Here is a 127,001-nt window from a genome sequence, read left to right on the forward strand (position 1 = left end):
CACTTTCTTTCTCTTTCTCTCTCTCTCTCTCACTCTCTCATTCTCTCTCACACACTTTCTCTTTCTCTCACACACACAAACATTCTTTCTTTCTCACTCATTCTCTCATTCTCCCTCTCTCCCTCTATTATTTTTGGAAACAATAGGTAGAAGATAGGAAGAAGGGCAGGGAAAAACAGAGTCTTTTGTCCATCACTCTTTTTTTCATATCAGCTATTACCTTCTCATCTTCCAGGTGATGAGCTGTTGACTCCTGGCGCCTTTCCCCAGAGATGCTTCACTTCCCATGGGGTGTTGCAGTTTTCCTCCCGTTCCTTCTGGGCCAAACTCCCGACCCTCATGATCCTTGCTACAATGCCAACCAGCGCCCACAATTCTGCCTGCCTGAGCTGTCTGAACTGGCATCGGGCCGTCTGGTGGAAGCCTCCAGTACGTGCAATGGTCCTCCCGGGCGATTCTGCGCCTTTCGCGATTCGAACGACCCAGCCTCCAAATTCTGCCAAGGTTGCCAAGAACATACCCACCGGTCAGAGCGTCTCACAGATGGCGACGGGGATACAACATGTTGGTGGTCTCAGCCAACAGCCAATGCCACGCTTAGCTTGGCTTTGGGCCGGCGGATGGAAATCCTTTATGTGGCTCTGCGATTCTGCTCCCCACGACCAGAATCTTTGGCCATTTACAAGTCCATGGACTATGGACGCAGTTGGATGCCTTTTCAGTTCTTTTCCAGCCATTGCTGGCGGCGTTACCATTTGCCCCCAACCACCACCATTGTGAAAAGCATGGAGCATGAAGCAGTTTGTATCGAGGCTCAAACAGCACTGAAGCCCCTCACAGGAGGGCTGGTGGCCTTCATGCCTCTTGCCGGCCGCCCTTCGGCCCAGAGGTTCGAGTATAGCCCCATCCTCCACGACTGGGTGACCGCTACTGACCTCCGCATGTCCTTTGACCGCATGTACTCAGCCCGGATTTTAGGGATGCGCAGGAAAGAGGCCTCCTACGGAGTAGCTGAGCTGCAGGTTGGAGGCAGATGTAAATGCAATGGACATGCCTCACGGTGCACAGCTGGGAAAGATGGAGGGGTGCCTCAGTGTGATTGTCGGCACAACACAGCCGGCCCTGAATGTGACACCTGCAAAACTTTCTACTGGGATAGGCCCTGGCAACGGGCAACCCCCAAAGATGCTCATGAATGTGTGGGTGAGACTGCAGGGGAGATAGAGCACCAGTGGCTGAGGACTTCCTGTATGCAGAGCTGGGACCTGTTCTTTGGAATTCTGCAGGAATAAAGCCCCATTCAAACATGGCCCCTCCCAACCTGGAAAGATTCTGCCATGGGCACCTTTCCAAAACCTTATTCAAAAAAACAATCCCATCCACTCTGCTGTTGGTTTGGTTAGGGTTAGGGTTAGGGTTAGGGTTAGAGTTATGAGCCGAGGTGGTGCAGTGGTTAAATGCAGCACTGCAGGCTACTGCTAGATCAGCAGTTCAGCGGTTCAAATCTCACCGGCTCAGGGTTGACTCAGCCTTCCATCCTTCCGAGGTGGGTAAAATGAGGACCCGGATTGTTGGGGGCAATATGCTGACTCTCTGTAAACCGCTTAGAGAGGGCTGAAAGCCCTATGAAGCGGTATATAAGTCTACTGCTATTGCTAAGAGTTAGGGTTAGGGTTAGGGTTAGGGTTAGGGTTAGGGTTAGGCCAGCCATCTTTTCAGATCCCCTGAAATATGTTTTTTTTTAAAGCATTTCCAACATCCCATGAATTCTCTGTTTTTTAAATGGTCCCTGGGAAAAAGGAGAATGGCCAAACTGGATTGCAGTTCTTCCAAGATTGTATGACAATTTGGCCCTCATCTGGAATCTCAACACATCCTTTGCTAGAGTCAGCAATCTTTTGGAGGCATTTTTAGGATCATTGCTGAGCTGTCTCCAATTTGTTTTAACACCCCCCCCCCAAAAAAAATTATGAGGTCAGCAATTTCACCAAACAACCTAGCATCTTTAATTGGATAAAGATCATGTGAAAACATCGAACTCTTGTGACATGGAAAGCTTGGGCCCTTTTTCAAAAACACTATCATCCACCTTTCAATTTATTTGAGGATTGCCTTGATGCCACTAGGGGCAACGAGGATTTCTTGGTACTCACAAACAGTGAACTGCTAAGCATTTGGTGGTTGTTGTTTTTTGTGGGGACAAAAATTCCTAACACTGGAGGGTCATTCACAGGAAAACGTTTTTTACAAAGGCCAGAGGGTGGCTGTGATAGGATCAAAGCTCAGCCCTATTTAATTCTTTATATATTTATCACATTTATATGGCAACCCATCTAACACATCTATGTATTATGTATTGATTAGGTTTGCTTGCTCCCCATGTCGCCAGTACAAGTAGTCCTCGACCTACAACCACAACTGGGACCGGAATTTTTGTTGTTAAGCTAGGTGGTTGCTAAGGTAGTCAGGCTCAATTTTGCACACTTTTTTTTGCCACAGCTATTAAGCTAATCCCTTGTAGTTGTTGAATGGATCATGCAGTGGTTAAACAAATCCAGCTTCCCCTATTGACTTTGCCTGACAGAAGCCAGTTGGGAAGATTGTATGTCGTCACCAAGTGACACCATTGTAACCATTGTAAATTCGTGCTGGTTGCCAAATGCATGAATTTTAGCAATAGTTAGGCTTATATACCGCTTCATAGGGCTTTCAGCCCTCTCTAAGCGGTTTACAGAGTCAGCATATTGCCCCCAACAACAATCTGGGTCCTCATTTTACCCACCTCGGAAGGATGGAAGGCTGAGTCAACCTTGAATTTTGATCCCACAAGGGAGGGAATGCTGTGACAGTTCCAGGTTCAGAGATCATCATAAATCACCTTTTTTTAAGTGTCATTGTAACTTCAAATAGCCACTAGGCCAGGGGTGAAATCAACTTACCTTTGTTACCGTTTTGGTAGCAATGTGAGCGCACATGCGCAGAGCATCAAAAACGGACGTGATGATGTCTGGGTGGGTGGACAGAGCCTGCTACCGAGCGTGACTGCAAAGGTAGGTGAACAGTGAGGGGGGGCAATCCACTGTGCCACGCGATTTAGATTAGCTAGAAAGCTGGAAATCCTGCAAATTCTAGCTAATATAAATCGCGCACCACAGCTGATCGTTGGAAAAACCAGTTTGCCCAAACCTGTTTCATTTTTTTTTTTTTACTACTGGTTTGGGTGAACCAGTAGCATTTTTACTACCGGTTCGGGTGAAGCAGCCTGAACCGGTAGCATTTCACCCCTGCATTAAGCGAATGGCTATAAGTCAAGAGCTACCTGTTTTACAGATAACTTAAAACAATTACATTCATAAACTTGAATAAAAATGGGATCATGAGAGAGTTAGAATTAATAACCAGCATACATGATTTTTCTTCCCAGGGGATTTCCAGGCCTGTTGGGGAAAAAAACACGTCATAAGGGATTTCTGGGGCAGGGTGAGGTTAACCTATGTAGCTGCACAATGCATGTAAAGTAAGAACTGGGGTTTGATCAGCCTGTTGCAGCCAGCATCTGGATTTCTTGACCCACACCGTCCCTCTGGACCCCTTCCTATATGTGGGGAGGCTTGTTGCAGTGGTGGGATTCAAAAATTTTACTACCCATTCTGTGGGTGTGGCGTGGTGGGCTTGGTGTGGCGTGGCAAGGTGTAGTGGCCGTGGCAGGTTACTGCAAAATCCCCATTTCCTCCTGATCAGCTGGGACTCAGGAGGCAGAGAATAGATGGGGCGGGGCCAGCCAGAGGTGGTATTTACCGCTTCTCCGAACTAAAAATTTCCGCTACCGGTTCTCCAGAACTGGTCAGAACCTGCTGAATACCACCTCTGGCTTGCAGGGCTGGGCATACAAGACATAGAGGTGGGTGGAAAGAGATTTTGGACATGGTTGGAGAAAGCTGCCTGAACCGATGAACCCTCTTCCTGTGTCCTCAGCCTGCAACTGCCACCGCCATTCTCATCGCTGCCGCTTCAGCATGGAACTTTTTGAACTTTCGGGGCGCCGGAGTGGGGGGATCTGCTTGAATTGTCGCCACCACACGGCCGGGCGCCACTGCCAGTATTGCTCACCAGGCTTTAAGCGTGACTTCAGCCATCCCATCACCAGCCACAGAGCCTGCAAAGGTGGGTCAGGTCCTGTAGCCCAGACCATCCTTGCCAGGAGACACCCACAAAAGCATCAAGATGGCGGCCTTGCCTACCTGATCAAAGCCTACTCCTTTTTTATGTCCAAGGAATAGGTGTTACCTATAGAAAGGAGCAGAACTTCAGTCACACAGTTACAATTGTCATCTTGGCTTTTTTGACCCTACCCTGCAAATGTACCTTTGTCATTCAGGGAGTTTCAATTCTTTATCAATAAGCAAGATTTTTTTTTTTATTCCTGTGTTTATTTATAATTAGCTGAAGGTGGAAAACATATTTAACATTCTTTCCTCTTCCTATTTTATTTGATCGTATTTCTTAACCGCTCATTGTCAAGCTCAGGAAGTGCAGGCAGTTCAAATGGATATAAAAGTTTATTGCAAAAGATGCTCTCTACAAGAATCTGAACTACTAATGGTCAAAGTAAATAGATGGTAGATAAGAATCAATGGAATTCATCATGGGCTGGACTTAGATCTCTTGTGGGTGCCAAGGAATTCAAGACATTGGACCTCTCCCTTGGGCTCAACCTGGTCATTTCCTACACCCATCTTCCTCAGAGCAACAGTCCAGTGGTGAGATTCAATATTTTTTTACTACCAGATCCGTGGGCGTGGTTTGGTGAGTATGGTGTGGCTTGGTAGGCATGGCAGGGGAAGGATACTGCAAAATCCCTATTCCCTCCCCATCCCACCAACCTGCAAATAGATTAGGGGCGGGGCCAGCCAGAGGCAAGCCATTTGCTGGTTCTCTGAACAACTCAAAATTTCCACTACCGGTTCTTCAGAATCTGTTAGAACTGGCTGAATACCACCTCTGCAACAGTCCTGTGAGGTGGGTTCAGCTGAGAGAGAGTGACTGGCCCCCAAGTCATCCAGCTGGCTTTCATGCCTAAAATGGGATTAGAACTCGCCATCTGCCTAAGGTGAGACTAGAACTCACTGTCTCCTGGTAATTTGCTGAAAGTCATCCAGCCGGCTGTCATGCCCAAGATGGAACTAGAACTCATTGTCTCACTGTAGAAGAACGCAAACCTTTTTAAAACAAAAACATAGATATTTGTAGAGATAGTCAAGTACATTATTCTCCTTCCATAACTCCTCCTCTTTTTTCTTTCCAGCATGCCAGTGTCATCCTATTGGGGCTACTGGGGCCATTTGCAACCAGACCACTGGGCAGTGCCAGTGCAAGAACGGAGTCACTGGCCTGATCTGCAATCGATGTGCCCAGGGTTTCCAGCAAAGCCGCAGCGCTCACATACCTTGCATTCGTAAGCTTTCTTCTTCCTTAAACCTTCTTCCATGTCAGCCTTGTGGGACAGCCCAATTTGCATCCGGACAGCAATTCATTTCTTGGAGGCAGTTTGAGAATGGGACATCTTGGTGCAGCCTCCCCCCCACCCAACCTGGCACCTTCCTAGTGACACACCCTTATGCCTGGGTAAGCATAGGATTAGCAGTCCCAAAACAACTGTAGGGCACCAAGTTGGGGGAATTCTCCTCTGCCCCTTGGGTCAATAGGGAAGAAGAAGCAAGAGACCAGGATCTACAGATTCTAGTTTCCCATTTCTTAAAGTCTTCAGGTGATGCCATAAAATCATTGTTTGGCATTTCAGAGTGGTTAGCAGGGCCATGCAGCACACATAAAAAAGAACTAGAATGTCAATCACACAGCAAAAGCCGCTACCTTGATTTTTTGACCCCCAATTACCGGGGGGCGGGGGCTGGTGGTTAGACTACCAGTCTGGAAAGAAACTTCAGCATTGAGAACTTCTCTCATCTCTAGCATAAAACCCAACTTGGCTACTCACCATTTTAAAACCTCAAGGTTGTTGTCAGGATCAAATAAGGGGGGTGGGGGATAATATCTATGCCAACACTAAGGGCTTGGGAGGAATGGCAGAGAGTTATATATACATTTTAAATATAAAATTAGAAAGCTGCAAATCAAACACAGGCAGTCTCTAAAGATGGAGATGGGATGGTGGATAATAACCATTCATCATTCCATATGTTTTGAGTTTATCTCATGCTGTCCTTGTAAATATATTTGGTCTTCGGTGCAAAATTACAATTTTCTTAAGAAAAAAAATTCAGCAGAGAAGCTGCCATTCTTTCAATTCTATTCACTTCATCAAAGTAATGTCCATACAGGTAGTCCTTGACTTAACTACCACCTGTTAAGCGACTGTTCAGAGTTACAATAGTACCAAAAAAAAATGACTTACAACAGGTCTTCGCTCTTAAAACTGCCACATCATTCCCATAATCGTGTGATCAGAATTCAGGCGTGTGGCAACTGGCATATATTTATGATGACTGCAGTGTTCAAGAGTCATGTGCAACCTCCCCAGCTGGCTTCTGACATGCAAAGTTGATGGCAGAAGCTGGATTCACTTAATGACCACACGATTCACTTAACAATTATGGCAAAAAAAGGTTGCAAAGTCAGGCATGGCATTTAACAACCACATTGCTTAGCAACAGAACTTCTGATCCCAAATGTGGGACCAAATGTGTATAGAAGTACCTATATATGTACAATATATTGCCCATTTGATCTAGAGGTTAAAGCACAAGGCTAGAAAGTGAGAGACCGTGAGTTCAAGTCCTGCCTTAATCATGAAAGCCTTTTGGGTGACTTTGGGCCAATCACTCTCTGTCCTTGCAACCTCACAGGGTTGTTATTGTAGAGATAATAGGAGGAAGAAGGTTGTGTTGGAAGTAATGTCCATCTGGGTTTAGTTCTAAGTTGGGAGAAAGACACTGGAACCATGGAAACTGCTTGGAAACATGGTTTAATGGTGGACAGGACCACATGGCTTGAGGTCCTGAGCAAAAAAGAAGCACATGGGTGAGAGAGGGACATAGATTTATATAAGGAGTGGGTTCCAGGAGGCACTACTGACAGTTCACTCATTTATGCGCTGTGCATGCCTCATGTGTGCTGGGCAAGTATGCGAATTGAAATTAAAATTGTTCTGTGAAAAACAAGATGGCGGTGCCAACAGCGACAACCAGGGAACCAATTCGGGGGCGTAGCAGGCCTGGGTCGCTGCCAGTTCCAGCGACCCAGGCTGCCAAACCACTAGCGGTTTGGCCAAACCAGTCCGAACCGGTAGGAATCCACTACTGATTTATAACTTATCTTGGGCCCTGCCTTGGAGCTTCCTCTTCCTGTGTAAGAAATGTATTCTGATTCTGTAAGACTCCCATGGGGCCATGCAGGAGTAACTTTTTTTAGTATCTTGAGTCCTTAGCTTGGTTGAATCTTCTTGGGTGATGTAATCTCCCCAGGTGCCATGTGGTGAGTTCTGTTGCTAGATGGGTAGAGGGCTAATCCTACCTTTGTTGGATCTTGGGTGAGGGCATTTGCCTATGAATAAACCTAGCTATCTCTTAAGTGCTGACATCTGCTTTGGGCTATTGAGGAGGGTAGGGGGTATTAATAATTAAGAGTGAGCCTGCTTCCTGCCTAAAAAACATGTTTCTCCATTTCTCACCAGGGAAATATAATGTTCTGCTTTTTTAATATTTCGTAGAATATTTCTTTCTTCTAGGAGAGGGGTGGGTGCTAACTTCCTACAGTTGGGTATGTTCACTAATTTGAATTATTTATAAAAATAACAAAGGGTAATTGTAAATAAATAAATAAATTTTGTTCCATATGCAAACGCATAAAACCCACAGAATCTCTTAATTGTTTTCCATGTATCATACAATCATGATCGACAGCAAATTCTTCCCACTCAGTGGTGGGTTTCAATTTATTTTACTACCGGTTTGCTTGTGCATGCGTGTGCATGCGACGATTCTGCACATGCACAGAAGTGTCCGGATGGGTGGGCAGAGCCTCCCACCACCGCAACTACTGGTTCGCCCGACCTCTGCTCCCACTCCTCCCTCCAGCACATCCTTCCATAGAATAAAATATTGCTTCCCGATTTCCAAATCAGAAAGTGAGTTCATTTTTTCCAGTAAAGCCTTGAGCCTTGATCTTTCTGACAAGGCATGCTGAATGAGGCGGTCATAGGGCACACACACACACACACACACACACACACACACACACACACACACACCAGTCAAGTGGACTGATGTCATGGAAGCCAGGTAACCTAGCACTGAGCTTCTGGCGATATCATACCAAATCTATTATTCTACGTCTTACTTTCCCTAGGAATCCAGGAGGAGGTGACAACTACAGTTATCCCACCGCAGGAATGGAAAGCAGGTGAGGGGGTATATATACTGTATTTTCTTTTCCTAAGGAAATCAGTTAATTTTTTCCTTTAAAAGGGATTGGAAAGCCACATCCCCAGAAGAGGAGCCCTTTTCATCTCTAAAAAAAATGAAAATGTAAATGCAAAGAATAAGGAAGGTGATGTCCAGAGAGCTATGCAGGCTTTGTTGGCTACAACAAACAAAAATGGGCTACAGCAGTGACTTAACCTTTTCTTCAGCCTGGACCCCCTTTAAATACCTTTTGTGGCCATGGACCCCCAACACTACATTCAAGATTTAAATCATCATTACTTCAAGCTTTTGCAGACGCCCTGTGATGACATCACGGCCCTCCAGGGGTCTGCAGACTACAGGTTGAGAACAGGGGTGGGTTCCGGCTTCTGTTACTGCCAGTTTGCTCAGGGATGCGCTTCATATGCACGCATGCACAGTAGTAAACAAATTGTTTCTGCACATGAAGAGAAGCAAAAAACAAAATGGCACCTCCTATGGCGCCGCCGATAGAACCAGTTCAGGGGCGTGGCCAGCCAAGTTACTACCTACTCAGCCGAATTGATCCGAACCAGTAGAACTTACTCTGGTTAAGAACCACTGGTTTAAAGCATTCTTTAAGACCAGAGTATCCATATAACATTCAGAAGCAGCCAGGGGTGGGATTCTACCAGTTCGGACCGGTTTGGGCGAACTGGTAGCTCCGACTATCAGCTGGGAGCAAACCTGTTCACTCTGACTTTGAAGGGTGCCTGCCCCTGCACTAGGCTCACCTATATTTCCTTTTCCGAAGCCCAGCTGATCGGCGCAGCAGAGTGGACTGCTGTGCCTCAGCTCTTTTCCTCGCCAGCAGCCACGCGGAAGGTGAGTTTTCTGTAAACTGGGCTCACACACACACACACACACACACACACACAAACAGAGCGAACCAGTTAAGTTGGTAGGATCCCACCCCTGGAAGTAGCCCAAACAAACCCCTCCCTAATTCACGGGAGTACAGGAAGAGGGAAGAGGTACAGAAACATACTTGCAAGATTCTTATAGCAGCGGTCTCCAATTTTTGCGCCCACTGCTCACACAAATAGAGCTGCATTGCATGCACAAGCTTACCCATCCCTTCCACAGCCTGGTTTTGAACAGGCCGCAGCCCAGTAGCGGGCTGTGGTCCGGGGTGTTGGGGACCCCTGCTTTATAGCCCATTCTATTTTAGCCGTCCATTCGAATTGCTTTCCAGCTGTGGTCTACCTAGTGAGGCTGGCAATCAACTTGAGAATTCATAGGAGGAATTGTGCAAAGGAAACGGTGTCTTGCTCCATCGGCAGCTAACCCGGCAGGCCGGCGCTTTCAATGTTTTTCGGACAACTCCCATAAGGTCCAGATAGCATCTGAGATACCAGGAGAACAACAGGTTGCCTAATCTTGCTCTAATGAAAATAATACGTTAGACAAATAATAGGCCTTAAAACTGCAGTCAGATATTGCCCAAAAGAAGGATTTACCCCTCCCATGTGCTTGTTTGTTGTTTGTTCACCAGGTACTGAATGTCAGAAACATTGCACACCACCACAAAGACAAAGTGTCCACATGAACTTGAAGAACTATTGCAAGAAGGATTACGGTAACGTTTGCTATTTATTTGAGATCCGCCCGGAGTCCTTTGGGAGTGGATGGCATACAAGACCAATAAACAAACAGATTACACCTTTTCTTGTAGGAACTCAAGACAGGTAAGGGTAGTCCTCGACTTAAAACCATTCATTCAGAGGCTATTTGAAGGTACAATGGCAACGGAAAAAGTGACTCATGACCAGTTTTTACACGTATGACCTGATCATGGGGATACTACACGTATGTAGCATCCCCATGATCAGGTGATCAAAATTTGGGTAGTGGGCACAACTGGCATGTATTTCTGACAGTTGCACTTAATGTCCAATGGTGGACATTAAGAAAGGACTACCTGTACACCAAACTGATAACTAATTTCCCTGTCCATAATTTCACTGCTTGCAAAATTGTGATCAAAAAAGCAATTGGGATGGTCTACCAGGAAGGGGTAATGCTCTACTTATGACCACCATTGAGCCCAATATATCTGTTGCTAAGTCAGACATTTGTCAAGTGAGTTTTGCTGCTGGTTTTACTCAGTTTGTAACCTGCACGCAATGCGTGTGCTGTGCAAGTGCTGTTCAATGTAAATTATTATTTGAGCATGAGCAGAACAATTTACAGTGAACTGCCCATGCACAGTCACTAAAAACCAAAATGGTGGTGGCCCAGCAGCAGTGAGGGAACCGGTTTGGGGGCATGGCAGGCCTGGGTCGCTGCCAGTTCTGTGACCCAGGCCTAAATTCCACTATCGGTTTGGTAGAAAAGATGTTGAGACTCTAGAAAGATTGCAGAGAAGAGCAGCAAAGATGATTAGGAGACTGGAGACTAAAACATATGAAGAACGGTTGCAGGAAGTGGGTATGTCCAGTTTAATAGAAAGAAGGACTAGGGGAGACATGATAGCAGTGTTCCAATATCTCAGGGGTTGCCACAAAGAAGAGGAAGTCAAACTATTCTCCAAGGCACCTGAGGGTAGAACAAGAAGCAATGGGTGAAAACTAATCAAGGAGAGAAGCAACTTAGAACTAAGGAGAAATTTCCTGACAGCAAGAACAATTAATCGGTGGAACAGCTTGCCTCCAGAAGTTGTGAATGCCCCAACACTGGAAGTCTTTAAGAAGATGTTGGATAGCCATTTGTCTGAAACGATATAGGGTTTCCTGCCTAGGCAGGGGGTTGGACTAGAAGATCTCCAAGATCCCTTCCAACTCTGCTATTGTACTGTATTAAACGGGGCTGAACCGGGAGCAAGCCACCTCTGGTTTTTCCCCATTTCACAACCCTTCTCGCCACAGCTGTTGAGTGAATCACTGCAGTTGTTAAATTGCACTATCAGCAATTGTATGAAAGCAGCATTTGCATTTGGGTGAACAAGAAGTATATTGAATTAAACATGAATTTTAAAGAATTGTTTTTCTTGTTCGGGGCTATCATGCCAGTAGAATCAAGTTAAGCATTTTGTGAATTTTTGACTTGCCAAGTCCAAAGATTGTAAAGCAGTGATGGGTTCTAAATTTTTTTACTACACATTTGGTGGGCGTGGCTAGGTGGGGGGCATGTGACTGAGTGGGTATGGCCAACTTGACATCACTCAAGCACATTGAGTCATATGCCCCACCTAGCCACACCCACCCAACTGGCAAAAATTTCTGTTTTGCCAGCTGGGAGGCTGGCAAAGAACCCTTGGTTTCCCCACCACCGTAGCTGTTTCTACCTCAGCGCCGAATGATCCATGCCCTCCCACTACGGACTGATGCAGCAGGAGGACAGGAAAGAAGCTGGTCTTGGGAGAGACCTGCCCTCCCCTTCCAGAGGGCCCATGCAGGGAGACAGGAGGCGGGCTAGTTTGAATGCAGGCAGGCGGTTTGTGGCCAGCGTCTCCTTCACTCGTTGAGCCGGGCGCAGCAAGATGCATGTCGTAGCAGTGCCCGTGCTGCCTGCCTGGGTGAAGACAGTGGGCGGGTGGGTGAGTTTTTATTCTCTCCCCCCCCCTTCCTCTCTGCCCACCCACCACCTGTTGCTTTTCCTCCTATTCCTCCCCTGTGTTGCCTGGTCACAAGCCAAAGAAACAACATTACGGGGTGAAGCAGAGACAAGAGGACACCCAGAGGTGTGCTCCCCTTCACCCTTGGCAGTGGGGGATGCTTTATCATGTGTCTCCTTTCTTTCTCTAGCCTCTCTCCTTCCCTTGCTCAGCTGCTACTGCTGGGGCGCCACCAGGGCAAGTGAGGGAAGGAGAGGGCCACCCCCTGCCAATTGGAGCTCCAACAGGAGGGCGACTGCAACACTGGCAACTTTGGGAGATGCTGGCCAGTGGGGAGAGGAGGGCTAGGCTAGTACGAATGCTTACCTGGGTATAGGCAGGAGGAGGCCATTGGTGGACGCAGGTGGTGAAGACGACGAAGGGTGTATGTTGCAGCAGGCTGGCTCAGGGGCATGGCCAGCCAGCCATCACTGCCAGTTCAGCCACCCAGGCCCAAATACCATTACCGGTTTGCCTTAACTGATCCAAGCCTGAAGCAACCCATCTCTGTTGTAAAGTGAATCTGATTTACCCATTGATTTTGGCTGTGAGGAGGTTACAAAATATGATCACATGATCCTGGGACCCTGCAACTGGATTAAATATGAGTCAGCTGTCAAGCATCTGAATTTTGATCACGTGACGATGCGGCAATGGTCGTAAGTGTGAAATCGCTTTTTTCAATTGCCGTTGCAATTTTGAACTGTCACTAAATAAACTGTTGTAAGTCAAGGGCTACCTGAATAACATGCCCCTCCCACAAAATCAATCCGGGAAATAGAAAAGGGAAATATTTGGCACTGATCATCTTCATGCAGGAGGCGATGCCGTGGCCCTCTGATACATCCTCTGTTAAAGCACCCGTTTTCTGGGAAACACTGTTTTCCCCCAGATATGACGCACCTAGTGATGACAGCATGAGGTTGCAAATTGGAGTCTTAGATGGCACTGCAAGGGTGGGGGCAGGAGCAGTGAGGGGGGGGGAAGAAAAGAGGAAAGGAATGATGTCATAATTCCAGAAATAGGGCAGAATCACGTAACAGTTCACTTCCTGATAGTTTTTTTTTTCTCTCTCTCTCTCTCTTGGTGATCTTCACAATCCTGATGGCAGTTCTCCAGGCTCAGCTGCTGGCCATAGAGAAGTCTGGAACATGGTGGCAATTTACAGCTTCCATCCTCACTGTCTACCGCCAGCGTCATGTGCCTATTCGTCGGGGAGAGCAGCCCCTCTGGGTACCGGAACAAGATTTGGCCTGCCAGTGCCTCCACCTCCAAGTGGGCAAATCTTACCTTATCATTGGCAACGATGAGGAGTCGCCTGACCCTGCCCGGCTAATCCTTGACAAAAACAGCCTCGCTCTGCCCTGGAGGGATGCCTGGGCGCATAAACTGCGGAGTTTCCAGCAACAAAGCAAGCGTGGAAAATGCTGGGGCGTCTAAGCTGGAGAAGTGATGGGAAAGTGGGTGGAAAAAAAAGGTAGGATAAGGCCTGAATGGGTTAAAAAAAAACTCCCATTCAAACTGAGTTTTAGAGTCCCACAGATATTCCCTTCGGTATAAAAAGCTGAGCCTAAACTGGTTTTGATTTTAAAGGTTTAGTTCTGCATATCAATCATCTTTCATTCATCTTTCTGACAGGCCTATATGGGTTGAGATATTATGCCCTCTTTGCAAGACATAGGAACTCAGCTGAACTAGAAACTTGGTTTTGGATGAATTAATGGAAAATATTTGGGCATGGGAAGCTGCTGATTAAGTTATAGCACCTTCCACCAGCTTCTGAGCCACCAGGGCAAAAACATATGTTAGTCTCTCCTGCAAACAGTGCTGTCAATATTTACCACATAACACAGATGGAGATTGGAGGAATTCCCTGGCTCCCCCGCCCCCCCCCAACCCCTTGTCTCCCTTCATAGGAGATAGGATAGGGATAGGATAAAGAATAAGACTCAGAGAGAGGTGAAGCTGAGTTTTGACAGAGGGCTAAAGAATCCATCTTGGTTCCCTGTCAAAACCTAGTATTTGGGGGTATGTTTTTTCCCCCCACAGCTGCATTCAAAAGGAAGCTCACCATCAATTGATATCCACTAATAGTCAGATTTTTTTTTAGTCATGAGTTTGGCATTTTTCAAGGCTGATGTCAAAATTAGTCAAGAACCAGTCCTGACAATAACTCTTCCTGTGAGACCTTTGAAACCAAAACTATCAAAGTAGTTAAGAACTGTAATGTATCAACTCGTTAAAAAAGCTGTATGGTGTCAAAATATATTTCAAACACAGCAAATTATTACAATGCCAATAAAACAGAACTTCTCAGACATTGTGGTGTCAAGAACCACTACAATTTCAAAAGGTCTGACCCTTCCCATCACCTTCATATAAGACATCCAGGAAACTGCTCTAAATAATACAATTTAACTAAAGCTAAATTTAAACCCTTGAGAAATGCAGTGGTTTTAGAAATGTAAGACTGACAGAAAAATGTTCCGTATAAAGAATTCCCTTTGAGCTGGATGGCATTTCTTGATAATAAAAGGTTAGAAAGTTTGTTCTGGTTGCTTGATTCAAAAGAAATGAAGTCATAACAAGAAACAGTTTGATATCCCTCCTGAATGGGGCTGGTGAAGATTTTCGTGCTTATAATTTTTTTCTTATTTAACTCACTTCCTTTTGAGTATTGCTAATCTAGTATGCAGATCATTAGAACAGTTTTACAAGTAGTCCTCGGCTTAAAACCATTTGTTTAGTGACTGTTCGGAGTTACAACGGCCGTGGAAAAAGTGGCCCATGACCATTGCAACTTCCCCATGGTCATGTGATCAAAACTCAGATGCTTGGCAATTGGTTCATATTTATGACTTTTGCGGTGTCTCTGAATTATATGATCGTTTTTTGTGATCTCCTCACCAGCAAAGTCAGTGGGAAGCCAGATTCACTTTAATAACTATGTTACTAACTAAACAACTGCAGTGATTCACTTAACAGCTGGGGCAAGAAAGGTCATAAAATGGGACAATTGCCTAGCAGCAGAAATTTTGGGCCCAATCGAGGTCGTAAGTCGAGGACTAGCTGTAAAGACTTTACAATTAAGCAGCATCCATGGGTCACCCTTCTACATAGAATTGGGTTGATCCAATAACATTTTGTGCTCTGAATCCTGCTGAACTAATCAGTTAAAAGGCAAACAAACTCATAAACATTTGGGAGAAATCCTTATCCATAAATAACAATTATGGACATCAAGTTCTGTTAAAATGGATTCAATAGACATAAAATGCTCCATTAGTTTTTAAGTCCCAACCTTTCCAGTACAGTTAAGCTAACTCGCATTTTTCCTACTCTGCCTGCACACGCTGGCTGTTGAGAAAGCATAGAGTGGCCATGATGAAACCTTTGGACTTGGCATGTCAAAAATTCAGAAAATGCTTAACTTGCTTCTGCTGGCGTGTTAGCCCCGCAGAAGAGAAACAATTCTTTACCTATTCATGTATAATTCAATGCACTTCTTGTTCACACAAATGCAAACGCTGATTTCATACGATTGCTGATAGTGCAATTTTGGAGACTGTAGTCACAAATATCCTCTGCGCTTACGCCTTGAAAATGAGCTTCGCTGTGCAAACAGCCATCCCATGCAGCAGTTGGAAGACAACTAAACTATGGCAATAGCAATAGCAGTTAGACTTATATACCGCTTCATAGGGCTTTCAACCCTCTCTAAGCGGTTTACAGAGTCAGCATATTGCCCCCAACAATCCGGGTCCTCATTTTACCCACCTCGGAAGGATGGAAGGCTGAGTCAACCTTGAGCCGGTGAGATTTGAACTGCCGAACTGCTGAACTGCAGTCAGCTGAAGTAGCCTGCAGTGCTGCATTTAACCACTGCGCCACCTCGGCTCTGGCTGCCATGTCCCTACCGCATTTTGCAAGTTGCTCTCTTTTCCCATCACGGTCCTGAGGACGACAGATCATAGGATGATATGGTTGGTGAGAATCCATTTTAAGTTCTGGGTGAGCCGGGTCACATATGTCTTCTTCTCTCGTTTATTCAGTTTATTCAGGAACTCAAACAGGGATAATTGCTGGTGAATGCTGGCATATCACCCAAAACGTTGTAGCATGCCATCTTTGGCATATGTGTCATAGGCCGCATCACTAGGTGATCCTGTCCAAAATTGGGCTTTGCCTGTGCATACAAATCCAACGAATGCACCTTGCATGGACAAGAGCAGGAAATATTTTGGGGACTACTCAGGAGCATTCTGCTACAGGTTCGCCTGGGTTTGGGAGAACCTGTAGCTAATGTTATAGTTAGTTCAGAGAACCTCCAAATCCCACCTCTGGCTGGCCACTCCCACCCCACCTCTCCCAGGAATCTCCATGCGGCCCGTTTTGGATGGGAGGCAAGGGCAGGACCAGTGCAGAGGCTCAGGGAGGGAGAAAATGGATCTCCTGGAAGTTCCAGAAGGCAGGAAATGGGCCTCTGGAGCCCGGGGAAGGCAGCTTTCACCCTCCCAGAGGCTTGAGGAAAGCCTCTGGAGCCTGAGGAAAGTGAAAATGGCCCTCCCACTGTGGTGCAGGAGGCTGACTAGGCCACGCCCACCATGGCCATGCCCACCCAGCAACCAGGCAGAGAATCCATTGCTTAAATTTTTGAAGCCCACCCCTGGGACTACTTCAGAAAACCTCTAAACCAGAAGTGTCCAACCTTGGCAGCTTTAACACTTGTAGACTTCAACTCCCAGAATTCCCCATCCAGTAAAAATTCTGGGAGTTGAAGTCCACAGTCTTAAATTTGCCAAAAGTTGGACAACCCTGCTCCAAATTGTATTTAAAAGCACCCTGAACAGGTGACGAAAATGGGCAGAGAATCCACTCTTTCTCTCTTGTTTCACCATGAAGTATTCTTTTCCACCATTGGTTGTTCAGGCTAACCTAGTTCTCCAAACCAGGGAGGAGTTCATAGACCTGATGGATACAAGGAGAGAATCAGGATGGGTCCCAGGAGATTGCCTAGTAAGGACCAGAGGAGATCTGGCTAAAATGACCAAGAGATGCCAGATTGATCCCATCTCTAGGTGTTCCCCATCACATTAATGGGATGGTTGAGAAAGAGCCTCAAGTTTCACGCTAAAGGGGAAAACACTACTTTAATTCCAGGACATCTAAGACCAACAGATGACTGTTAGAGATCAGACAAAGGCAACACCCTCAACAGAAGAAGAAACAAGTTCTTGGGACATGTTTGCAAGTGAGAGACACTTCTAAATTAAGCTGGTTTAACCTCCTCCAAAACCAAGCAATTTTTGAGCAGATGTGGCAGATGAAGTCTGGATTCCCAGAAGGGAGGGGCCGCACTCAGAGACAAAGATATAGTGAAGGTTAGATAGTATGGGTGGAAGATGCTCAAGACAGGTCCTCTCTAGAAGTTCTCAGAGCATATCTTTAAAGTACTTTAGCAAGATTTTAGTCTATGGGTAAGCAACAATAAAATAAGCTGTCTAGAAGTAGCTCAGCATGCCTTCTTTGGTTTTTTGGAGCCTGATGGCAGGAGAGATGGATACACTGGAGGATAAGGTGATTGGCAGTTGCTATTATATCTTGCTAAATACACACAGACACAGATACATAGACCCAATATCAAAGGCATGGTTGGGACACAATCAAAAACTACTGCAGTCCTTTTATCCTGCTGATGAACATCACAGAGGTAGGTAGGTAAGTTGGTTGGTTGGCCAGTGAGGGACTGGATAGACCAGTAATGGCTAACCTTTTTCAGATCGTGTGCCAAAAGTGGGGGGAGCACAGGGGGGTCATGTGCGGGCGCGCCCACACCCATAATGCTATGTGTACGACCTCCCGCATGCCTGTGCACGCGATTCCCCCCTCCCCCCGCTTTTTGGCGTGTGATGGACCCATTTTTTGCCCTTCCCAGGCTCCAGAAGCTTTCTAGGAGCCTGGGGATGGCAAAAACAGCCTTCCCCAACCCCCAGAGGCCCTCCGAAGGCTTCCCTAAAGGCTCCGGAGGGCAGAAAATGGCCCAACACACAAACTGGAAGTCCGTTCCCAAACTTACGATTTGTGTGTTGGGTGGTTTTTCATCCTCCGGAGGCAGGGAAGCCTCTGGAGGGTAAAAAAGAGCCAGAAAAGAAGGCCAAAGTAAGCTGGCCAGGGTGCACATGCACACTGGAGTTGACAAGGCAATGCTTTAACCCTGCCCGAATAGTATGAATGTTGTGCTTTTAATGATGTATTGTCTTATATGTAACTTGGTTTGTCTTCCCCTCCCCCTGAGCTGTGAGCCGCCCTGAGTCCCCCCAGGGAAAAGGGCGGCATACAAATAAAGTATCTTATTTTATCTTATCTTTGCATGCCCTAACAAATGGCTCTGGGTGCCACCTGTGACACGCGTGCCATAGGTTTGCCATCACGGGGATAAGCCCTCATTCATTTTTCCCCCTTGCATTATGAGCCTGGGAAAGGATATATTCCTTATTACTTCCACAAACCAGGTGCCAGATGAGATGATGTGCAACTGGGCTTCAACCTAGGATAGTCTTCCTGACATTGGGAAATCAACAGGAAAAGTCCATTCAGAATCATTGTGTTGTTCCTGCGAAATGCGAAGGATGCAAAGGAAGAAGGAAAAAAGAACGAACATAACGGGGACCATCAATAAAAATTCAGAGAAAATGTATGCATTAACATGGAGGTGAGGCTGGACCCGGAGGGCATTTCTCTGTAATTAGTTGCTTCAGGACACAACAGCTTTTGGATCCTAGAGCTGCTTAAAAACATGAGGAACATAAACCTTTATCGAGTTTGCATTTTAATTTAATTTACCTAATCTGCATTTTCAAATTAATATGCAAACACGGTCACGTACACCTTTTTGTACATTTTGTAATAGTGTTCCCCTGTCTGAAAGCATCACACAAAAATGTGCATATTAGTAAATGTGTGTGTGTGTGTGTGTGCGTGTGTGTGTGCAAACCCCATTTTTACAAGGGTAGACTGCAAAAATGTCTCCAAAAATGTGCGTCATTGTGTGTCGACTTCTGAGAAAAGAAATTACAAAGATGGAAAAATCAAAAAGAATTCTCTGAAAAAAGAAAGATCAGAGTGAAACCAAATTTATCCATAAAATACTAGGGCTGGGATTATGGAGCCCTATGGATTATGGAATGGGCCGTGACCCGTCAAAAGCGCGTTCCACAAAAGCGCGGTCGACGAAATCGCGTATGTGACGTCATCACAACGCGATGAAAAAGATCGAAAAATTGAAATAAAAATTAAATTACAGCAAGCCGATTCACATAAAGGTAAGGGTTAGGTTAAGGGTTAGGGTTAGGTTTAGAGCGTTAGCGTTACGTTTAGCGTTAGGTTAAGGGTTAGCGTTAGGTTTTTCGTTACGTTAAGGGTTAGGTTTAGGGTTAGGTTTAGGGTTAGGTTTAGGGTTAGGTTAAGGGTTAGGGTTAGGGTTAGGGTTAGGGTTAGGTTTGGGGGGGTTAGGGGAAGGTTTTAGCTTTATTTTTACATTTTTCGATCTTTTTTGATCTTTTTCGTCGCGCTGTGATGACGTCACATACGCGCTTTCGTCGACCACGATTTTGTCGTCCGCGGTTTTGTGGTAGAACCGGAATGGGCGAGGTGTTCCTAAATTCCTACTGCAGTTACATCTCAGGATGCAATCTTATTTATACCAAGAACTCAGCACAGCATACAGTAGGTATGAAAATATGGAAAAGATTGTCCTCTTTATTCAGACCAAAAAATTATTTTTTTTGTCAGACTGTCTTGATTTCAGAGCTGCTTCTCTTAAAATAAAGGGCTTGTGAATTCTGTCAGAAAGCTTCAACTTCCACACAGTGATATAATGCAATAAATTCTAAACTTGGGGCTCAGCATCCCGATAGAGACAAAGGAAAGCTCTTTTTCACAGCCTCATTAATGTGTATTCCTCCAATGTGCAGAAAAATATGCTGGCATAATTTGCATTACCCTGATGGCCAAGCTTTAAATCGCCCTCAGTAATGAGGCGCGCAAGTGATCTATCCGTACAGCTTCGCTGCAGCACAATTTAAGGGCAGCCATTGATCGATTCCCCTGGTGTTGTTTTCCCATCCACCCTGCATCAGTTCCCAGGAGGAGAGCACCATCAACACTTTTCACAGGAGGAGGAAGGCCTAGGTAAAACTTCCTGAGAACTTCCACCTCAGCAGGCGCCTGAGGTAGAAGTTCTAGGCCACTCTTCAAATTGTCCAACCTTCCACTCGGGTTACTGCTATTTCTGAATACAGAACTATCAATTGTCTGGAACTCAAATGGCAGTACTTATTTAGCCATCTTCTGGAAGATTAGTCAACCCCCATCCGAAAGCAGAGCAGCAAGAGTGTAGGGTGAAACATCTGGCCATCTTCTAGCCCACCAACCTGTCAGTTGGGTTCCTTTTGGACACCTAGAGAGGTCAGGTGTTATGCAGCTTCCGTGGAAACCAAATATCTGGTGTCTTCTGCAGGCCAGGCCAAAATGGTCACAGGCAGCATTGACCAGGTGTCCTCACAACAGCCTCGGCCAATAGAAGCTCATTGTGTTATCAACCCTTGATGGTATTCTCAGGACTGTGAATGGGACATTCCTACATTAATGCGTGTCGAGAGGCGGGTGGAAAACACTACATTAAAAATGGAACATCTAAAGGTATGCTTAGACTGGGGTGAGCTGCAGATGAGACAAGGAGGCTTTAAACACAGGTAAGGAGCTTGGGCGGGTGGGTGGGCCCTCCGGAGCACCATACCGGAACAGTATCCGGTATTCTGGGCTGACTCCAGTACGCCTGTACCGGGGGATACCGTCTGCAACCCACCACTGTTCCATACGTTGCAGGAATATTGGAAAAGCTCAGGATTATCTTCAGCCAACACAACATATGTGCATACTTCAAACCCAAGAATACACTAAGGTAGAAGCTTGCCCACCCAAAGGATAAAACACCCAGACACAAACGGAGCAATGTGGTACATTCAATACAATGCAGTGAGCCATGTGCAGATCTGTACATTGGAGAATAAAACAACCACTTCACAAACACATGGCACAACATAGGAGAACAAACCCATCAGGACAAGGTTCAGCAGTCCATCTGCATTTAAAAGACTTCTTTTGAAGACAGCGAAATCCCCATTTTGGACAGAGGGGACCGCTGGTTTGAAAGAGGGGTCAAAGAGACTTTTGCCAGAAATTGGCATTTACTTCAGGATTTCACCCCAAAGTGCCCATTGCAGACAGCAGGTTCTGCGGTGTCGAACACCGCAGAAAAAGGTCATAAAACCAAGTGGGTCACGTGATAATCTGCTTAATGACCAGCAGAACTTACTATCATAATTATGAGCTGTCATGGTTGTAAGTTGAGGACTACCTGTATTAGTGAGGATTAAGTGTCTAGCGGGTATTGGATTCCTGCTAAGACAAACTAGAGAAATTATATCTACCGTAATTGGGGTTAGAGCTGGAATTTTGTTATCTCACAGCTCAGGAGAATAAATAGGAAGAGCTGTCTTGTCTGAGCCGACTCTTTTCCAGGTGTTAATTTAAAAAAACACACGCCATGTTGTCATTTCAGTTAGGAGGTCCCTTATTACTGACAATAAAAGCATTGTCAGTCACAGGAGATAACATATTTGTAGAGGAAAAAAATGCAATGTATAACCAGGTATTGCCAGCAATCTACTTCTGATCAAAAAATAATATTTTTTTTAAAAAAATAAGAACACTAATTTGGGAGGTCCCAATTCAGATATTATTGAATTACCTGTTGCTCTGGGGACCCCAAATAACTGGGCCTTACACCCTCACTTTCATTCCTGATGGTTCAATGCTGCTCAAAGAAAATCCAAATGTAATCAGTGTTTGCGCAAATAAGACTTCCATTGTTTAAATCGGCATCACCATCTGGTGGTCGGCTATGATAGCTCTTACTATTTCATTTGCCATTGATTTTTGTAACACCCACAATAGGGCGAGATCACATTGATAAAAATATAATAGACATTGGGGCGGGGGGGGGGGGGAGAGGCACGGAGCAGCAAAACAGAACTTTTAGTTTATATTTATTCCATGATTTCAAAAAATAAAAAATAATCCCTGCATGACGAAAACAGCATGTAAGGAAGACTCTAAGCGTAACTCTTTTTCTAGACAAATTATTGTGTGTATTTCTTTCTTGCTCCTTGTGAAGCACCACTCAAATATGGAATGCCACCACTTTGGATTGCTTAGTTTAGGGAGGGGGGGGGATCTACCTTTTCTCTTTTCTACTGTTTTCACAGTATGTTAGAAACTTAAGGGTAAACTGGGACTTAAGCTGGGACTCAGGAGGTAGAGAATAGATGTGGGGAGGAGCAGTCAGAGATGGTATATTTACTGGTTCTCCAAACTACTCAAAATTTCTGCTACCGGTTCTCCAGAACTGGTCAGAACCTGCTGAATACACTAAATACATTAGAGAGGGTCCAGAGGTATTTCACAAGAAGAGTACTCAACTTCTCTGCTCGTAATAAAATTCTGTACACCACCAGGCTTGAAATTTTAGGCCTGGATAACCTTGAACTATGCCGTCTACATTCCAACCTGAGCTTAGTGCACAAGATAATCTGCCATAACTTCCTACTGGTTAATGACTACTTTGACTTCAACTGCAATAACACAAGGGCTATCAATGGATACAAACTAAACGTAATCCGTTCTAATCTTGATTGCAGGAAAAACAAATTCAGCAATAGAGTAGTAAATGTGTGGAACACCCTACCTGATCGTGTTGCTAGTTCCTCTAACCCCCATACCTTTTACCTTAATCTGTCTACCGTGGAGCTTACGCGTTTCTTAAGAGGTCCCTAAGGGGGCGTGCATAAGCACACCAGCATGCCTACCATCCCTGTCCTACTGTCCCCATTGATATTTACTCTTTTTATGTGTTTATGGCTATGTTTTGCTTGCTTATATCCATTTATTTGTGCCATTTTTCATATGTTTTCATACTTGTTTCCTTGTACTTGACGACAAATAATAAATAAATAAATAAATAAAATAAATACCACCTCTGCTCCAGCCCCCGTCACGTGAATTCAGGAGCCTGCAACCAGCTCGCACATACTAGCGGACGCAGCGGCCTACAGTCACATGATCTATATTTTTGGATCTTCCCTGATGGCTTCCCACCAAGCAAAGTCAATAGGGAATCTGGTGAGAAATATTGCATATGACTTAGGGAGGTGTGTCTCCCCCCCTCCCCCGCTTTCTTAACTCACGTACACATTGCACCCTCCTTCCCCTTTCATTCCCGCATGCTTCATACGGTCAGGCGCAAGTAATCAAGGGCATTTGCTGAGTTCAAAACATTAAAAAGTTTATTGTTGCTACCAATACAAAAGAATCTGGTCAACTAATGGTCAAAAATAAATTGGTGCTAGATAAGGATCAATGGAATTTATTGGGGGGCGGGGGGATTGGATATCTTATGGTTGTGCAATGACTCAAAACTGATGACATGTTTGACTTCACCTTCTTGTTCATCCTGCTCATTTACACACACCCTCTTTCCACAACTTCCCCATTGCCTGCCCTTTCTCCAGCTTCCCTGTGATCGCACACACTCACATTCCCCACACCATCTTTCCATAGCCCCCTGAACCAACACATGCAATATGCACCTGCCTGCACCCCACACCCTCTTTCTTTGGCTTTCTTGTGCCCCCAACACATGATGCATGCACACTCTACACCCATATGGGCTGTATCAGGTCTTTCAGGGCCTCCCACCACCCCACCCCCAGTGGCACCTGCTAACTCCTAACCTGGGACTTGTTATGCTTTACACATAATAACTTGCATATCTTGGGTTACAACAATAACTAGGTCTGGATTGCTGTTGCTAAATGATGTGGTCATGTGAGGTTGTGCTTTATGATTGTATCTGTTAGTGACAGCAATCCTGGTCCAGATTGCAGTCATAATTTGAGGACTACCTATTTTGAATGAAATATATTATTTTGATTCGTAAAGTTTGGCATTTTTGGATTGCAGCAGTACCCTTTGCCCTCCAAAATCTCACATTTCCTGATGTTTTTCAACCTGGAATTCATCCCAAGGAAACTTGGTCTCTAGACCATTCATATTTTCCCGGTAGAGCTGGTAGAAAGCAGCACTCTGCTCTTCAGTAAAGTGAGTTTTCCAGTCTCCAGAAATGCCTGCAAGGGAAGGGAAGGAAAAGGGTGAGGCACTCTGTGTTTTACTGCACCAATGTTTGGAGATTCCTTGAACTGTAGATTTTCTCAAAGCTTTTTTTTTATTATTTTTACCTTTCCTGATGAAAGTGCTCATCTTTTGATCCATCAAATCTTCAGGAACCAGGGTGTAATTTACCATCTTGTTGTTCTTCATCACTCTAAAGGAAGCATTTTCCACCACTGAGTCAACCATAGCAGGATCCAAATTCTTGCCTAGGAATTCACAGATGCGAAGAACACTGCCACGTAGATCCTAAAGGTAGAAGATCGTGAAGAAAATCAAGATCTCTAAGTCAAGACCTCAAGGCAAAATGACTCCTGGATTGGAGTGAGACAACAAAGAATAAAAATGAAATGGATGGTTGGGTGGGTGGGTGGGTGGATGGATGGACAGACAGACAGACAAGAGATAGGAAGAGGGAGAGAGAAATGAGAGAGAGGGGGGGAGAGGGAGGGAGGGAGGGAAGGAGGGAAAGGGGGGAGGGGGGAGATATGGATGGACGGATTGACAGACAGACAGAAGAGAGGAAGAGGGGCAGAGAGAGAGAGAGAGAGAGAGAGATACTGTAGGTAAGTAGGTAGATAGGAAGGTAGGTAGGTAGGTAGGTAGGTAGGTAGGTACATACTGTAGATAGATAGGTAGGTAGGTAGGTAGGTAGGTAGGTAGGTAGATACTGTAGATAGATAGATAGATAGATAGATAGATAGATAGATAGATAGATAGATAGATAGATAGATAGATAGATAGGCAGGCAGGCAGGCAGGCAGGCAGGCAGGCAGGCAGGCAGGCAGGCAGGCAGGCAGGCAGGCAGGCAGGCAGGCAGGCAGGCAGGCAGGCAGGCAGGCAGGCAGGCAGGCAGGCAGGCAGGCAGACAGACAGACAGACAGACAGACAGACAGACAGACAGATATCTACCTTTAGCAATTCATCATAGACCAGAAGAAGAAACTTTTTCTCATTTTTGTAGGCCAACCAACTTTTGACATGATCAAACCAGGTGCCAAAGAGAACTGGGGTAAGCAAATAAAAAGGAAAACATTTTTTGTAACTGCATAGATTTTAATATAGTAAGCAAAATAATCCTGAAGTTGGAAACCTATATGCATTTACTTAATAGTGAATTCCACTGATCCCAGCAAAACTAGTTTCTAAGCAAATGTTCATAGCAAAAGGGTACTGCACCTCCAGATGTTTTGGATTATAATCCCTACAGTGCCTTTCCACAGGCCATGCTGGCTAGGTAACAAGGAACCAAAATCCAAGACATTTGGGGGAAGGACCATGAGGCCCACACATGTCTGACAAGTGATCTATTAACTTTGTCACCAAAAAACACCATCTCATCCAAAGGGAAGAATGCTAAGGAAACAGCAAGGAGCCAAGAGTTCACCTGACAGAATCCATTTGTTATCATCTAACAGACAAAGCAGATTGTTAGTGCAGGGTTGACATCCACAGACATTTGACACACAAGGGAATTCTGCAAAGGGCTGGAATTTTGCTTCATCAGAGGACATAATTTAATTGGTTCCAGGTCAAACAAAACATGACCCAAGTGAACAGAGAAAGAAGCAATCAGGTTTACCAGTTGCATTTTATACATGCCAGAGGTCAACGCTGTGAGTTGTGAGGCAGTTAAAAGCGGGTCAATTGTATGACCAAAAAAAAAATAGCATAAGCAACTCGTGTTTCATTATATAAAGAATGAAGGCAGCAAAGGGGTTATAATGAAGGGGCTAAGATTGATGGATGACTAAGATGTTGGTGGTTAAGGATGAATCTAAGGAGAATCTCAGAGTAAGAGTATAATACAAAATGGGTAGAACACTGAAGGCTAGAGCTGAAATGGCATATTTCTTTCTGGATCTGGGGTTGATTTCTTTTTATAGCATTTTTAAACCATTAATTTATTTTAGGACTCAGATTATTAGAATGTCTAAGACTCAGACTATAGATTATTTCTTGTGTATTTCCTACCTCAAAATAGCATCATCAATTCTGAGTTATTGTGTTTGGTGGTAACTTCAGGGGTTCAAGATTAACCTGGGATCTTGGTTGTCCATCCAAAATAGACTTGCTCAGATACCACCAGCAACAGCATTTAGACTTATATGCCACTTCACAGTGCTTTACAGCTCTCTCTAAGTGGTTTACAGAGTCATCCTATTTCCCCCCAACAATCTGGGTCCTCATTTTACTGACCTTGGAAGGATGGAAGTCAACCTTGAGCTGCTCAGGATCGAACTCCTGGAGTGAGCAGTGAGTTAGCCTGCACTACTGCATTCTAACCACTGGACCAACATGGTTCTTAAGATAGTAAAATGTTGGCTTTTCCAGCAAGCTTACTTGCAAAAGTTTACTCTTAACTAAACTCTCCAAAAGTTTACTCTTAAAATAGTAAAAAGTTGGCTTTTCCAGCAAGCCAGCCTGGCCTGAGCAGAATAAAATAAATGATTAATTTAATTGTTAATTTTAATCTAATTTTTAAATTTTTATTGTTAATATTAATTGGGTTTGTTTTTGGATACTTTATTTAATTTCCTTTTTAACTTTTGTAATATGTGGTGTTTTTTTATGTTGTACGCCGCCCTGAGTCCTTTGGGAGAAGGGCGGCATATAAATCCAATAAACAAACAAACAAACAAACAAAGTACATGTGAAAGGGAAAGATGGATCATCAAGAATAATAAAAGGAGGAAGACTGCAGTCAAGGAGGAACTTCTGACACTGACTCTTTCTACTAGGGATTCTACTGCCTTAAGTGAATAAATCATGAATAAATTTCCACCTCTACCCACATACTTTTTCCTGCTGAAAACAGCTCAATGAATTCTCCAAAATCCTCCCTGTACTCCAGAAATGAAGCCATCTTGCTATAATGGTAGAGCGATACACAGACATCCTTGGGGTCACGGACAGTGTAAATAGCCTGGAAGAGATCGTTTCCAAGTGTTGGAATGGCTTTATCTCAATGGTTCTTCCCACAGTCCTTTCCCAAAGTGCAATTTGTTGAGGCCAAGAGGAAATGCCAACTTCTCTTACCAGTTATCACAATGCCCCATCTCTGACTGCTGGCTGATTTCTTAGCAGTGACCAATGGAAGCACGCTTTCTAATACACAAGGTAATTAATATTCATCCATCACTTTAATTCATAATGGGTTTTCTTTGGTTTTGACATGGTGTGTTAGCCATCATGGTTGTAAACTAGAATTATAATTGTGCCTTACTGAAGACACAATTGAATTCACAAATGAAGGCAAATATACCTGTCCCAGGATAATGTGGTAGGATGCAATCTGGGTCGGTCACCGGGACCACAGGTTTTAGCCTTTCGAAATCTTGAAATCCTGCTGGAGCCCATCCTCAGGGAATTTCGCTCTGTGTAGACATTGTGGTTCAAAGAGGTTCCCTGAGGGAATGATGGAGGGAAGATAGAAAGTTGGAGGGGGGCGGAAGAAAGAGGTGTATGGAGAGTGGAAGAGGTATATTGGGTTTCTATTTTGGGGGGTATTGTTGACAAGAGGAATTGCTGTGATTATTGTTTAATGTTGTATGGCCCCGGCTACGCACAGTATATATGTGAGTGTATGAAAATGGAAAATGGAAAATAAAAACATTTTAATAAGAAAAAAAGAAGTTCCCTGAGAATGGGCTCCAACATTGATTGATTGATTTGATTGATTGATTTCATTTATATGCCGCCCTTTTCCCCGAAGGGAACTCAGGGCGGCTCACAATTCAATCAGGGAAGGGGGTACAGACAGGGGGATAAAAAAGACGAGACATAACAATACAAAATTTAAAAACACACAACAACCATACCATTCGAGAAGGGGGGCAAAAACTCTTTAGCCCCAGGCCTGTCAAAACAGCCAGGTTTTAAGGGCTTTGCGGAAGGCCTGGAGGGTGGTGAGGGTTCGAACCTCCACGGGGAGCTCGTTCCAGAGGGTCGGAGCAACATGAATGTAAAAGCTAAACTTCTGGTCCTGGTGACTAATTCAGATTGGATCTTACAACTGAATTCATTGTTAAACAGTCCATGGCTTGTATAATGAATCAATATTTCCTTTATATATGCACACCCGCTAGATATACGGACAAATGGAATCACCTTAGCTTGCGAAGAGAAGAACTTTTCTGGAAAGATTGTTGCAGGCAAATGAGAGGTAATGAGCCGAGGGTCAGGCCGGTTCTCCAAGTACTGCGTTGCTGTCTTGTGTTCAATCCAGGGCACCCGTTCCCAACAAGGAACTGACTGTGAGAATGTGGGATCTCCGTTGCTATAGATCAAAGTAAGAATTTCTTGCATCCAAGTTGTTCCTGCAAACAAGACAAGAAGATTCTATACTTCAACCTTACCTTGAATCTGCAGGGCGTCACTGAAGGAATTTACCAAAGCTTTTTGTAGCAGCTGTGGAAGAAATCCCCAGGTTTAGGATCTGAAATGATCCTGTGGAACCACCATACTTACAAGGAGTAGCACTAAGCAAACAAAATCCTGGGTATTATTTCAGTATTTTAGGTTTCCCCACTTGCATGCACTTCCATTAACTTGGTCACTAGTTTTGATTGACAAAAAAAATTGGAAGGATGGACAGACAAACAGTCAGAGGACACAATATACTTAGTGTTTAAGTGCCTATTTTTCTTTCTGTCTGATAGCTTTAAGACAACCCTTTCACCAACGGACAGAACTGCAAATAGTACCGACATACACCCAAAATTAAATTTTCCAACAAGGCATTTGTGCTTATAAGATTTTCATTTCACACACTTCAAACACTATTAGTTTTGGTATTTTTTTCTGGAAAACATTCTAGCTATTATAATTTTATTTGTCCACACACCACTTCTAAAGATGAAATGGTGCCTTGGCATATACTCTAGACTGGAGAACAGTGAGTTAAAGCAAACCATGAAAGTATAAATTAATATATTTTCTTCACCCCAAAATTCCAGGGAAGCAGCGGATAGGCACGTGTGGCTCACCGGATTTGGGGTACGTAATGTTGAAGACATCACTATCCCGCACTTCAAAACTCTTGTGAGCGTAGCAAACACTCTCTTCACTATGCACGATGCTGGGAAAAGTCACTCCTCCATACTGAATAGACTCGGCAATCCGTTTGGTCATCGTGTTTCTGTGGAGGGAGGAAAGAGAGAGATACAAAGGAAGTAAAAACAGAAGCCCAAATTTCAACTCCTTTCAACTCTCTGTCCCTGGAAAGGAGGGGGCCTTCTTGGTGGAATTCACAGGAAAGAGGAATAATGCAGTTCCAAAGTTTTCCTTCTCACCTCTTCAAAATCTACCGTTAGCCTCCCGGCTTCTCCACCAAAACTATTTTCCTCTCCTCCTTGCCTTCCAGCCTCCTTTCGTGCCACTCCTCTTTGTGGCACAGGCTATGCAGAACAAAAAAAAAAAACACCTGGCTTCTATTGACAGAAATTCACAAAAAGAGACTTTGTTCTTTGCAAAGAGAAGAGAGCCAGCACAATGAAATTAAGGTCACACATGTATATATTCAGAGTTTTTCCTGCCTTCCACACATGCACACACACAGAGAGAGAAAAGCAATAAGTGAAGTCCAGACTCAGAAGAAATATGCACTGCTACCATCTTTTTATAACATTATTCTACATGTTTTCCCACTGATGCAATTACTGGAAAAAAATGTTGTTATTGTTTTGTTCCCCAACCCTGGAATGGAAAACAAGGCATTCATTGGTCTTGGCCTGTTGAAACAAGGCTCCATTACCAAACTCTGCTTTTCAAAAGAATCCAATCATCTGACTCACCCCCCCCCCCACCTTTCTGTTTTAATTATCTGGTAACTACTAGAGGGCCCAGGATTCTGGGTTGTAGCTCACCTTTCAGATAGAGAGTTTTCCTCCATTCAAGGATCCTCTGGTGTTCATTAATAGGGGGAAAAGGGCCAACTGCAGCCCTCCAGATGCTGTTGGGCAAGTCCCATAATCTCCTCCACACATACAAACCAGAGGTGGTATTCAGCAGGTTCCGACCAGTTCTGGAGAACCGGTAGCAGAAATTTTGAGTTGTTTGGAGAACCGGTAAATACCACCTCAGACTGGCCCCACACCCATCTATTCTCTGCCTCCTGAGTCCCAGCTGATTGGGAGGGAATGGGGACTTTACAGTATCCTTCCCCTGCCACGCTTACCAAGCCGCACCCACCAAGCCACACCATGCCCACCACTCTGCGTCCACAGAACCAGTAGTAAAAAAAATTGAGTCCCACACTAAGGCCGATGGAAACTGGAATTCAGCATCATTCAGAAAGCTGAGTGTGGTCAGTCTCCAATTTAAAGAAGTACCATCTTTTCTTCTGAAAAGAGGGCCATTAACAAACATAACCTATAGAAATTCAACAGATGAAGCTTTGAGAATATCTCAAACAGATATTCTTTTCTCATCACAGCCAAAATCTCTGCTATCAGGATCTGGATCTAAATTATTGATCCATCTACATTCTTATGGGCCATCAGTTAACTCACACAAGTATTCTATAAACATAAAAGCCAAATGTTCAGCTCCCATCCACCACCATCAAGGTTGTCAAACAAACCCATTGTAAATCTGTGTTCTGTTTTTTGAATGACGGTAGAAAGAGGGAGACATCTAAGAGCTGATCTTTTGAGAAGATGTTAAAGGCATAGGTTCTATGCCAAGTAAATATGTTGGCAAGCTGAATCTAACCTGCTGGAAACTTCTTCCTTCCAGAAAATCCAGACCTCCTGTTTCTCTCTACTCCTCAGTTGTAACTTGTAAAGTGCCAACAAATCATTGCAGATTAAATCAGAATTGGAAGACATTGTGCATCCTCAGCTGAAGCATCTCATCATAGTTCAGCTGGCCACCAACCAAGGTGGTAGATTCCACAACCAAGCATTTTTTACGATGAGGACATTCTTTCTCCCATTTAACTCAAATCTGCTTCCCTGCATTTTGCTCACCGTTCCTGACTTCCTCTGTAGAACAGAGAACTTGACTTTTCCATCTTGGTCATCACTGGGCTATTTTTACCCTTCTTTATGGCTCCTAAAAGCTGCAGGGATGTGATGCTAAGGCAGTGAAAGTCCAGATGGGTCAAAAAAAAAAAAAAGCTGGCCTCTTTAGGAAGATGCTGCTTGTCTGTTGGGTTTGCAGTGGCCTGTGAACCACAGGAAGCCCACGTATGTTCTGTGACCTTGAAATTGTAGTTATATATCTCACCTTCTGCTTCTTTATGTTCTCCTCTGTAGGATCAGTGTTAGAACTTCTTTTGAGGTCATTTTTAGTTACCAATTCCCACTCCCTTCTGGTAATTGTCCAGTTTATGAGAATCCTTCATAAAGGATGGGGCACTTGAGCAACACTGAGTACAGCAATTACTTCTCATGATCTGATCAGTGTTTTTGGTGATGTAATCTAATTGCAATAACTTTATTAGCAGCCACACTGCATTATTACAGGACTCTTGTTTAGCTTTCAACCTACTAAGATGCCCAAATCCTTTTCCTTTGTATAGCAGCCAAACCTGTTTTCCCTCTTCAGTACTTCTGCCTTTTTTTTATAAAACCTAAATACACTTTTTTTTCACATTTTCCTACAAATATCCTTGATTTATACATGCAGTAAAATGCAGCTGGGAGTGAACTGGTAGACTAATGAGAGAGTTAAAAAAAAAAAACAATCTCCCCTCTTCACTCCACAGGGATTTTATGATTAGTTTGGTTTGGTTTGGTTTAGTTTCTTGTTAATGCCTCTCAATTAAAGTTTCCTTCCAGTAAAATTCTAGCAGGTCCATCTAGAGCCATTCTCTGGATCGGCTAATATGATTCCATGCAGTGAGTGTATCTTGTTTGGGAATAGCGCAAACAGAAGCCTGTCTACTAACCAGTGAATCCTCATAGCTCCTTTATGCAACATTTCAAAGAAGTTACCCAGGATTAATAGCAACATTTTAGAAAGAGTATATGAAAATCTGAAGCAATGGCATGGACCTATAAAGAACGGGATGTCTATATACTACTAAACCTGCCTGTTTGTAACCTTCAGTAAGCCCAAATAGTGCAAAGGTTTTTAAATCAAGGTGTCTCAAATCCATTAAAGAATGCATATAAAATCCAGAAGCCATGTGATTGAAATTTAAAAGATCTTCAGAGGAGTTGTATTTGCAAAACTGTGGGTCATTACATTGCAATGGTCAATTGAAGATTTCTGACACTCTCTGCCAGCTCCGTATAAGCAAAGTAACTGGGGAAGCCAGCAGGAAATCAGAAGTCACTCGCGCTCCCATTACTTGTGTTTGTGTGTGTGGGTGTACATGGCAATTCTATTTTTTCTGTTTAGGTAAGGAAAAGGATGTCATGGATCGTCTTACTACAGGTCTGTCAAACTCCCAGCCCGTGGGCCGGATGCATCACACCATGGCCACAGCCACACCCAGTTCAGTGAATGGGGGAAAAAGTCCCGATACATCACATGACAACACCATGGTGATGGGAGTTTGACACCCCTAATAGCTACCTAAAAATATAAGAAATGTTAAGCTTTGAAGAGTTATTTGGAGAGGATATTCCTGGTCTTCACAGCCTGGTGAGACTTGTATGATTTCCAAGCTGCGGATAAGAAATCCTTGTGATTTCTACACTGTTTGGCCAGCTTAAGGCGAGTAATCTTCCCCAGCCAATCATTTTCCATATTGTAGGGAATGTAAGAGTTCCATATGACTGAATCTTTGCTACCAAGAATGTTTAGAATTGGCCTCATCATATTTATCCTGGACATTTAGACCACAGAGTAACAAAGCAGGTTTCACACATACCTCAAAGTGTCAACAAAGAGGCACATGGACACTAAACGATACTTACATATGAACCAGATATGATTAGAGCAGGTAGCATTACTACATCAATCCAAATAGCTAGCTTCTACTTGCCTTGGTTTAGGCCAGTGGTCACCACCTGGTGGTTTGTGGACCACTGCTGGTCCGCAAGAAAAATTTGGTGGTACACAGAAAAATTATTTGCATGTTTTATATTGCACAAACTCAGGCGTCCTCAAACTACGGCCCCTGGTCTGGATATGTGCAATTAACGCTTGTGTTGCTGCAGAGTCTCCCCCTTCAGAGTCTTTTTGTGTGGGTCAGAGGAGGGCAGAAATTCTGACGGGGTCTGCTTCAGCCGCCTGGCGCGGGGCTTTGGGCGAAGGCAGGAGGGAAGTGCCACCGGTGGTGAAGAGCCGGAGGGCCTTGTTCCAGTGGGACTGTATCATGGTCTGGAACTGGCTAACCATCTCATCCAGCTGAGATTCCAGGTGCTGGTACCTAGCCTTGCACTCCCACAGGCCTTCCCTCTGCTTGCAAAATCTATGCTCATAGTCCTCAGTTAGGTGCTTCTGCTGAGCTTCCTTCTTGGTCAGATCCAATTTGAACTGAGCCACCTTTTTTGCAAATTCTTTCTCATGGTGGCTGTTTAGCTCCAATAACTGCTTCCTATTGGGGCCCTAAGGAGCTCAGGGAGGGGGGGAAAGGCTGGGAGGGGAGGAGCGAGTAGAGTCCAGCGAGGCGCCCCTCGACGTGAGTGACATCAAGTTGGCCACACCCAGTCACATGATCACCTAGCCATGCCCTCCCCAGCCAGTATTAGGTAGATCATATTGGTGGTCCGTGGGATTTAAAATTATGAATGTAGTGGTCCTTGAGGTCCAAAAGGTTGAGGATTCTTGGTTTAAGCAACAAGCTAAGTCATTATGTAACTAGTTTGGGTTGACTTAGCCCAGTGGGTGCACTCAGAAATTGCAGCTTATACATCATGGCTTACAAACTCCATAATGGTTTAAACAATTAACTCTGATTGAAAATCATTTTGGTCTCTCCTGCTTAAAAGTAAATAAAGTGAGAATTTGGTCACACTTGCCTGAAGAAATCAATTCCACCACCACAAGGCTGGAATATGTAGACATTCAACAGGTGAATTTGCTTCTTTCTTATCTTCCCCCTTTCCGGACAGGAAATGTTGAACAGCCTGGAATTCTGTTTTATCGGACAGCTCTAAAAACGGAGTGATCCTACCGGGGGGGGGGGGGGAGCCTTATTTCCACTCCACCCTTACTTATCCGTAATTCCCAATAAATCTGACTTTCGGCTTCTATTAAGATATCTGCTGCTGTCTTAAATGCCTGGGAGGGGGGGGTCGCCCCTGCCTCCCCCACGCAGCAAACCCCAAGTCCCCTTTTAGTTTTGAACTCGACAGGCGTCTGTTCTCCAAAGAAAATCCGATTTTTCTGGCACGGCTTTTTCCCAACCCGCCTTTGCAGTCTCTCACTAATAAACCCCGCTCCCTCCCCCCAGACCGCCGCGAAGCCGAAATCGGTAGCCCTCCGCCCTTCCTTTTTCATAACCTACTAAATTTCACTTCATTCCCATCGGACTCTGGCGTCCTGATTTTGCGATAACCAATCCAGGGATTCTGGGCGGGACTTCCCTTCGCATACGTTACTCAAGCTTTGCCTCCTAACCGGGGACCTCTTTTTTTTTTTTTTTTAAGGTGGCGAACTCCTCTTAGAGACGTCCTGCTCAATACTTGACCGACGGAAGGCATCCGATGGCCAGACGGTCCAAAGGTCAGCAAAGAGGTTGCCCCACCCGCTCCGTCGAAAGATTAATCTGATGGGGCGAAGTCTGGAAAGGAGATTAGAATAGAATGGAATAGAATAGAATAGAATAATTAGAAGGGGACCTTGGAGGTCTTCTAGTCCAACCTCCTGCCTAGGCAGGAAACCCTATATCGTTTCAGACAAATGGCTATCCAACATCTTCTTAAAAACTTCCAGTGTTGGGACATTCACAACTTCTGGAGGCAAATCCTTCCACTGATTAATTGTTCTAACTGTCAGGAAATTTCTCCTCAGTTCTAAGTTGCTTCTCTCCTTGATTAGTTTCCACCCATTGCTTCTTGTTCTACCCTCAGGTGCCTTGGAAAATAGTTTGACTCCCTCTTCTTTGTGGCAACCCCTGAGATATTGGAACACTGCTATCATGTCTCCCCTAGTCCTTCTTTCTATTAAACTAGACATACCCAGTTCCTGCAACCGTTCTTCATATGTTTTAGTCTCCAGTCCCCTAATCACCTTTGTTGCTCTTCTCTGCACTCTTTCCGGAGTCTCAACATCTTTTTTTACATCCTGGACACCAAAACTGAATGCAGTATTCCAAGTGTGGCCTTACCGATCTCAGGATCTTTTATCAAGAGGCAACTTAACTTTCTGGTTTTACTTTGAAGAAGTTTCGCTTCTCATCCAAGAAGCTTCTTCAACTTTTCAGAAACAAAATGTCTTCAAAGAAAAACCAGAAACTCCATGACCTAGATGACTGAGAATCTCCATAGATTTTGGGAGTAAAACTTTTTCCACAAGATGTGAAACTCCTCCAGCGCTCCATCCTTCTGTGTCCAACAGCTGCCACTTGATTTATAGGACTTTTTAACATGCATCCATAATGGTGTGTAACAACCTCAAAAGCCTGGAAATTCCTAAATCATAGCTTCTTGAACAAGCCGTATTAGCTTGCTCCACATATTTACTTATTAAATTTGTGAGGTGTGAAGCTAGTTTGCCTCCAGGTGCACCCTTGATTGGGTGACAGCGTGAACGAAACAAACTGCTGCCAGCCAGATTACCCTATAGACTTTCCTGCCTCTCAAAATACATGGCAACAAAAACAAAGCCCTACGCTAAATAAATATTAAATTTCTTTGCCACCCATCTGTCTACCAACCAACTCTTGGTGACTTTATAACATTTAACATATGATCTTTATGACAACAGCCCATATCTGGCTTTACTTATTGTTCTGAGCCGCAAAACCTAGCCACAGTAGTTGGATTTGCACAAAAGCTTTACCATAACCACGAATGTGTAAATTGATTGGCTGTATTCTTGCAGCACAGCCAAATGAAATCAAGTAGCATCACAACCGAACGTGGCATACAGAAGGGGAAACGAACTGAAATGGTTAGCATAAGCTTTATAAATTTGATGACTTCAGCTTGCAAAATGGGATTTCAACCTTGGCAATCTTTTAGTTAGTTCATCAAAACAAACTTTGTCTATTCTAATCTGGACATTGCAACATTTCAGCCAATCTGTGGCAATGGTGTCATTGCCACGAGAACAATGCAGCATAGTTACTTAATCTCTGAGGCTAAATGAGGGGGTATCTTATAAAAGCCCCAATGTGAAAAACCACAAATTAAAGACACTTCTTAGGCCCTAACAAGCCCACAAACCTATTTTGGGCAACATGATACAGGTGCTGTTGTTTTACCTGTCTTCAGTCACCCTCCTTTAAAATCCTATTATGGAAAAGAAGGAGTTGCACAAATATGTGCCGGCCATCTGTTCAGAGGTTTTCACATGGAAAATTGTAGGGTTTTTTATCAGCAATTGCCTGCCCCAAATGAAATCATACCTCACCAGCAGAAAACATTACATTTTGTCAAATTAAATTCCACAGCTTGGAAGAGAAAACTAAGATGTAATGATGTTTTCATTAGAGCAGCTGTAGGCAAAACTAAGATGTTGGACTATAACTTCCATTATCCAAAGGAGCATGAGCAAAGAATATGATAGACGTTGCTATAGTCCCATTCTTTGAGGAGTGTTATAGGTTCCCCGTATTATAACGAGTTTAGGACTGAGGAAACCCTGATTCAAATTTCCATTTAGCTCATGGATAAAATTGGGATATGTCAAGCACAAAAGGGCAGATCCATATGTGAAGGTCCAATTAAACTGATGTATTACTACTCATGCCAACCACAGGGATCTTCTCAATTAACCTTTAACACCTACTACGAGTTAGATAAGGGTCAATGCAATTTAGGGAGTTGGACTTAGTAACGTGCAAAAAGATGAATAGGGGATTGGAGGCTAAAACATACAAAGAATGGTTGCAGGAATTGGGTATGTTCAGTTTAGTGATAAGAAGGAGTAGGGGCGACATTATAGCAGTTTTAATAAAGTTTCACAAAGAAGAGGGGGGTCAATCTATTCTTCAAAGTACCTGAAGGCAGAACAAGAAGCAATGGATGGAATCTAATCGAGGAGAGAAGCAACCTACAAATAAAGATAAATTTCCTAACAGTGAGAACAATTAACCAGTGGAACAGCTTGTCTTCAGATGTTGTGAGGCTTTTGAGAAGAGACCGGACAATCACTTGACTAGAAAGGTATAGGATTCCCTGCTTGAGTAGGGCTTAGACTAGAAGACCTCCAAGGTCTCTCTGAACTCTGTATTCGGCTCATGTTAGAATTTCTAGGTTGGTTCCTCTTAACTCCACCCCCAGGTTCTGCCAGTCCTTCTCATACAGGGTAGTTCCAACTTCCAGGTTACAACCGTAATGAAGTCTGCCCATTACAATACAGAACAGAACAGAACAACAGACTTGGAAGGGAACTTGGAGGTCTTCTAATCCAACCCTCTGCTTAGGCAGGAAACCCTATACCAATGATCGATAACCTTTTTGTTGTTGGGTGCCAAAAATGTAAGTCCGTGCACGCAAAAGCTCATGGGTGTGCCGGCACCCATAATGCAAAGCGCCCCCCCCCCACGTGGACATGTGTGCATAACCCACCATGCTCCCCCCCCCCACGCACTGCTCGCCTCCAAGCTGAGCTTGGTATTTCCTGGGGAGGGGGCTGAGGGAGGCCATTTTCTCCCTCCCAAGGCTTTAGGAGAGCCTCTGGAGCCTGGGGAGGGTGAAAAATGGGTCCAATGGGACAACCAGAAGTTCAGAAATGATCCATTTCCAGCTTCCAGAGGGCTTCTGGGGGCCCTGGGGAGGCTGTTTTCATCCTCCACAGGCTCCGGAGGCTTTCCTGAAGCCTGGGGAGGACGAAAACTAGCTGGCTGATATGTGCATGTACACTGGAGCTGATGGCTGCCATGCCAGCAGATATGGTTCCACATGCCATCTGTGGCATGCATGCCATAGGTTCACCATCACAGCCCTATACCATTTCAGACAAATGGTTGTCCAATCTCTTCTTTAAAACCTCGAGTGTTGGGGCACCCACAACTTCTGGAGGCAAGTCGTTCCACTGATTAATTGTTCTCAGTGAGTCATAGTGGTTGTAAAACAGGTCACTCATGTGACCCACGTGAATTTATAGTGTTCCTTGTGGTGGTCAATTGACAATTTGACCATCATAAAGAAAGGCCACGTGATCATGAGATGTGGCAAACAGTCATAAATGCAGCTGTGTTGCTGAGTGCCCAAAGTGCAGTCATGTGACCACAGGGGGGACAAACCTATCCAGGCTATAAGCGTCCTTTTTCAGATATAAGGCTATAGGTTGAGGACTACCTATAAAGGTTTGGAGGGACAAGAAGGGAGAGACCAGTCGTAGTTTTTCTGTCCTTCAAAAATGCCTGATTGTTTCAAAGTCTTTAGATCAGCGGTGTCCAACTTCAGCAACTTTTAAAACTTGTGGGCTTCAACTCCCAGAATTCCCCACCAGCCATAGGCAGGACATCCTAGCTGGGGAATTCTGGGTAATGAAGTCCACAAGTCTTAAAGTTCCCAAGGTTGGACACCCCTGCTTTACATGATGCAATTCACACACTACGGACAATTGGCCCCTAAATCGGTTAGCCCGCCAGAATCTTCATGGAACGAACATACAGTATCTTATGTTTTCTTGCCTTATCAATGGGAATATTAATCTTCCAGAGGACCTGCATTTGATCTCCCATGAGGGTGATGTTCTCATGTCCAGGTCTTTCATTCTCTGAAAGAAATAGACTGCAAGTGATTTTGTTTTTTTCATTGAATTTCTAAGCTGGTTGATTCCAGAAGGCCCCGGAACAGTGTTTCTCAACCATGCAACTTGAAGATGTGTGGACTTCGACTCCCAGAATTCCCCAGCCAGCTGGCTACAGTGGGTGGGGAATTCTATGAGTTGAAATCCACACATCTTCAAGGTGCCAAGGTTAAGAAACTCTGTCCTAGAATGATACATGGGAGATCTTCTGGACTAAATCCAACTTTTATTTCAGAAGTCCTTGGATCAGTTTCAACCTACCTCATGGGAAGCTTGCAATGAGTTGGAACTCAGCCATGACAAGCAAGACGTCCAAATGAATCAAATTATGGATGACAGCCATGGCTTTTTACATTAATTCAATTGTTTGGATTCACGCAACCCATTGAACTGTAAATTAACCACTAACCATAAAGGGTAACAAATATTGAGCCACAAACTAGACAATCCCATTAGCCTACTATCAGTGTTTCTCAACCTTGGCAACTTGAAGATGTCTGGACTTCAACTCCCAGAATTCCCCAGCCAGCAAATGCTGGCTGGGGAATTCTGGGAGTTGAAGTCCGGACATCTTCAAGTTGCCAAGGTTGAGAAACACTGGCCTACTATGCTCTGTGCACTCATCCAGAGTCTCTTTTGAACTCCATGGGGAAAAGGGAAGATACAGGTTAAATAAATAAGCATGTAGACTGATCTAGGATTCGTACTTTTAAAGCGTGATTTCTGGTACTATTAATTCAAATCACCCTTTGTTGTTGCTTAGCTGTATTTTGAAGATGACAAAATACAGGTAATCCTCAACTTACGACAACTGAGCCCAAAGTTTCTTTGTTGGGTGAGTTTTGCCCCATTTTATGACTTTTCTTGCCACAGTTAAGTGAATCACTGCAGTTGATGAGTTAGTAAACCACTGGTTACTAAGTGAATCTGGTTTTTCCATTGACTTTGCTTGTGAGAAGGTCACAAAAGTTGATGATCTTGGGACACAGAAACTGTCATAAGTATGAGTCAGTTGCCAAGCATCTGAATTTTGGTCACATGATCATGGGGATGCTGCAAAGATTGTAACTGTGAAAAATGGTCATAAGTCACATTTTTCAGTGCTATTATAACTTTGAACGGTCACTAAATGAACTATTCTTAAGTCGAGAACTATCTATAACATCTCTTTTGCACTCACGCTATAGCTTCATTAAGTATGGCAATTATAAATCCACAAAAAAGAAGATTCATTTTATTGATTTGGAACAGAATACACCCCTAAGCAAATATATCAATTTTAAGGCATAATAAAAAGACAGGATAGTTTACAATCAGTAACTGAGATTTTAGGCACAAAAAGAATGCAAGTATGTCCTAACCAGGGATCGGCAAACTTAAATACTTAAAGAGCCATTTGGACCCACCCTTCCGGCCTTCTGCAAAGCAACTAAGACCTGGCTGTTCCGGCAGGCCTGGGGCTGAATTTTTCAGCCCCATCCGAGGTTACGACTGTTGCTCTATTTTAAATGGTTTGTCTTTTATTTTTATTTTGTAGCCCCCTCCCCTCCAGATTGTTAGCCGCCCTGAGTCTCTCGGGAATAGGGCGGCATACAAATTAAATAAAACCTTAAACCTTAAACCTTCCCACAGAAAACACCGGGAGCCACAAAAGTCCTAACCGGAAGCCCCCTGTTCAATTCTGGAGCTGACTGGAAGTTCAGTTCCCCCACCATAGAGTCTCCTCCTAGCGCGGCGTACTTTTTCCTCTACCTGTCATAAACAAAAGTCCTGTCAATTGTGGAGACAACTAGAAAACCCTCCCCTTGCCATAGAGTCTTCTCCTGGCACACTGTGCTTCTCCCCCGCCCCCCACACCGGAAGCTCCTCTCAAAATTGTGGCACCAACCAGTGACGGAGCCGCAGCAGAGGAAGGAAAGAGCCACATGCGGCTCCAGAGCTGCAGTTTGCTGACGCCTGCCCTAGACCACCATCTTCCTTGTACATTCACTTTCCTTGGAAGCTGTTTTGGCTTCTCCACACATTTGTGACATTTTTAAAAAAAGATGTTATCCCAAACTTGCAGCTACCATCTTGACATTTTTTTAAACCCCACCCCACCCTAGGACACTCGTGGCCCATTTTCAGGTAGAAATAGTTCTTGGTCCTTGGCGCTCTCTGAGCTTGGTTGTTCTCTTAAAGACATTTCTTTACCCAACTAGGTAACATCATCAGTGCTAAAAGAAATGGGGGTTTGCACTGATGATGTTACCTCATTGGATAATGAAACATCTGCAGGAAAACAGCCAAACTGAGAGAGCACTGAGGAGCCCACAGTTCAACTCTGAGCTACATATATTCTCATTATTGGTAGAAAAACTCTTCTCTCCAAATTGTTTTGTGCCTTCACGCTCACATTGCAAGGGTTTTGAGAAGTGGTGGGCAATTTGCAGTCATGTAGGCACTGGAGATGCTAATTTATACTTTGCTTTGTTGTTAGTTGTGAAGTTGTGTGCGACCCCATGGACAGCATTCCTCCAGGCCTTCTTGTCTTCTACCATCCTCTGAAGTCCATTTAAGCTCAGGCCTACTGCTTCAGTGACTCCATCCAGCCACCTTATTCTCTGTCGTCCCCTTCTTCTTTCACCCTTCCTTTCCCAGCATTAGGCTCTTCTCCAGGGAGTCCTTCCTTCTCATTAGGACGCCAAAGTATTTGAGTTTCATCTTCATCCTCTTATCCTTTGCTAGAGATTCCCTTGCTTCCAATTTGTGCTGGCCAAACTGCTCAAGAGCCAAATTGGTCCAGAGTTCTCCAGTTGGTGACCTCTAGTTTATGTCCCTATGAATCAGCTTTAGGGCTAACAGCCTGATTCTCACCCATCTTTCCCAGTGCCTTTTCTGCAACAATGGAGTAAGATGGCATCTTTGTTGGGCAAACTACTCAGCCTCTCCCCTGGAATGACATAATGGATAAGAGAAATGTTATCTCACTGCATCTAAGTAAGTTGAGATCACAATTTCGGGAAACCACCGGTCTATCCAATCCACCTTAAAAGATCTTCCTCTCCCCCCCTCCCTCCTTCTCTCAATTGCATCTCTCCGGGTCCCCTGGGTGTGAGGAAGGGAAAGAGAGAGAAGATCTGTGCATTTTAGAAGTGGGGGGGGAGAGAAAGGGGGGGGAGGGTGCTTTGGCTAGGAGATGCAGAGAAGGAAGAGAGAGAAAAACAGACAAGGGAGGAATAAGAGAAGAGGAGCCCGAGAGGAAAAGAGAGAGAAAGAGAGGGAAGTGGGTGGGGGAGATCTGAGATAAGGCAAGGAACCTCCCCTCCAAATAAGAAGAAGTGGGGAGAAAGAAGAACGACTGAGGAGAACAGCAGAGAAAAAGCTGAAGGAGGGATTGCAGAGAAGGAGAAGGTGGAAGAAGAAAAGGAAGAGTGAGAAAGGGGAAACATAAGAAAAAAGGAGGGAAGACAGGTGGAGAAAGAAAAGCGAGAAGAGCAGAGGGGAGGGAAAGCAGAAGGTAAGCCGGGGAAAGAAGAGGGGTCAGCGCGGAAGAGGCTAGTCCGCGGGGAGGCAAGGAGAGGCGGTGGGAAAGAAAGAAAGAGAAAGAAAAGAAAAGATAGCGAGAAAGAAGTAAAGTTAAGGGCGCCTCGCGGGCAGCAGCGGCGTCTCCTTCCCGCCACCCTCCGGATCCAGCGCCAGCGCCCCCAGTCGAGGAGCGGGCAGTCCCGCCACTCCGGCGCCTCGAGGGGGGGGACGAGGCGGCGGAGGGGGGCAGCTCTTCCACACGCTCGCCCCCCTCTCCCCGGCGCGCAAACTCTTCACGGCCGGAGCTCCTTCGCTTCCCCGGACGCCACCCGAGCATCTTCCGCATCTAATTGGCGTGGGCGGCGTGGGGGGTGGGGTGGGGGGGAGTTGGTGGTACCCCCAGGAGAAAGGGCGGGAGGAGGAGGAGGAGGAAGATGAAGATGGAGGCGTCGAGGAAAGAGACCTAGGGAGCCGGAGAGCGAGAGGGCATGGAAAGGGCAGGGGGCTTCCGAGGATGAGGGCTCGCTCGCGGGGCGCATAAGGGCCGGTCGCCAGGAAGCTCGACTTCCGTCTCTCTCTCCGGAGGCTGCGAACGGGGGTCTTTGCCGCGGGATGCTGAGGATGGGGCAGCTCCGGCTGTAAGCCCCCTCCTGACCCACCAGGATGTGGACCGGAGCTGGCAGGGGACTCTGTCTGCTGGGAGCGCCGGGGCTTCTGCTGCTGCTGCTGCTACTGAGAGCAACTTGTATGGCTGGTAAGAGAGAGAAAAGAGGGGGGGGCAATTAGCTTGGAATGTTTTTTTGGCTGGGGAGGTAGGTGGGAGATTGAATTGTTTGTTGTAAAAAGAAAGGATGGACAAAAGGAGGAAGCCAGTCCCAGTGGAATCACAGTCAGGGGTAACTCTCTCACCTCTGCCCCCGATCTTTATATATATATATATATATGCACAATTTTTTTCCATTCAGATTTTGGGAGCAGGTGGGTGCGTCTGCCTCCCTCCCTCCCTCGTGCATAAAAAAAGACCCTTTCCTTTATGGACACTGGCTAATCAGAGATGAAATCAATTGTTCTGAGGGGAAGATTTTCTCCATCACGTTCTTTCCGTTCCCTCTCGCTCTTCATCCATCTGCTGTATGCACCTTTCCCAACACCTGATCAGCAGCCGCTTAAATTGATCCCCAGGCTGAGATCACACCTGTGCTGTTCCGCCCCAGCCTCGGGACAGGAACCTGAAGAAGTGGCACCTATAGAGAGGCAAAAGTGTCTCTGAGCATGTGAAGTTTCTTTATCCGTATTTCATACAGTTGGGGAGTAGCCTTGATTTGTTCTCGTTTTTTGGATCTTTTCCCATGGCTGGGGAGGGAGGTAGCCTGCCAGCCCGGGGGTTCCACATTTCAGCATTTGCAGTTTGGGCTTTGGACAAGTCTGTTTAGGAAGGAAGGACAAAGAGAAGGAGAAGAACTTTGGATAATCTTTATGACAAGGAGTGGCAAACAGAGAGAAAGATACATATGACATTTCTTTGCTCCAGTCCTCTCACCATCTGCTTTTGCTAATTTACCTTTTTTTTTCCCTTTTCATTTTCCTCTCCTCCCTCCTTTTTCTAGTGCAATTTGTTCCTGCAAAAACCTATGAGGACTGGTGGGCATACAAAGAAACACTTCACGGAAGCTTTGTGCCAGGTACAAAATTCTCCATGCCTGGATAGTGGTGGTGGGGAAAGCTCCAAAGAACAAAGAGTAGCTTGTCTTCTTTAAATGACCTCTTGAGGTTCTCATCCTAGGTATTCCTTCTAGGTCTGTGACCTCTTCATGGGGGAGATATTTGCCATGAACTGACTTTTCTTGTGATCAAAACATTCATTGGGGGCCACTGACTATCCCTCATGTATATGTCTATTATTTTTTGTTACAACATCCTATTGACTCAATGCTCTATGGTTCCCAGCCACAGAATATTGTAAAGATCCGTAGCTGAATCTGAACTGGTATTTCTCCTTTTGGCTGATGATTTCAAAGAGGGCTTAGCAGAAAACACTTGCTTTGAATTCAGAATTCCAGCTAAAAGGTTCAAAGAGTGACTGACAAGAAAACTTATGCTGGGAACTCTGGTGTTGGCTTTTTCCAACATGGTGCCATCCAGATGTGCTGGACGATCTTTCCCGAGATTCTCTGATGGCATGGAAATTATGGGGAAATGTAGACCAACATATTTGCATTTTGCTTGGTTTGGGGACAAATGACCCAATCATTTGAAATTATTTAAAGGAGCTTCTTACACTCTTAAAGCTTGGCTAGGGGGCAGCACCAAGTCAAATTTGGCTAATTTCAAAAAGCTTAGCAGAATTGGACCTGACTTGTATTTGCAGAGTAGACTATTAGGAAATTCTAAAGAATTTGGCTAGTCTGGAGAATAAAAAATAAATAAATTCCAAGATGGGGCAATGGCCAACCATCCCAGTATCATTGCCAAGAAATTAATATGGCAGTTCCTACAAAGGCTCTAGGAAAGTCAATCTTGACTCAACACCCCCCCCCCAACCCTTTAGCTTTCCTTGTCATTACAAAGGTTAGAAGGACCAAGAAGGCAGACTGTGTATCAGTTGTTTAAATATTTATTTTTGTTTTGGGTGAAATGGCTCTCTTTATGCCCAAACTGGAGATGTTTCCATGATAAGAAGAGGCATTCCGCTGATTGCTGAAGCTGTGGGCCACTACAAGGCTTATTACATTGGCCTGCCAGCCCGAAATGACCCTTTACACTGACCCATCTAAGCTTGCCTAAAATAAAAGGTGGGGGGGCAGAGAATGAGGAACTGTCATGTAGTATTCCAATTATGGAAAGATGAAAATCCTCTGACCCAGCAGGTAATTTTATATCTGCAGACAGTCCTAAGCTGAGGTCTATAGGAAATAATAACCAAATGAATGATGAGGGAGTGAAACAGAACAGCAGGTTGATAAAGGAACTGGATTGCTGGACCATATTCTTGGTTAAGACATTTTGCTCCTGGGATGACATTCCTAAGCCCAATTTTCAAAGTTTGCCGCTTTCTATATCTGAGCCAAAGCCAACACAGTCTTGCAAATTGGCTCTTTAATAAATTCAACACTTGCTTTATTTAACACTTCCTTTATTTCTACCCTATCAGTCGACGTAAAACAGTGTGTCCAAGGACAGGCAGCATTTGATAATAGAGGGGAATGGGTGTAGGCAACAGTGTTTCTGGGGAGGGGAGGGGGACACACATTCATTATGTTGGCCATAGTCATATGCTCCAAGCTCCCACCCCTTTTATATTATGCTACCTATGCCACACACATAAAAAAAAAAGAGTGATGTTTTTATTATATGGTGGTGGCCACAATATTGATTTTGGATAGATTCCTTTGGGTGTCCGTGAGAATATTTCCCTGGATCAGAAATGGACTGCTGGTTGGTTTCTCACCCTTCTGTTTGGAAGCCTTGGTGGCTTTCCTCCCTCTATCATCCCTGTTCCATCTCTTTTCTCAGCCAGGATTAGATCACTTTCCCTTCCTCCTTCCCCTCCAGGGCTACTTCCAAACTTCCAAACATGGCAGTGGAGGGGAAATCAATTCCCCATTTCTGTTTTAGGCAGGTTTAGACCATGCAAATTTGGAGCACATCTGCATAATTTATTCTGAGCTCAGGAGTGGGGTTTCCTCTGCGAGGAATTTTGGCATCTCTTCTAGGCAGCCCATTAGGAGGGAAGGCCAGAGGAGAACAGCTGCCTCACGGGTGACCCTTCTCCGCGTCGAAGGCTGGGGACGCCTCGCAGAGTCCCAAGGGTGGTGGTGCCGAGGAAGAGGAAGAGAGACGTTGTTGTGGTCTTCCTGCGAGGGAGGGGACGCGGCTGGGGGGAGAGCGCTACTGCGCCGCAGCTGTACACAGTGCAGAGCTAAGGTTGGGGGATGGGCTCAGCTTGGCAACTGCAAGAGGCTGCATTAATATTTAATATCTCCCTTGCTTGTTCCAGCAATGCAGCGAACAGGAGGCAAAGAGAAACAGTCACAGTAGATGGGTGGGTGGCTGGGTGGCTGGGCTGATGGGGTGGGCTTGTGAGTGTGGGGCAATAAAACAGGGGGCTCTCTCCTTCCATCACCCCACCCGCTCGACCTGCCTGGAGGAAGGTGGCAGAAGGAAGAACAGGCAAAGCTCTGATTGGAAAGGGAAAAAAATTAATAATTAAGTATACACATATAGATGAGGATACAAAAAACTGCCAGAACCACCGAGGGGCTGGGACTGAATCAAGCCAGCAAACGCACATACAAAAAATGAAGTATGCCCAGGAAAGACAGCCTAGAAACAGAGTTTGACTAAATGGCATGCACACACATTTTTTTTTCTTTTATTGTTTAAAAAAACAGGCATCCAGAGAGGATACTAAAAGTCTCTATATTTGTGCAGGCACACACATTTACTTCGGTGCGTACAGTTTGTGTGTATTGATTCTAATGCACCACCTGATGACAATTTGCATTCTGTCAAAATAGCACAAGTCTTTCTCCTCCTTGTGGCGTATGGCTCCTATAATCCTTGGGCTGGGGATGATGGACATTGCAGTTAGCACAACTGGGAAACGTCCATTTGGGACTGACTGAGGCAATCCAAGAACTGACACAATATCATGCCTACTCAGTGATAATCTCCTAAGGCACCTCGGGAATGGTCCTGGGAATTGGAGACACATGTTTCCCCTGCCGATTTTATATTTGCAAGTACCGGAGGGTCTTCAGGGAAATGTGGCCATTTCCAACATCACTGCCCCGTTGCCATCCTTCAGTGCCTCAGATTTAATCCTACATTGATTTGCAGTTCCATCCAGCTTCTTGTCTATATTGTGCTTTTTTATATTATCTGTGTGCATAGATGCAACCAGATGAGGAGGAAACACACTGAAGTGCTTGTAATCTTCCTTCACCCGCCCACACACATTGGAGGCTGTTTTCAAACAAATGCACACGCACGCACAAACACATACACAGAGGTGCATTTGCTGAATGGCTCCCTTGATGCCAACACTCTCCCTTGTCTATAATTGCACCCTAGAGAACCAGAGATAAAAATATTTTCTTGGCTGGGAGAATATGTTTGTTTTTTATTTCCTTCCCTCCCTCCCTCCCACTCTCTCTCTCTCTCTCTCTCTCTGTGTCTCTTTCTCTCTCTCTCTTTTTAGGTCCTCCGTTCTGGGGTCTTGTGAATTCAGCGTGGAGCCTCTGTGCCATTGGCAAACGCCAGTCTCCTGTGGATGTCAACACAAGTCAAATGATTTTTGATCCCTTCCTGCCTCCTCTCCGACTGAGCATTGGTGGAAAGAAGGTGCGTCTGGGTCTCTAAGGTTGATGGAAAATAATTCCCAGCTCAGCCTTCCTTATCTGAGGCTCTCTGCAAAAGGTGCATTTGGGGAATTGCCTCTCCAAGCCTTTTGGAGGGCACCACCTTGGGGAAGTCTATCCTCCCAAGCATCGGTGACTCCAGGAGTGCAGCCATTATCGTAAAACAAAATGAGTTGCACTAATGGCTAATTTCTGTAGCACCTAAGTGCAAGTAACTTCACCCAGCATTGAAACAATTTGGATTCATTCCAGATTTTCTTATATTACTTAGTGACAGAACCGGAGATCAACCCTTTTGTTTCGCCCTCCTCAGCTAAATCCCCAAGGTGGTGTGCAAAGATGAATCTACTAAAGTCCTGGAAAGATCCACTCCTTCCCAATCCCTCCAAGGGCTCAGAATTCCTAAAGATGTTTCAATCACTCTGAGGTTCCTTTCTTTGGCTGTAGGCTGTGGGGAAAGAATGGCATTCCAGCAATAAAGGGGAAATTCAGGTAGTGCTCGAGTTATGACCATATTGAGACCAGGATTTTGGTTGCTAAGCAAGGTGGTTGTTAAGGAATTCATGCCCAATTTTAATGAACTATTTTGCCCTGGTTGTTAAGTGAATCAATGCAGTTAAGCAACAATCACATCACCCAAGAATGTTGCAACTCTTGTAATTATGTACCATTTGCCAAATGCCTGAATTTGGATCCTGGGGATATTGCAACGTAAGTGTGAGAACTGGTCATAAATCGTTATTTAAAATGCCGCTGTAACCAGGGGTGGGTTCCTACAGGTTTAACAACTAGTTTGCTGAGCGTGCATGCACAGCCTACAGAATACTTACATTTCGGATTACTGCTTGGGAAGTAAAACAGATAAAAGTAGGTCTCCACTTGCTCATGGGAGCGAACCGGTTGGCTCCCAGATGATCTTCAGCGCTACAGGTTCACCCGAACCAGTCTGTACCAGTAGAATCCCACTGGTACAGACTGAATAGTCGTTAAACACATACATAGTTGTAAGTCAAAGGCCACCTTTATATTCTGCCATTCCTTCATGAGTTGAAGGCAGTATATGTAACACTCCTTCCTATTTTTCCCCACTTTGGGGAAAGTCCAACTTGGCCCAAAGTCCCCCAGGGGCCTTGTATGTCTGAAGGAGAACTGGAAGCCCTCTCCAAGCCCAACACCTTTGACCGCTCCAACACTATGTTATATAACACAGAAACTGCATGTTGTTAGATCAAGCTTAATGTTTAAAGAGTTTCATAAGTCCAATTTATCCCAGGGGTTTTTTTTGCTTTCCACTTGCCTGGTTAGGGAAAAGCATTAACATCTTTTCTGCCCTCACCAGAACGCTGCCAGTTGTTTTTGTCACATCTCAAGGGCGCTGGGATTGTTAACAGGTCGTAGTAAACCATAAACTGAACTTGTTGAGTAGCCAAATTATCATAGATGCTCATTTGATAATCTGTAACCAACCAAAGTTCAACTGTCCAGACCCAAACATCACAGAAGGAAGCTGATATGTAGAGAAAGTGCCATTTTACATGTCCAAGTGAAGGAGAGTGCAAGACTAACGCCCTAAGGAGCGTTAGTCTTTGGCAATGTGGAATGAATTGATATTTAATAGATGACCACATCCATAATGGAGCTCCGTTTTCAGCTGCAATGGCCCTCTGCAACCCTCTGCCAGCAAAAATGGAGCTCAGGGGGGCCAACAAGCAACCCCCCAAGCTCCGCATTTGCTATCAAAAGGTTGCAGCAGACTGTCGCAGACAAAATAAATGTTGAGCTGGCCACACCCCAACACACATACCCACGAGGTCAAATACAACCCTGATGTGGCCCTCAAATCAAGTGGCACCTCTGATCTATGACAATTCACTACAGCCAGAGTTGGGCTGCTGCCGGTTCGGACCAGTTTGGGTAAACTGGTTGTTATGATTCTGCGCAGTTTGGCAAACTTGCAAATTCCACCGCTGGCTAGCCCCGCCAACCCCATTCCGCCCCACCCCACCCTATCTCACCTTGCCCACCTTGGCTGGTGGCCCAAGTCACAGCTGCCCCCAGCTACTCTCTGGCTCACTCACCCAGACCATGCGGTCCAGCTGATCTCCGCACCTTGCCTTCTCTGCTCAGTGTGGCTGCCCACAAAGGTAAGACACTCGGCTGATGGGCTGTCTCGAGGAGGATATGGTTTCGCTTGACTGCCTTTCAGGTTTCACTCTCACCATCCTACCACCTGCATGTCCCCTGCTTGGCTTCATCTCAGGTTGGGGCCCAGGGGATGCACCAGTCCCTGGCTGTGGCCTTCCCTGGGGCCTTTGCTCCCATGCCAGGCCACCACCGTGAGAACAGTGCAAATCCCATGGGCTAGAAGGTAAGGCTGAAGGCAGGGAAAGAAGATCCACCCCAGGTTTGCTGTGCTCGGCCAAATGACTGCCTTGGTGGGCAGGGGGGCGACACACAGCGAGGCTCGGCAGCCTTTCAGGCCCAGCTTCAGCTTCCACAGGGCCTTCTGGGTGGGAGGCCTGAGAGAAAATGCCTCCCCTGAGGGCCATCCACTTGCCCATCCACTGGCCGGGCAGGTCTGGAAGCGGCATGTCCCTTGTCACGGGCTGGATGTGGGACCCAAGGCGGAGCGAAGGTCGAGCAGGCAGCAGCCCAGAGCAGGGCCCCAAAAGGTGGCCAAGCCTCACCATTCCCCACCACCACCAAGAAGCTTGCAGCTGCCACTCTTTGCCAGCGTGAGAAGAGTGCAGCCACCGCTGCCGCGTTGGTTCCGGCCAGCAAAGGGGTAGCTGCTGTAGGCTTCTTGTGCTGAAAAAGAGGCAGCTGCTGCAGGCCAGCGTCTTGAGGCAGCGTCCTGTGTCCAGCTGCACCAACGAAGGCCAGAAGTAGTCATTTCCTGCTGCAAAAACCTTTTTAAAAAGACCCAGCAAGAGATGAGGCGTCAGAGAATCACCGTTGCTGTTGCTGCGCAAAGGTAGGTCTAGCCACCACTGCTTCGGCCTGCCTGCGCCCCTCCACCTTGCTGTGACTGACACCGAGTTGGCCACACCCACTCAGTCACATGACACACACCCCAGCCCATGCCCACCCAGTCAGTCATTCGGGCAGAAAACCAGTTAAAAGTTTTGAAGCCCACCACTGGCTACCGCCAACTCACGGCAGGACAACTCGCCGTGAGACAAGAGCTACATGTTGAAGAAATAGACGAATGGAATTGTTAAAGGATGCCAAAGGAGGGAATAAATAAAACATGAATGAAAAAATTTCAATTATTTTTTAAATGCATTCAAATAATTAAATTGAATTGTTGCATTGTCCGCAATGAGTTGTCCTGTGGCTAGTTGGCCATGGCGAGTTGTCCCATTCCACAATGGAATGCCATAAAGTGGCCCTCTTGAAGGCAACCTGCACCCTTCGGGGACAAAATGGGACTGAAGATGTCCTCTTGGAGTGCCCCGACCAGTGTGCTAAACATTTCACTGCTCATGCTCCTTCCGCTGTGGTAGAAGGCAATAGGACATGGTCTTCAGGTTGATCGGGATGCTTTTTCAGCCTTGCAGATTGAGGTTGGAGTCTGACCGGCCACAAATTGAATTGTTACTTTGGCTTCTTCAGACGGTTAGAGGTTGGGATAAGCAATTGGATTTGGAAGATGATTAATGCCCCTGAGGAAGAAGGTGATGCCTGCTTCCTTGAATTAGGTGGTGATGATGCTCACTTTTTATGGTAAAGAACTTCCCTCCCAATCGTTGACCTTTCCTTTTTAGGGTAAGTTTAGCAGAAGATGCTCACATGGCAGCTTCAGGGGATTCTGGAAGGAGCAGATCATCTGGTTACCCAGTATGTGATACAGAAACAGCCTCCATTGTCACTATTGTCTTCTCCTGCAGATTAGTGGCACCATGTACAACACCGGCAGGCATGTCTCTTTTCGTCCAGATCCGGTACAACTGGTTAATGTTTCAGGAGGACCTCTGCCGTATAGTCACCGGCTCCAAGAAATAAGGCTGCATTTTGGCAGTGAAGATGGATTTGGCTCAGAACACCGGATAGATGGTGACAGCTTTTCTGCTGAGGTGAATACAACTCTTGGTTCAAACAGGAGTAACACCACTGAAGGTGTCCTCTGCAGATTTACTTAAGGTTTCGTCAGGGATGTTGATGGGAAGGTGAGGTTGATCAAAATCTGCAAGATGGAAAAAAAGAAAAGGAGGGAGGGAGGGGGAGAGAGATGGAGGGAAGGAGAGAGGAAGGCGGGGAGAGAGAGAGATAGACCTAGAAAAGTTCTTTTTTTTACATTGTCCACTCTAGGACTTTATCTCTCTGTTAGGTGCAAGAAGAGTGGGTAACCTACCTCTTGATAGCCCTCTCTTTTTTGTATGTGTGATTCAGCCGATGAGGAAGAGTTAGTTTAGTTTGAAACAACCTCAGGGCTTTCTTGGGCTAAAATTAATCTCCCATAGCTCTGCAGTTGACTGCATTGTAGTGTTCAGCTACCCATTAGCTTCAGTCATTTAAATAAGTTATGCAAACAGGGCCAGTGCATACATACTGGCACTGAGATAAAAATTAGTTTCGCTTGTATTAGAATGCAAATTTATCTCACATTTTGGGGTAAGCAATACACAAATCAACTCAGAAATATTGTTGGGCTTAGCTGCACGAGGTTTATTTCCTTTTGCTCCTTGTCTTCATCTAATGAGAACTTTTAATACCAGACCATGATAGTACAAAAATGCACTACATTAGGAAGAATTGTTTGCAATAACTCATTAAGCAGAACTGTGAATAAAAACAAATGTTTCAAGGAGGATGAATTAAGAAGAGATACAAATTTTGGAGTCAATTTTAAACAGTTCTGAATCTGGAGAAGTGAGAAAGTATTTTTTCATTTATTTACTTACTTGTTTATTAAATAAATGTATATAGCTGGCTAACTCATACAGAGGTGAATTTTGAGTAGCTCACAACATTACAAATCCGCAGCGTAAAACCCCACAAATCTCCATCCCACCCATGTCATCAGCGACACAATCAAATCAACCTCTTGATGGGCTCTGCCTCCATTCGTGGTCCCCTGACAAAACCTCATCTTCAGGGCCTTTTGGAAAAGCAACAGGATGGGGAGCCCAATCATACTTTGGGGGGAATGATGTTCCCTAGAGAGGGCCCACCACCAAGAAGGCCCTTTTTCGTGGTCTCATCAATTGTACATCACTACTACGGTGGATATAGCATTTCCTGACTTCCCATCCCGGTGACCTGGGTAAATACGATAGGGGAGAGGCAGTCCTTCAAATAGCCTTTCTCCAAAGCCATTTATCACATTACTTTCACTAAGTAAAACTGAATTGGAAAGAATCACTTTTTCCTCTTTCCTCTCCCTTAGGTGCAGTTGATCCACTACAACCAAGAACTCTACCCCAATATTTCCGAGGCTTCACGCAATCCCAATGGTTTAGCTGTCATTTCTATCTTTGCCAATGTAAGTGCCTTGCCGTGGCTGCTAGGGGACATCAGGTGGGGCTTGAATAGGTGAGAGGAGGTGGGAAGTCAGGCAGTAAGGAGCAATATCTTGGATGGATTTCCATTTGCAGATTGGACCAAATCCTAACTCTTTCCTGACCAGGCTGTTAAACCGAGAAACGATTACCCGGATCTCCTACAAGAGTAAGTGAAGCCAGTATGACAGATGTGGATCATATAAGGAAGTTTTTGTAAAGGTGGCTGAGCGTTGAAAACTTAATTTTTTAAGACTGGAGGGGACCAAGTGGGAATTAATATAATATAAGAGTTCCTCTTGGAGTATTGAAGTTAGCAAAGCTTCACTGTGCCCGGTAGTTTGTTTACCTTCAGCAAAAGATTTAGGGAGGATATAACTGTTGACTATGACAGCATGAAAATTTTTGAATACGTGATTCTGTGGCCAAATGGTAGAATTGCTACTTTTGATGTGTTATTCATTAGTATTTATTTATTTATTTAACATATGGCATATCATTCATGCACTTGCAGTATACATTAACATTTTGCCAAGATTTTAAAAAAAACACACACAATAAAATATGAATGTTAAAAATATCTGCATTCAGAAATGAATGTCTTACTGATTCATTACCATCTTTCCCTGAAAATAAGACAGGGTCTTATTTTTTTATCCCCAAAATAAGTGCTTGGCCTTATTTTGGGGGGGGTCTTATTATTTTTGAGGTACAGGAGGCAGCGAACATTATTACCTCATGGCTGCTGCTGTGTTGCAATATTTCTGGGGAGGGCTTATTTTAGTGCATGCACTCAAAAGTCCAATTGGGCTTATTATCCAGGGAGGTCTTATTTTGGGGAAAACAGGGTAGTTTTTTTGGAAGTGTTTGAAAAGATCACAACTGGTAACTAAATGGATCTCACCAGCCGAGTTCTGTCCACGTTCTTAAAGTAGCCATGAATCCTATTTCAACAGATGATGCTTATCTTCTACACGATCTGAGTCTTGAAGACCTTTATCCAGAAACATTTGGTTTTATCACTTACCAAGGATCCATGTCAACCCCTCCATGCTATGAAACCGCCACCTGGATTCTCATTGACCGTCCGATCAATATTACCTCCGTTCAGGTAGGTGGTCCCTAGGGCCCATCACTGCTGGGCAAATTCTCTTTATTTCTCTTTTTGTCACCCTGCCTTCCCTTGCCCTCTTTGACCCCATTTGCTGTCCTCCTGGTGTCCTCCACCATTCTTGAACACTTGTCTCCCATCCCTCTGTTCTCCAGATTCACTCCCTTCGACTTCTCAGTCAGAACCTCCCTTCTCAAATTTTCCGGAGCATGAGTGACAACTCGAGACCTCTCCAACCCCTTTTACACCGAAGCCTTCGGGGCAACCGAGACCCACGGCGCCCCACTAAACGTTGCAAAGGAGCCTCCTACAGGCTACATGGTAGGTGACCGAGGAATCCCATGTTAAGAGCTCTTCCTTTACACTCCCATTCCACTTCTTCGTCTCTCTTCTTTTTTAAGCTTTCCTAAAAGTTTCTCAAAGTGGAAGATATTTTTTCCTTTCTACCCTCTTAAGTCCCTTATCTGGTTGAGTGGTAGGGACGAATGCAAGATAAGTTGGCAGTTTCAGAGCTGAGCAAGATCTAAACCTGAGTTTCCCCCAGCTTTCATACAGATAGAGCAGGGGTGGTATTCACTTACCTTCCCTACCGGTCCGCAAATGGAGCGTGCGCCACCTCCATGCTTGCGCACAGCCTCCTACGCATGTGCTTTTGGTGAAAAAAGGGCCTGAATGGGATGCCATAGAGCCAGGATGGGTGGGTGGAGCCAGCCACGATTTCCACTATCAGTTCGGGCAAACCGATCCAAACTGGTAGATTACCACGTCTGAACTAGAGCCACTGTAGTTGGGCTGCAAATATTCAGGTGGTAGAAAAGAGATGCAAAAACTCTTGACACTTTAGTACCCCCTAGTGATCATGCATATGTTTGCAGCCCAGATCTTGAACTATAATACCATGGGGTGTGTGCCCTGACACAGAAGCTAGACCCGGAATGGCGAACCTATGCCACGCGTGCCAGAGGTGGCATGTAGAGCCCTCTCTGTGGGCACATGCACCATCGCCACTTCTCTTCTGGTTTCCGGCATGCACATACGTAGTGGACAGCTTGTCTTCGTGGATGCTGGAGTGCCAGAAAACAGCCTGAAAATGGTCTGAAAAATGGCCAAAAATTGCCGAAAACTAGCCTGAAAAGGCGTGAAAATGCCCCAAAATGGACAAAAACCAGCTACGTGGATGCCGGCCAGCTGGTCATTGGTTTTCTGGTGCTCCAGTGCATGCAAAGACTAGCTGGCTGGCGTGTGTGTTTGTGCCAGCCAGCCGGTCTTCGGGTTTCCAGCATGTGCATGCACGCCAGCCAGCTGGTGTTTGCACACGCTGGAGCACTGGAATTGTGCATATACATGCATGTACCGCTGGCCTTTGGGTTTCTGGTGCTCCAGCACACATACATGCACATGCATGCATGCACGCATGTTCCGGTTTGGGCACTCAGTGCCAAAAAAGTTCTCCATTACTGAGCTAGATTACTGCTCTCAGATGTCACCTTGTCACCAGCAACGTTGTCACCTTGAACAGCCAATGCAATTGGCTTATAAATGCAACTGGGGAGTCTATTTTGCCCTTTATCTGGGGGAAGTAAAATGGTTTATTCCAACCTGAAGATAAGAACAATTGGGAAATAATTTGTCAGCCCTGTAGCATAGAATTTTTGATGACTGCCTCATCAAGAGCTAAGCTTTTCAGATTTCAAAAGCCTTTGTGAGCTCAATGACATCCAGGTGTGTACATATAATGTATTAGCCACCCATCTTACCAAAGGGTAACTGGTGGAATGGGGCAACTCGCCACCATCAATTTGCCACTGGTCAACTTGCTGCAAGGCAATTCAACAGTTCAATTTAATTATTTAAATAATTTTAAAAATATTTTAATTTTTGCCATTTACATTTCATTTTGTCTCTCCTTTGGCATCCTTCAATTCTGTTCCACAATTTCTTCGATATTAGGGTACTTTTTGTCACACGGCGAACTGTGCAGTGGCAAGTTGGCCATGGCAAGTTGGCTATAGCGAGTTGTCATAGACCCAACTCTGGGCACTTTACAGTTATATACAAGCTGAAACATAATAAAGTGAAAAACAAACTTGTCCAACCCCCTGCCTAGGCAGGGAAATGGCAGAAAGACAGGAGGATGGTAGGATGCTGGGCATATATGGTTGCACTCGTGGGAGCAAGAAAACAAACAGATCATAAATTTCTTGACAACTGTAAAGAAAAGGAGGAAAGGCCAATTTCCCCCTCCTCTCCTTCCTTATCCCAGTATGGATGTATGTCAGGGGCGGGATTCAACCAGTTCGGACTGGTTCAGGCAAACTGGATGCTAATTTTACATCTGGTTTGCCAAAAGGACTGGCTGGCCCCATTCCTGCCAGGAGTCTCCACGCGGCCCATTTTGGATGCCAGGCTCTGGGAGGGTGAAAAACAGGCCTTCTGGAAGCCCTCCGGAGGGCCCCCAGAGGTTGGGGGAGGCCATTTTCGCCCTCCCGGAGGCTCAAAGAAAGTCTCTGGAACCTGGTGAGGGCAAAAATGCCCTCCCAGGCCATGATGCAGGAGGCCACATAGGCCATGCCCACGCCTACCCAGCAACCGGGCAGAGAACTGATTGCTAAAATTTTTCAATCCCACCCCTAATGTACGCCCCCATTTTCCTGGACTAAAAGACCATGATGTTTTTGGTAAAGTTTTCCTGTTGTGCTTGCAAGAGCTAGCAGAAGGCATCTCTTTGGATTGAGTGCAAGGGATTGGGTGAAATTACCCAAAGCTTGTCAGTTTTCCTTTCTTATTTAAGCCTGAGCAAGAAGAATGGAAGGGATGAACCAGTGAGATGTTCGTTTCAGGAAGCAACTCCAGTTTTGTGCCGGCCATTAGAGTAGGTGTTACAGGTAGTCCTTGACTTACTACAATTGAGCCAAACATTTCTGTTGCTAAGTGAGAAACATTTATTAAGTGAGTTTTGCTCCACTTTACAACCTTGTCAGAGTTGTTAAGTGAATCACTGCAGTCATTAAATTAATAACATACTTGTTAAGTGAATCTGGCTTTCCCATTGACGTTGCTTGTCAAAAGATCAAAAAACGTGATCACACAACCTCGGGACACCGCAACCGTCATAAATCTGAGTCAGTTGCTAAGCCTCTGAATTTTCATCACTTGACTGTGTTGTAAGTGGGAAAAATAGTCTTAAGTCTTTTTTTCCAGTGCTGTTGTAACTTTGAAAGGGTACTAAGCAAACTGTTGTAAGTCAAGGACTACTGTATTTTTTGGAGTATAAGAAACACCTTTTTCCCTCAAAAAAGAGGGTGAAAAATTGGGTGAGTCTTATACACTGAATACAGCATTTTTGGCCTCCTGAAACCCCGCCCCCATTGCAAAAATTGCCATGCATAGCCTTCAGGAGGCTTCCAGAGTGGTCTTAGGGGCTGGGGAGGGCAAAAATGGGCTGTTTTTTGCTTGTTTCCCCCCCCCCAGCCCACAGTAGCACTCTATAAGCCTCCTAAAGGCTATGTATGGCCTTGTTTTGATAAAAAATGGGCCCGTTTTTGCAAAAATGAGCCATTTTGGGAAGATTTGCAGAATGCAAAAACTTTTTTTTTTTTAATTTGCCTCTTCAAAACCTTGGTGTGTCTTATACGCTGAAAAATACGGTACCTCTATACTCTGAAGGAGACAGCTTTGGAAAAGAACAAGTCAGAGTCACTGTTTTCTTCCTTATTATTAGGCTGGGTTTGTATAACTGTTAAGTCTTTAGCTTTGCTTAACACTACACAGGTGTTGAGATGCTCTGATAAAAGAAGCTCGTGTAGAATATTGTGTTGTCTTGGTCACCCAGTACTTAAAGGCAGTGTTTCTTAGTAACTTGAAGATGTGTGGACTTCAACTCCCAGAATTCCCCAGCCAGCTATACTTCCTCAACTTCTGGGAGTTGAAGTCCACACATCTTTCAGTTATCAGAGAAGTTGAGAACTGCTGAACTATGGCTGGGTTTTCACAGCTCATTGTTCTGCAGACATCCCAATACCTTTTAAATCTAGTTCTTTCCTGAACAACACACAAAGCAGTCATTCTTCCAGCCTCTTCAGAGCTCAGAACAGTTAACCTGGGGACCGGCACTGGGCCGGGCTAGGTTTTGGTTACTAACATAATTAAAAGACACTCCTGCTAGTGTCTTCTGAAAAACAATTCTCAAAATCTGCTTGATTCTGAATGTCATCTCTGTATGCACAGATTCGCACTATTGCAAGGCATCATAAACTTGTGAAACGGGAGTGAGAGGCACAGCAGAGGGTTAAAGGCCCAAACGGCATCCTACGAAATGAAAAGGGGCAGCCTGGGTCACTCTGTCCTCTCCCCTGCTTTGTGGGAGAATGAAAATTAAAGGGAACCTAGACAGATGAGCAAAGAAATTATTTTCCAAGATTGGGGCAGGCAGCAGGAAAGATTAGCCCCAGGGAATGCATCTGAAGCAAAGGAGATTTAGTCTTAATACTTTTCTTCCATCTTTTTTCTTTTTGCAGTTGATGGAACACAATCTCCCAAACCAGGCATGTAGTTTTGGTGCAAGCTCCCAAACGTCTGAGTGTCTCCGTCACTCAAAATTCAATGTCCGACCGAGGAAGCTGCAATCACCCATCTCTGAATGATTTCCACAGCTTCCATTGTGGGAAAGGCAACATGTGGGGTACCAGGGAAGCAGGCTGGAATACTTGCCTTGGGGTGTTTGGAAAACTCTGATCACAATAGGGTTGGGTTGCCAAAAGCTTAAACAATGAAATTAGGGTTATTAATTTGCAGAATACGGCACGTCTTCCCCCCAAAGCTAAAGCCTAATATTTAAAGATGGCGGGAACATCCAGAAGTGTGAGGACTAGAATCTTTGCACTGCCTCCTTGCTAAAGCAATGCTGTCTATTCTGGAGATCAAATTTATTCAAAATCTCTATTGGTCATAAATGTCAGGTGGAGGCAATCTACCCCAAATTATATACTGAGCTAAAGTGTATCCGGCAGACAGATGTAATCCCAACACTGAATGCACTTTAGAAATGCAGAGGAATATCCTCAATAATATCCTAGTGAGACCCCCAGTATTATTTGGGGACCTCAATATTCTGAGACCTGCAGGAGCCTTGGGAGTCAAAATTATAGTGGGATAGTTTTCTCTGATGCGTAAAATGCCTTTAATCTCAGGAAGTTTAAAAGGAGGGAACTGCATTACATGGTGTGTAACCCCACAAACTCTAAGCTTCCATTGCTCTTTTAAAGAAGAGTTAACTTGGAACTTTAATCTGGGTAAAACTTGAGAGAATCTGGGGTGGAAAACAAATGTGATATCCCTCTCCACTCTATCCTGGGGTGTGTGTGTGAGAGAGAACTGATAAAATATGGAATCTGTGCTTATCATTTCATTCTGAATGGCCTTCAACACCCCTAACTGTGAAACAGCAGAGGGAATATTTTTATTGCCAAACGAACCCACCTTTTGAATATTGATGAGTATTATTAACTTGAGAAAAACAATGGTTTTCCAAACAAACTTCATTTTCTTTGGAGTGAAATTATTTCATTGAGACAAGGGCTTAATCCAGGGGCATCAAACTTGATTTCATTGATGGCCACATCAGGATTGTGTTTGACTTCGGAGGGATGGGGGTGGCCAGGTGCGAGTGGCCAGGTCGACATCACTTGTGTCAGGGCATCTGTGGCGGCCCGAGAACACTTCCTGTGAAAACAGGCTCCTGAGCTTTGTTTTCGGCTGCGATGACCTCCTGTAACCCTCTGCTAATGAAAATGGAGCTTGGGAGATCTGCACACAACCCTCCCAAGCTCCGTTTTTCACTGGCACTGCAAGCCAGTCCTTTGAAGTTTCCAGGGCGGCCTGCAGGCTGGATCTAAGTACCCTGTGGGTCAGATCCAGCCCCCGGGCCTTGAGTTTAACACCCCTGACTTAATCTGTCACTTTGATGTGGCAGGGTCCAATTTATACCATGTTGGAATTTGTCACACAGACATTCAGGAAGGGCCAAGAAAAATTGGTGGCTGCAACTGCATGATTGAAGTGCTGCCCCTCCTCCCCCTTTTTATATATGTGGTATGCACCACAGTGTAAAAAGGGGTGGGACTGGGGTTTCATCTTGACTTTCTTTAACAGCCCCACACTTTGGTGCCCTGATTCATCATAAAAATTGTGGTGTCAAAGGGAATGGGGATAACATATTGGACAGAAGGGGAAATGGATCTAACTCTCTTCATTTGTCTTTTCTTTTGCAAAGCGATGGAAATTCCCAGCTTTCTCCCTTCTTATATAGAGACACAATAACATTTATGGCCATTGATGCCACAAGAAACCTATCAACATGATCATAAATGCTGAGAGATACTATTTCTCCTTTTTCAAATGAAATAAATTCAATCCTGAAAGAGGGATGAGCCACTGTTAGGTGTTGCAGAATTATTGGAAACAGAATTATTAGAAAATCTAGATTAGTGCTGTTCAGATGAGTTTCTGCAGCAGGGAATTTGAATATATCTTCTTCCTTCATCTGTAGAACACCAAGGCCTCCAGACATGGTGAAAGTTTCCTTTTAAAGCAATGACAGGAAATCTGGATGATAATGTTTTGTGGGAAACCTTCCTAAAGTTGGAGAAACAGTGCAAACAAAACAAGCAACCTGCAATTTTCATCCCCCAGGGCCAAGGTTTTACCAATACTTCAATGACATCATGGCCATGATCCTTACTTAGAAGTAGGAATATATTTACATGCATTTCCATATACTGTACAGGCATACATATGAATGCATACATAGGTTTGAGGTTCATTTTATTTATATGCCGCCCTATTCCCGGCGGGATTCAGGGCGGCACACAAACCCAAAAGAGGGGAAGGGAAACACAAGAACTACAACAAAAAGTACAGGGAATTTAAAACAACCAACAGCCACACGATTCGAGAAGGGGAAGGGAACTCATCAACCCCAGGCCTGCCGACACAGCCAGGTTTTAACGGCTTTTCGGAAGGCCTGGAGAGAGGTGAGGGTCCGAATCTCTGCAGGGAGCTCGTTCCAAAGGGCCGGAGCCGCCACAGAGAAGGCCCTCCCCCAGGTAATAGCCAGATGACATTGGCCGGTAATGGAATCCGGTGGAGGCCTAATCTGTGGGATCTAATGGGTCTGTTGGAGGTAATTGGCAGCAGGTGGTCTCTCAAGTACCCAGGTCCAATACCATGAAGGGCTTTATAAGTGACGACTAGCACCTTGAAGCGTATCCAGAGACCAATCGGTAACCAGTGCAGCTCACGGAGGATAGGTGTAACGTGGGTGCACCAAGGTGCACCCACAATTGCTCGCGCGGCTTCATTCTGGACGAGCTGGAGTCTCCAAATGCTCTTCAAGGGCTGCCCCATGTAGAGCGCATTGCAGTAGTCCAGTCTTGAGGTCACGAGGGCATGAGTGACTGTTGCGAGTGCCTCCCGGTTCAGGTAGGGACGCAATTGGTGCACCAGGCGAACCTGGGCAAATGCCTCCCTGGTCACAGCCGACAAATGATGTTCTAAGGTAACACTGCAATGCTCACATATCAATAGAAAATAATATTTGTAGCTAAGGGTTGAACTGTGGGGTACTTGGTGCTCTCTGAGCTTCGTTTCTTTTTCTTGCGGACATTTTCTTGCCCAACAAGGTAACATCATCAGTGTTAAAAGGCAGTTGGGTTTACTGTCTGTTTATATACAAGTGGCTTGCCCTGTCTACATTGGTGGGAGTGTTTTTGGTGGTTGCTTGATTGAACTTTGTTTTCTGCAAGAAAGCAACTGAGCTCAACAAAAACCAAGGACCCCACTCTCACATTCTGTCTCTCACATACACACATGTGCACACACAAGCAAAAATGCGCCTTCCCCCTACCCTATACAGAGAAAGCCTAGTCATCCTTCCTAGATAGAACTCTGTGCAGATATGCAGACACATAGTTTTTCAATGACAACCCCTACTCAGTTCTGAATTAAGATTCCTTATAACAGCTCCATGGAGAGTTGTTTATGGATAAACTCTATGCTACAAACTATGCTGGGCATTTGGAGATCCTGATCAAAAAAATATATCTACCAAAACACATGGGGACCATTGCAAGGACAAAATTAATCAACCAGCCCTATGACTGTAGGCTTTTTGCTTTAAAATTTTTATACAATGCCCTTAGCCTCCCAGAACAATTGATAAAATATTATTTTACACCCACCCACTCACCAATGTGGTATAATGAATGATAGATAGTTGAAATAATCTGGCATCAAAAAGATAATCTGGCATCAAAAGGATGATCCCAGATTTGGCCCTCTGGGTTTTCGGCTGCTTGAAATAACACATTTGGAATCTGATTGAACTGGCAGATCAACCCAACTTCAAAACAACAAAGGGTAGCCTTTTTTTGCTAATTGATAGAGTGCCAGATAAACCATGTGATATCCCCTCTGTGTTCTCCATCTCTTTCTCACCGTTTCTCTGCAGCTGTCTCTTCTTCCCTTATGAGTAAACTAGTCCTGATGTTCACAAACACTTGGATGAGAATCATATCTGCAGTTCATTCCACCCCAACCCTCCTTGTTAAATACTCATCCTGCTCACACATCTGAATTTAACACTGAAAGTGAAAATGGGACTTCTTGAGATGGTGTTTGATACAGCTTAAACATTTACCTCTGTTTTATAACTAGGATGAACTGAAGGCAGATCTGGTTCAGCAAACAAATCTGGTCAATAAGCATGAGAATTTTGCCTCTTAGTTTTATTATTCATTTTCATTCATAACTTCTTTTCCTTAAAGAATTACAAAACAATGTTTCGGTCATTCAGAAATCCTATTTGGCATGGATTGGAAGCACTTGAGTTTTACTAGTTGAGATATAGTACTGGGAAGACACATTTTTGAAAAACTTAGAGCAGAGGTGGTATTCAGCCAATTCTGACAGGTTCTGGAGAACTGGTAGCAGAAATTTTGAGTAGTTCGGAGAACTGGCAAATAGGCTGGCCCCTCCCTCACTACCTCCTGTCTTCCCAGCTGTTCTTTTGTTGTCCAGAACAGGAGAACGGAGCTGGAAAACAGGTTAGTGGGGTGGGGAGGGAACAGGGATTTTGCAGTAACCTTCCCCTGCCATGCCCACAAAGCCACACCCACAAAGCCATGCACACAGAACCGGTAGTAAAAACATTTGAATCCCACCACTGACCTAGACGATTTTATATCGGGCACTTGCTGGTGATACTTAAAAAGAAAATCTGATCCCCCAAGTCCACATATCACTTCTGCATTAAAAGAAGCACAGATCAAGGATCTGGGATGACTTCTCAGTGATCTCTGCGTTAATCTTATTTCCATCAAAAGCAGTGACTATCTAGAGATTGTCCTTTTTTAATTGTGAGGTTCTCTCCATCAGTTTCCAAGTTTGAGGAAGCACAGAACAGACAAAGAAAATCCTGTAACTTATTAAATAACCAATGGTGACCTTGGGAAGTCACCAAAATTTCACTACATTTGAATCCAAAGGAGGATTTTTTCAAAATTGGAAATAGCGTTGGATGAGCATCTGAAGATCCAAGTTTGAATTCTTATTCCATCTCAGGGTTCACTGGTGACTTCAGACCAATCACATTTCTTAGCTTAACCTACCTCAAACAAGAAGGATAAATCACATTGAATTTGGTAGAAGAATGACTGGTGGAAATGTAACAAATGAACAAAGCAAAGGGTTCTTTTATGTACAGTTGTACAATTGTAATACAAAACATCGATATTCAGCTAAGACAAGGACTTTCCTGCAGGCCAGGAGACAGCTTCTGAGGGTGTCTAGGCTTAACTGAGTAAGTCTGTCTAGTAAACTGGTCCCAAATGCTAGGCTGAGATTAGAAATTGTGTTTTGATTATTGATTATTACTATTCGTTCTGCCCATCCATAGAGTATATGTTCTAGCTTTCCAGCACATTGGGATTCACAGCAATTTAATTGCCTCATGAAGATCTGGCAGTAGTTGCTTTTCCAACATTAAAAAAGGAAGCACCTGGTGGATTTCAAGATTTACATTCTGCAGAACAGAAATAAATGGTTAGAGTGACCTTATTAACTACCGCTCCCATGGGGCTAGTCATTTCCTGGTGCAAAAAGCAAGAACTGAGAAACTGGGCCATCAGAAATAATTATGTGTAAAGCCGTTACCCCACAAGACAGAATTACCTGAGGAAAAAAGAATTAAGTATGAATCAGCCTAAGATTTAGCCAGCGGGAAAATCCATAAAGATGGATTCTACTGCCCTCTTGTGAAACTTGTTCCTAATTAGAGCTCTGGACTCTGAAAATGGGGGAAATCGGTGCTGCTGTTGTCTAAGATGCAGAAACTCTGAGCCACAACTGCATCTTAGAAAGATGCTCAAGTGGCAGGAGGAAAGAGGAAAGCCTCAAAAAGCTGGCCTGTGGTGATCTAATGGCATCTACCTCTGTAAGCTCCAGTACTGAGACAATTCAGTTTTCCTGCTCCTTACTCTTTAAGGTGGCTCAGTGGCTATGATGCTGAGCTTGTCAATCAGAAAGGTCAGCAGTTCGGTGGTTAGAATCCCTAGCGCCACGTAACGGAATGAGCTGCCCTTACTTGTCCCAGCTTCTGCCAACCTACCACTTTGAAAGCACGTAAAAAATGCAAATAGAAAAATAGGAACCACCTTTGGTGGGAAGGTAACAGCATTCCATGCGCCTTTGGCGTTGAGTCATGCCAGCCACATGACTACAGAAACATCTTCAGACAGCATTGGCTCTTCGGCTTTGAAACGGAGATGAGCACCGCCCCCTAGAGTTGGGACGACTAGCACATATGTGTGAGGGGAACCTTTACGTTTACCTTACTCTTTACTGAAACCTCCTGATACCCCTAGGAATCTTTCTTAGCATTGCCTGTCTACCTTCAAGTAAGAGGTGTAACATTGTTAACCCCAGGATGACAGATATCCCCCAAATCATGGGTATGTCCCCTCTCCCCAAGAATATTTTAAAAATTTACCTCTGAACTGTAAAGTCTATTTAGCTAAAATCCATATTCTCAAATATGTAAGGACTAAGGAGATAACTGGTTGGCATTAGTTTCTAATATAACATAAATCCATTCAAGGTTCTTCCCCTCAATTAGCTCACTTCTTTCATCTGACTTTATCCCCTTTTCTGGACCGTAACTCCAGCATACCAATCTAATACTAGCCAAGTGTAACCTTTGACCTAACAAAAGTGATGCTAATAATACCTGGTCTGTCCTTGGTCTCCTGTTGGGGCAGAGTCAAGATGTGGTGGCCTATTACCATGATAAAGGAGCAGAACTGTCATGGCAACAGGAAATATTCTGCTTATTCCCTGAAGTTCTACCCCAGGTGTCTACAGCTACAGATAATGGAGTCAGTCTTATCTCCCCAGGATAACAGGAATCAGAAACCAATGATGAATTGAGGAGATTTGTTTACCTGTGCTTCTTTAAAAGAAAGACGCATTGGTTGCCTGACTTTATTTATTATATTATATTTACAATGCAATTTCCATCAGGGACAAGGGGGTTCACAGAAAGTAGGTTAGTCTTCCATCCAGGCACTAACCAGATTCAGATGTGCCTGATTTCAGCAAGATGTATGTTCAAAACCATATCTTGAGACTTAAGATATCAGCGCTATACTTTGGTTACCTCTTTGGAATCTTAATCCACCCCATCCCACATATTCCTGAGCTCTAACGTCTTGGCCTTAATAATTATCCTCCCCTAATCCCATTCTTCTACCATGAAATTCAGGAGAATCCTCTGAATAACTCCTGTACCACCCATAGATGTTCCCGCTAATCTACAACATCTTGCACTAGACCAGTGTTTCTCAACCTTGACGACTTTAAGTCTTGTGGACTTCAACTCCCAGAATTCCCCAGCCAGCTGTGCTGGCTGGGGGATTCTGGGAAATGAAGTCCACAGGACTTAAAGTCGCCAAGGTTGAGAAACACTGCACTAGACAATGACTATCCTGATAAGTCACTATTCAATCCAGTAATGGAGAATCAACTGGAAAAAGGCAAATTTATTTCTTGTCCCAGGGAAAAGTGACACCTAAATCTTGTAGACGCTCATGGTAGACGTGGTCAAAACATTCACTCTGTGCCTTAGTCAAGTGATTCTTCCAATCTCCAGAAATCCCTAGAAACCAAAACATAAAATAATAACTCATTAGAGTCAGATATGGTGGAGGAAGCATTCTACGATATTTACCTAAAAGAAATAGGTGGTTTTTCCCAAATAATTTGCTCTGAAATATAAGAGTGTCATCTTAAATTGACTAAGAACACAAAAATAGAGATAGACAATATTTTTCTGACTAATTTTAATTTTGGGGAAGATTGTTATCTTAAAATTATGGTTGTTCCTCTTTGGGATGAATATAGATTCTTCTTGTAGCTTTTAAGAAGTATTGAGCAAGTAGGTCTGTTCTTAAAATGTTAATGTTTGGATTTCTAAATTATTAGGTTTTTTTCTTCCACATGGAGGAAATGCATTCAGAAATCCAAGTTCTATATGGGGCTACCACTTGGCCCTTGATATAGAATTCTTAAGAATGATGTCATCAATATTATTTTGTTGCTGTGTTTTATCAATGCAGATATCAATGCAAATATAGCAATAGCAATTATATACAATACAACAGTAGAGTTGGAAGGGACCTTGGAGGTCTTCTAGTTCAACCCCCTGCCTAGGCAGGAAACCCTATACCATTTCAGGCAAATGGCTATCCAACATCTTCTTAAAGACTTCCAGTGTTGGGGCATTCACAACTTCTGGAGGCAAGCTGTTCCACTGATTAATTGTTCTAACTGTCAGGCAAATGGCTATCCAATATCTTCTTAAAGACTTCCAGTGTTGGGGCATTCACAACTTCTGGAGGCAAGCTGTTCCACTGATTAATTGTTCTAACTGTCAGGTTCTAAGTTGCTTCTCTCCTTGATTAGTTTCCACCCATTGCTTCTTGTTCTGCGCTCAGGTGCTTTGGAGAATAGTTTGACTCCCTCTTCTTTGTGGCAACCCCTGAGATATTGGAACACTGCTATCATATCTCCCCTAGTCCTTCTTTTCATTAAACTAGACCACTTCATAGTGCTTTTGCAGCCCTCTCTAAGCGGTTTACAGAGTTAGCATATTGCCCCCAACAATCTGGGTCCTCATTTTACCCACCTCGACAGGATGGAAGGCTGAGTCAACCTTGAGCTTATTTGAACTACCGAACTGCAGCTAGCAGTCAGATGAAGTAGCCTGCAGTACTACACTCTAACCACTGCACCACCTCAGCTCAATATAAGAAGCCAAATGATCAGACCAGTAAAGGAAAAGATTCATGTGTCTATTTTCTTAACTATTTCAGTTAAGCAGAGCATCCCAGAGTTGGGTCTCCTCCGGATTCCATCTGCCAGCCAATGTCGGCTGGCGACTCCCCGGGGGAGAGCCTTCTCTGTTGCAGCTCCGGCCCTCTGGAACGAGCTCCCTGCTGAGATCCGGATCCTTACTACCCTCCCGGCCTTCCGCAAAGCCACCAAGTCCTGGCTGTTCCAGCAGGCTGGGGGGAGCTGAGAAGCATCTACCTCCATAGAAATTGTGAATGTTGGTTTTGTTTTTAATATGTTGTCTTTGTCTTGTTCCCCCCTTTCCCTTGTCTTTTGTAAGCCGCCCGGAGTCCTCCGGGAGTGGGCGGCATACAAGACAAATAAATAATAATAATAATAATAATAATAATAATAATAATAATAATAATAATAATAAGACATCACACTGGTTGAGAAAAATAAGGTCACAATCATAGACATCGCAATACCAGGTGATAGCAGGGTCGCCGAGAAGGAACATGAAAAAATCGCAAGATACCAGGACTTAAAAATCGAAATTCAACGACTATGGCACAAACCAGCAGTGGTAATTCCAGTGGTAATTGGCACACTGGGTGCTATTCCAAAAGCACTGGAATTACATTTAAAACAGTTAAAAATTGACAAAATCACCATCAGTCAAATGCAAAAAGCCGCACTGCTTGGATCTGCACGCATATTACGAAAATACGTTACGACGTCCTAGGCCCCTGGGTGGGGCCCGACTAGTAACCAATGCCAAATCCGGCGAAACAACTGGCCGCTGTGATACAATTGTACAATAATAATAATAATAATAATAAGTATAACAAACTTTGTACTATAAAACTAGGGATCAATGTCTCCACCCTTCTACTCCTCTGACCAGGGATACCTTGAAGAGTTGAATCCCTGCTTTCCAAGAACAACACTGTTCAACTAGGTAGACCAACCTGAGCCAAATTGTTGATCAACGCCAGGCATAAAGCTGTGTGAATACAGTCCTGAAGACAGTATGTCCCAGACTGATTTATTGACCAGAGAATGGCAGGAGGCTTGACTGTGTGATGTTAAAAAGTGTGTGTCTTACATTATAATTAATTCACTATGTTTTAAAGTGTTTTTTCACCAGCCTGGTCCTCTGCAGACAAGCCAAACCTCATCCCCCACAATTCAGATTGGTGCTGTGAATCCTAAGAGCTGTAGTCCAAAGCAAGTGAATCAGGCTGAAGAAAGCTAATCTTGAAAATCATTTGATTTCAACACAGGATATAAACAAGGTGGCATAAATGTTTCCAAAGAAATGCTAAAGAGAGTGTGATAAGTATCTCGGAAAGAAGCTGAGGGAAATGGAAGGACAGAGGAGGATCCTGCCAGGTCTTACAGTTCAAAATTCCTGTAGCTGGCAAGGAAAGCAAAGAGGTTGGAGTTTAGTGGTGTCCCTGTAAATAATGTACCCCAACCTTGATCATCTCTGCGTGTGGATTTCAGCTCCCAGAATCCCACTGCCAGCATGACCATTGACATTCTGTAGGTTGAAGTCCATACCCCTAAAAATGGCCAAGGTTGGGAACTGCTGCCCTAAAAGATCACCCTGGATGAGGCAAATCCAGATGGCAAATGATTCCCCTTTCCATCCCTTCATTACCTTTGCGAAGGAAAGCACTTTTCTTTTGGTTCATGATGAACTTCGGCGTGAGTGAGAAGTTGGACATCTTATTACTCTTCATGGATTCGAAGGAGGCATTCGCAACCACAGAGTCAATAGCTGCATCATCTAAATCTTTGCCTAAGAACTTGCTGATACGAACAATACTTCCTCGCAGATCCTGGAGGACAATCAGACAAGACAGTCTGAAAACCACTCTGGGTGGCACACACCTGGCATCATTAATTCTGTCCAAACAGAAAACGTTTCAAACTCAGTTTTAACTAGCGTGTTTCTTCCAAAACCATCAATGCTCTTGCACTGTTGGAGAAACTCTAATCCAAGGAGGGGAACAAAACAATTATGCCCCCACAATATTGTTTTCAGAATGCTTTTTCAGTAAAGCATCCAAATTCATTAACTAGATTTATACATAGTGCTGAGCAATGTTTAACTGGATGTCTTTTGATCTGCCCCAATGGATTACGTCAACTCAACAAGCCAAAGCAGAACCAGACAAATGGAGGATTTAGTACAAAGTCAGAATTCAGCCATTCTTCCCCACCACCACCACCTCAAAGTTGGTTTGAATGGTGTTGCCTGAGTCTGAGAAACCCTAGATATAAAAACTCTGGGACCTATCTTGACTCAACAAATGTGTTAATGCCCCTTTCTACACTGGAGGTCCTAGCCAGTCATTATAATCTCTTTTTCATTACAATAGTGCTTGTTATTATGGCCATTATTGACCACTGTTGTATGCAGACAGGCATTTGAATCATACAGATTCAGTCTTCTTCGTTCCCTTCTTAACTGGTAAGGTATCATATTAAATGGGCAATTGAGTATTAAGACTTGGCAATTCTATAACATTTGCCTGTGTAAACATATACAGTACAATAGAAGAGAATATAACTCAGGTTTGAACTACCCTATGGAGATATTGGTGCGTGCTGAGCTTGGTTGTTTGCTTGTAGTTTTGTTGCCCAACTAGGCAACATCATCATTGTTATCAGCAGCAAACTCCATAAACAACTTGTACTGAAAATATTTCCTAGTTAGGTAATGAAATGTTTCCAAGGAAACAACCAAGTTCAGAGAGCACCAAGAACTCCATACACAGTACTCATTCCTCTATGACAAAATGAATCATAAATTTATATGTTTTCATCTAACTGGGGGGGGAAAACCCACACCAAACCTAGTTGATGTGATAAGTTTTTGGTTCAATCTTATATGGGAATAAAGAAAATTGGACTAACTGATTATACTGTGGTTGAATTAACCATGCCTTTGAGTGCTGTGAGAACTCAGGTGTTCAAAAGCACTCTGATTACTGAACGAAGAAGAAAAGTTGACTCATAAATATATGTTGCTTGAAACATAGCAAATAATATACTGTTATTTATGGACCTTGCAAGCTGCCCAAAATCATTTGATAGTAAGTAGATAAATAATCCTTCCCTCATGAACTCAGTCGGTTGTCTAGCAGAGAATAAACTATGTATTCACGGCACAGACAGGTGGGACAATCTCCTCCATAGATATTTTGCATCTTGGAGAGCATAAAGCAGAGGTCTTCAAACTTGGTGACTTTGCTGGCTGAAGAATTCTGGGAGTTGAAGTCCCCAAGTTTTAAAAGTTTCCAAGTTTGGGTAGCCCTGGCATAAAGCATTGAGTTAGTCAAGGATCTGTGAAAGCAGGACAGCCATCCCTGCTGATTATCACCAAAAGGATAGTGTGAGAATTCCCACACTTTTTAATTACCTTCAGAATTTGGCCATCTCAGCCAAATCCAGGAATCTCCTATTCCTAGTGGTTATATCCAGGGATGGGCTTCAAAATTTTCAGCAACGGGTTCTCTGCCTGGTTGCTGGGTGGGTATGGCCATGGTGAGATGGTGGCCTAGTCAGCCTCCTGCGCCACAGCATGTGTGTGTGCATTTTTGCCTTCCCAAGGCTTTCCTTGAACTTCCGGGAGGGTAAAAACCTCGCTCCCCCAGGCTCTGGAGACCTTCCAGGAGGCCTATTTCCCCCACTCTCCAAGCCTCCATGTGGGCCCTACACTTACCTCACATCCAAAATGGGCCGCATGGAGACTCCTGGGAGTGGGGGGGAAGGGCCAGCCAGGGTGGGATTTGAACTGGCCGAACTGGCCATAATGTTAGCTACCGGTTCTCCCAAACCCGGGCAAACCCATAGCAGCCCAGCCAGGCTTGTATCTCTGCTCATAACTCCCATAAAACCCAATTGAACTGACAAGCAAAATAACATAATAACAACCTCTTGTAACTCCTCATACGTAATGAAGAAGAAGTTCTCTTTGTCCTTCAAGTTCATCCAACCTTTAACATGGTCAAACCAGGATCCAAAAGGCACTGTAATTACAAGAGGAATTAGATGGGAAGATTGAGAGAAAAGTAGGCATAGTATGTGGACGGAAGAAGACCAAAATTTCTTCTACACCCATTCACTTACCATCTCCTTTTAGAAAGTCCTCCAGAAATTGATCCAAGGTCCCAGGGTCTTTATAGGGGTGAAACATTGAAGCAAAATGATAGAGGGACACCAAGACATCTTTGGGGTTCCTGACTGTGTAGATCATCTATGCACAGAAAAATGTGGGATGGTTGGAAGATGTCGAAAAATTAAGACGCAACATCAGAAAATAGCAGAGCCCAGGTGGGCAAACAGGGCCCACTCAAAATAGATTCTGTTCTTTTCCCTGGTCTGCTAGCTATTGATAAGTGTAGTCAGGACAAAATAATAATTATAACAAAGGCAGCCCTTGACTTCCAACCACAGTTGGGCCCAAAATTTTCATAGCTAAGCAAGGCAGTTGTTAATTGAGCCGCACCACAGGTTCTGACCAGTTCTGGAGAACTGGTAGCAGTAATTTTGAGTAGTTTGGAGAACCGGTAAATACCATCTCCGACTGGCCCTGCCCCCATCTATTCTCTGCCTCCCGAGTCCCAGCTGATCAGGCGGGAATGGGGATTTTGCAGTAACCTTCCCCTGGAGTGGAGTGGGAACGGAGATTTTACAGTTTCCTTCCCCTGCTACATCCACCAAGCCACGCCCACCAAGCCACGCCCACCCAGTAAAAAAAATTGAATCCCACCATTGAGCCACACCCCATTTTTGCTACGGTTGTTAAATGAAACATTGCAGTTGTTTAGTGAATCACACAGTCGTTAAGCGAATCTGGCTTTCCCCATTGATTTTGCTTGTCAGAAGTTGGCTGGGAAGGTCCCAAATTGAGATCACATGACCCATAGGACACTGCAACCAACATAATGCCGGTTGCCAAGCACCCAGATTTTAGTCATATGGCCACGGGGACGCTGCAACTGTCATCCTAACCAGTCATGTCACTTTTTTCAGTGCTATTGTAATTTTGAATGTTGAATAATGGTTGTAAGCCGAGGACTACCTGTAATAGGCCAATTGTTTTACATCTAAAAGGAAATGACTGGGAATAGAACATAAGCCCAATGAGAAACTTTTTTCCCCAAGTCTTCTGAACTCAGAGGTCTCATTTAAATAGGACCACCAAATAAACTCTGGTTTGGTTTAGTGCAGTAATTTAATATTTAAAACTACAATTTGCCATAGAAACAATATTCATTACTGTTTTCATGGCTTGTTCCTGATTTGGTTTGCACCCCACCCAAGACTCTGTTCAATTTACAGGGGTATCAGCCAAACAACTAAAAATCTGTTCATCTGTAAGATTGATCCTGGCTTGCTCCTGGTTCACTCTATAAACCTTTTTTTTTTTTTTTTTTTTAATGACAGCACATTACACCACACTAGGCCTCAATCCTGACTGTGCTCCGTCACCCAAGTTTACTAATGGAGCAACGGTCAAAGTTACAGTAAGATGGAAGTCTGCCATGATCATAATTTCCCTCTTACCTTAGCTTTGGATCTGAAGAAAGACTTGGCAAAAAGACGGGCAGGCAGGTGAGAGCTAATAATGCGTGGCGATTTGTTGGCCACAGCTGTCCTGTATCCTATCACTGTCTCGATCCAGGGGCCTCGATCCCAATTGGGTGTGGTTTGGCACCAGGCAGGGTCTCCATTGCTACGGATGAGGCTTAAAATCTCCAGCATCCACACAGTTCCTAAAAAAAGTCCCCATCATTCCAAGAAAACAGTATTTAATCCGTGTGTGTGTGTGTGTGTGTGTGTGTGTATGTGTGTGCGCGTGTGTAATAAAGTGTTATATATAACATGGTTGTTAAGTGAATCCGGATTCCACTTTGCTTGCCAGAAAGTCGTAAAAGGGGATCACATGACCCCGGGACACTGCAATCGTCATAAATATGAGTCAGTTGCCAAGCATCTGAATTTTGATCACATGACCATGGGGATGCTGCAATGGCTGTAAATGTAAAAATGGTTCAAAAGCCACTTTTTTCAGTGCCATTGTAACTTTGAACATTCACTAAATGAACCAGAGGTGAGTTCCTACTGGTTCGGACCCGGTTCGGCTGGGTAGGTAGTAACTCGGCCCATGCCCCTGAACCGGTTCTCTCGGCAGCCACCATAGGCACCGTCATCTTGTTTTTTTTACTTCTGCGCATGCGTAGAAGCAATTTTTTCACTACTGCACATGCGCATGTAGCACACATCATCCCTGAGTGAACCGGCAGTAAAAGAACCCAGAACCCACCCCTGAAATGAACTGCTATAAGTTGAGGACTATCTGTACACAGCTGTATTTCTCTAAATATGCTCTGATCTGAGTAAAGGCCTGCTTAGTTTCACTCAGAAAGTTGCATCATCTGCCTTCATGCTACTGAATTGGTCTACAGGTGGTCCTCGACTTATGACCAGTTGCTTAGTGACCGTTTGGAATTCTGACAGACTTATCTGGAGGGTACCATACTTATGATCATGAGACAAAAGTCACACATCTGGGGAAGACAGTGGTGAACTAAGCTTATTTTCAATATTTTCCTTCTGTTGTTCCCTCGTTTTATGAGCTGCAATTCAAGCAGGGCTTCCCGGAAATCTACAGAATCCCAATTGTACAATTGCTCCGCTTATGGTAATTCTGAACAACAACAAAGGCATTTTTCTATATACATAATCTCCTTATCTCAGCAATTGCATACAGTAATTATGTATATACTTTCAGATTATGTATTTAATGGTTTTTTTTTAGAAGATAGTTCTTTTGAGAGAACTAAGAAAATTCCCGCCTGTGAAAGCCAGAAGACCCCATCTCAGCTGACCTCTCTTGGTGTCTAATCCCGTGTTTCTCTATCTTGCAAATTAAGATGCATAGAATTCAAGTCCCAGAATTCCTCAACCAGCCATGCTGGAGAATTCTGTGAGTTGAAGCCCACAAATCTTAAAGTTGTCAAGGCTGAAAAACCCTGTTTTGATCTGAAGTTTCCTGGATACTTCTTTGAGCATTTTGGAAAATACAAATATTTATTTATATTTAATAACAAAGTGGCACAAATGCTTCCAAAGGATGCCGTGCATATTATTATTTAAGCTCATACCATGTAATATCATCCATTTGTCCCTCTATCCTGTGCTTTATAAGAAGTTCCAAGTCAAAACATTTTACAAACTGCAATAAATGGAAACAAATGTAAAAGCTTTAGCTATTTTTAAATGTCACATATTAACTGCTAGTGCTGTCTACTGTTGTGTTTTTTTTGTTGTTACTTGGTTTTTTTCCCCCAAAAGCAGTGTTTTGTAAAAAATGTTTATGCTATTAATAAGGTAGGTCCCATATGGAAACTAAAGGGAACACTAATTCTATTTTTTCTTTTTAAAAACACACAATCTATTCAACTTGCTATCACCCACTAATCTGAAGCATTTTCCCTCCCCACAAGTAGCTCAAAAAATTCTACCTGATTTCTGATAAGTGACATTGAAAATATCGTCATCTCGGACTTGGAAATCCTTTTCTACCATCTGCAACACAGGTTCTGCATAGATGACTTGAGGAAAACTGAGCCCTTTATATTGGAAATACTCTTTGAACATCCTGAGGCCCAGCAGATAACAGGAAAGTATTTGAAAATAAGTGTGAAACTTGGCGGCAAAACCAAAATCAAAGGATTCTTCCTTTCAGCCAGGAGAATTAGTTGTGTCCTCTGAAAATGAGAACAGATTTATGAGCGTTTGACAATGAGGAAGAGAAAAAGCAGCAGCATGGAGTGGCAGACAGAAAATTGGAACTCAAATCGTCTTAGTTCACGGTCTATTTGCGACTTGAAGAAGAAGAAGAGAAAACCCTCCAGACCTTCCAGATATGTCCAATTACAGCTATAACAGCCAGAATTTCAATTTGGAGGTTATGGAAAGCTGATGTGATGTAGCAAAGTATCTCTTCTCCCTCGTTAGCTTTTTTCTTTTTATTTGCTCTGTCTTGAGACAATAAGAATTTGTTTGAGCATTCTCGCACGCACGCGTACAGCTTCTCTCCAAGCTTAGATGCTATGTGTAAATCTCAGGCTTCATTTTTTTTAAAAAAAGCAGAAAAATCCCTATTGGAACGAATTAAAATCTTATCTAGGATATAATGAGAATTTCATTCACGTGTGGGTTATGGCTGGTGTTGTTTTTAATAAATTACAGAATTGGCAACTCCTTTTAAAAGTGGAACAAAAACTCTTAAGCTTCTTCTTCTGAGCAGCGTCTGGTCATGTTAGGAAGCTGTTAGATACAACATACTCCATACTCTGTGCTAGAAATACATTTTTCTATTGCGTTTTGGCTGTTGGAGGTTAGTGAGAATTTTGCTAAGTTTGTTTTTAAGATAAGTGCTTCAAAACAAACTCAAGTATATTTATAAACAGGATCAAAAGTAATGTTTTAGGTATATTTCGTTACAGTGCAAGATTGAAAATACTAGATTCTTAAAAAAAAAACGGGAGAAAGCAAAATTAATAGATTAATTCATGTTCAGTTTTTTGTATTTACTTCCTTCTTTTCCTGAAAGAAACTAAGACAGGAATTCCCTCTTCCCTGCTTTATCCTCAGAACAACTCTGTGAGATAGGTTAGCCTGAGAAGTAGCAATTAACCCTACCGTAAGTTACTCAGTGAGTTTCATCACTAGGTAGAATATTGAGTTGGTTTCCTCATCCTGATCCAACATTATGATCACTAAACTACACTGGTGCACTAATTATGTCTTGTCTTCTAGGCCTGATGCTGTTAGAGTAGACAGTTCTAGAAAGATTAAACAGACAAGAAAAAAGACCTTGACTGGGTACTTAATAGCATTAGAATATTAATTGTAATAACAATAATGCCTTTAATATCATCAAACAACAACTTCTGCCCATCTTAAGACTTTGATATCAAACTCGATTTCACTGAGGGCTGGATCAGGGTTGTTCAGCCTCGGGAGGGAGGGGCCGGGATGGATGTGGCTGGGGTGGGCAAGGCCAGCATGACATCACTTGTGTTGGGGGCGCTTGTGATGGTCCAGGCATTCTGCCAGTGAAAACGGGCTCCTGGACTCCGTTTTCGGTTCTGATGGCCTCCTGCAACCTTCTACCAGTGAAAACAGAGCTTAGGGGGTAGGGGCACAGCCCTCGCGAGCTCCGTTTTAACTATCAGAGGCACGGTGGGCCAGTCCTTCACTGTTTCCAGGGCAGCCCCGTGAGCAAGATCTAAGCCTTGAGTTTTACACATCTGCAATAGGTGAATAAAAATGTTGATTGGCTGATTGTGCAGTTATCTATAATAATAACAATAACAATAAGAGTGTAGATGAAGACGTTCACTATAAAGAAAGATAGTCCTTGACTTATGACCACAATTGAGCCCAAAATTTCTGTTGCTAAGCAAGACATATGTTAAGTGAGATTTGCCCCATTTTATGACCTTTTTCGCCACAGTTTTGAAGTGAATCACTGCAATTATTAAGTTAGTAACGTGGTTGTTAAGTGAATCTGACTTTCTCATTGACTTTGCTTGTCAGAAGATCCTAAGAAGTGATCATAAGGTTCTGGGACACGGCAACCGTCATAAATATGAGTCAGCTACCAAACATCTGAATTTTGATCACTTGACCAGGGAATCCTGCAAATGTGTAAACGTGAAAAATGGACATAAGTTACTTGTTTCAATGCCGTTGTAACTTTGAATGGTCACTAAATGAGCCGTTGGAAGTCAAGGACTACCTGTATCTGGGTTGACATCATGCACACATAAGAAGAAGGTTAGAAATGAATGCATCATGAGAGTGAAGAAGGTCTGAAACTCCAAATTTAGTGCAAGAAGTACCATCAAGGCAATTAAACCTGGGAAATTCCAAGCATTAGATACACAGCTGGAAGAGTGGACCGGACTTATGCAGAACTAAAAGCTCTGTATAAGAAGACTAGAAAAATAATGACAATGAATCATGCCCTTCATTAGTGCAGCGGTGTTGACAGACTCTACTACTTACCAGGGAGTATATGTGGGCGTGAAATGTTTCAAGTACACCAGATAGCTAAAGAAATAAAAAGGGCATGGGAAGAATATCTGAAGGATAGTGAAGAACATGCAGTGAGCTTGATATACCATGAAGGCTTACTAGTTCCAGAGAAACCAGGCTGGCCTATAAGAAAGACTAAATGACATGGCAAGACAAACTACTACAAGCCAGTATACCCCCCAACCCCCCAAAAAACACTAACAGGCAAAGGAGATAACAGCAAAACCTAACAATGCTAAGAGCGGGAAAGCTGAAGAAAGTAACGGAGGGACTAATTCTGGCTGCAGTAAGACTTAAGAACAAATGCGTATAAAGCCAGAATTGAGAAAACAGAAACAGGCACCAAATGCCTGCAAAGAAGCTGAAGAAACAGTGGGTCACCTAGTTAGTTGAGAAGATTGTACAAGACTGACTACAAATACTCTGTTTCTCTGAAAATAAGACCTATCCCCAAAATAGGACCTAGCATGTTTTTCTGCATCCGCCTAATATAGGTTTAGCCCCCCCCCCCAAAATAAGATCTACCAAAGACCCTGTGCAGCTGGCTGCCCACCCATTCTTCTGGTTGCTTGAGGCACCGTGGCCATGAGGTGAGTCAGGGAGGTGGAGCTGCCCCATGCGCTTCGCACCAGCTTACCTCAGGGTCCTGAAGTCGGACCATCCACACCCCGATATCAGCCTTGTGGCGGCAGCACCAATAGCCATATGCAATAGGAGCCCACATGCCCGCCGGCCCATTTCTTCTGCTCGTTCGCGGCCGCAACGGAGCAGGAGGCTGAGTGGTATGCTGGTGCTGCACCCGCAAGGCAAGGCAGGCATCAGGGCACGGGTGGCCTGACTGCAGGGGCCCTGAGGTAAGCCAGTGCAGGGCGCGTAGGGCAGCTCCATCCTCCACTTCATGGCAGCGGCAGCGGCATGCCATGTGGCTTCCTGCCCCGCTGTGAGCAAGTAGAAGAAGTGGGCCTCCCATACATTGGGGGGGGGGGAGAAAATACCCCCCAAAAAAATAACCCCTAGTGTTTATTTTGGGTCCCAAAAGAAAATAAGATCCGGACTTATTTTGGGGAAAACATGGGTGGTGGTATGACAAAAAGAGCATCAATGTAATGTAATAGCATAAATTTCACTTTCCTGCAAGCAAGAACTGATCGGAAGACAGAATAATAGAAAATGAAAAAGCTACAGTTCTCTGTAACTTTAGAATACAAACAGACAAGTACCTGTCACATCACGCCCCCGACTTAACAATTGTTGATAAGAAAGACAAGGAAGTCTAGACATTGGACATGGCAATAGCTGAAAATAGGGGACTAGAAGAGAAAGGAAAGGAGAAGTTCACAAAATGCTAAGACTTTGAAACAGAAGTAGAATGATTGTAGAAAGCAAAGGTAGTATCAATAGTAAAAAAAATCTCCTTGGGTGCAATTCTAAACATCCGGAATGCCGTCGGCATTGACAAAAATCACCATCAGACAATTGCAAAAGGCAGCTTTACTCAGAACAGCTTATAGACAGACCATTAATACCATCAAACAACAAGATTTGTCTATCCCAGGTCCTTGGTAAGGATAAAAATGCCAAATCCAATCTAAAAATCTGGGTGACTGTGCATCCATCCAGCATAATGCTTCAACTTGCTCCTTATTTGCCTTTGAACCTTGTCCGATAAGTTATTTAGCTCTGGAAATGGAAGTCAACTGGAATCACTTAAAAATCATGGGTGGTTGTTGTTGTTTTCCTTCATTCTTTTTCTCTAAAGCCACCTGAAATAACTCCCACATTCTGTAACACGAAGAAGTACTTACTTTTTTATGATCTGAACCTGAGCATCAACCAGTTTCATTGGATGACCCTATCTTCTAGTGTTGAGAGAGAGAGAGAGAGAGAGGAAGCAAGAGAGAAGATCCTTTGCCATCTGCATCACTCATCATCAAAGACAGTATGTGGGATGAAAGCATACCCAGCACTGGAAAGGTTTTTCGTTTCTATTTATTGTAATCAAGTAGGGTTCCCTGAAGGATTGTTCCCCTCCTTCTCACCCAAAACAAGTGCTGGAGTGGCATTGGAAAAAGCAGGCATCAATATTGCAATACTTAGGAGGAACCTGCCCTGCCAGTTGGACCTGACCTGGGGAGGTCTCTTCCTACACGTTGTCATAAGTAATGCCAGGGCAGTGATGACTTCCATGGGAGATGCATCTGAATTTCCCAAACTGGGTATTAAGGCAGCTCTTAGCAAACAAAAAAGCAGCTTCTATGATAATGCCATTAATATGTTTGGGCACCCACCCCATACAGTAATGAAGCTACAGAACACAGCGGGATTTTTTGATGTCTCTCAAGATTTGGTTATTCAGCAAAGCTGTCTTCTCTTTTTCTTCCCACCCACTAGCCACACTGTTAAGGAAAGGACAGAATGTCAATACACAGCAAGGTTGTGAAGAATTATAGGTGGACCTTAGATGGAGAGATGCAAAAATATGCTTGAGGACAATTAGAGGATTCAAGAATCAGAAAGAGGGAGGCTCTACACTTATCCAATTGACATTAATTACCTTTTGAAGTTGCATTCATAATCAGAATCATTTAAGCATTGTTATTAGATCTTCCTTTCTTTAAATTAACCTTCATGGAGAAACTCATGCAGTTTTCTTAACAAGAAGATGGAAGTGCTTCCTATGGTCTTTTTCTAAGGTGTTATTCCAACTTCCCAGATTAGATTACAGAGCTGGAATGTCTTCCATCCAAGTACTAAACCGAATCAGGCTCTAATTAACTTGTTTTATAAGATCAGCCAAATGTAAATAGAATCATAGCATTGTTGACTGGTTCATTCAACAACCAGTTTGGTTGTCCCAAGGATGTTTTTCCCAAAAGGCAACTGGACTTTCTCTATGTTTTCTTTGAAAACATTTCGCTTCTCATCCAAGAAACTTCTTCGATTCTGAAGAAGAGGCTTCTTGGATGAGAAGTGAAACATTTTCAAAGAAAACACAGAGAATGACCAGTTGCCTTTTGGAAAAAAAAATATTTTTGGAAAAGCCATGACCTGGACCAGGGGTCAGCAACCCATGGCTCTGGAGCCGCATTTGGCTCTTTCATCACTCTGCTGCGGCTCCCTGTCACTGGTTGGTAAAAGGAAAAAGGACGCTGTACTAGGAGGAGGCTCTATGATGTGGGAACCGGATTTCCAGTCGGTTCCAGAATTGAAAGCAGGGGCTTCCAGTTAGGACCTTTGTGGCTCTTTGAATGTTTAAGGTGGCCGACCCTGAGCTGGATGATTGAGAATCTCCACAGACAAGCAGTTATGTTGTTTATGATTTATTATATTAAATTACAATTGGCTGGATTCACAAAACAGGTGGTGCCATAAACCCCAGCGGGCTGAATCCATGCAACATATTCAACTGGAACCAAACTTGACTTGTTTTAATTGAACATGAAGTGCTAACCCATTCCCACTGTTGAGCAGGGAGTTACTCCATCCATCCTGCAGTCACTGCAGGAAACCTACTAGTCTCCTCCCATTGTGGCTGGGGATTTTCATCCACTTTGGTTTCAGACAGCTGTTCTTCCAAATGAATACAAAGAATAGGATAGTATAAGGATAGGATAGGACAGGACAGGGACAAGGATAGAGTAGAGTAGGAGTGGGAGTGGGAATAGAATAGAATAGAATAGAATAGAATAGAATAGAATTCTTTATTGGCCAAGTGTGATTGGGCACACAAGGAATTTGCCTCTGGTGCGTGCTCTGGGGCTGAAATTCAGCTAGAATACATAATGCTATAGGTCTTATATGCGTTCAGGCAGCATTATCAACTGATCGGGAATGTCAGAACCAGAACTTCATTAAGCTGTTTTTTAAATTATGGTTTACCAAATAAACTGAAATTGGCTAGGCTCACCCAAACTTAAACCAGACCTAGCCAATCACATTCTGGTTTACCACAGAGCTGATGAGCCAGGCTATTGTATGATTACTCTCCTTTGTATAAGCAAAAAAAAAAAAAAAAAAAAAATCAAAAGTGGGGTTTGTTTTTTTGCCTTGACATCACTTTCAAAACTCATGTTACTTTCCAACACAGGTTTGTGGTTATAAAGCATAACGTAAACAGATTAAAGTAAAACACGTTTGTGAAAACAATATTTGTTCACTCAACTGCACCTTGCCCTGGGATGGAGCGCAGAAGGAAAATGGTTATCTGAGGTGAGACTAGATATGCAGCCATCAGAAGCTTCCTTCCCCGTTCTGGGGGAATACCATCAAAGCAAGGGGAAACCATTCAAGAGCCACTGAGGGAAACATCCTCTAGGACTGCAAGAATAAAAGGTCAAAAGAAAAAGAGGAGTCTTGCTCACCAGTGTGGAAAGTCCCCCGAAGAATTAAATATTTTGAGGAATATTAAAAAGGCAGAATATGGAGAAATATGTTTTTAGAGGCAGAAAGCAGCCCCCACCTTTTCTTAATGCCCCACAGGAGATGCCAGCACTTAAGAGATAAAAGGGCTTATTGAAAGAAGAAGCCAACTACCTAGATGGCTCTAAGCAAACACTGGATGTTGTTAATATTATTGGTCTAATACTAGACCAATAATCAAGCAGTAAACAATGCACTAATCGAGGAACTATCAACTCAGACAAACAATCAAACAGTAAACAAACAACTGTACGTACACTAAATACCTACTGGGGAAAAGTACAGATTCCCCTCTCCCAAAAGTAATTTTTTATCTTCATCACAATCATTGTGGATAAGCTAGTGAAATTTAGAGTAGTGTGAGAATTTGAACCTGGTCTCTTCTAACCAAGAAGTGAGCAAACGGGTTACCCATTAACTCCTTCTTCAAGGCTTCCAGGTACATTTTCAGCCACCCATGATGAAAATAGTTGGCATGATCTTTTCCCCATTTTGACTCAGGAAAATCTCCTCCCAAAAGACTTAATCTACGTTTAAATAAGCAGAAAACCTCAAATTCTCCTTGACATATGACACTAAGAAAGCCTGCCCACCTACCTTTTGTTTGGTGTCTTAAAGCGAATGCTGCAGATGTTAAGTGGATGCTGCAGTCGTTAAGTGAACACTGAAGTTGTCAAGTGACCCAATGGTTCACTGTGGGTGCAGCTTTGTCAAAAACTGGAAGTAAGTAGCAGTTTGGGGCAAAACTGTCATAAACCACAGGATGCTGCAAATGGCCGCAAATGTGGCCATGTTACTGAAAGAGCCAAGGTGGCGCAGTGGTTAAATGCAGCACTGCAGGCTACTGCTAGATCAGCAGTTCAGCGGTTCAAATCTCACCGGCTCAGGGTTGACTCAGCCTTCCATCCTTCCGAGGTGGGTAAAATGAGGACCCAGATTGTTGGGGGCAATATGCTGACTCTCTGTAAACCGCTTAGAGAGGCCTGAAGGCCTATGAAGCGGTATATAAGTCTACTGCTATTGCTATTGCTATTGAATGTTCAATCATTTGATCATGGAGACGGTCTGACATCGGAACTTCAAATCCAGGTTGCAAGTCCCCTTTCTTGGGTCAGTCTGAAGTTCAAATAATCACTTAACAACTGGTTATTAAGCATAATGCATACCCGCTGACCACAACCCTCATCCTTCCTCAAAATGTTAAAAAGGGCCTCTAGTTCTTCAAATTGTCATCTTCTGATCCAGCCATTGCATCTCTGGACTTAGATGGTTCAATAGGCCAAGTACTTAGATCAATTCACGTGTCTCTCTGTGGCTTCTTCCAAAGTGCCTTCCACAAGGGTCTATTGCTGTGGCCTTCCAGCAGCCAATGGATTTGGCAGCAGATTCGGACAGTGAGGAGGTTGGGGAGGAACATGGGCCAATCCTGGAGTCTGGGGAAGGCTCTGATGAGGGCTCTGTGTCGGAGGCAGAAAGGGAGCCAGAGCCGTATACCAGAGCTGCATTCAGAGTCAGACATCAGTGAGGCAGACGAACAGCTGGAGCCTTTTCCCAGTGTACGCATGCACAGAGTTGCCAGGCAAAGGGAACAGCTAAAGAACAGGGGTTGACTTGGGAGTAAGGCCATAGGTGGATGATGAATGGCCCTTCCCAGAGGAAATAAAAGAGGAGCAAAAGGGGAAGGGAGTTTGCTGGAGATAATTAGTTCACTTAATTGATTTGTGACTCTCAGAGACCCCTTGCCAAGTTTTGCAGATATCAAACTGGCAGCTCTCCAAGCCAGATAAGGTCTGTGACTTTAAATCCTCCCTTGAAAGACTGGAGGCTGGATGCGAATGAGCAGAATTCACAGTAAATCAATAAAGGGGTTTTTTCTTGGGACAAGGAGTTGCTTGGGAAGCCAAGGTCAGAACATCTATGACAATTTGTTGCGGTCAACTCACCATGGCCAACTTGCCACAGCTAACTGACTGTGGCCAACTTGCTATGGGACAACTTAGCATGGCGAACTCAGCGCGAGACAACTCGCTGCAGGGCAAGAGTTACACTAATATCAAAGAAATGGTGGAATAGAATCGTTAAAGAAAGAGTGCAAAAGGAGGGGCAAAATGAAATCTGAATGACAAAAATGAAAACAAGTTTTTATTTATTTTAAATTAATTAATTAAATTGATCAATTGTCCTGCGGCGAGTTGTCCCACAGCGAGTTGGCCGTGGAGAGTTGTCCCACAGCGAATCGGCTGTGGTGAGTTGGGCATGGAGAGTTGGCTGTGGTGAGGGGGCAACAGCAAGTTGGCTGCGGCAATTTGTCCCTGTTGTCGCCTGTCGGCCACCAGCCCCTCCAGCAGCCATATCAGAGGAGGGGGATGCATGGGAGTCAGGGTTAATATCAAGGCAACCTGAAAGCTCCGAGAGAGAAGAGGGAATGGAGTTGGCAGACAGAGAGCAACAGAGGCAGAGCCTGGGCCATTTGTACAAACTGCAATTTGCATCATGCAATCATCCATTCTCTCTTCCCTATAATTTTACCAACTACATTGTCGACAATAAAAGTCTTCACTGAAGACCTCTTGAACTAATACCCAGCAGATCAGTTTCTAAACCGCTAGGTTTGCTCACCAGATATTCCATCTTTTTTTTTTCTTTTTAGTAGAGAAAAACTGAGAAAGAGGGAAAGGCAAAATAAATGCATGATGATTTTTGATTACTAGTGCCTTTAGGGAGCATGTTCAATCTGAATCTAATCCAACATATTTCGCTGGTAACACAAGGATAAACAAAGGAATTGGTATATCAGCATAATCATTATTCTTCCTGCCTAATTTATCTCTGTTTGCTCTCCGGTTTGACAATCCCCCCCTCCTCAGTTGTCCCCCCCACCCCATAACTTAGGGACTTTCAATTTTTCTCCTTTGGAAAAAAAAAAACTAGGTTTCTTGGAACAAACGCATCAACCTCCCACACCCCCTCCCCACACCCCCAGAAGAGGCTGCAAATCTCAAACAACCTGGCAACCCTTTCTCCCACAGGCTATTCTCTGGAGAAATTAAGAGCGAACCTACAGTAGTCAAAATAAACACTCCAGCTCTATTTCTGTCCTTGCCACTCTAGCAGCTTTGCCACTCTAAATGTACAGCAATTAGTGCATTTCCCAAAGTTACTTGCTTGGAGAAAGAGATCTGTGCATTTGGTGAGTTAGCTAGATGTCTTGGCAACCCAAACCTCTGTAGTTCCAGAGGATGGGCATTTCCAACCAGCTTGCCTTCCCCTTGATAATCAAGTGCTCCTACCGAAATAGTTGAAATAGTCCCTTGTCCCGAGAAGAGATTCAGGCTACTAAAACGACATATCAAACAGCTTGCACTGCAGATGTTTGGGGAAAGGTTATGTTAAATCTCCACTCAATATGGTAATGTTAGAGAAGCCATCTTAATTGCCTAGCCAGAATGAAAAATGATCTTAATCAAAGGACAGTTTGGCTAAGTGGTTAAGTAACTAGGCTAAAAAACAGGAAATGGTGAGTTCTTATCCCATCCTTAGGCATGAAAACCAGCAGGCTATCTTTGGGCCAATCACCAGGAGACTGTGAGTTCTAGTCCCATCTTAGACATAAAAGGCAGCCAGGGGACTTTGGCCTAGCACCTCTCTCTCAGCTGAACTTACCTCATAGAGTTGTCGTTGTGAGGAAAATAGGAAGGGAAACAAATATTAGGTGTGTTTGCCACCTTCAGTTTTTTTATAAATAGATCATGTACAGTGTAGCTGTCTTTGGAGCCCCCCACCCCAAGACTCATCCTGTGGGCATGCAGAGATGCCCTATACTCCCATCTAACCAAGATACAGCAGTTTAAATTAAAACGCCAATAAGCATAATGCATTTATGTTTCTAAACTACCTCTCCCATCCCAGAAACTTCAAGGCTGAAAATTCTGTGTTCTTTCGGAGGCCACTATGCCATGACCAATACTAGGTCTTTATATACCGAAAATAAGTATAGAAATTGCTCAAAGATATCCCCCACCCCTGAGAACGGCTATCCTGTCACAGCTACAAAATTTAGGCAACAGGGAGATTGTGCAGAGAGTTCAAATCTCATGTTTCTCCTTGCTACCACCCACTCTTTGTCCAGATCAATTTTTATGAATAGCTGGATACAGAAGAAATTCCAATTTATCTATAGCATATAAATAATAGTTTCCTTTCATCAATCCATTTCTGTAGGCAAATTTCCTCACCTTTCTTTAAAATACCATAGAAACTAAGAATCCATCATCACCTCCAGCCTTTGCAAACTAACAACTTTCCTATCCAACTATCTTACCTGGCTAGTGGTGAGAAAAGCCAGAATTCATGGCTTACCTTCCCCAAAAGTCTCCTATCCTACTTTATATTAGCGCCCTCTTCTCTTCTCTCCCCTCCTTTCCTCTCCCCTCCCTTCCCCTCTCTACCCTTCCCTTCTCTCTCCCTCCACCCTTGTCTTGTTTTTATTCTGGATTTTTCCCACCTCCCTCTCCTCCATTTTTCATTGTTTTTTTTCTTCCCTCTTTTCCTCTAGCCTCTCACTTCTTTTTATTCTTTGCTTCCATCTCCCCTTCCCTCTCAAAGAACATCTCCCTGTACCAACCTTCTAGAGACAAAGAAGACATTGTCTATTGTCCTTTCAGCAGTCATTCCAAGAGCATTGACACACACACACACACACACCTACCTCTTGCACATAACTTTTGGATTTCACTTAGTCTTGGATGCTGCACACCCAGGTACAATCAACCCATCACAATCTTCACCTCATCCACAACGGAACCTGATCCAGCCTTCTGCTGCTTCCTACAGGTACTCACCCCTCTGAATCACAAACAGGTCTATCGAACTCAGGTGTTTTCTTTTTATACTCTTGCTTCAAGCTTTGATATGGTTGCCTATCCCACCCACAGGCTCTCTTCCTGCTTACCTGGATTGTGCACAACTGTTTGCCCAGTTGATACCTAGGAGATTTTATGGTTCGAGCATTTTCCCCAAGGTTAAACAGTTGATTGACTGTAGTGGTTTGCACCAAGAGACTAATGCAGTGCCAGGTGTGTTGACTTCTTGGAAATAAATTAGCTGGTTATCATCCCATACCATAAAGGTAGGTGAGCAGTTAGATGAAAGGGTCACCGGCACTGTAGTTGCCAGATCCAATCATAAGAAAGGGAGATAGTGTGTTTTAATGCACTGAAAAACACTCAATTAAGGGGGAGGGGGAAAACCTGTTGAAATTATTTGTGATATTGAAGAAGATTGAAGGGACAAAATCTATACAGGCTAGCCTTTGACCTGCAATCATAATTAAGCCTGAAATTTCTGTGGCTGAGCAAGACAAGTTGTTAAGTGAGCTTTGCCCCATTTTATAATCTTTCTTGACGCAGTTGTTCAGTGAATTACTGCAGTTATTAAGTTAACAACATGGTTGTTAAGGGAATCTAGCTTTCCCATTGATTTTGCTTATAAAAAGTCGCAGAAGGTGATTACATAACCCCCCAGGACAATGCAACAGTCATAAATACCTGCCAGTTGCCAAGCATCTGAATTTTGATCACATGACCACCAGGGATGTTGCAATGGTCATAAGTCAACTTTTTTCAGTGACATTTTGTAACATCAAACAGCCAAAAAAGGAATGGTTGCAAGTTGAGGACTACCTGTAAAGTTTTTATTACTCTAGGCCTGAGTTAAATTCCTCCTTTTTCTCTAACATATTGGTGGGAGGAACTTCAGGAGAGGGTCACATCTTAAGGGAAGTGTAACAGTGCCTAGTAGAAACCAGGACAAATACATAATATTATTTCCTTTTCTTTGAATTGTTATTAAAGTTGATTATAAGATAAATAAAAATACAAAGAAAAATTAAGAAAGTTAAAGAAGACAGAAGAAAAGTGCAGAAAGAAGTAAAACAGAAAGAAAGAAAAAAGTAGCAACTTTTGTAGAATGCAAGTTACAGCCTCAATATTTTGCTTTACATTTCTAAATGTTTCAAGCCATTTCTATAACAAAGCCATTCTAATTATCAAAGCCTAAAATTCGAATTTTATTTTATTTTCAGCTTTGAGTAAAAAAATCACCAAACGGAAACTGAACTAGATAAATTATTATCCTTAATAAAACGGTCAATTTTGCCATCTCTAGCAACTCTTTACCATCTGTTCTTCCATTGTAGGAATCAGTGAACCTTTCCATCTTTGGGAAAGTAAGATTCTTATTACTGTCAACATATAAAAGGAAAAGGTTCCCCTCGCACATATATGATAGTCGATCCCAACTTTAGGGGGCAGTGCTCATCTCCGTTTCAAAGCCAAAGAGCCAACACTTTCCAAAGACGTCTCCGTGGTCATGTGGCCGGCATGACTAAACGCCGAAGGGGCACGGAACACTGTTACCTTCCCACCAAAGGTGGTTCCTATTTTACTACTTGCATTTTACATGCTTTCAAACTGCTAGGTTGGCAGAAGCTGGGACAAGTAACGGGAGCTCACTCCGTTACGCGGCACTAGGGATTTGAGCTGCCAAACTGCCAACCTTCTGATTGACAAGCTAAGTGTATTAGCCACTGAGCCACCGCATCCATCAGTGGTGGGTTTCAAAAATTTTCGAACCTACTCTGTGGGTGTGGCGTCCTTTGTGGGAGTGGCTTGCCGGCCATGTGACCTGGTGGGAGTGGCTTGTCGGCCATGTGTTTTCCCTCTCTCTCTCTCTCTCTCTCTCTCCTCTCTCTCTCTCCTTCCTTTTGTCTCTCTGTCCCTTTTTCTTTTTTTCTTTCATCTCTCTCTCTTTTTATTTCTTTTTTCTTTTTTTCTTTCTTCCTTTCTTTCTCTTTCTATCTCTGTGTGAATCTGTGTGTTTGTGTGTGTGTGTGTCAGTGGTGGGTTTCAAAATTTTTTGGAACCTCTTCTGTAGGTGTGGCCTGCTTTCTGGTGGAACCTCTTCTAACCGGTTCGGTAGATTTGACGAACCGGTTCTACCGAACTGGTGCGAACTGGTAGGAACCCACCTCTGCATCCCATATATCCCAACGTTAATTCCAAAGCTGTACTTGGTATGAATCTGATCACCTCTGATTCCTATCAGACCAGAATGATGTGTTTCTTTCTGAATATCAAATGGTTAAAAATAAGTTTCTGCCTCTCCTTTTCTCTCCATGACTTTCAAAGAAGTACGTAGAGGCAGCATAGATGGTTAAATTTAGATTTGCCATCAAGTTAAGTGAAATGTCTCACTTATACGGATACACCGCTAGTGATGTCGTACAATATCATGCCGACTTCCTTTTATCTTCTTACTTTCAAATCCATGATTGATTCAGACATGTATCCCAGATTCCAAGATTTAAAACTCTTACCCATGCTAGGAAAGATAGGCAGTTGGCAAAGAAAGTCACAAGGTCAGAATATAACTGCATGTGCACTTATAAGATGCCATAAAATTCCTAGTCCACTCAGAAATTAGATTTCTCACCCCACCTACCCTCTTTATTGCAGATCTCTATGCCGGAGAATAATGTACAGATACAAAACCAACATCATAAACAGCAACATTCAAGAACCAGTGCCAAAAGATTTCAGATATCTGCAGATGTCAAAGTAGCTCTTCTTCAACTATGGAACATCAAAGGGAGATGCTGGCCTGAAATTGCTGAACACATTGAAAGTCAGAAGGTTACAAAACTAGTTCAGTCCTGCAAAATACAGGTAATGCTCAACTTACAAGCACAATTGAGCCCAAGATTTCCATTGCTAAGCAAAACAGTTTATTACATGATTTTTGCCTCATTTTACGAACTTTCTTGTCACTGTTGGTAAGTGAATCACTGCAGGTGTTAAGTTAGTAACACGGTTATAAGTGCAACCATCATAAATGTGAGCCACTTGCCAAGCATCTGAATTTTGATGATGTGACCACAGGGATGCTGCAATGGTCATAAGTGTGAATGGCCATAAGTCACTTTTTTTAGTCTTGTTGTAAGATGAGGAGTACCTGTAATTCTTTGGCTGGGATTCTCTTCTATAAACCTTTGGGGGCATTGATGGGTAATAAATAATTTTGGCCCAAAATCGGGGGGAAGGGGGGAACAAGCATAGATTAATCTGATCATCCCTCAGAGGTTTGGACTCAAATTCTCAAAAAGGGCCATGGTGACTTGGGAATTCTAGGAAATTAAATCCTCTCAGGGAAGGCTGGCATTAGCTACACCCCCAAACATACATACAGGTAGTCCTCCACTAACCAACACAACTGTGATCAGAATTTCCATTGCTAAGCAAGTTGGTTGTTAAGTCAGTTGAGCCCAATTTTATGACCTTTTTCGCCACGTTAAGCACATCTCGGCAGCTGTTGTGTTCACTTGGCCAATAAAGGAATAAAAAGAATAGTCTGTTCTATTCTATTCTATTCTGTCCCTATCCCCATCCCTATTCCTATCCATTATCCATTATCCCATGCTATGCTAAGCTCTGCTATACTACTCAATCCTGTCCTATCCCATCCCATCCTATCCTAATTCTGCAAATCCAGCCTCTCCTTTTGAGTTTGCTTGTCAGACGTCAGCTTGGAAGATTACAAATGGCGATCACATGAATATTGCAACCATTCATGCTGACTGCCAAGCAGTGAATTTTGATTATGTGACCATGGGAATGCTGCAATGGTCACAAATGAGAGGACCAGTTGTAAGTCACTTTTTTCAGTGCTGCTGTAACTTCGAATGATCACTGAATGACCGGTTGGAAGTCAAGGATTACTCATCCATCCAGTTTCGTGTTTGAAACTACTCGTACAGGTCTGTAATTCCCATTCGGAGTAGATCAACTATGCGACCGAAATAAGTGCTGAGAATTATTTCAATGTATTTCCCAGCATTCCCATTGACTTCAGTGGAGCAGAAGAATCCTTTAGCACAAATTGCACAGAGAAGGGGCTCCAATGGACTGTCTCCCATCCACCTTCGATCCTCTTCCAGTCTCTCAAAGGCCTGAAAAGACATCCCTTTAAAAAAGGAAACTCAATTCTGTGAAGTCAGTACCTGTTCATCTAGGAAGAAAGATTTTCATTTAAAAACAAATGCAATGTACATGACTGTAAACATTGAATTCCCAAGTCTTCTCCACAGGGACTGACTTTGAATGGACAAATTTGAAATGGTTTTCTTCTTATATTTTTTCTTTAAGCCAAGATTGACTTGCTGGACCCTACAGTTTTGTCTTTAGACAAAAATCCTCCACAAAACAGAAGAGAATGGGCAGGAACAGGAAAGCATTTAAAATGGGGCTCTGAATGCAGAAGTTTGTAAAAGTCTCAAGAATCAAATTAATTAATAAGAGCAAAGCAAAATTTAAGCTATACCAAAGCTACTGGAAGAGAGATGTTATTGTGGCTGCAATATCCCAAGATGCTGTCACTTTTTCTTTTACTGCTCTTTCTTTCACCAAGTGACAGATCTGAGTAAGGAGTTATTAAACACACACACACACACACAAACACACACTGTCTGTGTGTTGCATTTGTGCTGATAAATAAATAAAGGGAGACTAGTATATATCTATTTCAAGCTATTTAGCTCTCATCAGCTAGCCATACCCTTACTGGGAATCGAATATTTATCAGCACAAATGCAACCCAAATGTAACAAGGCACATAAAAAATGGTGCATATATATATATGTATGTATGTATGTATGTATATGTGTGTGTATATGTGTGTGTGTGTGTGTGTGTGTGTGTATATATTTAACCTCCTTCTTTCCAACAAGACAGCATTACTTCTTGACTCAATATTTCTTGACATTACTTTGCATTTAGCAGGGGCTAACCTGCCCAATGCTTTCTTCATCACATTTTATGCAAAGGTTAAGGCCCTGCTATACAAGATGACATCATTTGGCTCTCAGACCAAATTGTTGAGTACCTCAAACCTTAGGAGAAGCACAGTCCTCAGCTTACTACCCACAATTTTGATTGTAAATCATGATGGCCGTAAAACAGATCATTCTATGACCTATTTCACAGCTGTTTTTTAAGTGAATGCAGCAATTGTAAACACCGTGGCTGTTAAGCAAATGCGAGAGTTGTTAAGCAAAGCCACTGTTCGCTATGGGCCGTTTTTGCCAGAAACCGGAAGTAAACACCAGTTTTCAGAAAAAAATGTGAATTGCAGTCACATGAACATGGGATGCTGCAAACTGCTATAAACATGGGTCAGTTCCATGCAACCAAATTGCAGTCACAGGTAGAGGCCTGGACATCAGAACTTTGCATCTGGGTTGTAAGTCTCCATTTCACGATCCATCGTACTTTAACTGGTCATAGATCGAGCTCTGCTGTAGATCTGGACTGCACAAATCCAGATTTCCACTAGATAACATCTCACAAATACATACCTCTTTAGAGTTTTACAGCACTGAGCTTGTAGCCTTATAGAATCCATTCAATCATAACTACTGAATTTTTGCATCATTTTCTGCCGTTCTAAGGTTGTCTCACCATTATTATCAAAATTAAACTCTTTTTCTTCCCCACTAAACCCTCCTAGCCCCACTTACATGTGCAACCTTGCACTATTAACACCTCTGCACCCACTGTAGTCTTCGTTCCTCCCAAAAGATTAGGTGTGCCCCCCCCCAGCCTACAAATGCTTATCTGATCTTGATTTTATGACTACTTAATTTCTTCTGAATCACACCCAATATTTTCCCCACCCATTTTTCATCTGATAACTAACTAGATAGAAAGCAAGATACAAGTTTTAAATCAGTACAAAATGGAGGCTTGTTTACTATGGAACATTGAGTTCCAGCAGAGGAATAACTTTCCTGCAACTTTTAAAATTTGCCTTTGCAATTGTCTTTGATCCATTCACAACTTAGTTGAGACCAAGGTTTCCTGTCCCATCAGATTTAAAACTATCCCAAAAATTACTGTTCTTGGAGTGGTTGATTCAGTCTCTTTTATAGTTACTCTAATTTTCCATCGAAATGCTTCCTGTCAAGCATTGAGAAATTTAGAGAAATGAATTTAGAGAAATGCAGATAAATGGAGAGAAAAAGAAAATAGAATTCTAAAAATATGTAAGGACAGATTAGAATCCCTCTCTCTTTTTCCAGATTTTCCTGCTTGATTCAAGTCCGAGATAGTTTTCACCTCAACCAACACCTATTACACCCCCACTCATAATACCCATTCTATCCATTAGTTCCAGCTGTGAAACTGTCATGTATTTGAATACGTGTTTAAGATAATGATCTCATTAAAAAAAAATAACTCTTACCTTTAATTTGGTTCAAAAGTCATAATGGACATCCCTCTTTCACATCATATTTCCATGCTGCCTCTGTTCTTGATGATTTCCAGCTGCTAAAGCAAATTAGACGATTGGACTGTATATACATTCAAACAGTGCCCCCAAATCACTTTACTCTCTTACAGAATGAAATTTCTTATCCCTTCAGCCCTCTGCTTAGTCCTAGGGTCATTCCCCGGGCCAAAGAAAAATAAATGGAAACAAATCCAACACTGAAAGTGGCAACATTCAGAAATCAGCAAGGAATGTTTCCATCTCCAAGGTCACCCAGTTGCAAGAAATGAAAGCTACCATTCTTTAACAAAGAACTTAAAAAAGGAGATGCTAAAGTAAAATTGAAGAACCAGAATTTGTATGATTCAATTCTCTCAGAGCGCAACCAACTCGCGTACTAGGCCACACCTGTCCGTAAGGTGAGAAAACCTGATCTTGCTGATAATAATTTGGAAAAAAGTTGGGGAAAGCTTTGTGAGATAAAAATCTTATTGTCTACTAATCCTACTGATTTCCTTAGTGTTAGCTAACATTCAAAAATACTGTGGGTACAAATTTTTGATGAAATGGGGGGAGGGGTTATGGTAGATTTTTTTTGTTTTTCTGAATCAGTACATGCAGCAACTAAGTCTCAAGAGTGTCCTATTTTGTAGAGCTCCCCTTTTTAAATTGTTCCTGGCTTTAGTTTAACAGAACTAATTCTGGGCACTGAATTATACAAAGGAAAACATTATCTGAACATGGATTTGATGACCAATGAGGCTTGTAACTCACTGGGACTTGATTCCCCATCCCCACATGCTACCTTATCTTTCCTTTCCAGCAATAACTTTTGGAGAGATGAATTAAGAGCATCTTTCCTCTTTATTACTAGGAACCAAACTTCTACACAGACATGAGTGTAGAAGGTTGGATCACAGACAACCTCCTTCTATATGTAGCATTAGTTTGCTTAATCAAGTTCCTTTAAAGGTTTTGCTGAACATGTTGTTGGAAGAAATGTCCATCTGGGTTCAGTTCCAAGTGGGGAGAAAGACACTGGAAACATGGAAGCTGTTTGGAAAGATGGTTTAATTAATGTTGGACCAGTATGGTTTGAGGCCCTGGCCAATCAACCACATGGGAGGAGGAGAGAGAGAGCTCTCTTGAGCTTTGAACTTGCTTCCTGTTCCTGTGTAAGAAATGTATTCTGATTGGTGGTCAGACTCCCATGCAGGGGTAACTTTGTAGGTTGTCGTAAGTCCCAGTCTTGGTTGAATCTTGCTGGGTGATGTAATTCCTATTATGGGAATTCCTATTATGGCTTAATGGCTTTTTCCTGGTTTGGATCTTGAGTGAGGGCTAATCCTATTACTCTTATAAATAAGCTGGCACCAAAATATCTGCTGGGGCTCAGCTTCTGTTCCTTAAGATTTCTATTTCTCTTTTAAGGGAAATATTCTCCCTTTTTAATATTTCCTAGAATATTTCATTCTTCTAGGAGAGGGATGGGTGCTAACTTTCTACAATGTGAAGGGAGACGTACAAATATGGGGTATCAATACTGTCTTTTTTCATCTTCACATTTCACTAGCAGGGTCCTCAGCTTGATGCTTTCCAGATATCAACATCAACAACACCCACAATCCTCAGAACAGGCTAAGGGAAATTTAGGGGTACCAGATATACAACAAAAGGAAGACATGTCTTCCTGTTTGTCCTCATATCCCAGGACTGACAAGCATGGCATTAAAATCAAATATTGTTCAGCTTTATTATAACCTTGTATATTGTCTGCTTCTCTCTTTCCCTCAACTGTCAACAGGCTTGGAAATCTAGATTTACATAATGTAATTTATATCCTGATTTCAGCTATCAGCTTTATTCCATCCTCTTCAAATTTACATCACTCTTGTCTATAGATCACATGACTCATACTTTTCTAAAATGTCAATTATATATTATTGCTAGCATATATTCTTGAAACTAAAGACATATTGGAAAAATATTGTAATTGAAAAAAACCATCTTTTTGCTGCTGGAAAAAAAATTTATATACACGTACGCCTAAGGTTTTGTTGTTGTTGTTGTTTTGCAATTTTCACTGTAATTTTTGTTGCAGAGCCCAAGAAAAAGTGTGTTCTTTTCCCAATTTGTCCTCTTATCTAATTGTCTATGTCCTCCTTTGTTTTATATATATATATAGTAACGATGTCGGCCCTTTCTGGTAAAATATTGGAAGAAAAGTAAAATCGCTAACTCTAAAACGCGTTTTTATCAACGACTCTCTTCCAGAACCTCGCTGAAGGAAAAGTATTTATATGCAGCAACTAGGGCCCAACTTCTGGCGGAACCCCTACCACTTTCCTTCGGTTTCAATGCTTTCAAGCGCAATCCCCCATCTTGGTTGTGGGAACCTCGACTGCGACCCGCTCCAACTTTAACCGTGCCACTAAAAGAAATAGGGCAGTTTCACGTCTATCGCCATTTTGGATCGGAAACGAGGTTGCGGGAGCCAATGGAGAGCAGCAGCAGCGGCTGCAGCCGTATTTTCTCGCAGGTATTTGTTGGCAAGAGCGCGTGGTGTCCTAGCATGGTTTAGGCATGCAGTTTCATATTTGCCTTTCTGTTGCATTAATGATAAGAAGGCCTTCCTGATGCATTAACTATAATTCCCATGATTCTCAGCCAGTTACTGGAGTCGTAGTTCAGCCACAGATTAGGGAACGCCGGTTGACCCTGGGAACCTTGCAAACTTGCTTCCGTTTGTGTTCGGTTTATAACCCGCCTTAAAGCAACTCCTCGGGACATGAGGTCGGTTAAGCAATTGTAAAGAAATCTTTGCAGAAATTTGTGACACTAAAAAAAAAAACAACCACCGATGCATTTATTACCATGCAAGTCCTCTTCATCAGAGGCGTGACATCTTGAGACGAGAGAAAGAGAGAGGGAGAGAGGTGTATATTAAACACCTTGGTCTGTGGTGGGAGGTGGGAATAGGAAATAAAATGGAGCACATGCCGTCTGTGATAATTGACAGTAGCCATTCATAAAAATCAAAGTTATCTTGAGCATTAGAGCACTTTTGCCACCTGAAAGATTAGTGCTATCTAATTTTTAATTCATATCCAAATCCCCCAGGCTCCCTTGGGTGCACCATGCAACTGTGACGCACACTCTGGGCCAGAGATAAAGGTATCTGCTAGATCCTCTCCGCCTAGAAGGAAGAAGAAAAAGCTGAGCTGTGAGCTTCAGGATGGCTTTGGTATCTCCTCTGATCTTTTTGCACAGATATGCAAGAAATAATAAGCAGGAGCAGTGCTTCTCAGGCTTGGTAACTTGAACTTGAACTGTGGACTTCAACTCCTAGAATTCCCCAGCCAACAGGATTTCCCACACAACTTGAAGATGTGTGGACTTCAACTCCCAGAATTCCCCAGCCAACTGGCTGGGGAATTCTGGGAGTTGAGGCCCACACATCTTGGAGTTGCCAAGATTGTGAAACATTAGGCAATGTAGCTATTATCCCTGAGCTACCTTGATTCTGCCAAGGCTGTCTGGGAGCCATACATTCTATGTTGTCGTCCTCCCCCCGCCTCCCATCCTCATTGATTTTACTTTTCATTTAAAATATTTATGGTCTGTCTAGGAGGTCTTGTGGCAGTTCGCAGCTCATGCAAAAAGGGAAATTAAAATCAATTATAACTTACTTTAAACACGCAGAATAATAACCACAGTACAACTGATTGAAACACACACAAAGGAGTAAAAGGCGCTTTCAGACCCACATGCTTAAGTCTCAAAAACAGAAGGAAAAGCCAAATCTTTGCCTGGCACTGAAAGGCCGGCCATGGCAGTGCCAACGTAGAGGAAGAGGCTTCCCAAACTAGGGTGCCACAGCAAATGAAGGTTCCCTCCCGTGTGCCCACATATTTTTTCTAACGGGACATCGAGCAGTGCTTCCCCCGCAAATCTTCAGATTTGGTCATTGTGAGAATCTCAAGCATTCTTACTATTCCCATCCCTACAGATAGTCCTTGACTTGCAACAGTTCATTTAGTGACGGTTTGGAATTACAATGGCACTGAAAAAAGTGACTTATGACCATATTTCACATTTATAACTGTTGTAACATCCCCATGGTCACCTGATCAAAATTCAGATGCTTGGTAACTGCTTCATGTTCATGACCGTTGCTGTGTCCTGGGGTCATGGATCATCTTTTGTGACAAGCCAATAGGGAAGCCAGATTCACTTAACAACCATGTTACTAACTTAACAACTGCAGTGATTCACTTAACAACTATGGCGAGAAAGGACGTAAAATGGGGCAAAACTAAAATGTTTCACTTAACAACATAAATTTTGGTCTCAATTGTGGTTGTAAGTTGAGGACTACTTATAATTTGTACATAATAGTCCTACCTCTTCTCCACAACAATCCTATGAGGTGGGTTTATTCATTTAGTTGTATCCCACCTTTATTATTTTTAAAAACAACTGGAAGTGGCAAACATTTTCAGTACACTTTCTTCCTCTTATTTTCCCCACAACCACCCTGAGAGTGGGTTGGGCAGAGAGAGATTGACCGATCCAAAGTCACCCAGATATCTTTTGTGGTTAAGGCAGAACCTGAACTCACAATCTCTTGCTTTCTAGCCTTAATAACTGGGCAAAATTGGTTCTCAGAGTTGGCCTGAGAGGGAGTGAGAGGCCCAAAGTCGCTAAGCCAACTTTGATATCTAAGGGAGGACTAGAACTCATGGCCCTCAGTTTCTAGTTCAGCCAAGTATGTATACATGTGTTTAAGGCCCTGAACATCATTACTATAAAAAGGGGGCCAGCCAGAAGTGTCTAGGCAACTACTGTAGTTTTCATAGAACTAATGTGAGGTAAAAAATATCAAGCATCACATATTCTGCATAGTCAGCATATTCCAAGCCATCTCCATGATCAGAGAATGGATTACTGTCCCTGAGCTACACTGACCTGGTTTATGTATCATAGTAAGTGTAATCATGGCATATTGAATAAACCACAATTGGTTGGGTAAAAGCATAATGCTAAACCTCCAACAAATGCACCATTGTGTATTTCACAAAATCTAATTATAAGGGGCAGATCATAGGACAAGTAAAATGATATTTATAGGCTAATCTGGAGTTCATTTGACAGATACTGATTCAACTTTCAGCCATTCACTTAGCAACCATTCGAAGTTACAAGGGAACTGGAAAAAAAATCCTCGCACTAATGACCATTGCACCAGGCCAATGGTCACATGATCAAAATTCGGCCACCAGGCAACTGCCATGTATTTACAACAGTTGCAGTGTCCCAGGGTCATATCATTGCCACCTGTGACTTTCCTAGCTGGCTTCTGACAAGCAAAGTCAATGGGGGAAGCTAGATTCACTTAACTGCTGTGATTCACATAACAACTATGGCAAAAAGATTGCCAAAATTGGGGAAAATTCACTTAACATCTGCTTTGCTTAGCAATGGAAATTCTGATCCCAATTGTGGTCATGACTCGACTACTTATATGTTCAGGAGTGCACAAACTGGAGCATCTGTTCTTTCTATTATCTTCACCCAGAATGGTGGAAATTAAAGAATTACTGGATTAGCATGACTGGATCCATCTGTCAAAAAAATTAAGATGGCAGCAGCAACCATATAATCAAAAAGAGGTAAGGCATTGATTGCATAGTTGTGGCTCCGTCTTGATCAGGGATGGGCATCTATGGCTCTTTGCAACCTATGGACTTCAACTCCCAGAATTCCCGAGCCAGCCTGGCTCAGGAATTCTGGAAGTTGAAGTCCATAGGTCATAAAGGGGCCATAGTTGCCCACCCCAACCTTGATTTTGTTGATCTGCCAGAAATAAGAGAAAAGGAAAGCAATTGGATTCCAGTTGTATCCAAAGAAGAAAAATTAGGCTGGCCTAAAAAACGCTCTGGCTCTCTCATCTTTCATCCTCTGTTTCAGCCCTCCTCCCTCCCAATCACAATTTTCTGCCAGGCTTGTTGTTAGTTGCAAAGTCATATCCGACCCATCGCAACCCCATGGACAACGTTCCTCCAGGTCTTTCTGTCCTCTACCATCCTCTGGAGTCCATTTAAACTCAGGCCTACTGCTTAACAGTGGCACGAAAGGTCTTAAAATGGGGCACAACTCACTTGACACCTGGGTTGCTTAGCAACAGAAAGTGGGCTCAATTGTAGTCAGTTAAGGACTATCTGTAACACAAGGTGGTGAACATGCATAATACTCCTTCCTCCTCCTACTTTCCAACAAACAACAACCCTGTGAGGTGGATTGGGTTGAGAGGGAGTGAATGGCCTAAAGTCTCCCAGCTGGTTTATATGTCTAAGGCAGGACTAGCAGTCATTCTCATTTCTAAACCAGTATCTTAACCATTACTCCAAACTATATCCATGATTTAAGTATATTTTCCCCTTTGTATTAAACAAAATTTACTTCTATATTAGTATAGGTGTCAAACAAATTTATCGAAGCAGTAAGCCTGGGTTTCTTTTTTTTTGGAATTTGTTTTTATTTTTAAACATTAAAAAAACAACATAAAAAAAATTCTCATCCATTACATACAGCATGTCGTTTGGTTACAAGTGTTTTTGCATCCATATTCTCAATTACATTTACAATCAGAGATTTTTTATCTAATATAACTAGATACCTCACTTTCATTGTACAATGTATATTCAGTTATAATTATTATTTTTTCAATAAACCTAATTCCCTTACATTCCTGTCTGTTTAATAACAATATACCTTTATATAATCACATATCCCGATATGAAAAAGATTTACCAACCATTTATATTTGTATATCACTTTCAATTTTATGTATAATCCCACCAATCAACTATCGAGTATGCTTATGTTCATTATTGTCCTTGTACATCATACATTCAAACAAAAATGTTATTCCTTCATTTTTCAACAAGTTATTCTAAATAGTCACTTCATATATATATCAATTTTTAATTACTTCCTTATTAAAATTATTTATCAACAACAAGATATCTTTATAATATATACTTAGAGTTATACATTATATCACCAATCCTCAATTTCTCAAAGCAGTAAGCTTGGGTTTCTTAAGGAATTGTTGTTAGTTGTGAAATTGTGTCCAACCCATCACGACACCATGGACGTTCCTCCAGGCCTTCCTGTCCTCTACCAACCTTGGGAGTCCATTTAAGCTCAGGCCTACTGATTCGGTGACTCCATCCGGCCACCTTCTCTGTCGTCCCCTTCTTCTTTTGCCCTCAATCTTTCCCAGCATTAGGCTCTTCTCCAGTGAGTCCTTCCTTCTGATTCAGTGGCCAAAGTATTTGAGTTTCATCTTCAGCGTCTGGCCTTCTAAAGAGCAGTCAGGGTTGATCTCCTCTAGGACTGACCGCTTTGATTGCCTTGCAGTCCAAGGGAGTCGCAGGAGTCTTCTCCAGCAGCATACATCAAGGACTTAATTTTTTGGCACTCAGCCTTTCCTATGGTCCAACTTTCACAGTCATACATTGCAACTGGCAAAGCCATAGCCTTGACTATGTGCACTTTTGTTATATAAGTTAGAGAACTTCAATGTTTTAAAATCAGCCAGCAGAGCCATCAAGTGGGAGGTGATGAGAACTGGAGCCCAAGGCTTCTGAAGATGCAGATTGGAAAAGGTAGCTCTGTTCTTCCCACTGTCACTCCCTTAAGCTTTGAGCAAGGACTTTGTGCATCTCAAAATTTCATTTCTCTGCACATCTGCCAAACCAGCTGCTAAAGAATGGTTATCAGCCAATAAATAACATTTGTCACTCCCACCGCAGAATGCAGCAGAACTACCTGCCCTGGGAAAGGCAACTGATTAATTAAACTTCCCACTCTGCTGATATCAAAACAAGAACTTGCCGAGAATAACAGCTAAAAACAAATAGCATTTATTTTGCTTTTTTAAACCACATAATAAAAATGAATACAAGAACACAATTTTAAAAAAAGTTGAGGTGCAATCCTTGATAATTATTCACATAAATCTTAGTGGCCTAAGCATTTTTTAAAAATTCACCTGATAAGATTTCTTAAACAGGTAAAGAAGTGATGTCTGAAGAACAAGCTTTAGTTAATTTAAAAGAACAGATTGCCAGTAGGAATTATTTGGGAAATGCTGCACTAATATGCATTTGGATAGGATTTCAAAGAGGTTTATTCCTTCTAGCAATTTAGCATTCATCTGACTGAGAAATGTCACAATAAGCTGGCTTGTTTTTTATTATTTATTAATGGATGCATTTAAATTCTTTTTTTTCTCTGGGAGCTCAGAGTGGCATATATATCAAAGCAGAGATGCTTCTTTCGTCTTATCTTCACAATTTCTGAAGATGAGAGTGAGTTGGTTCCATCACCTGCTCACTCATTTTGATCCAATTTTCTGCCCTTTCATGAAATAGTAAATCAACAGAGCCTTGTTCACACACTACACTAGACTAAAACGGACCTGGGTAATAGTGGCAAGGTGTGTTTGTGTGAACATCATCCTAATAACTGGCCTGTTATTCAGTCAAGCCTTTGGGCTTATTACAGTGGTGAGATTCAAATTTTTTTACTACTTCTGTGGGCGTGGCTTGATGAGCATGGCAGGGGAAGAATACTGCAAAATCCCCATTTCTTCCCAATCAGCTGGGACTCAGGAGGCAGAGAATAGATGGGGGTGGAACCAGTTGAGTAGTTCGGAGAACCAGTATTTATTGGTTCTCCAAACTACTCAAAATTTCTGCTACGGTTCTCCAGTCAGAACCTGCTGAATACCACCTCCGGCTTGTTACTCTGATTCTTCCTTGTCCCAATTCATCACATCAGCTCTATAATTCTTGAAAAGAACCATATTGTGGAAACTACAGCATAGTTAAGTCCTTGACTTACAACCACAACTGGAACCAGAATTTCTTTTACTCAGCATTGTAATGTTTGTTAAGTTTGTAATGGTTGTTAAGTGAGTCATGCCCAATTTTATGACCTTTTTTTGCTATAGTTGTTAAACAAAACACTGTACAGGTAATCCGTGACTTACGACCACAATTGAGCCCAGAATTTATACTGCTAAGTGAGAAATTTGCTAAGTGAGTTTTGCCTTATTTTACAACTTCTCTTGCCACGTTTGTTAAGTGAATCATTGCAGCTGTTAAATTAGGAACACGGTTAATTGAAGCTGAGTTCCCCATTGACTTTGCTTGTCAGAAGATCACAAAAGGGGATCACACTGTAACCGTCATAAATATGAACCAATTGCCAAGGATCTGAATGTAAATCACATGACCATGGGAATGCAACCACAGTAAGTGTGAAAAATCATGTCACTTTTTTCAGTGCTGTTGTGACTTTGAACGGTCCACTAAGGGAATTATGAGCCGAGGACCAGCTGTAATTGTTAAGTGGCTCATACAGTCATTAAGCTAGTGGTTCTCAACCTTCCCAATGCCGCGACTCTTTAATACAGTTCCTCATGTTGTGGTGACCCCCAACCATAAAATTGGTGTCTCGATTCCTAAGACCATCGAAAATATGTGTTTTCCGATGGTCTTAGGCGACCCCTGTGAAAGGGTCGTTCAACCCCCAGGTTGAGAACCACTGCATTAAGCGAATCTGGCTTCCCGCATTGACTTTGCTTTTCGGAAGCCAGCTGGGAAGGTTACAAATGTCAACCATGTGATCCCATGTGATCCTGCAACTGTTGTAAACACATGCCGGTTTCCAAGCGCCGGAGCTTTGATCGGGTGACCGAAGGGATGGCGTGAGTGGTGTACACAAGTGAGGATTGGTCATAAGCCACTTTTTTTCAGTGCCACCGTAACTTTGAATGGCAAATCAAGGACTACTTGTGATGGTAATTGAGATGGACGTCAGTGAATTCTTAAGTGCTGGTGTTCACTTGCTAAGTTGTGATTGACTCTTCACGACCCCATGGACCCATGATGGCGAACCTATGGCACACATATCAGAGGTGGCATGCAACACCCTCTCTGATGGCATGTACGCCGTCGTCTCAGTTCAGCTCCAACACACATATGTAGGTGCCATCCTCCAGCCATCGGGTCTCTGGGGGCAGGGTGTTCATGGAGGTCACACACACATGCAGGGGGTCACACGTGTGTGGTAGTCGCACATGTATGCATGGGGGGTTGCAGCATGTGTAGGGGGGGTCACAGGTGCATGTGCGGGGGGCAGAGTACATGCGCAGGGGGCACACTGCATTTTGGGGGTTCGGGCACACTTGTGCTTTTGGCTACTCGGCCTGGAAAAGGTTAGCTATCGCTGCCATTGAGCCTTGCACACCAGGCCCCTCCTGTCCTCCACTGTCTTCCAGAGTTTGGCCAAAGCCCTGAGAGATGTTCACGTCCTCGGGCCATCAGCATGACATTTTAAGCACTTGGAACCCCATCTCTCCATAGCGGAAGCTGCCCCATGTCTTGGTGACCTGACCTTAGCAGCTGAGGGGACAAACCTTGGCAGCCAGCCTCTCCACCACCAGCCCAACCCATTGGATCAGGCAGCTCTCCACGACCATGCTCTGTATTGCATCCCTGGGGAAGCAGCAGCTCTGAAGAACCTGGTGAGGAAGCTGCAGGACACTTTGTCCCACCAGAGCGAGCTCCTCCTCAGCCTGCAGAAAACTGTAGAGGACCAGGAACTCCAGTATCATGAACTTCAGGTAAGGGCTAGCCATGCATAAGTTGGTGCATCTGATGCCCATGGAGATCCTCAGTCTTCCAGGTTGTGCTTTTCCAAAAAGCTACTGGACTTTCTCCTTTTTCTTAGACGACATTTCATTTCTCATCCAAGAGGCTTCTTTCACTCTGATTGGATGCTGGGGAATGGAAGGATTTAATATTCCTTGCAGACAGCTGGTCATTTGCATTCTTCCGGAGAGTCGTTGAGGCCACTTGGAGGTTTGTCTGTGTCCTCATGGTCACCTGAATCGGGAAACATCTTCAAAGGAAAACAAAGTCCAGTTGCCTCTTGAAAAAGCACCTTCGGGACAACCATGGCCAGGATGGCTGAGAAGCTCCATAGACATTTAGCTATACACTTTAAGATGAACACCTTTCAAATAGTGCAGGGGTATGAACGGATTTCCAGAAAAATTGCAGACTGCAGGAACCATTTGCTCTTCAGTTTGAGATGGAGGCAACACAGATTCATCCCCAACAGCCTGTGCCCTTGTTCAACTGTGAAGGGACACAGGGCGGAAAACACCCTGCAGAAAGCACAACTCCACAACACAATCCTCTCAGCAGTTCCAAGAAGTCTCCACGTCCATTTGCACTTCTCCAGTGACCCCGAGGACACAGACAAGCCACCAAGTTGTTATTCTCTAAAATAATGCAAATGACCAGCTGTCTGCAAGGAATGTTAAATCCTTCCCCTTTCCCCACCATCCAAGTCAGAGCAGCTGAAGAAGCTTCTTGGAAAACGTCTTCAGAGAAAAACCAGAAAAAGCCCAGTTGCCTCTTGAAAAAGCACCTTTCCCGCATGTAATATACCAACACAGGGATGGTGAGGAGAGGAAAAAAAAAACCCTGAAATGTGGCTTTTGCCCTTGTTTCCAGGAAAAAGCAGAAGCCAAGAAATGCCATGTTCTTGCTGATCTTGAAGCCCATGTTTCTCAACTTGAAGCCAGGAACCAGTACCAGCTGGAGCCTCGAGGGCCATGTTTGCAGAAGGAGCAGGATGCCCGCAGTGCCACCACCCTCTCACTGAAAGATCAAGTGAGGGGGAAGCTTGAGGGCCGAGTGCAAGATGAGGTTTTCTCCCTGCAGGGTGTCAACACCCACAGCAAGTGGTTGAGGTTCTACACAGGCTTTGATGGATACCCTCGCCTCAGGGCCTTCTTGGACTTCCTCCTGGAGGGGGAGAGCCTGGAAAATGGCCCTGCCTGTGCCCTCAGCTCCGAAAACCAGCTCTTCTTGGTGCTTGTCCGGTTGCGCTTGGGTCTCCTTCTCCAGGACCTGGCTTTTCGCTTCCGTATCTCTGAATCCACAGCCTGCCGCTACTGGATGACCTGGATGGAGCTGATGGAGCGGAAACTACGACAGGTGAGGAAGCCAGTGCTTCCTTCTTTTTCTTTTCTCCCTTCCTTCCTTCCTTCCTTCCTTTCTCTCTCCTTCCCTCATCCCAGTCCAGATGAGCTGCCCTAAACATCTTGAGCTAATGTCTCCTAGTTGAAAAAGGTGGGAACTGTTCAGATACTGAGGCAGCATAGAAAAAACGGACAATAGAAAAACCTCAAGCTGTCTGTCTGTCCTTGTCTCTCTCTCTCTCTCTGATGATTTTGGTCTTCCTCAATGGCTGCCTATTGTATTTACTTGGATTTCTCTCAGCCTTCAAACGGTCTTCTCCTTAAAATGGAGAAATCAGCATTTTATCTTTCTTTTCCTCCTCCCTTTTTGGGGGGAATTCTTATACTGAGGATTATCTGCCTTTCAGGTTCATAAAAGTCGTTCATTTAAATCAGGCGACCTTTCATTATTCTTCCAGGAAAGTCTTTCCTGTGGAGATGAAAGGTTTGAAAGGTTGAATTTTGTGTTAACAAAAACGAAAGTGAGCAAAGTGGCCTCCGAGGAAGAATACTTAGATGTTAAATGCACTTGGGTTATTTATTCTATGTGCTCCTTCAAAAACCTTTCCCCCCCTATATGTGATGGCCTTTAATTTTTCCTTTGACAGTTTAAAGCAGCGTTTCTCAACCTTTTAAGATCGATGGACTTCAACTCCCAGAATTCTTCAGCCAGCATGAATGGCTAGGGAATTCTGGAAGTTGAAGTTCACTCATCTTAAAATTGCCAAGGTTGAGAAATACTGCTGTAAAAAGATGCTACCAGATTTACAAATTGTCAGTATAAGTTCTCCTAGCTCCCATTAAAAAAAAAAAAAACTTGTTCAAGGAATAAATGTTGGGGAGGGGGGAATAGTAAGGGAAGGCAGGCTGAGGTTAAGAATTAAATATAGCTCCCATAGCTTTGACTTGTTTCATGGCAGCTGAAGGGATTAGTTTCTTTAAATGCAGGTATGCAGTGCCCTCTAGTGGATCAGGCTAAAGGAGGTAGCATCCTACTTACCCAACTGCCTAATTGTTATTTTCCTTGTAAGATCTAACTCTAGGCTGCAGCACACTCCCATCCCTCGAATTATGGATAAAAAATTGTTTCTTGTTTGATCCATTTGTGTGTGCGCTTTGAGTCAGTTTTCCACTCTTGACAACTCCCTGGATGAAAACCCTGTAGTTTTTTTGGTCAAAGTTTTTCCTGGTTTGCCATTGCCTTCTTCCTCGGGCTGAGAATGAATGACTGGCTGAAAGTCACCCAGCTAGCTTAGCATTCAAGACAAAACTAGAAGTCAAAGTCTCTTGGTTGCTAATCCAGTGGCTTAACCAGTCTCCAACTGGCTCTTCTGTTTGATCTGTAGGGTGCATCAAATCTGAATTATATTGAAGTATCACTTAAAATTAATGGAGCATACTAAATTGCCACAAATGTTTTCTATTAATTTCAATGAGTTAAACCCTTTCCCTGGACTCTTTTATGTATTTATGCCCATTTTCCAAATCTTCCTTGATCAGTCAAAATAAAAACAAGACCTTCATCGATACTCCTTAGCACAAGGTCAAATTAATGACTTTCTGAATGTCACTGAATATTTTCCTGGACAGCATATGTTCTAATCCTGCATCAGGGTCCTTATCAAATTTATACAGAAGCATCAGAAGGAAGAAAGCTTAGATGAGACTCTCATCTCAGCAATTGGGGGAACTGGGTAAATACAGAATTTCATTCCAATTGTGAAGCATTTCCTATTCACAAATCATACTAGTGATCCACTACAGCTTGCAAACTATCTAGTTATATCTGATCAGTGACACTAAGCCTTGGTTTAACAAGCACTATATTCCCAAAAATAAGCAGGGCCAAAACAAAACGTTTAATTAAATGTAAATCATACACCCTTATATTCGTATATTCCTTTTATCAAATTAAGTGTTCTTCAAACTTGACACTTTTAAGACATGAGTGTTTCAACTTTGAATTCAATTCACCGGGTTAAGAGTTGAAATCCACACGTCTTAAAGTTGTCAAGTTTGGAAAACACAGATTAATATTTAGAGTGCAGCAACTAAAGGATTACTTGGCCCTCTCAACCCCCATTGTGGGGGACAAAAATAAGCCCAAAGTATTTATCACTGTGGGAACAAAAGGCTACTTTTTAGCTGACTCCCGATTGCTCATGTTGCTAGCCACCCAGCTTAGCTCATATTCTACCTCCTCTCCTATCTTGTGACTATAGATGCCTATTTAATCTGTGGGCCTACAGCAAATGAGTTTTTTCTCATCACTGGCAGGTTCCAGTTGCCTTCAGCCAGCGCTATGTAGATGCCTTCAAGCCACAACAGCAACTTCGACATCACAACATGATGCTGGTGGCTCTGGACTGTGCAGAGCTTTTTTTCGAAGCCCAAGGAAGGACGCGAGGCAAACGATATGGCTCTCGGAGTCCTCGGGCCCACTATTCAATCCATGGGTCTGCTCTGGCCGCACCTAGCGGCTTCCTCACTTTCAGCACAGGAACAGACCACGAGTTGCCCACACTGCCTCCATTCCTACAGGCAGGACCTGTGGAGTTGACGGCTGAGCAAGAGGCTGCCAAGAGGCAGGTACTGAGTTTACATAGCCTGACAGACAAGGCCCTCGGCTTCCGTTTCCTACGCCTGGTTCACCCTCAGCACATGGAAGACCAAGTGAGGAGGGCCTGGGTCATCTCCTGTTATTTGGCCTGCCTGCTGCATGAACCTATGGGTCTAACCTAGAGCAAAGATTCCTATACTCTCAGGACATTTCTTTTAATAATCATTTCACTTTTAACATTTTGATCACAGGACTGTTCGGAGATGATGATGAATTCTTTCTTGGAGCAAAAACCTTTCTGCTTTCCTTGATCATGGATAAAATAAAGGCAACATTCACATGTCACCTACCCAGTCCAATAATTCTATTTGAAAACCTTTCCCATATTGCTTTCATGAATTGTTAAATGTTTTGTCATGCTTTCCAGTTTCCTTCCTAGAAATTTTTGGTTTGGTTTTTTTCCTCCCCATGCCTTTTTTTTGGTCAATTTTAACTATTGGTAACTCTCTGGATAAATCCCTAAGGCTTTCTTTGCAACTATTTCAGTAGTCTGATGCTGCATTTTTCCTAGGGCTAGCTGATCCCAGGTTATCAGCTAGCTTCCTATCCAAGACAGGACTAGGACTCAGTTATTTTTTTCTAGCCTGGTAGCTTAAACTGGTTCTCTGGGTCTTTTTATCATCTTGTTCTTTTTAAAGCAAACAGTTTTAGCTTCCAGGTTCAAACGCGGTAAATTTCATTCCTTTTTTTTTTTCAATCTGTTCTTTCACACGGATTTTCAGATACTGCCTCTTAATTCTGGGTCTCCAGTGGCTACCAAATTAGTGCTTAAAATTAGATTGATCAGCTATTTCTATTTTTTTTTTTAAGAAAACATCTTCCAAGAAAATCTCTATGTTCTGAAATTTATTGAAATTTCAAAAAGTTTTTCAAACCACCAAAGTGCCACTTTTTATCATGCTTATCTAGTCCCTTAACTAGCTAACATAAACTTCTTACAATAATTGCCTTTTTACGACCCTGCTTACCATGTGAATTATTAATTACAGAAGGTAAGGATTTCTTGGGAGAAGAATATATTTTAAAGTGAAATCTCGAATTCTGTTGTGACTCAAAAGAACCTTTGCCTGCTGGACTCTCAGCAAAACAAACTGATACTGTCAGAATATTAATTTGAGCGGGAAAAATTTAATTTGACTCAGTGGCTTTTACATTTTTTTATCAAACGTTCTAGTTTTTGTAGCCTCGACTGGCACGACGACCTCGAGCTCGTTCAAATTTTCGCCCCTTGGATCGGACATATGGCCTGGAAAAAGAGAAAAGGGGGTGGGGGGAAAGTAAGTGGCCTATTGTTGCATCCCACTTTTATGCAGAGGACAAAAACATGTGTTTTGAAATTCCAAAAAAAGCACAAAATGTGGCTTCCTATTTCCAGTCACTTTTCTTCATCTCCCTAATCCAACAGGATTCTCTCTTAAGTGGAAAAACAAGTAACTATAGTTTCTACCTTTCAAATTATTTAATTTTTAGCCTTTAAAAATTCCTCTAATCCGTAGAATAAGTGTTCAGTGGGATTTTTCTTATTCCTAAAATACTTAGCCAGTAGATCATGGAAAATTATGTAAGAATTGCAGCCTAAACCTATTAATAAGTTGAGAGGGTTCAATGGCTGCAGCTATTACAAAGCACAATTCATTTTTCCACATGTTAAAATGGGGGGGGGGTGGTGGTGTTCCCCTTAATATATTACAGGAAACAAGCAATTGCAAATCATAGATTTTCAATTTATGTTAAGGATCTCTTTTTAAAATTCCTGCAAAATATTCAAATACAGCAACACTGGTGTATGTAAACCATAAAATTTCCATCCTACTTTCCAGCAAAGCTGGAAGATTCACTAACGTTTTCTGAGGTGATCTAAAAAGATACTGAGATTCAAAGACGAAGAGACAAAAATATCTCTTTCAACTTAGTTCTGAACAGGTCTATTCTGGTATTAATCCCATAGAGTACAAATGTTTTCCCCAAAGAAAAATATGAACAGAGTTAGTTTATCTAATAATTTGGTGTGGTAAATTACAGAACCCGATGTTTTCTCAGGAATTTAAAGCAGACTTCTCCATTCAGGTACCTATTATTTGGGGGGGGGGGGCGCAAAAATCCTCAGCTTGCACTTTAAGAGCAAATTTCTCACTGATAACACTGTAAAAAGGATTAAGTTAAACTGGTTGCTAAATAACCATTTGAAATTGCAAGTTTGTAAAGCACTTCTGGCGGTCATAAAATATCATGCCAACAGTCACATGACTGCATTTATGGCACTCAACATACTGCTGTAATTGGGCCTGGATTTCCAGTCATGTCATTAGGATGGTTGAGGTGCCCAAGTGACGGGACACGATTTTACAATCTTTTTGTGAAAATCATTAGGCGGATCTGCAGCTGTTATGCAAACCTCATGGTCATAAGTGTGAAACCAATCTTCTGAATGGACATTTTGGAGGCCTCATGGTCATGTCACTGGAACAGTGCAACCAGTGGTAAAGGCAAACTGATTGCCAAGCACCTGAAATACAGTCACATGACCCTACATGTGTTGGCACACCACTTCTGTTGACAGCCAGAAGTGCTTTACAAACTTGTAATTTCAAGTGGTCATTCAGCAACCGGTTGTAAGTGGAGCACCACCTGTATATCCAAGACCTAAGAAATAACCTTCTGATGCCATTCTACTATTTTGGGGTCAACTCGTGCACTTTATCATATCTTCCTAATATATTTAATCATTCGGGGAAACTTTGAAAATTCCTTCCAATTACCAAGTATTACCCTAGAGCCGTGATGGTGAACCTGTGGCACACGTGCCCGAGGTGACACGCAGAGCCCTCTCTGTAGGGACATGCACCGTCGCCAGCTGCTCTTCGTGTTTCTGGTGCTCTGGCACGTGCAAAGACCAGGTGGCCGGTGTGCATGCTGGTCTTCAAGTTTCCAGGGCTCCGGCACGCCCACACTTGCACATACACATGTTCCAGTTTTGCCACTTGGTGTTGAAAAGGTTCACCATCACAGCCCTAGAGCATTAGGTTAACCGTCCTTTCCAGGACAACCACTGGACTTGGAGCATTATGTGAGTTAAGATTTCCTTGAAAATCTGAAAATAGAACTTCACAAAGCATCTCTCCTTCAAACAGCCCTGCCTTTCAGAATGCTCAACACAACTGACCCACAGTGGCTGTTCCTAGATGTGGTGTAAGCACAACAGTGTTACTGACTGTTCCAGAAGTACCATGAACCTCGCAGATACACAGGAAAAATAGTTTCTCCCCTCTTCCAGAAGGCAGTGCTGCTGCATCTCCTGGAAGACACTTTTTACTTCTGCCTCCCCATTTTGCTGTGTGTCCCCTTTCAACGCTTTCCAAAAAAGTGGACGAAAAGCATCAGAAATAGTGTGAGCCAGATCAGGAGGAGCAAGCGTTAGAGCTAGTCCTTGACTTACAACCATTTGTTTAGTGACCGTTCAGTAATAACAGCACTGAAAAAAGTGACTTATGGCCAGTTTTCACGTCACCGTTGCAGTATTCCTATGGTCACGTGATCAGAATTTGGATGCTTGGCAACTGGCAGGAATTTATGAGGGTTGCAGTGTCCCAGGGTCCATGTGATCACCTTTTGTGACAGTGACCAGCAAACTCAATGGGGAAGCCAGATTCACTTAGCAACTGTGTTACTAACTTAACAACTACAGTTATTCACTTATCAAATGGGGCAAAACTCACTTAACAACTGTGTTGCTTAGCAAAGGAAATGTTGGGCTCAATTGTAATGATAAGTCAAGGACTACCTGTACACTTAGAAACCAAAAGTGCTAGTGCAGAAGAGTAAGTAATGAGCAAAAGCATGAATTCTGCTCAAATTAAATCTTTTATAAAGCGGTCATGATTTTGAACCACTGTATGACTTTGAAAATCAGAGACAAAATAGGGTAAGAGCAAAATGCCCAGAAGAAAACCTAATGGTCTGGAATACTCACTTAGTGTGGCTGTGGGGGGTGCCAGGAGCCTTGCCAAAATGCCGATAAACTTGGCGGGCCTTTCTGGGTCCTGCAGAAGGCAAGTTCAGAAAGATCTTTCAGTCAGGCTGAGATATCAGCAGCACTAAGACCAATAAAAACTTCACAACTCAGGAAAGTGTAATGTCCTCTCCTGACTCACCAGAAAGTAAAACAGTCCCCTGGCCCTTAGGGGCAGCCATGGCTAACTGGTCAAAAGTCATAATCTGGCCTCCAGATTTCAGGATGCGTCGGCGGGCTCCCTGTGTGACTCTGAGGGCACAAATCTGGGGAAGAGAAAAAAAGTTTACAATGTGAGAATCCTCAAAAATTTTAAAAAAACAAGCACAGGCAGCCCTCATTAGCCATGGGGGTCATTATTTTTATTTTTGTCCCAACTTTATTACTTGAATAAATCAAGGCATGAATATATCTAATACTCCTTCCTCCTCCTATTTTCCCCACAACGACTTTGTGAGGTGGACTGGACTGAGAGTGAATTAATGACCCAGCTGGCTTTTGTGCCTTTGGTAGGATTAGAACTCAGTCTTCTGGTTTCTAGCATGGTGCCTTAACTGCTACACCAAACTGGCTTATCCACATTTGGAAAATATGAGACCATGTTGCGCGAGGAAAAAGTTTTATGTATTCATGTTAGATTATTTTGCATACAGATAAAATGGCAGACAAGCTTGTGCACAAGAATAACATTTTTTACTGTTTCCTTTATGTAACAGATAGGAATAGAACCCATGCAAATGATAAAAGACATTTTTATTTACAATCTCACCTACATCTCAGTTGTTGTAACTAGGAATGAAATACCTTTAATAAATTGACTACAATGAGACAACTCCATGATTAGTCAGGAAGCTAAGGTTCAGAATATTAAAAATATCAAGAAAAGTATTCATAAAAATTGCATTTCTGCTTTGGATAGAACCAACAGCAAAGCAGTTTATCTAAAAAAATCAAGCATTCTCTTTCTGAAGTGCAAAGCTTTGATCAATGATTCATCAAACTCAATTCAGGTGTTCCTCTGATGGATAATTTATACTATAAATATTTACTGAAGAGATACACCATTTTTTGCATACAGTTCTGTATTTACTGTACACTTCCTATATATAGCATTTTCCTCTAGTTTATGAAATCTGAGCTGTCAAGAAACCTGTCGCCTTGCTCTACATCTCCTCCCATCTGAAGAGTCATTCTCCCACCAGTCAGGATACCTTCAGTTTGGGAATTTCCTGGATGCGAACATCATCAGTCACTGTTCCCACCACAACAGCAGTTTTGTTTTCCCGCCCTTGGAGCTTCATTTTACGGATCTAGAGAGTAAAAGAGTGATTGTTAGCATGCAAGTCTTGACCAATTTGCCTTTATCAACAAATGTTTCACTGGTCCTTTAGCAGCATTGCTTTTAACTACAAACTACCTAACAGATTGTTGGAGGTCAATATGCTGTAAACCGCTTAGAGAGAGCTGTAAAAGCACCATGAAGTGGCATATAAGTCTAAGTGCTATTGCTAATCAGGAGGGGAATGCTGCTGTGCTCTCTGAGCTTCATTGTTTTCCTGCTGACATTTTTAGTTGCAAGAGAAACTGAGCTCAGGATCCACCCCCAGTTATTAATTTTCTCTTCTGTTAGAATATTACTATGGTTCTGCTCTTGAACTCATCACTGATACCAACTTCCTTTTTCTCCATTTGGTCAAAGCCACAGCAGAGGGGGCACCACCTTTAACAGGAAAAGAACAATGGTATCAAAGCAAAGAGAGAAAACTAAAACTGTGGGGTAACTGAAGGACCAAGAAGAAGAGAAAAGCAATAAGAGAATTGAAGACTTGCACTTACCAAGCGAGACACGGACAATGGAGGCCGGTTTGTGCGGCTCATGAATAGCCGTTTCAGTATCACCTTGTTGAATTTGGCATTGGTTCGGCGAGCCAGGAATCTGTAGAGCTGAGAAGGTGGAAATTAAACCTCCAAACACTCCAATGTTACTCTCTCCCCCTGCCCCAAGGCACCTGGAAATTAGCCTCAAATCCAGAGCACTTTATAGCCCACCTTATTCAATACAAGACCTTTCCAAATAAAGGCCAGCCTTTTTTAATATATCACCACAAAGTACAGCCCACCATCTCCTAATATCGCCTGAATGATTATGAAAGAGCCAATGGAGCCAGATGCAAAATGCTGGACTGAGGGGAGACAAAGCTGAAATACTTAATTGCATCAGCATACCCTGGGTTACCCCTGTATATTCCAATATATATTCAAGCAATGAATGGTCTAAAATTAAATCTAAATGCTGCTAATGGATTCCTAGAAACTAAGAATCATATCGTGCAAAAGTGATCAATTATGACACCTAGAACCTTTATATATATACACACTGCTGTCAAGTGTAACTCCCCACACCCCCAATACCCGTATGTCTTTACACTTTTTCGTGTAAACGCAAAACCTGGCTCTCACCTTGACTAAGAGACGAAGATAAATATCCTGACTCTTGGGCTCCTTACGCCGAACCTTACGGTCCTTGTTGTGGCGAATATCAATTCCCTTGTGACAAATAAAGAGAAATATTCAGGTTAGTGGAAATATCTCATATATACCTTTCCCTGACAAGAGATCTTGTTTCTTTATACAGGTAGTCAATCATTCATTTAATGACTGTTCAGAGTTACAACGGCACTGAAAAAAGTGAGTTATGGCCATTTTTTCACACTTACAACCTTTATATCATCCCCATGATCATGTGATCAAAATTCAGATGCTTGGCAACTAGTTCATATTTATGACAGTTGCCGTGTCCCAAGATCATGTGATCCCCTTCCGTGACCTCACAAGCAAAGTCAATGGAGAAGCAATTTTCACTTAACAACTGGCTTATTAGTTTACCAACTGCAGTGATTCACTTAACAACTGTGGCAACAAAGGTGGTAAAATGGGGCAAAACTCACTTAACAATTGTCTCATTTAACAACAGAAATTTTGGGTTTGACTGTGGAGGTAAGTCAAGGATGACCTGTGTTTTGGCATTATATTTATTATATAATGTCAAATAAGAGTTTAGCTTGGACAAAATCAAAATGCTCTAATTAAACTGTAATCAGGATCTGAAGAAAAAAAAAACCAGGGACTGCTGCCAGAGCAGGCATTCCAATTCCCCCTGACATAGGGCAATGCCTCACGTGCCATCAAATATGGTTCCGTGTGACACCTGTGGCATGCATGCCATAGGTTTGCATCATGGATCTAGTCTATAAGGAACACATTGATTCACATGGTAAGCAGGCTGGGTTGACAAATTTGAAGGCCCATATTTGAAGCTGGCCGTCCCCCAGGCAATGGGGACATCACTGGCTGATCCTGATCCGAAGCACAGAAGCCTTTTGGTGCTTCTGACATGGAAGGTTATATCTAGTCTATGAAAAATCTCAAGACTTAAGTTTGCTTCCCTATGCAAGTAGGCCTCGACTTGTGTGTGTGTGTATTTTTATGTGTATGTATATAGCATATGTATATGTGTTATGTATGTATGTATGTGTGTGTATGTATGTGTGTATGTATGTGTATATATATATATATATATAACTTTCTTTTGAGAGCATCAGAATTTGAGCCCAAAAATTATGTTGCGAGATTTCCTTCGTTTTCCTCCATTTTATGACCTTTCTTGCCATCATCGTTAAGTGAATCATTGCTGTTAAGTTAGTAACACAGTTGTTAAGTGAATCTGACTTCCCCATTGTCTTTGTTTGTGAAAGGGTCGCAAAAGGAGATCACATGAACCCAGGACACTGCAACTGTCATAAATATGAATCAGTTGCCAAGCGTCTGAATTTTGATCATTTGGCCACCAGAATGCTGCAACAGACGTTAAGTGTGAAAAATATCCATAAGTCACATGCTTTAACTTTTAACTGTCACTAAATGAACTGTTGTAAGTCAAGACCTATCTGTAATTATAAGATCTTCTGTTGTAAGCATTTATAAAATTGAACTGTGAATGACAATCTCCCTCTCAGATACCGTTTTGCATATCTGACAAGGGTTAGGGTATGTAAAAATCATGTGAACAAAATGTAAAATACATCAGAATGAGATATGGCACAATAGCAACGGACATTCAGTCATGTTGCACCATATTATTATGCTGTTTCACATAAGTAGCTATCATTTTTTTTAGACAAATGTCAGTTATTCAGACTTATTTTATCTATATCCATTATTATCTAACCCATTGTTTCTCAACCTCAAAAACTTTTAAAATGCATGGATTTCAACTTCCAAAATGTCCTAGTCAAATGCTGGCTGGGGAATTCTGGGAGTTGAAATCCACCCATCTTAAAATTGATGAGCTTGAGAAATGATTGATTTCATTCATTTGCTGTCTCAATGACTACAGCTAGGTACCACAACATACCAATAAGTACTTTTTTTCCAATCAATCTAGTCAGTTCTATTTCATTTTTTAAATGTTATTCACATTTAGCGTTTTGTAGTTCCATTTAGTATTGTTAAGATGGTTCCACCACAAAACCGCATTCGACTAAAGCACGCTCGACGAAACCGCTTAGCTGACGTCATCACAGCGAGACGAAAAAAGCACGCTGTAAACGCTAAAGCTAAAATTAACCCCTAAACCTAAACCCACTAAACCTAATCCTAAACCTAACCCTTAACCTAACGCTAAACCTAATCCTAACCCTTAACCTAACCCTAAAGCTAACCCTAACCCTTAACCTAACCCTAACCCTTAACCTAACCCTTACCTTAACTTGAATCGGCTTGCTTTCAAAGCGCTATTTAAAGCGCCCTTTTTTCTCCGCGGTCGCTGTTGTCGCCCTGCTGATGACGTCAGCGACGCGGTTTAATCGGGCGCGCTTTAGTGGAGCGCGGTTTTGTCGTGCCACGGTTAAGATTCCAATACTATTCAATAATTGCATTTTTAAAAAATGTACTTGAGTTTAGTGTAGCAATTCATGCATTGGGATAGAAATCTGGAAAATTGGGAGATCCAGTCCTGCTTTAGGTACAAAAGAGATTTAGCCCTGTCATTCCCTCAGCCTAGAAAGCATAGAGAGGTAAGTAGTGACGGCCATAAACTGAAAACTGAACTATATGTAGGTCTCAACTTAGGACAGTTTGCTTAGTGACCGTTCAAAGTCACAGAAAAAAGTGACTTATGACCATTTTTCACACATGACTGTTGCAGCATCCCCATGGTCATATGATCTACATCTGGATGCTTGACAACTGACTCACATTTATGACGGTTGCAGTGCCCTGGGGTCACCTTTTGCAACCTGACAAATAAAATCAATGGGGAAACCAGATTCATGTAACGATTTTACTACTTTTAACAACTGCAGTGATTCACTTAAACAAATGTGGCAAGAAAAAATCATATAATGGAGCAAAACAAATATACACTTAGCAATACACATTTTGGCCACAATTATGGTCATATATTGACCTACCTGTACACTAGAATTATATTACTACTGTCCCTTAGGCCTTGCATCAACTAATTAATTCACAGGGGAAAATATGCTATGTTTAAAACAGCATTTGAGGCATCCTATAGGTAATTGAGTACATTTATTCCTAAATCAATGACATTCCCATATCAAAGTACAAGTTCAACTTCCAATCCCTCCAAGCCATTTAACTAAGAATCTTTTCCCTTTAACTGTGTTCCTCTCAAATTATACTATGTTCTGTCTTTTCTTTGTGCATCACCACCCTTCATGTTTAACTACCTTTCATGACAAAAGGGCCTACCCTCTATTTTTTTGTTTTCAGTTTAGTACCAACATTAGGTTCACCAATTGATTTTCAACGAGTTTTCTCTTGTTCTATACTGTTATTTATTCCCATATGCAGAAAAGTGTCTTTCTGCCTACTGCTACTACGCTGGGTATATCAGATCTGGTTGGAGGACATTTTACGGATCCTATGCCTCTCAATCAGTTTGCTCGAATAACAACAACAGACAAATGTTAATAAAAAGCCCAGGTCCTTTATTCCACTACCATTATTTTATAATACTTACCTGGCACCAAAACTACATTTTTTTCCGAAATAACGTCCTGCTTTAGAGCAGAGGTCTTCAAACTTGGCAACTTTAAGACTCCTGGACTTCAACTCCCAGAATTCTGGGAGTTGAAATTCACAAAGACTTAAAATTGCCACGTTTGGGGGCTTCCGCTTTAGAGGATATTTGAAACAAACTTTAATGACATTAGATTCCCCGTTTTTCATCTAACGTTACTTTATTACAAGTACAGAGGTGAAATTTTAGAATTCAACCCTGTCTTGCCGCGCGCGCGCGTGCTCGGGCCTCTTTCTCTGCCCGATCTTTAGGAGAGCCCGCAAACTGGGAGCTTTCTTAGGCCCGAACTCCATCCTGCAACAACAACCGCCCTATGCGGGCAGGCCTCCCTAGTATCGGGGTTCAATCCTGGGCTTCCAGGACGTGTATGCTTCCCTCTTCATCAGCACAACCCAACCTGCTCTCCAGGCGGCTTCCCTGGAGAAGATTACAACCGATTTAACAACCCCGCACCTTCCCTCTCAACCCTTACCATGGTGGCGTCGGCACAGCCGGAAAAAAAAGAGAGACCGGAAGAGACCGCCGACGCGCAAAGAACTATGGGAACGAAAGGATAAGCCCGGGAAAGGGAAATCCGGCCAATTCTACCTCTCTATGGTTATGTTACCACCGTGCACGTAACGTAAGTTAAACGTAGAGAGACATTCCTTTGTTAAGAAACCAAGCTTCCGGGTTAACTTAATTGATTTATACATCTCCTTAGAGAGATAAGAAACCGTTCGATGTCGGATGAAACTTAGCTATGATCAGCCTGATAGTATTGTTTTCTCTGAAACTTTGTGGGCTGAACCTACATTGCATATCACGCTTTTTTGGAAAAGCAACAATCAAAAAAGCAGAAAAGACATAAGATATAATAAAAAGAAAAAACCTTTAAAGCTAGAAAAGGAAAGGGGAATAAATAATTAAAATCTATTTTTCTCTCTTCTATATTTTCATTCTAAGAGAACAACTATGTTAATCAACTAGTGAAAAATCAAAATGGATTTTCAGACAAATTTTCTAAACAGATGTAATGTTTTCAGAATAAGATAAATTTTAATTCCACCATGTTGGTCTCAGTCTTCGCTTTCATCTTCAAAAAATTATTTTTCCAATTACATAATTCATGCTCTTTTTTATCATCACCAAACCACATGGTGTACTCCTTTTGATTTAGTCTAAGTTCATTCAGAATCCATTAACTCATTCTGGCTGTTGTATTTTGTTACAGACACATCTCATTCACCTGGCTTTCAACTTACTTTTATATTTCTGCCATATATCCAGTTGTTACTTTCAGATAAGAAAGCAGGCAAAAGCATGAGTTTATATTTATTTCCTGTCTTTATTTTATATATATATATAAATAGCAAGGCAGCAAACACACACAATACTCTTTACTCCTGTTTTTCACACATCTCTGAAAGAGTTGGATTAAGAGGGAGTGATTGGGCCAAGGCCACCCAGCCCATTTCATGCCTAAAGCAGGATTAGAATTCACCATCTCCTACTGTTGGCTTTCATGCCTAAAGTGGGACTAGAATTCACAAGCTCTTGTTTCTAGCCTGTACCTTAACCACTGGACTAAACTGACTCTCATTAGACGTATTGATTAGATACAGCCATCTGTCTTTCTTTCAACACTGATAATTTGCAACAGGGCCCATAATTCCCACAACTTTTCTCCCACCACATTCAGGGCTGGGCTGCTGGGGGTTCACATGGGTTCAGGTGATTCTCTAGCTAGGATTCTACTCAGTTCATCAAACCCCCAAATGCCACCCCTGGCTGGCCCTGCCCACCGCACCCCTCCCAGGAGTCTCCACGCAGCCCGTTCATCAAGCCAGGTAAGTGCAGGGCCCGCACGTAGGGTCGTGGAGTGGGGAAACAGGCCTACCGGAGGTTCCAGAAGTCCAGAAACAGGCCTATTTCCAACTCTGGATGCCCTTCCGGGGGGAAGCAGTTTTCTTCATTCATAATTATAACTGATCAGTTAAATGGATTAATGTAGATATTGTATTTGGGAGTGGTTGGCACAACAAGTTCCGAACACCTTGGATTTCTGTCTAGTGGTAGGAAAATTTATCCAGCATGCTTGTATTGTAAAAGTAGCTGCATACACATGCACACACAAAGAGACACCCCATTCAGAATTAGATTGAAACTATCTAATCACCTACTTCCTCACAAAGCTTCTCCTTTTTGCTTTGTGGCACTAAGGCCCAAGCAGTCATCCCATGCTAATCCCATGGGGGAGGGGACATTCTCCTCAGACAATTCCCTCACTTGAGGAGACAGCAGAAAAGAGATCTCCAAAACCCAAGCCCTGACTGTGACTCACAAATGATTCTGCCCAGTTGCACAATAAAGCAGGATATGTTGCACTGGTGGTCTCATTAGTAGGAGTCCCAAGACTCATTGTGTGTCATTTTTTTAAAATATTAAATAGCCTGGATTGCACACTAGCTAACCTGAATTTGTACTCACAAATCCCAGATTGCACTAAAGTAAGAGTTAGGGCAAGTTTAGTAAACTTTCCCTTGGAAATGGGCAGCCTGTAATTTAAAGCAAAACCATGGCTGTGAAGAATTTTGGGAGTTGTGCTTGCTTGGAACTGATTGGAAGCTCACAGAAAGTGATATCTGACATCTGAAATTAATTGGCATAGAAAATTGGATACTGCAAATTTCTTTCCAGAACTAGAAAAATGAGATATTTTAAGAAATATTAAAAGGGCAGAATATTTCCCTTAAAAGGGAGACAGAAATTCTCCACACACACACACATACATCTTTGTCAATGGGCCATTAAGGCTTGAGCCAGTCTACATAACATAACTAACATAACAAAGATCTACCTTCTTCAAGCAGAGCCATAGTAAGAATTGCCCAAAGCCCTCTACCCATCTCATCACATGGCACCTGGAAAGATTACATCATCTAGAAAGGCTCAACGAAGCCTGGGACTCGACAGCCTACATGGCTTCATGGGAGACTGACAACCTATCAGAATGCCAGCTAAAATTCAAAAGCCCAGAGAGGGTATAAAACTCAGACATTCTCAGCATCTCTTCTTCCCCCGCCACCAGGACCTCAAACTATGCAGTCCTGTCCTGGGTACTTGAGAGACTGCTTGCTGCCAATTACCTCCAACAGACGGATTAGATCCCACAGATTAGGCCTCCTCCGAATTCCATCCACTGGCCAATGCCGACTGGCGACCACCCGGAGGAGGGCCTTCTCTGTGGCTGCTCCGGCCCTCTGGAACGAGCTCCCCGTGGAGATTCGGACCCTCACCACCCTCCAGGCTTTCTGCAAAGCCCTTAAAACCTGGCTGTTCCGACAGGCTTGGGGCTGATGAGTTCCTGTCCCCACTCAAATGGTGTGGCTGTTGAGTGTTTTTAAATTGTGGTATTGTTTTGTCCATGTCTTTTTTTTCATTTGTATCCCTCCCCCCCACCCCCCTGACTTGGGTTGTGAGCCGCCCTGAGTCCCTTCTGGGAATAGGGCGACATAGAAATATAATAAATTCAATTCAATTCAATTCAATCATCAATAAATCTTCTTTCCAAGCAACTTCCATGAATCCAGTGTCTTTTCCCCCACTTGGAGCTAAAGGACATTTCTTTCAATAACTCTGAGGAGAGTTGTTAGTCAGCAGTTGCCTGTTCCATCATGTGATTTTTTAACATGCCTAATTTCTATTGTCTGACGACAACTTCTCTTTCTGTTGGTGCCCAGTGTTGCTTTAAGTGCCCTCGTTGCATGCATAACTGACTTCTGTGAATAAAAGATTTATTTACCATCCGGAATTATTTGTTTATGAATTCATCAGGCTAGACAATTGGATAGATACAGTATGTGCTTTAGTCATTTTCTCTCATTTCTAGGAAGCAGGGAAGGGCAAGCCACTTCTAAAAAACCTTGCCAAAAAAACCTGCAGGGACTTGTCCAGGAAGTCTCTGAGAATTGGGCACAACCAAAGGTGGTATTCAGCCAGTTCGCACCAGTTCACGCGAACTGGTAGCGGAAATTTGGCCTGAGTTGCCGGTAGTGACCGCTGGCTAGCTGCTCAATGCTCTCTCAGTGCTCACTCACCCTGCCCACCCAATGCTCGCCCTGCCCGTACCAGCCCTACATATGTTGCCTTTGCTTTGACACATGGCCCAGCTACGCGCATCGCCAGTTCCCTCTGGGCCTTGCCCGTTCTGCTCAACTCACCAAAGGTAAGTAAGCATGCCACCTGCTTGCCCTTCGCCTTGGGTCAGGGGCCGAGGTCCCAGGGACACGCCATTCCCCAAGACCCTGGAGCAACTGCCTGCACCAAGACCCTGGAGCCACTGCCCATGATCTGCCAGTGCCGCCAGCCTAGTCTTTAAGGTACTTCGACGCAGTGAGGGAAGGGGGACCATAAAGGGACAGGCAACAGCAGGAGCTGCCTTCCGATGAGCTCTGTTGCAAAGGGAGGCAGAAAAGTTCGGCTTCTCTCTGCTGCAGCATTCAACATGGTTGCTTCTCTCCTCCTTCTGGGGCTCATACACACAGAGCAAACATGAGAAGAAAGCGAGAAGCAGTCGGGTTGAATGCTAGAAGACTTAGTTGAACTTTTCGTTGAGTTCCGTGGGCGTGATTTGGTTGACGTGGCTTGGTGGGGTAGTGCCACCCCACCTTGCCATGACATTGAGTTGGCCACGCCCACTAGGTCACATGATACCCCCCCATGCCAAGACATGCCACACCCACCAAGCCATACCCACCGAACAAGTAGGAAATTTTTTTTGAAACCCACAATTGAGTTGAACAGAAGGGAGGAAAAAAGGGTTATGGGCCCTCCAGTTTACTAAGCCTATATATTTTTAGTTGTGATCTTATATTCTAATTATTATAAAAATTGTGGATGTTTTACAAATGATGTATCAGTATTTGAAGTATTTTTGTGTTGCACATACTGTAGTTATATAAATACATGTAAAATAAAAACCCATGGTATGAGTCTGTCAATACATTAAATATAGAAGAAGTGTCTTTTTATTCATGCAGGCCTGTTAATTAGGTATAAAAGAAATACAGTATATGGAATTATATTTATCCTAAAGTGTTGTAGGAAGTTAAAACCCATCCCTCTCCCAGAAAAATGAAATATCCTAGGAAATATTGAAAAGGCAGAATATTTCCCTGGATGTAAAAAGGAAGAAACATGTTTTAAAGAGAGAATAGCTCCCTGCAGCTTCCTGCCCCAACCCACTTTGTCAATGGGCCATTAAGATGGCCAAGCCAGTCCCTTTACATAATAAAGAGTTCTCCCCTTCAGCTCTAGGAGGATCTGGTTAAGGCATAATATTGGCCCTTTACCCAACTCACCACATGGCATCTGAAAACTCAACCAAACCTGGATTCAAAACACAGCCTCACGGCCCTTTCTTTCATGTCTGCTGGATGGCATTAGGCTTGGCCTGCTGGCAAGAGTGGTCAGTCAGGCTTGGTAGAGTCTGCTCCAGGTGTGGCTAAGTTTTTTCCCATGTCAGGTTTTATCAGGACGCAATCACCAGCAGCCAATTCGAGAGTTATGGTTTGAGCTAGCAGTTCTTTGTTTCTGAGGTAAAGAAGAGGAGAGGCCAAGTATACAGTTCTTTACAGACATATCTTTAGTCTCATGTTGTGGAATTTCACCCATTCTGTCCAAGTGTGGAAATCCAAACATTATTTCAGAAAGCAGACAATGTAAATTTAATGGAATATGACATTCCCACTGCCTCTATGATTGAAACATTTTTTTTCGCAGTAAAATGAGTAGATTTCCAAAAGGGACAACAACTTGTGTTGCAAACAAACAAGCAAGCAAAATATCATACGGTAGAGCACCATGACTCATAAGCATTTAAAAATGCACTCAGGCGTAAAAGAGAGAGGGAAGAAGAACAGCTTCAAAAAAATAAAACTAGCAATAAAAAAAAGATCTCTGGCGGGCCCGGAACAGGGGTTGCTCCTCTGTCCTTGTCGTATTAGACCTCTCGGCGGCTTTTGATACCATTGATGGTATCCTATTGCAACGACTCGGGGGGTTGGGAATGAGGGGCACCATTTTGCGGTGGTTCTCCTCCTATCTCTTGGATCGATTGCAGTTCGTGTTGACTGGAGGGCAGAGATCGACCCCGAGGTGCCTCACCCAGGGCTCGGTTCTCTCACCCCTCCTGTTCAACATATATATGAAACCGCTGGGCGAGATCATCTGTGGTTTTGGGGTACGGTATCATCAATAAACTGATAATACCCAACTTTTCATCTCTACCTCAAACCACCCCAATTATGCCCTCGACATGATGTTCCGATGCCTGGAGGCTTTGCGGATCTGGGTGGGGACAAACAGACTCAAACTTAATCCCTCCAAGACTGAGTGGCTGTGGTTTCCGTCAGCCCGATTTATAGCAATAGCAATAGCAGTTAGACTTATATACCGCTTCATAGGGCTTTCAGCCCTCTCTAAGCGGTTTACAGAGTCAGCATATTGCCCCCAACAATCCGGGTCCTCATTTCACCCACCTCGGAAGGATGGAAGGCTGAGTCAACCTTGAGCCGGTGAGATTAGAACCACTGAACTGCAGATAACAGTCAGCTGAAGTGGCCTGCAGTACTGCACCCTAACCACTGGGCCACCTCGGCTCTTTTATTTGTGCATCATGTACCATCTTTGATGATGGGGGAGATATTTTAGCCCCCCCAGAGAGGGCCCGCAATCTGGGAGTCCTCCTGGATACACGCCTTAATTTAGAAGAACATCTTACGGCTGTGACCGGGGGGCGGGGGGGGGGCTTCTAACAGGTCCGCCTGGTACGCCAGTTGCACCCCTTCCTGGATCGGGATGCCCTGTGCACAGTAACTAACGCCCTCGTCCTTTCTCACCTGGACTACTGTAATGCTCTCTACATGGGGCTGCCCTTGAAGAGCACCCGGAGGCTCCAGCTGGTCCAGAATGCAGCCGCACGGGTTGTCAAGGAGGTACCTAGGTGCTCCCATGTTACACCCCTTTTAGGCGGACTGCACTGGTTGCCAGTTGTTTTCCAGGTGGAATTCAAGGTGTTAATTATGATCTTTAAAGCACTACATGGCTTAGGCCCAGGGTACTTGCGAGACCGCCTACTGCCACCGGTAGCCTCCCACCGTCCAGTATGATCCCACAGAGTTTGCCTCCTTAGGATACTGTTGGCCAGGCAGTGTCGGCTGGCAACCCCCAGGGGGAGAGCCTTCTCTGTGGGAGCGCCTTCCCTTTGGAATGAGCTTCGCATAATCCCTGCCCTCCGGTCCTTCCGGCACACCCTAAAAAGTTGACTTTTTCAGTAAGGCGACCTGGCCTGTACAGAGTAAATTAAATTATTAATTTTAATTGTTAATTTTAATTTAATCCTAAATTTGATTTAAATTGTCAGTTGAAGTTTATTGGATTTCCTATTTAATCTTTTTTCACCTTTTGTTATATGTGTTTTTATGTTGTACGCTGCCCTGAGTCCTTTGGGAGAAGGGCGGCATATAAGTCCAATAAAACCAAACCAAAACCAAACCAAACCCTTCAGCTCCAGGGGGATGGGATTAAGGCATGATAATATTGGCCCTTTACCCAACTCGCCACATGGCATCTGATAATTCAACCAAACCTAGATTCAAAACGCAGCCTAGAGCAGTGTTTCTCAACCTTGGCGACTTTAAGTCCTGTGGACTTCAACTCCCAGAATCCCCCAGCCAGCTCTCACTGGCTGGGGAATTCTGGGAGTTGAAGTCCACAGGACTTAAAGTCGCCAAGGTTGAGAAACGCTGGCCTAGAGAGTTGCCCCTGCATGGCCCCATGGGAGTCTGACAACCAATCAGAATACAAGCTCAAGATCAAAGGCCAGAGAGGGCATAAAACCAGGGACTCAACATCTCAGCCTTCCTTCTCTTTTTCTCCACCAACATTGAAGCATATGATCACCTTTTCTGTTCAGGACTCAAGCCATGTGGTCCTGTCCACCATTAAACCATCTTTCCAAGCATCCTCCATGTCTCCAATGTCTTTTTCCCCACTTGGAGCCGAACCCAGGAGGACATTTCTTCCAACAGTGTGCACTATATTTTCCTTTGGAGTAGTGAATAGCCTAGTGTTTATAGAAAAACTTCAAAATCTTCTAAATTGCATTCAACAGATTATTTTTGGTTTTAATACTTTTATAGGTATATAGGTAGTCCTCAACAGCGATAAAAAGTAATTTTGCTATCAGTCCTCACATTTACAATCTCTGTAGGTCTGTAAAA

At 43.3% G+C, this 127,001-nt stretch overlaps 5 protein-coding genes across 12 annotated transcripts; 2 read left to right on the forward strand and 3 right to left on the reverse strand.

Moving 5' to 3' along the window:
- Positions 1 to 23,441: 23,441 nt before the first annotated feature.
- On the reverse strand, positions 23,442 to 34,827 carry LOC116522139 (sulfotransferase 2B1-like). 4 transcript variants are annotated; one of them, XM_032236823.1, is made up of 8 exons: positions 34,748 to 34,826; positions 34,260 to 34,340; positions 29,331 to 29,482; positions 28,453 to 28,661; positions 27,142 to 27,268; positions 25,255 to 25,349; positions 24,411 to 24,591; positions 23,442 to 24,299 (listed from the first exon to the last, which is right to left on the reverse strand). In XM_032236823.1, exons 3-8 carry the CDS (start codon positions 29,473 to 29,475, stop codon positions 24,160 to 24,162), a joined length of 897 nt encoding a protein of 298 aa, XP_032092714.1. In that variant the 5' UTR covers positions 29,476 to 29,482; positions 34,260 to 34,340; positions 34,748 to 34,826; the 3' UTR covers positions 23,442 to 24,159. The 4 variants fall into 4 exon arrangements, with proteins under 4 accessions (XP_032092714.1, XP_032092715.1, XP_032092712.1 ...); XM_032236824.1 differs by lacking the exon at positions 34,260 to 34,340 and having other exon boundaries at positions 34,748 to 34,827; XM_032236821.1 differs by lacking the exon at positions 34,748 to 34,826 and having other exon boundaries at positions 34,260 to 34,741.
- CA11 (carbonic anhydrase 11) lies at positions 33,824 to 60,155 on the forward strand. Of its 4 annotated transcripts, XM_032236816.1 has the most exons (12): positions 34,300 to 34,312; positions 34,890 to 34,965; positions 42,035 to 42,144; positions 43,258 to 43,426; positions 44,280 to 44,354; positions 47,873 to 48,015; positions 51,923 to 52,108; positions 53,422 to 53,517; positions 53,630 to 53,702; positions 54,490 to 54,644; positions 54,800 to 54,965; positions 59,162 to 60,155. In XM_032236816.1, the coding sequence occupies exons 4-12, from the start codon at positions 43,336 to 43,338 to the stop codon at positions 59,194 to 59,196; spliced, it is 1,020 nt and encodes a 339-aa protein (XP_032092707.1). In that variant the 5' UTR covers positions 34,300 to 34,312; positions 34,890 to 34,965; positions 42,035 to 42,144; positions 43,258 to 43,335; the 3' UTR covers positions 59,197 to 60,155. The 4 variants fall into 4 exon arrangements, with proteins under 4 accessions (XP_032092711.1, XP_032092707.1, XP_032092710.1 ...); XM_032236819.1 differs by lacking the exon at positions 43,258 to 43,426; XM_032236820.1 differs by lacking the exons at positions 42,035 to 42,144; positions 43,258 to 43,426 and having other exon boundaries at positions 33,824 to 34,312.
- A 6,581-nt stretch (positions 60,156 to 66,736) lies between these two features.
- Positions 66,737 to 75,707, reverse strand: SULT2B1 (sulfotransferase family 2B member 1). The gene is made up of 6 exons (XM_032237762.1): positions 75,572 to 75,707; positions 73,611 to 73,819; positions 72,171 to 72,297; positions 71,976 to 72,070; positions 69,694 to 69,874; positions 66,737 to 66,852 (listed from the first exon to the last, which is right to left on the reverse strand). Exons 1-6 carry the CDS (start codon positions 75,705 to 75,707, stop codon positions 66,737 to 66,739), a joined length of 864 nt encoding a protein of 287 aa, XP_032093653.1.
- Positions 75,708 to 96,303: 20,596 nt separating this feature from the next.
- Positions 96,304 to 109,743, forward strand: LOC116522505. 2 transcript variants are annotated; one of them, XM_032237425.1, is made up of 5 exons: positions 96,304 to 96,435; positions 97,017 to 97,140; positions 104,336 to 104,595; positions 105,494 to 105,979; positions 108,280 to 109,743. In XM_032237425.1, the coding sequence occupies exons 1-5, from the start codon at positions 96,394 to 96,396 to the stop codon at positions 108,742 to 108,744; spliced, it is 1,377 nt and encodes a 458-aa protein (XP_032093316.1). In that variant the 5' UTR covers positions 96,304 to 96,393; the 3' UTR covers positions 108,745 to 109,743. The 2 variants fall into 2 exon arrangements, with proteins under 2 accessions (XP_032093316.1, XP_032093317.1); XM_032237426.1 differs by having other exon boundaries at positions 97,017 to 97,119.
- RPL18 (ribosomal protein L18) lies at positions 109,731 to 119,283 on the reverse strand. The gene is made up of 7 exons (XM_032237428.1): positions 119,210 to 119,283; positions 115,092 to 115,178; positions 114,468 to 114,575; positions 113,843 to 113,941; positions 112,774 to 112,897; positions 112,593 to 112,662; positions 109,731 to 109,868 (listed from the first exon to the last, which is right to left on the reverse strand). The coding sequence occupies exons 1-7, from the start codon at positions 119,210 to 119,212 to the stop codon at positions 109,793 to 109,795; spliced, it is 567 nt and encodes a 188-aa protein (XP_032093319.1). The 5' UTR covers positions 119,213 to 119,283; the 3' UTR covers positions 109,731 to 109,792.
- Positions 119,284 to 127,001: the final 7,718 nt, after the last annotated feature.

Source organism: Thamnophis elegans, chromosome Z (assembly GCF_009769535.1).
Source record: "Thamnophis elegans isolate rThaEle1 chromosome Z, rThaEle1.pri, whole genome shotgun sequence".
Taxonomy (NCBI): domain Eukaryota; kingdom Metazoa; phylum Chordata; class Lepidosauria; order Squamata; family Colubridae; genus Thamnophis; species Thamnophis elegans.

Coding starts and splice junctions, on each gene's coding strand:
- SULT2B1 (XM_032237762.1), bottom strand. CDS start 75,707: ATGTTCAAAGAGTATTTCCAATATAAAGGGCTCAGTTTTCCTCAAGTC. Junction 69,875..71,975: donor CGTATGAGGAGTTACAAGAG/GTTGTTATTATG, acceptor ATTGTCCTCCAG/GATCTGCGAGGAAGTATTGT. Junction 66,853..69,693: donor AAGTGCTTTCCTTCGCAAAG/GTAATGAAGGGA, acceptor TTTGGTTTCTAG/GGATTTCTGGAGATTGGAAG.
- LOC116522139 (XM_032236824.1), bottom strand. CDS start 29,475: ATGACCAAACGGATTGCCGAGTCTATTCAGTATGGAGGAGTGACTTTT. Junction 28,662..29,330: donor CATTACGTACCCCAAATCCG/GTGAGCCACACG, acceptor TCTTGTTTGCAG/GAACAACTTGGATGCAAGAA. Junction 24,592..25,254: donor TCTATGATGAATTGCTAAAG/GTAGATATCTGT, acceptor TTCTACCTTTAG/GATCTACGTGGCAGTGTTCT.
- CA11 (XM_032236816.1), top strand. CDS start 43,336: ATGTGGACCGGAGCTGGCAGGGGACTCTGTCTGCTGGGAGCGCCGGGG. Junction 53,518..53,629: donor TCATTTCTATCTTTGCCAAT/GTAAGTGCCTTG, acceptor TTCCATTTGCAG/ATTGGACCAAATCCTAACTC. Junction 54,645..54,799: donor TCAATATTACCTCCGTTCAG/GTAGGTGGTCCC, acceptor TCTGTTCTCCAG/ATTCACTCCCTTCGACTTCT.
- LOC116522505 (XM_032237425.1), top strand. CDS start 96,394: ATGGAGAGCAGCAGCAGCGGCTGCAGCCGTATTTTCTCGCAG. Junction 97,141..104,335: donor TGAGCTTCAGGATGGCTTTG/GTATCTCCTCTG, acceptor ATCTCTCCATAG/CGGAAGCTGCCCCATGTCTT. Junction 105,980..108,279: donor TGGAGCGGAAACTACGACAG/GTGAGGAAGCCA, acceptor CATCACTGGCAG/GTTCCAGTTGCCTTCAGCCA.
- RPL18 (XM_032237428.1), bottom strand. Junction 112,898..113,842: donor AGGAAATTCCCAAACTGAAG/GTATCCTGACTG, acceptor TCTCTTCCCCAG/ATTTGTGCCCTCAGAGTCAC. Junction 112,663..112,773: donor GGGGACTGTTTTACTTTCTG/GTGAGTCAGGAG, acceptor TGCCTTCTGCAG/GACCCAGAAAGGCCCGCCAA.